Raw genomic sequence first — 125554 nt, 5'->3', positions numbered from 1 at the left:
AGCAGCCGAATTTCACCACCTATAGAAGGGTGTTCCATATGAACAGTGACAACAACTGCTGGAAACAATGTGCCACAAGACCTAAGATGCTGAGGAAACAGCCTGCTAAGGATGAAGAGCCACCTGTTGTGGCAGCAATTATCCCAAAAGTTGGGAACACAACAGAAGAAAATAGGAAGAATGCTCTGGAAACATAACATCAACTGTGTGTTCCACCCACGGACCAAGACAAAAGTCTTGTTGAGATGAGTCAAGGGCAATCTAGGACTCCAAAAACTGGGAGCGTAGCCCACCTCCCACCAGTGCATAACAATTTATGTAGGTGAGACTGTCCATGAGAGATGCGCTGAGTGCAAATGCAACACTGACAACAAAGAACTGACAAAGTCCGCTGTTGCAGAGGTCTGCATCTCCCATACGCATCACGAATTATGACAGCAGTTGTTGCAACATACCAACACCTTCTTAGACTGTATTCTGAAAGAGGCTGTAGAGGTCTGGCAATGTGACAAAACTAATAAAGACAGCAATTTTTAATTACATACAGCCTGTTTGCAAAGCCTAGGATGCAGCCTTGAGTAAGGTCAAAACACAGCAGCAGTCAGAGTGGAAATCCACTCTTGTTACAGCAACTGCAGAGGATGAGGAAGTGTTGTTACTGCTCCGGCAGACCCAGTCTAGTGCTGGAGGCAGCAGGTCTGAGGACACCAGACCGTGCCACAGCAATGTGCTTTCCCCACCACTATACCACGTTCACAGCTATAGACTACTAGCTAGGGGCCTCCAGCAGGGGAAGGGGATATAAAGGTGGCATCCAGCATAAGATAATCCATCATTAGGAAAGCATGAAAATATCAAGAAGTCAGCTTCCTGAAATACTGATACTTCTGGATGATGACACCAGACTGAATAACTGAGAAATATTCAAAATCTTTCCATTATGAGAAAATCTAAAATCAAAGAAAAAGTATCGTGTTAAGAAATACACTTTGGCAAAGCAGCAACTTAAAAGTGCCAATGTTCAGTACACCTGTTATAAGATCTGCAGGAAAAAGTTGTATCCACCATTTCAAATGTAAAGCATATTTTATGCCATAACATGATTACTTCATATTCCAGGGTTCATATTATTATCCTTAGTGTCTTGATGGTAATAAACAAGAATTCTCGTGGCTGCCACAGATGTTGATTAGATGGAACCATGTCTGTAACAATCAGTGCAAGAAAACATGATGGAACTTTGCATATGTGATTGCAAGATACACATCGATGACAATATGTTGATTCTTCCTCACCAGTGTATGAGTCATAATGTGTTATGAAATGGAAGCAAATAAAAGTTGTACATAGTGTTGCTTGATAATGCCCAATGGAATAAAAACAACTAATCACAATTAAGCACAAAATTAATTTGAGTGAAAAAACTGGCTCACAAAGGAAAATTATTCCTTAAAGAAAAACACCAAATTATTCAGCAATTTGACTAATTCCAGGGGTGTGAGAAAGAGGCATGCCAAACTCAGATTTATACTTCAATGGACTGGTCTGGTAACTGCACAGCCTGAGTGAGGTTTTCTCAGTGATTTCTTCATAATTTTTAGGCAAAAAGTAGGCGTCTGCCTCAAAAATAGAGTGCACAAACAGTTTAAATATGGGAGGCACCTGTCATTCTAAACACTGAAGATTACTACCTGAAGGTGTTACATTTTTTAGGAGATGACGCATACTGGGAGCCTAGTCGTGATCTGAAACAGGCCATCATCAGGAAGACGGGAAAGCAAAACATCTTGCAGGATTAGTAGCACCAAAACTGGCATATTGTGAACACCATGTTTTAAACTACCAGACATTTGCTGAAACACTCAAGAAAATGAAAACATGCCAAAAAGAGGTAATGGTTAGTCTGGACATTGTGTCACTTTTTACAAAGGTGCCAGTACAAAACACGTTAGATCTTTCGCAGCAACAGTTTCACCTGCAATCATCATGTTGTTTCGTCATGTTCTGATGACAACATACTTCTTGGACCATGGCGGGTATTATGAAATGACAGATGGCATAGCAATCCGCTCACCACTGTCTCAGGCAGTCACAAATTTCTTCATGGAGCACTTTCAGGAATAGGCTCTGAGCTCGAAAGCATTGCGTCCAATGAAACCTTCCTGATATGCCCTCACGGTGAAAGTACACTGCAACGGTTCATCGATCACATGAACGGTGTCCATTCCAACATTAAACTGTGTAGAGGAAAACGACATACTCTGATTGATACTTGAATGTTGATAGTTTTCACCACTCTGTTCACAAGAAAATTACGCGTCCAGCCATCCTGATTTAGGTTTTCCACGATTTCCCTAAATCGCTTTAGGCAAATGCCGGGATGGTTCCTTTGACAGGGCACGGCCGACTTCCTTCCCCATCCTTCCCTAATCCGATGAGACTGATGAGCTCGCTGTTTGGTCTCTTCCCCCAAATCAATCCAACCCAATTCACAAGAAAGCGATCCTGAATACATTAATACATAGAGCACAAGTTATTTCTGACGACCACCTACAGTCTGAATTGCAGCAACTGAGACGTGTTCAGAGAGTATGATCACAGCGAGAGAGACATTGCAAATGCTTTCAGGTGCCACCGAAGGAGGACACCTTGTGAATTGACAGAAGATGTCAAGTTGGATGCTTTCCTGTCATACTGTGGGGCAACAAGCAGCACGTTAGGGCAGGTGCTACAGAAACATGGCCTGAGACCAGTGTTCTGCCTGCCCCCAAGATTTCAGATATGCTGCACCCCCTTAAACACGACATAGCTCTTCATGTACCTGGTGTGTATGGTGTCAGTTGCAAATGTGGCAGCATCCATATAGATCAGACAATTTGCACAGTTGCAGAGCATTATACCGAGTGCAAGGTACACATGACATATTAAACAGAGGAAGCTTGACAAGCCGGCCAAAGCTGAGCATTGCCTGGAAAATCGATGAAAACACAGTTAGAAAAAACGAGAGATTTGGCTCATGCATCAACATACTGGGGATTCTGTTACAAAAGAGGCATCTGGGACTAGTAGGAACAGCAACAATTTTAACAGGAGGCCAGAGGTACACACTTTGTAGGGTGTGGGTGAGGGGTTTGGATGTTGAAAGGAAGCAATGCCAAAAGCTTGACACTTGTAGGGAGGCAGGAACAGCAGTTTCAAACATGATGCTAGCCTCTCATGCTGACTGACATCAATCAGTCCTGCAGTGGGCCGAAGATGCTATGAGCTATCCATCTCGCCTTCTGTGCATGCGTCATTTTGGCCCTCTCTGATTGGTGCCAGAGGCTGCAGTCACAGCTATATAATTGGAAAACCATGCCAGCCCCAGCCGTCAGTGTTTTTATTCTTGACAACAATGTGTAACACATATTTTAAAAGCAAGTACCTGCCACTCCTAGGTGGCAGCAGTAAGTAGCTTGTTCTTAATACTCTGTTTGTATTTTATTTTAACAGAATGTGATGACGGCAATACCTGAAACTAGTTAATAAAACTAAAACCATTAATCTTGACTGAACATTATAATAAAAAGTGCAAAATATTATCACCTTTTTTATGTACTTCGTGTACAGACATTGATTGATTACTAGGACTGACATGACTGGAGACAGAACACTACCAGCCTGAGGTCTTCAGCTTCTACCAATTAACAATTACGGAGACTGATACTTTGAAAAAAGGGCACACACATTATGTTTTGTTAATTATTTTGTGAGAACTTAAAACTACACTCTGTATTGCAACTGGTAACTTGACAGCTGTCTTTAATGGACAGTGTTTTTCAATACTAGAGTACACAAATTAAGCCATAACAAAAAACAGATCTCATACAACAAAAAATGGCTCTGAGCACTATGTGACTTAACTTCTGAGGTCATCAGTCGCCTAGAACTTAGAACTACTTAAACCTAACTAACCTAAGGACATCACACACATCCATGCACGAGGCAGGATTCGATCCTGCGACCGTAACAGTCGCTCGATTCCAGACTGTAGCGCCTAGAACTGCACGGCCACTCCGGCCGGCCTCATACAACACTAACAATTTACACACACACACACACACACACACACACACACACACACACACACACACACACACACACACCACATTTTAAAACATTATAAAATATGTACACTACACATTTATGTAAGCAAGTTATGTAACATAACCTGTGTGCTGATAAGACAGTTATTTGCAAGAAAGCATATAGATACAAATAGATTTCATAATTTTCACTGTATCCTCAGATCCCTCAGTTCCCTTTATTTGGAACAGTGATGGAAAAACTCTTTTGTACCAGAGCCAAAAAAACTATTTTAATTTTCACAGCTTTTGTGACTCTTTACTATTCAAATAAATCAGCTATGAGTGAGAAATTGTTAATAATTCATTAAAATGGCTTCAACCTCATTTTATGTCCAATCCTCACAGTGGCAATGTCAGAACAGAATCCTACACAATTATCCGTTCAGATTTTATGATATCCAAACTTCAAAATTATCAGTGTTGTGTCTTGTTGAATTCACCAGAAAGGATGAAGTGAAAGCATTCAGCTACAAAATATTCCTTTTTCCTAAAAGTGAATGACAATAGGATAAAACTTAACTTTCTCATTATTTCTTCCACCTGTACCCGGTAATCAACAATGGGATAATGAGTCAGACGCAAAATATGGCCCTACATTCTGCCTCTCAGTTTTGAGAGAGCCTGTACTACAAAATGTCCAAATTGGCAGGCAACTCTCAGTTGGACTTGGCAATAAACCAAACGATGATAAAAGCCTGGAATAGTGATTACTTACCTTATTTTTCCCCACAATAAGAGTAAGAACACCTTTGTCACTTGCCCAGTTTCAGTATCTATACAACCTAAGTAGGTATTGATCCAAAAAATTTATTTCAGTTTTATGATGGACAGATGTGTCCATAAGAGGCAAGCTAAATAATTTTTTAGACGGAGCTTGTACAGCTGCATGTAATGTGAGCAAAAATGGTGAGTTTCCTCCAGTACTTAGGAGAATGTTGTGTATGTCAAAAATACAGTGCCAAATATTTGGGAGATAATTGTAAGTATATTTTGTAAAAATGTCATTTCAAGCACAGTCAGTCTAGAAAAGATAATTAAACTTACAGGTGCATGTACTGTGTTCTGTTCATGTAAAACGTAATGAAGGTAGAAACTCTTATCCAGCCTGTTTGGGCAACTTTAAAAAAAAAAAAAAAAAAAAAAAACTTAGGGTGACCAGCAAACTTGCTCTGCACAACCTGAGGTCAAACTGAGATAGCGGTGACCTCCACATGCTGACAGTCTTGACACATTATGTCATAGCAACCTCAGTGGGTTAACATTTGGGAAGGGCGCCGCAAATAACATGGGGCAATATTTAATTGTTTGTCATTACATAGCAGCTGTGTCTCACAATGCGAATGTATCCAATACACATCAACTAGGACATGTAGTTTTATTGTCTTGAGTTATGTTATCATGTTGGCCACGTGATGATTCAAAAATAAAAGCTCATAGATTAGATTAGATTTACTTTCATTCCAATTGATCCGTAGTGAGGAGGTCCTCCAGGATGTGGAACATGTCAGAAAAACAACAATACATGACAAATATTTACAACTAAAACAAATAAGCTAATGTACCATTCCACAGGTCCCAAGTGGAATGATCGTCATTTTTTAATGAACACTAAGAGTCATTTTACAAATACTAATGCACTGAATTTAAAATAAAAAAGTTTTTTATTTATTTATAAGGTAATAAACATGTAATACAACTACTGTAATACTTATTTACAATGAACACATTACTGCACTGAAATGGTGCAGAAGTTAGATTATACTTACACACACACACAATTTTCAGTGAACACATTACTGCACTGAAATTGTGCAGAAGTTATGTTGTACTTATATACAAATCAGTTGGTTTTACTAAGAAATTCATCAATGGAGTAGGAGGAGTTGGCCACCAATAAATCCTTTAGGCTTCTCTTAAACTGAATTTCATTGGTTGTTAAGCTTTTTATGGCTGCTGGCAAGTTATTGAAAATGTGCGTTCCTGAATAATGCACACCTTTTTGTACAAGACTAAGTGACTTTAAATCCTTGTGAAGATTATTCTTATTTCTAGTATTGATTCCATGAATTGAGCTGTTGGTTTGAAAAAGTGATATATTTTTAATGACAAATTTCATTAAGGAATAAATATATTGGGAAGCTGTAGTTAGTATCCCTAGTTCCCTAAACAGGCTTCTGCAGGATGTTCTTGAGTTCACACCACATATAATTCTTACTGCACGTTTTTGTGCTCGGAAAACTTTAGCTTGGCTTGATGAATTACCCCAAAAAATAATCCCATATGACATTATGGAATGAAAGTAAGCATAGTATGCCAGCTTTTTCATTTTTGTATCCCCTATGTCTGACAAAATTCGCATTGCAAACAGAGATTTGTTAAGACACTTCAGCAGTTCTGTGGTGTGCTCCTCCCAGTTGAATTTATTATCAAGCTGTAATCCCAAGAATTTAACACTGTCCACTTCTTCTATCTTCTTGTCATCGTGTGTTAGACATATACTCTTGGGACACCCCTTACAAGTTCTGAACTGCATGTAGTGTGTTTTTTCAAAGTTTAGTGACAAAGAATTGGCTAGGAACCAGTGATTAATGTCCACAAATATTTTATTGCCTGATCTTTCTAAGACTACACTTGATTTGCTATTTATTGCAATGTTTGTATCATCGGCAAACAAAACAAACTTGGCATCTGGTAATGTTACTGACTAAAGGTCATTGATATACACAAGGAAAAGTAAGGGCCCCAAAATGGAACCTTGTGGGACCCCACATGTAATTAGTTCCCAGTTGGATAATGCCTGATAGCTTGATACATGTCTCTTTCCTAATAACACCCTTTGTTTCCTGCCAGAGATATAAGATTTGAACCATTTTGCAGCATTTCCTGTTACACTATAATATTCTAGTTTACTTAAAAGGATATTGTGATTTACACAGTCAAATGCCTTTGACAGATCACAAAATATACCAGTTGCCTGCAATTTTTTGTCTAATGAATTAAGCACATTTTCACCGTAAGTGAAGATAGCCTTCTCAATATCAGAACCTTTTAGAAATCCAAACTGTGACTTTGACAGTATGTTATTTGAGATAAGATGGTTATAAAGACGACTCTACATTACTTTTTCGAAAATTTTTGAGAATGCTGGCATTAGCATCTGCTAATGCTTAAACTAATGAAATAAAAATATACAAATGGAAATGAAATAATACAGTTACAAAGATGTGAGTATGAATTGATGAACATGGTTCCTGCAATTAGTTAGTGCTACAGTACCTGCATGATATTAAGCCGGCACTGTGATAAATGGATACACTTTTCTGTCTCAAATATTTTCAACATTCGTATTTGACTCACATTTTTACAGAAATACAGCAGGGAATGAGTTTACAAATAATACTCACCTGAAGCTGCAAACTCACAAAAGTATAATTCAAGGTAATATTAAAAATACGTCATTAACTATTAATATGCTGAAAGCATGTTTTTGTGAAATTTATTTTAACAGAAAAAATAGAATATCAAAGTTCACAGACTTTTTGTTCGATTAACATGTCTCAATAATTATGTTAAATTATAAACAATTCATAAGCAAGTCTTGCAATATATAGACAATAGTTCACAACAAAATACTTCTAAAAAATTGGCATCGTTCCTGTTACAGGTCTCCATACTTCTGTCTCTTCTTCTCTAAAACAACTGATACCTTTTGCACTATTCTTTTACAGCCAGATTTTGAAAACAACTTCATTTTCTTTGGGCCAAAAGTCACATCCTGCAGGACTTCTCTGCAAAAAGGAAAATATGTAAATTAACTTTAAAAACAATGCCTCCAAACACAATGGAATGGAATAGACCAGAATAAAACAAATCACCATAGTCAATATCAGGCAGAAATTATGCTAAAGTACAAAACGAAATACTGACAGAGAATAGGGTTTAAATTTTACCTTAGTCTACTACCAAGAATTTAAATTTGTTCTATGAGACACAATGAACTACAATTGCATGAAAAATGTCAGGTACATGTGCAATTAATTTATTTTGCATTTTACATTTGAGCTGGATGTTTTTACACCAATTCACAGTGTGTAACACACTGTTTGACTGAGCATTTGACACCAGCTGTCTGTTTCACACATCAAAAAGTTCCAAATTGCAACAGTTCTGAAAATATTAAATACAAGATACTTTCATGATGTTCTGCGATGTAGAAGGTATTCCACATCCACCAAAATAACCATTTTCAATTTAATAGTTTCAATAAAATTAATATTTCAAACATACAGCCACAATTTCTAATCTGCTACTATTCAGGCTGGAAGTAGCAGTGTAAATTAGAAATCCACTAACATAAAGGGTGTGTTTCCTCAACCATTAACCTCAGATATTCTTGAAACTATTTAAGAATGTAATTCTGATTTCACACAGATGAATTGTTGGGAAGTCCTCAGTAAATGATGTGTAGTCTCTTCTCGTATCAGCATGAGTTATAGAACGGTTCTCATATCTGCTGCTGGTACTGTAGATCTGAAAGGGACATGAATGCAACATCATCTTACTCTCCAAAAATTAAGTAAGTAGTGTATGATTCCTCTGTTTCAAAAATTGAAGCAACTTCTGTTTATTACTAGAAAAAAACCTAAACACCTCACACAATCAGCTGATTTCAGCCTCTATGGTAATTTTCAAGTCATCAATGTGTAGATATAATATTGAAAAATCCACTTAAAATTCCAAATTACGTCTGTATTGCATCCACAATTGCATCAGCTACCTTTACACATTTTGAAATTCAATTAGCAGTAAACAGTACATTTCTGTACTCTACTACTTACACACAGATGTTGGCAAAAAAGCGTTCAAATAATGACTGTACAGCTACAACTGTAATTTGAACTTCACATGCATTTTTCTGAATTTATCTGTATGTACTGATAACTTGAAACTGTTAATGGAGGCATAAAAAATCTGTTAACTGTGTGACACACACACACACACACACACACACACACACACACTTCTGCCCAATACTTGAAGCCAAATAAAGGAGATTGGTGCCACTTAAGAATTTTGTATAGGCTGTAGACACCAATACAAAGAAATCATTAACAATGTGAGAAATTAGTTCCACATTACATCATAAACTTCTTGATGAAACAGCAATCAGTCCTGACATTCAAAACAGAGAAAAATTAAATTTTAGGCACTGTAATTTCTTTAAAGCTGTCCATCAAATTCCAGAGAGCAATATGTTAATGTTGTTAAATGAATCGGTTTTAGATCACTAATACTAGCAGTGGAAATTACAAAACAGTCCTTTGAGAAAAGAAAGTTGATATCACTATAACCTTATTTAATACTGCCATAATTTACTTCATTTACTGAGAACATTTTTACCATGCAATCAGTCCTGACATTCAAAACAGAGAAAAATTAAATTTTAGGCACTGTAATTTCTTTAAAGCTGTCCATCAAATTCCAGAGAGCAATATGTTAATGTTGTTAAATGAATCGGTTTTAGATCACTAATACTAGCAGTGGAAATTACAAAACAGTCCTTTGAGAAAAGAAAGTTGATATCACTATAACCTTATTTAATACTGCCATAATTTACTTCATTTACTGAGAACATTTTTACCATGCACCTGGGTGTAAGCACAATTATGATATCTTAAACAGTTTTGGAAATACTTGAGATTAACAGTTAAAGTGACTCACATCTTGAAGCAGAATTTGTGATATAACAAGCCTATACAAGATTTTAGGATATTACACTTTGCACTCACACAGTTGGGAGTTATTCAACAGCTGTGTCACTGACGTGATGATTATGGCTAAAACCAGATGAAATGATGAGCAGCCAACATTTGACTAATGTCCTGTGGAGGTCTGCAACTGACACATAATTTAAAGGATGAAAATGGCCAAATAATAGTCTATTGGGGGCTTTACAAACAAACAAAAACTGGTTAACAAAATAAATTAATACTGCAAAGCATCACAATTTTGTGCTTATCATTTATAATTACAAAGTTACTGACCAAGCAGGGGAATAATCAATCAACACAAACAATGTTCAATTGCCACTGGCTCACTGGTCATGACAGTGTTTAAGTTAATATACAGTGGGGGTTGGACGCATGTGCTGCTGGCCACTGATTACTGACTCCGAGAGTGATTTCAGAGGTTAAAAAACTTTTGGTTGCAAACAAGGGATACTTCTCATGAAGATCTGCCACCAGAAGCACAATCCAAAACAGCAAGGGGCGGAGGAAATGTTGAGAGGGTATGTAATGTTATTTTGGTGTTACAGTATCAAGGCAACTTTACAAAGAACATGGCAGCATTTTGGTAATGAAACTACATTATTTTTTAAAAATCATTACTATTATCATTATTTTGTAAGACAGTAATATTGATTACATAAGTTACCAATAACTATTTTTTTTCAGATACTAGCATTAACGAGTAACATAATGTGATGGAAGGCAACAGCTTGTGAAAAGAATGTATGAACAACATCTTCCTCACATGATCCACACAGTACACACATTCTTTGTACCATGCATCTCTGACAGCGAAATTGTTACATACAGTGATGTGATAAAAGTTATTGGATAGTGATATGCACAGATACAGATGGCACTAATATCATGTATACCACATATAAAAGGGCAGAGGATTGGTGGAGTTGTCATTATGGCCACGTGAGGGGAATTAACAGATTTTGGATGCAGAATGGTACTTGGAGCTAGACGGAAGGCCCACTCCATTTCAAAAATCATTAGGGAATTCAATATTCTGATATCTGCAGTGTCAAGTGTGTGCTGAGAATACCAGGCATTACCTCCAACCATGAACAATGCAGCAGTGACTGAAGACCGTCACTTAATGACCAAGAGCAGAGGTGTTTGCATAGAGCTGTCAGTGCTACATACAATGAACATATCCATTAGCACAGTGCAGAAAAATTTGACATAATGGGCTGTGGTAGCAGATGACTGATGCGAGTGCCTTTTCTGACAGCACATCATCGCCTGCAGTGCCTCTCCTGGACTCATGATAGGAAAATCTTGCCCTGGTCAGCTGAGTCCCAGTGCTAGTTGGTGAGAGCTGATGGTATGGTTTGAGTGTGGTGCAGGCCCCACGAAGCCATGGACCCAAGTTTTCAATGAGGCACTGTACAAGCTGGTAGTGGTTCCACAATGATATGGGCTTGTTTAGATGGGACGGAATGGATCCTCTGGTCCAACTGAACTGATGATCTAACTGGAAATGGTTATGTTCGAGTACTTGGAAAACATTTGTAGCTATTCGTGGACTTCAGGTTCCAAAACATGAATGGATTTTTTATGATCACAATGCACCATTTCATTGGACCATCACAAATGTTTGCGATTGGTGTGAAGAACATTCTGGACAGTTTGAGTGAATGATCTGGCCATCCACATCGCCCGACATAAATCCCATCGAACATTCATGGGACACAATCGAGAAGTCAGTTCATGCACAAAATCCTGCATCGGCAACCCTTTCTCAGTTGTGGATGACTATGGAGGCAGCATGGCTCAGTATTTCTACAGGGCACGTGTTGAATCCATGCTTAAAGAAAAATTATTTTTCGTTCTGAAATTTAGTTAGCCTCGAGCACATATAAATGTTGGTGATGTGGGGAGGAGGAGGGGTGGGGGGGGGGGGGGAGAGGATGGTGCTAATATGTTACTGTATTCAGTGGTTGGGAACCACTGCCCTAGGGCCTGGATGTGTTCTGATCCAATTGGGTAGGGTGTCACAAAGCTCCTCTCCTGAGGAAAGCTAGCAGACAACTGTTAGTACCTCAACATCACACAGATAGTTCATAGAGACATATGCCAGGTGTGAACAAGCACTGTCCTGTTGAAAAATTGCAGCAAGATACTGTCAAATGAGAGGTATTAAATGAGGGTGCAGGATGTCCTTGAGGTACCACTGTGCTGTCAAGAGTTCCTACAATCAGTACCACTTGTGACCTGTAGTCATACTTGATGCTTCCCCACACAATGATGCAAGGAGTAACAACACTGTGTCTCTCGAAAACATTAGAATAAAGGGACCTCTCCACAAATCGCCACCATACTCGCACATGATGGTCACTCGGGGTAGAGCAGAACCACAATTCATCACAGAACACAATGCAATGCCATTCATCAGCACTGCATCCTTTCTGGTCACAGCACCACTCCAAATGCAGCTGTTTGTCTTGTGACGTTAATGGCAGCCTATGCATGGAACAGTAATTCCATAGGCCAGCTCTTTGTAGTCTCTGACCAGTGGAGTAGGATGACAGAATGATGCAAAATTTCTGTTACTAGGTTTCTTGTGGCAGGTGCAGATGTGAAGGGATCAGAATGTGCTAGGTGCACAATACGGTAACCCTCCCTTTTGGTAGATCAGAACCTTGAAGATGAATATGCCTTCTTTCATGATCCCATGAGGTCCAATACTGGGCTGCTGTCACATCTTAATGCTGCACAAATATCGATATTGCACAATTTGATCAGCCGGACAAATGGAGATTCACGATACGGGCTCTTTCAAACTCCATAAGGAGCTCATAAATTAATACTGCAAAATTACTATTTTGTGTTTCTCAGTTACAATTATGAAGGTACCTACCAAGCAGGCAAATACTCAATCAACACAATGTTTAATGTTCAATTTTCATTGGTCCACTGATCATGACAGTGTTCAAGTCAATATACAGTGGAGGTTGAACACATGTACCACTGGCCATTTGACACATTCATATGAGCAATAGAAGTACAAGGGTGCGACACCAGACCATCTATATGGTGGGGATCAGGACTGTATGGAGGAAAGGGCTTCCCAGCCTCCCCACATGTTGCCAAGATTGTTTTGAGTATGCTGCAGAAGTTTAGATGGGAAGTCATTTCACATCCTTGAAAGAGTCGTTATCTCTCCCCATGCATTTTACATATTTTTGGAGCCAGGAAGTAAGTAAATCATCAGTTTGCTTAGGATGTAAAGGTGTACGCCTTGTACAACTATAGTTCCGTAAGCAACTGCAAACATTTTTCCATGAAGACAATGACCATCCTGGCTAACAGTGGGATACATGTTTAACAGCTGTGGTGATTAATATGAAATAATAAACAGTGAGTAAACTGTTGACTCACTTTCTTCCATCTGTCTCATTTTCAATTGACTACCTGTCATATTGGAACCCTAAATGTTTGTATAATTCTCAATCGTGTGTTGCTGTGCAAAGTTAAGTGACATTTGACCAAGTCTGTTTTGTCAGGTAGTGAACTTATGTAAGCACAGAGGAACGGCACAGGGAAATCTTCATCAGAAGCTGAAAAGAGGGACACTCAGGGGAGCAGAGGACTTTGTCAGAGTCAACAGAATTTCTCTATATTATTTTCAACAGACAAACTGAATTTCCAGCATCATACCAAGTTCGCTAATGTGAAAGTTCCCAGCTTTTAGTTTGCAGTTCCAGCACCTAACTTCAAGCAACAAACTGGATGAGTAGACAGCACATTGCCAGCCCTCATCTGTTGTCAAACAAGAACATCTTGGCCAGCTTCCTCTTTAGGAAACATCAACATGTCAGTAAATACAAAACACACTTAGCACACAATAATACTATGTGGAATAATGTGTCAAATTGTGATGTTTATCTGAAAACAGTCATGTTGGAAGCTACATTCTTGAAAGCTACATTCAAAATACGCTATACCAATCATAAATTTGTCCAAACACGTTGTCTTACAGTAGAGTAAATCCTGTCACTTAGCACTTTTAAATTTAATTAATTAAAAAATTTTCTAAGTACGTTTAAAATACCTGTGAAGCACCCCCTTTATTATTTCAGACATTTTGTATCAAGATGGACAGCACATTTTAATGCTATCAGTTGATGACAAACAAACTGTCACTCTCCAACAACTCTACAAAGCAATTTGTCATGTCACCAAGACTGAGGTCATTATAAAGATTTGTGTTTATTTATTCCCAACCTACCAATGTGGTCTCACATCTTGTTAACTCCTCACCCTCTCTTGCAGTACTCTGAACTCTTTACAACTTCACTGTTATCAATGATAATCAATAATTAAATCAAGCATCAAAACCATTATATGATTGTGACAAACACCTTTTTTTTTATTGCTGATGTAGTGACAAACTCTAAGAATACCATTGTCATAAACGCATTTGCTGAAAGGCAAAGTTCAGTCTACAAATATAACAAAGATACAACAAGTATATGCTTGGCTCACTGACATACAAAAAACATTTTCCAAAGAACAACTTAAAAAATTTTGTACTTGCAGGAGCCAAAATGTTGTGATATACAGTTGTTAAAGAGCTCAGATAACAGTTCCAAGAGCGAGCACATAACAAGGGAACATCAAAATTAAAAACAGAATGTTTCCTGAGTGTGGTAATAATCATCCTCAAAACTAATGCCACGTTTTAAGTACTGCACATGCTCCCTTTCATTGTTAGACACTGACTGTCAGTTCTGTCTACAAGGGAAACCGATACAGCTACTTAAATCAGTGTCACTATAAATCAAGAGATATGTCAGAGAAATATACATACCTCATCTGTGTTATTATAGGCATATTAAAAGGACAAAAGTGTATCAAAAATATCCAGTAGAAACAGCATTCCAAAGCAGCAAATGCGCCTGCAGAGTGGGGTGAAATTTAGGAAAAGGAGAAAGGAATTTTTTATTGCATCTTTGGCATAAAATATTTAAAAATATAATTCTGCCAGATGGGACGTGAGCATAAGATAATGGAAGCGTTTTTAACATAAGAGGACCTCAGCTCCAATATAGATTAACCCTTCACTGTAGGCCATTTTTTAACCAACTCAGTAGACTTCCATTGTTAATTTTGATGTCAGCAACTTATGTCCTTGTTCTCGGAATTGTTACGTCCACTGCTTAATAATCTGGTAATACACTGGAGAGCCACAGAAACTGGTACATCTGCCTAATATCGTGTAGGGCCACCAGTAGGGCCCCTACGAGCACACACAAGTGCCACAACATGATATGGCATGGACTCGACTAATGTCTGAAGTAGTGCTGGAGGGAATTAACACCAAGAATCCTGCAGGGCTGTCCATAAATCTGTAAGAGTACGACAAGTTGGAGATCTCTTCTGAATAGCACGTTGCGAGGCATCCCAGATATGCCCAATAACGTTCATGTCTGGGGAGTTTGGTAGCCAGCGGAAGTGTTTAAACTGTTCCTGGAGCCACTCTGTAGCAATTCTGGATGTGTGGGGTGTCATGTTGTCCTGCTGGAATTGCCGAAGTCTGTCGGAATACACAATAGACATGAATGGGTGCAGGTGATCAGACACGATGCTTACGTATGTGTCACCTGTCAGAGTCGTATCCAGACACATCAGGGGTCCCATATCACTCCAACTGCACAGACCCCATACCATTACAGAGCCTCCACCAGCCTGAATAGTCCCCTGCCGACATGCAGGATCCATGGATTCATGAGGTTGTCTCCATACTTGTAAACGTCCATCCACTTGATACAATTTGAAACGAGACTCGTCTGAGCAGGCAACATGTCTCCAGCCATCAACAGTGCAATGTCGGTGTTGACGGGCCCAGGTGGATGTAAAGCTTTGTGTCATGCAGTCATCAAGGGTACACATGTGGGCCTTCACCTCCAAAAGCTCATATTGATGATGTATTGTTGAATGTTCACACATTGACGCTTGTTGATGGCCCAGCATTGAAGTCTACAGCAATCTGGGGAAGGGTTACACTTCTATCACATTGAATGATTCTCTTCAGTTGTTGTTGGTCCCATTCTTGCAGGATCTTTTTACGGCCACAGAGATATGATGTTTTACCGGATTCCTGATATTCACGGTATACTTGTTAAATGGTCGTACAGGAAAATCCCCACTTCTTCACTACTACTGACTGTAACATCACATTCAACCTCACTTAAATCTTGATAACCTTTCATCATAACAGCAATAACCACTCTAACAACTGCGTCAGTCACTTGTTGTCTTATATAGGCATTGCAGACTGCAGTGCCGTGTTCTGCATGTTTACTTATCTCTGTATTTGAATACACATGCCTATAACTTTTTTTTTTTGCTTCAGTGTATTACTACATGTTGGCATCTGTAAGTATTGAATTTTTTGGTCTGTCCTTCGTAAAATGTTTTTGTCTGTCAGTAAGCCAAACATAAAATTGGTCTATCTTTGTTCTGTTTTTTGTAGACTGCACTCAAAAAATGTCTTTAATGCCAAAACTATCCAATTGTTCAAGTGAATAAGCAGCAAGCAAGGTGGAAACATTACAGCCATATATTCAACAAATATATGGTTGTGGTACCCCATGAAGAAAACAATTCAGCTTTACATTTATTTCGTTTGATTTACCTATGCCATTTTACGTAAAATTCAAGGAGACAAATTAGCAAGGCCATCATTGACAAAGTTTAATAGGGCTGGCCAGTACTTACCTCAGCTCAGTACAGCCGATAGATACACAAAACAGAACAGAAAATTTACGTTCCTAGCTTTCAGAACTTTGTTCCTTCATCAGGGAGGAGAGAGGGGAAAGAAAGGGGAGAAGGGAAAGTGGATTCAGTTACTTTCAGTTACTTTCCTTTCCCTGTTGCTTCATAACCTGGGTTGTGAGTAACTGAATCCACTTTCCCTTCTCCCCTTTCTTTCCCCTCTCTCCTCCCTGATGAAGGAACAAAGTTCTGAAAGCTAGGAACGTAAATTTTCTGTTCTGTTTTGTGTATCTATCGGCTGTACTGAGCTGAGGTAAGTACTGGCCAGCCCCTCTATCTCTTTGTTAGTATTTGTTTCACATCTTTATATGAGATTTTCCATTAATCATTTAAAGTAATATTCTCACACACTGACATCTAAAAAGCTGCTGATATTATCATACAAGTTGTCAACCAAACAGTGATGAAGGTTCACAGATATCTTTCTTTAAATACCACATCGGACTTACTGAATGTCATTATCTGAAACTTGCTGAGCACCTTTTCTATGAAATGCATCTTTAATGCAGTTTTTCACATGTTGCACCTCCAGTGGTAGGAAAGGAATGTAGTGATCAATAACACAACGGCTTACCACATCGCTTTTCTGAAGGCCTCCTAAAAGAAAAACACATTTAACAATGAGAGATATATGCTCATTTAATTTAGGAAAGATTCAAACTATACAAAAGATACCAAAATCAAAACTCTTAACTATGCTTTAGGACATCAAACATTATACTTACCTTCCTAGGGTTACTAATAACATACAGTATCTCAGTATTAGCCAGTTGTTTGAACTGAACATTTCTTCATAAAAATCAACATGAAATACAGTAGAGAGAAAATGCTGGTAAGTTGTTCCTTGAGCAGCTGTGTCTCAACAATGTCAGAACTGTATGTTGCTTCATACAACTAGTTTTTCTCTCCAAAGTTTGGAAATGTTTGCATTAGTATGATCCACTTGTTGCTGAACATACTTGCAGTTTTGGTACATGTTGCACAAGATATCATGTGTTCTCAGTACCAAGCTCTGTCAACTGGACTCTTTTGATTCTCTTCCAAAGACTTCCATTTTCCCCTACTTTATTTAAAATCTTCATTTATTGATCTCTGACCTACCAAGGTAAAATAGAAATAGAACCTCTCATCAATCAGTATTTTCTCTTTTCGTGAAATAAATTTTCAAATTTTAACACTTATTGCACTGTGCAGTAGCGTTTTTATGGTGTTTCACACAAATAGTCAACATTCAAATTATGGGCAGTGGACAGGCAACATCGTACACAAATGCAAGTGAAGCTGTACTCTAATTAACCAGAATGGTTGGTTGGTTGATTGGGGGAGGGGACCAAACTGCGAGGTCATCAGTCCCCTGAGATAAGGTGGCAAAAACCAAGGAAGGAACAACATGAACAGCAGAGTCCAGTCAAGTGGAAGAGAAAATGGGAAAACAAAGAGGTGAAAGGAACGTTGGGGAAGCAGGAAGAGTAAACAACATGAGGGAGAGGGGAGCAGGGGCACCCCAGAAATGCTACACACGTTGGGGCACCACCATAGCCACTGATCCCTTCCAGATCTCCACACCATAGCATGATCATAACAAAACAGGGACAACACCAGGGGAATGAGGCACAAGAGAAGAGGAAACAAAATTGCTCAAAAGACCAGACAAAACATAAGGAAAAATGGCTGGAGAAACGGGCCAGTGTGTACGCAAGGCCAAGGTCTCCATATCCAGTGCCAATGCTAACCAAGGGACACCAATTCAGGAGGAAAATTCCGTATTTAAAACTGGAAGGACAAACAATTTTTGCGAAGAAAACTGAGGACAGACATAACCATGCATGGGTCACCCACTAACAATCAGGAAGGTGTATTTAGTGCAAAGACCCAAAAGACAGGAGTAGTCCAGCAAAATGTGGAACACTATGAGAGTGACACTGCAATTACAAAGGGGAGGAAGCTCACTGCGGAGTAAAAAACCATGGGTCAACTTAGTATTGCCGATACAAAGATGGCAGAAGATGGTAGATTACCACTGAGAGAGGCAGAGGGAAGAACGCCGCGTGGTGGAAGTCTCCTCGATTGCACAAAGTTTATTAGACAGAAAAGGTAATCCCCCCCCCCCAAGAGTTGGTCCACAATTGGGCAAAAAGGGATTAGATGAAAATCTGCAAATCTGCCCCTAGGTGGCCGGCTCCCAGCCAGATGATTGGCAAGTTCATTACCCAGGATACCCATGTGGCTGGGAACCCAAAGAAAATAAACTGACCAAGCAGCATTGCCAAGATTAGCGAGAAGGTCATGGATGGCAAAGACCAAGCATTTGTGGGATAAACACCGAGTGAGAGCCAAAACGCCATTATTGAGTCTGTACATAACAGAACTCGGGTGAGGGAGGACTGTTTAATAAAGCAGAGGACCCGACAGATGGTGATGGTGTTCTGTGCCAACAGAAGACAAGAGGGTATATCCCATATGTTCGGTGGATTTAGAGCCATCACCATAAAAACCAGTGGCATCCTGAAACTCCCATAAGAGTGGGTGTAATAAACAACGAAACACCATTGGAGTGATGGAGGCTTTCAGATCCCAGAAGAGATCCATCCAAATCCAGTGCCAAGGAACCAGCCAAGTTGAGGGGAAAGGGGGGGGAGGTAGGTTGCTAGGGAGAGAATGTGGGCAAGAGGACAAGGAGGGGAGATGGAAATTTCATGGCGGTGAGAAACATGGTGGGGTCCAAGAAAAAAAACCACCTGAGGGGTAGGGGTGGGGAGGGGGGGGGGTCAGGAGGTGGGTGATGTCCTGAAGCCGCAAAAAGAATAGAATAGGAGGGGTGAGCAGGGGAAGAGTGGATAGTCAAGGCATAGGAAACCAGGAGATTGTACCATCAAACTGAAAATGGAGGGATCCCAGCATAAACCAGAAGACTATTGACGGTGCTAGAGCAAAAGGAACTCGTGGCTATAAAGATACGACAATGGTGAAAGGGGTCCAAAAGGAGCAGTGTTGGAAACAGCAGCTGATCCATAAACTTAACAACCGTAATCCAGACGAGAAGAAGTAATGGCTGATAAAGGCAGAGAAGGGCCTAACAATTTGCACCCCAAGAGGTGTAGGCATGGAAGCAAAGGACATGGAGTTTATCAAAACAGCCAACCTTCAAAAGGTGGATATGAGGCAAACAAGTAAGCTTGCAGTCAAAAAGGAAATGTAACTGGAGAGACCACGGTCAGGTGTTGGGCATCAAGATAGAGCTCTAGATCAGGATGGACTGTAGTATGGAGGCAGAAATGCACTGCCCTCGACTTAATGAAAGAGCATTGTAAACCAGATAAGAGTGTCGATGCAGAAGTGTGTCAGATGGCACCCTGGAGCAGTTGTTCTGCTGAGGCCATCAAGTGGGAGCTAGCCCAAATACAGAAATCATCCACATATAGAGCAGTGGTGACCAACAGTTTGGCAGAGGCCACAAGTCATAAACACTGAGGAGAAAAAAAGGACACTTAATATGAAGCTCTGTGGAACACATTCTCCTGGGTCTGCAGAGAGCTGAGAGCAGTGCCAACCAGAACTCTGAACAACCGGTGGGATAGGAACTGGCAAAACTTGGGAGGGGGCCCCAAAAACGCCATTCATGGAGCATAAGTAGGATGTGATGGCACCAAGCTGTGTTGTAGGCCCTACGAAGATCAAAGAAAACCGCAACGAGATGGCAGACGCAAGAAAAGGTTTGCCGGACTGCAGTTTCCAACTGAAGCAGATGATCAATCAAAGACTGTCCCTCCTGAAAGTCACACTAATAAGGAGATAAAAGCTGCTGAGATTTGAGGACCCAACTGAGCTGAAGAACCACCATCTGTTCAAGTAACTTTGTAGGGAACATTGTTCAGACTGATGGGCTAATAACTATGAAGAGATGGTGGATCCTTACTGGGCTGAAGAAGAGGATCACAATACTGTCTCTCGAATGAGAGAGGAAAGTGCCTTGGTGCCAAACACAGTTAAACAGGTGGAGAAGATTGTGGAGTATTGGGGCACTGAAGCAACTGGTTGTGGATGGAATAGGGGTGAGGGGCTGAATCGGGGGCAAGGAGAAAGAGTGAGAGGGAGAGAGAGAAGTTTCCATTCAGTAAAAGGTTCACTGTAGGATTCTATATGACAAGGGGTAAAATGTAAGGGGGGGAACTTCACACCGCTGTTTCCAGACAAAGAACACGGCAGGCTAGGAGGCTGACGCCTATGCCATCACAAAGTGACTCACGAGGTGTTCTGCAAGAACTGATGAATCTGTACAAAGGCCACCTGCAAGGGCAAGGTCTGGAATAGAAGACAACTGCTGACAACATGGGAGTGTGTGGATGTATCCCACACATGTGACAAAGAAACAGAAGGCTCTAGGGAGGAAATCAAGAGTTCCCAACACTTCTGCTTGCTCTGTTTGATTCAGTAATGGGCTTTGATGCAGAGACATTTAAAATTAATAAGACCAGCAGAGGATGGAAGCTGATTAAGATCTTGCAAGCATGACAACAATGATCATGCATGGCGGTGCCAATGGCTGTGCTTATTTTGGTAACATGCTCTTCCTGAAGATAGATGGTTCATTTTACTGGTGATCAAAGCACTCAAGGTTCCTGTATTCAAACTAGATCGAAATTCAGAACTTTTTTCCTAACAATACTAAGAACTCTATTTACAGGCAGTGTTACTATGAGGAATAATCAGTAATGAAGGCATAAGCTTGCTTAGTGATGGATGCTTCTTTAATGCCTGATGTACCACATGTAGCAGATATTTTATACCAAGCAGCATCAGCACCATCTCTCTCTTTTTCAACCATCCAAAGTCACCAAACTGGTATCTTGAAAACTCAAATTTTACAGTTTTTTTTTCACAATCAGTCAGAACATCAGGAAATAACTCACTCAGCTTCACAACTGAGAATAATGATTTTCTTTTCCTAGATCCAGCATCTATAACTTCGAAGTTTTTTAAGAAGTCATCATGTAGTGCAATTTTTTTTTCTTAACTACATGAGCTGATGAAAAATCTACTGACATCTTCAGATAATTTTGTAACTACAGATTTTTCGAGCTTCGCGCCAGAATGCCATGCCAAGGAGCCCGGTTTCGATTCCCGGCTAGGCAGGAGATTTTCTCCACTCAGGGACTAGGTGTTGTGTTGTCCTCGTCGTCATTTCATCCCCATTTCCGACACGCAAGTCGCCCAAAGCGGCGTTGAATGCAATAAGTACTTGCCCTTGGCAGCTGAACTTCCCCAAATGGGGGACTCCCAGCTCACAATGCCATACACTCATTTCAATTTTTTTTTTTTTTTTTTTTTTTTTTTTTTTTTTTTTTTTTTTTTTTTTTAATTTCAATTCCAGCAGTCTACCAGAAGTAGGTAGTGCGCACGGGCTGATAAATTTCGCAATCAAATCTGTAAATAATTTGTTTAGGATGCTATGAATTCTTTGAGCTATTGACTCTTCTTTCTGGAAGAATACATTTGCTATGGTAAATAACAAAAGGGTATTACACAAGAAAAGAAGATATAACTTAGTTACTGAATCGTTTAGAATAAGTCACACTCTAGATGAGCGAGAGTTGCTTACATTTTTTGAAGTTTCCTCACTGAAAAATTTTGCAAGCATATACAGGATGAAGAATCAAGTCCAACCACATGTAGCAACAACAAGCAGTGGAAAGTGACAGTTGGATTATCAAAAATATTATTATAAGGATAGATTGCTACTCACCATACAGATGACACACTGAATTGCAGACAGGCACGACGAAAGGACTGTAACATGAGCTTTTGGCCAAACTGATCTTCAGAAAATAAAACACTCACACAGCCACAAACGCAAGCCAACCTCACACATGGCAACTATCTCTCACTGCTCAGGTTTGTGTGAATGAGTGTTTTTCTTTTGTGAAGAAGGCTTTTGCCAAAAGCTCTTGTGTACTGTCTTTTTGTTGAGCCTGTCTGCAACTCAATGTGTCAACTTTATAGTGAATAGGAATCTATCCAATTCATATGTAGCAACAGTTAGACAATGTTTCAGCAAGAAGCAGAAACATATAAAGACAACTTCTGCCGAGCTGAACGTTCTATATATTTAAGCTAAGAATCTCGTAACTCGCAGGCCATACGCCGAAGTTGCGATGGTTCAGTGGCAGAGAGAAGATGAGGAAGCTTACCCAGTCCTCCTAACACACAACACCGGATCACAATGTAAAAGCAGCCTCAGCAACAAATAAAACCTCCAGTGATTTCTACTGCATCAAGATCCTCAGCTGTACATTGTCACAGTGGACTATCATTAGGAACAGCTGCAGCAAATCTATATTCCCCACAGTGTCAAACTTCCTAATCAGAAGGAAGAAAACACAGTCAGTACTTCTTTTTCAGATGTGCCAAGTAGATACAAGTTATTGAAAAACTTGGGAATCTGTTCTTGGACTTATTAATTTCATGTCTATCTCAGTACAGTACAGTTATTTACATATTCAACATAATACATCTACAGCTACATACTTGCAGAATACAATACAATATGTACATCAGACTTTGTACAAGACAAATTGATTTTGAGGCCTAAAATTCGACAGTCTTGATTGTTGGGAGATTTGCTGAAACCAGGTCCTCTAGTGTGCAGGCTTCAGGCAGCTTCAGGTGGGCCAAGAAATGTTCACTATCTTGAAGTTTTCCATGTTCACAGGTTGCATCTCTAATAATGTGGCCCCACCACTTCAAGTTTTGTTTGCATCGCATAACTCTACTTCCCAATCTGTTCAAAGTCTTCCATGTCTCGTAGGGTAGTTGGAAACCAGCAGTGGGTTCTTCCTTTAGGTTTTGGTTATTACTTCCAGTTGCCTTGTTTCATTACAGTGTCATTCGGCAAGCGGAAGGTGATGATTTAATGACTTCAGTTGTTCGAAGAAATCTCTTTTGCATGACTTCAGTCTAGGACATGATGCTTCACTTCCAAACATGGGATGCCTGGAATAATTTTCCTATTTCTTTTTCTCAACCTCTGTCACTGTTCTTTGAGTGATATCCAGAGGTGTAATGCCTATAAAAATGCAGATTTGGTCAACCGGATATGGTTGTAGGCAAGCAACATGTGGCCTGTCTCATTAAGAGCGGTATCAACACGGCTGGTGTGTGCAGAGTTTTGCCAGATTGATGCAGTATATTCTGCCACAGAGAAACATACAAACAGAGTAGATGTATGTAGAAAATTTGTTTGAGCCCTGTGTGCTATTAGTGAGCCTGTGAATAATATTATTTCTGCTGCAGACTTTGAGCTTCTTGTTTTCCCAATGGTCTTTGAAAGTAAGTGTGCGCTCGAGCTTTACTTCGAGGTATGTAGGGGTGTCCCAGTGTTGCAGTTGCTTCCTGTTCCAAGTTACTTCCAGTTTTTTCCCCTGCTTGTCTATTCCTCAAGTGAAATACACAGACCTATGTTTTGGATGGGATAGGCTTTAGGTTGTTACTGTCATAGTATTCTGCCAGATCTCTGAAGGTTTCAATCAGTTTCATTTCTACCTCCTCAAATGTTATTCCTCAGGCTGCAACCACTGTGTCATCGGCATTATGAAAGATCTTGTGTCTGTTCCGACAGGTTGGTCACTACGGTAGATGATATACAGCAGTGGTGCCAACACACGGCCTTGAGGAAGACGAGCCCTACCACCAAACATGGCATCATAGGCTTATCAGCTATATAACAAGCAACTGCTAGCATTTTATCTAATAAAGTTAAGAAAATAATACAGTTAATGAAAATTTTACAGTGGAACTCCCACTCAGCAATCTCAAACAAGGATGCTTCAGAGCATGAGCTTTTTCTGAAAAATGTTGAGATCAAACCAAAAATAAATATTAAGTTTAAAGGATATGATGTACTCCGCCAAGACAGAAATTACAGTAGATCCTCTGTGGCTTTTGCTGCACAGTATATAGCTCTTACCAGTATACATAACTTCCAGGCAGCAGCAGCAAAAGTATGTTTATCATCACAAGTTTTAACTATAACCCCAGTGTACTGTCTGTCAGGATCTAGAATGACAATGACAGACTTTTTTTTAAGCACTTGGTCGTCAGGCCACGAGTGGCCTACCAGGATCATCCGACCGCCATATCATCCTCCAAGGAGGATGCGGATAGGAGGGGCGTGGGGTCGGCACACCGCTCTCCCGGTCGTTATGATGGTATTCTTGACCGAAGCTGCTACTATTCAGTCGAGTAGTTCCTCAATTGGCATCACGAGGCTGAGTGCACCCCAAAAAATGGCAACAGCTCATTACTTAATCAGTTCGAGCCACCACTTATAATGTGAGGAGAATTGAATGCTCATAATGCTTCAAGGGGCTGTGAAATCAATGACACCCACAGAAAAGCCATTTTGGATCCAATAGATGAATTTAATTTATTTATATTGAACTATGTTTTATATGTTTATGTTCTTTTACATTAAACTATGTTATGGGTATCCGACATTGCTTATTATGTACCATCGGACAAAACTGGCTGTTGACTTATCTGTTTGTTCAGCATCACTAGCAGATACATTTGAATGGAAAGTTAACACACATCCAAAAGGCTCTGATCACTTTCCAATTGAAGCATCAGAAAACAATTCCCTAATTGATGTTATCCACAAACTAAAATTGAGATGGAATGTAAGGAAAGCAAACTGGAAGAGTTACCAACGGTCTTTAGAGAATTTAGTACATCTGACCTGTCAGAAGGATGCGGTAATGACTGTATTAAATTCATACATATGCTCAATGCAGTCACATCAGCCTACATTCCTCAGAAGAAGGCAACAAGAAATTTGAAATTTCAATCCATATCATGGGGTAATTCTGAGTGTTAACGTGTAGTTGCTCAATGTAAATCAGCAAATACTAATTTACATTGAGCACCTACACAGCAAATTCTAATTTACATTGAGCAACTACACGTTAACACTCAGAATTCCCCCATGATATGGAAACTACACACTACATGTGCAACAGTACATGGGAAAATTTTTGCAACTATAAGAAAGAGGATGCCAATACTAAACAATTTCTCAAAGTCCAAAAGAAATTTTCTTGGAAAAATACTGTAAAAGGATTGCAATAAATACCCCTCTCTCAGAAGTATGGGCAATGATAAGCAGAATCAGCAATAAACTCTACCACCAAAATTTATAAACTACTGGATTGAAGACTTTGTGGATATTATTGCACTGCTACCACCAAAAAGATAAAAAGCTGCAGTCTAAAAACAGCATTCACAAAAAAATCACAGGCATATAGTGAATTATTTACAAAACCAATTACAATCCAAGAATTAGAAGTATTATTTAAATGTTCTACTTACACCTGGAATTGATTAAATAAAATGCCCTACGATACCAACCTTAGCGACAACAGCAAAAACTGAACTCTTGTAGGTCTTTAATGCAATTTGGACACAAAGTGAAATTCCTCAAGAATAGACCACACAAATTATTGTACCTGTATTAAAGCCCAGAAAAGATACTTCAATAGCAAATGCCTATAGCCCAGCTGCCTTATCATCATGCTTAGCAAAGACATCTGAATGCATTCTCAAATTATGTTCAAAAATGGTTCAAATGACTCTGAGCACTATGGGACTTAACATCTGAGGTCATCAGTCCCCTAGAACTTAGATCTACTAAAACCTAACTAACCTAAGGACATCACACACATCCATGCCCGAGGCAGGATTCGAACCTGCGACCGTAGTGGTCGCGCAGTTCCAGACTGAAGCACCCAGAACCGCTCGGCCACACCAGCCGGCTCAAATTATGTTTCACATGGTGGTTGGGACACAATAATATTTTGCATATGTCACGATATGACTTTCAGAAACGGAGAGAACCACTGACAATTTAAGTATCCTGATGGTGGACACCAAAAAAACTTTTGATGAGAAAGGTTATTTTAAAGCTTTATTCTTGGATATATCAAGAGCACATGACAGTTGATGTTTTCTTGCTTTTGCAAAAGTTAGACCACTTATATGTACCACATATTTGTCTTCATTTTCTTCAAAATTATTTACACCATAGAACTGTTTACATTTGGGAGCAAGATAACAGTTTACACTTACCCTTCTCAGTGTGGAAAGGAATACTTCAATATACTATTCCAAGTCCCCTCTTATAAGGCTTATTTGCAGCAAATGTGGAAAACATTTTTGGCCCCACTATACATGTGGTACAATACACAGATGATGTCTGCATGTATGCAGCATATATCAGCCTATAACTGTGCTGCTTATGGATAAATATGCAGCTGATCTACTACCTGAGTGGTCCCTTAGGAAAGGTCTAAGTTTGTTCATTCAAAATGTTCTGTGGTTTTCTTTATACAAAATCCTCAAAGATAACCAATGAATATGGTAAGCACGGGATCTTTTAAGTATGAACATCAGCAAAGGTGCTGGGGCTTCTTCTGGATAGCGCACTATCTTGAATTGAACATGATAATCATTTTGTTACAAAAACAGAAAAAGCTCTGAATGTCTTATGCACTGTAAGTCATGTGTAGAGGGAGTCCAACTGAACGATCCTCATCATCTTATCTTATGGTCTAACACACAATGGGCTATGGAATTTTTGTATGTTTAAATACCCCAAAATGTGTACTGGTACTATATAATAAAAGCTAAATGTACTTAAATTTTGGGCTATTAAGCAGTGCCTAAGAGCAATGAAGTAATCACTAACTATTGCCTTTCTAATAGAAGCCAAAGAGATCTATACATAACTACATACTAAAAATTTTCTGCTTCGAAGATCCATCATAATTAAGCATCCTGTCCTTCAACCTGAAGTTTTTTTATCTGCCAGTCAGAATGGGTCAAGAGTTTGGAGCTAACAGTGATGTACTAAATTACCTGGAAAGCCAATGGCCAGATTTTTTCATATACTGTTGGATCCAAAGCACATGAGGGAGTTTGTTGTACATATTATTGCCTTAGGTTGCAGACAGACAAGAAGTTCCCATTACTACAACTTAGTAATATTTACACTGCAGAAGTAATAGTGATTAAAAAAGCAATTAATTTTTGAACTGAAAAAAGGAACAAAACATTAACTCTAACTGACAATAGAAGTTCTTTGGAGTATTTATAGCATCAAAAGTGGAAAGCTAATAACAGCTGTATTTAAGATGTGGTGGAATTAATAATGAAAACAAAAAATTAAAATAAAAAAAGCAGTTTGCCTAATAGGGGTAAATGAGCACTCAAGTATCTAGCATAATGAAGCAGTAGTTGGTCTTACGAAAGACAGCATCAAAGAAGGGAACCCGCTATGTACACAGCTCCAGTGTTCTGATTTTCTCCACGTTTCATGAAGAGAGGCATTCGTACTATGTGAACTGCGATGGCAAATATTGCAGCAGAAAAAAGGCTTTTCGTTCCTTTCATTGCAAAGCATTATACCAACAAAACCATAGTACAGCCAGAAAAATCTCCCAAGGAGATATGTGACATCAATTATTAGAATAAGATATGAACACGCATGTTTCCCTGCATACCTCTATAGCATTGGAGTGATAGACTGTCTCACATGCAGCAAACATCCAGAAGAAGACAGATCTTAACCATATCATTTTGGAATGTTCTAAATATGCTTCACATCAAAATAAACTGCAGGACAACCTCACAAAAATTAAGCTTTTCTAGCCAACAAATATTAAGGCCTTAATGAGTGACAACCTCAAAATTAATGGTCCAATAGCTCAAATAATATACACTTAGAATTTTTAATTGTAATCTCTAACTTATGCAATTGTAATGGCTGTATTGCTTCCTGCAAAATTAAATAAATAAATAATAAATCTTCATTTATTTCTCTGTTTACCACTATACTTGTCTGTGCCTCATTTTCTTTTTTCCTACCTTTTCCTCACTTCAATTTATAGTATTTCACTTTTTCTGTTTTTAGTCCCCAATGCAAACACAGGGCTTATAAGTTTAATGTGTGTATCTGTCTCTGGCTTTGTAGCTCCCAAACGAAAGGGCTAATTTTAATTTAAAAGCTGGTTTAATCAGAGTGGTTCTTAGCTACATTCCAAGAAAGTCTGTGCAGCCATTTAAATTTCATCAGCTAAAGTAAATAAAAATTTTTCCACCAGTGTGCTCTCTTGATATCCACTATGTAATATGTAAAGAGCTACACCAAGATACGTAGTACCGGATTGTAGAGCTCAAAAAGATCCAAATAAAAGTCCATGAGAATATATGTTTATCTTTTACAATTGACCAACAATGATGATTTTTGTTTTTTGAAGTTGGACGTTTCAGCACCTACAAACCACAAAAAGGGTGACTGTGACTCAACTGTAAAAGATAAATATATGCTCTCAAAGACTTTTTTGTAATTGTATTTTGAGGTCTACTCTCAGTACTAAATCAAATGATTTTTGCCAAACAGTTTACGCAAACTACTGCAAAACAGTGCAATGACAGCCCACTTTCTTGTGATTGATTCAGAATCATCCCCACTGCTTATTGCTCATGTTATCTACATTAGCTAAACATGTTCTAATTACATACTAATCCATACACTAATCCATATACTAATCTCTGCAAAGTATCTGTGTGAACGTGGGGACAGAGTGGCGATTGTGCTGTGTCTGCTATTGAAACATAAAGTATAAAAATCATGAAATAAAACTTAAATTAAAAATTTAAGAAAAAAAGACAAAAACTTCTACAATGTAAAAAAAATATGTATTGCACCCTTTAAGTTTAATATAAGTAGTAATACCTTGATCTAAGTATCATTGCATTGGGGCACTAAAAAATAAATAAATAAATAAAATAAAATCTAGAAATGATAAAGTATGACATTTAAAGACAGCTAAGCTACCTAGGCAACGTAGATAAATATCAAAACAACAATATCTAATCACCGAGTCCAAGTCCAAATGAACTTACTCTGAAAAATTCGCAATATAGACACACCCATCAAACGATGCCTGCCCTCACGCGACTGCCCTTCAGGTCACTGTACTTGGTCATGCCTGCATGCACTCTTGGTTTAATGAAGTGTGAGTTAGCACACTATCATCAAACCATTGCAGAACAAGGCTTCATAAGATATATTAACGCATGAAACTAAGTACTTATGTAATTATGTAAAAATGTGATAAAATAAATAGCTAACTCTACTCATTAACAATGTTAGGCTAATTAAAGACATATTTGTTTTCATATTTTATATAACAAGTAATTGTAACTTCACTAGCTGTTGTGATGTGTAAATGCAGGATGCGCAGGACTGGAAGACACAACACCAAGCAGAATAGAAATGGGCAGTCTGTTCCTGAATTGATTCTTTCTAAAGAGTGGATGACGGATGATTTGGAAAAAGTGAATGGTAGCTCAACTGATTTCAAAATGCATCTCTGGTGGCTGTAATGAGCGGGATGAAAATTCTACTCTAGGCTGCTACAATGGCACCCCTCCTCACATCCTTAAGAAAATGTTTCCCAAGCTACAAAAAATGCATACATCATATGCACATGTGAATTTGCATTCCTTGCTGGTACATAGAGCATTTCTCTTCCATGAAAACACAAAGTAAAGAAAGCGCCATTTTTTTTTCGATTTATTGCCTGGTGGACAGTACCCATTCAGCCATCTCAACAGTAATACTAATTATGATGATATGAAAGTAAACACAACACTTTGCCCAGTCTCCGAGTGAAACAAAATTCCTTGACCCTAGTGGAAATCAAACCTGAGTACCTTTTGTTTCAGAATATGCCGTGTTGACCGTGCAGCTACCGGGGGGACACGAGACGAAAGTGCTTCAGTACAAAACATTAATCCGGAAAACACTTCCAGCATGATGTTTCTGCTCTTGAGTTCAAAAGAATATCTGAGATTTCAGAATCTCAATAAATGTTTACATACTTTTTAGTGAATTGTTCTTTCTTATCCTCTGACTTAGCGCCACACTCAGAATGTGTTGCCAGTGATTATAAAAGCTGCAATCGTCAGCCACCGTGGAGTCAGTGCGTATGGCAAAGCGGTCCAGACATCACTCCCCTCCCAACAGCTCAGGCTCCCCACCACTCTCATTGATCAGACCCTGGGTCATCTTACTGATCCCCAACACTCTCAGGAACGAGATTGAAAGGTAGTTCTCTAGCTTAGAACTCCCCACCATTCTTACAGATCGGACTGCAAACTAGCTCACTGCTCCCCACCAAGGCAACTAGTTCCTGCAGACAAGATTACATGGTGCAGACCACACGGCAACTTGAGTAGTCACTCCATTCTCTGAGCTCTTGGCAAAGTGATACAGCTTGCAACTTGCTTTCTTGACCAAACACCTCTCCATCCGAGTTCAGCTCTTTATTCTGTGTGTTCTTATTTGATTTGTTCCCGTTGTCGTCTTCTTGTTTTGTTGCTCTTCTGTTTTCTTGTTGCATAAGCTTGTTAGGTGTATTATTTTGTCTTCTTCTATGTCTGTTGCATTTATAGTTGTTGTTGTTGGTAAGTTGGTAGTCTTTATGAAGGTTTTAATTACTCTGGGTGTAGAGAATACTAAATATAACAGTATGTATAACACACAATTTTTTAAACATACATGACAGCCTATATATAAAGGTTGTCTCAGGAGAAATGGTCAATATTCAGAGATATGACAGGAATGATCATTTGAAGCAAAAAACTAAATATGGACATATGTTCTATTCCAAATGTTTTCTGATATGGAAAATAGTTAAAATTAGTTTTGTACATTTTTCTCGAACAACATGAAATCCACAGCCTCTAGAGAAAACTTCTTGCAGTATAAAATTAAACTACATTAAATTTCCTTCAAACAGGTCCCATTCATTTTTTCCACGAAGTTACAGGTTGTGTGAAGAGAACAAGAGAATGCTGAAAATCTTGTGCAACGTGCATGTGTCAAGGTGTAGATAAGCAAGTTTGCGACAATTTCCTGACTTGATAGACCACGTGTCCTGCATCAAATTATTCGTCTTGACTCAATCTAAACTACTACAGTACATTGTAAATGATGACAAAGTATTCAATAATAAAGAAAATAAGTAATAATGTCCATTAAATATCTGTCTTGGAAACTATTTACAATAGGGTGTATGTCCACATGAAGTATTTTGATTCAAATGGTCGTTCCTGTTATAACCTTGAAATTGACCATTCATTCTGGGACAACCTGTATATTATGTTTAATTTTTTATTTATTCATTTAACCTGAACAAGTTAATGCCTTCAGGACACCACTTACATCAGACCATAGTTTTATATGTAATTATAAAACTTATTAAAATCAGTTGCTTAAAAAATCATAATATTTTTAACATGATATCTCTTCTTTCCTCTGCATATATAAAGCATTTGCCTGTTACACCCTCACTCTTCCTCACTCTTCCTAAAGTTCTTCTGCCCACTGGGTAATAATTATCACCAGTTTTGGTAATATGTCGTCTTCCATTCTTGTGACATAATATATCCAGTTGTTTCTGTATTCTTTAATCTGCTCAATTATGTTTTTCATTCTCAGTTCTTTTCTGATGTCTTCATTCACTCTCCCCTCAGACAGAATGTCCCCAGCTACTCTTCTTAGAATTTAGATCTCTAGTGATTGTAGTCTGATGGGAATAAGTGTTTCTGCTGTATTGTCCAGGCAAGAGCTAGCGGTCTAGGGAGCAGTAGTTATTATGTGCAGTAATGGGTCAACAATAAGCTTGACCATTTGGACTGTGACTCCATCCTGTACAGTAAATGCTGAGCTGAAGGATTTTTTGACAACATTGTCAGCTCAAGAAAGAATTTTTTGCTACTACTATCATTTACCTCCACAAAGTAATCAGTAAGTCTGTGTTTTGTTTACAGTTCAAAAAAGGTTATCATCAAAGTCAAGTACTTGGTCAGTTCCTTGGTTGGAACAATGGGATCAGCTGCAGCTTCTACTTTGCCTACTCTTCCCTCGATCACAGAAGCTTTTCGATAAGGACAGGAGGTTATCTGTAAGCCCAATGTGCAGTGTCTCTGAGATTCATGAACTGTTTTCATTCTTTTGTTAGCCAAGGTGCAGGAATTCTCTTCAGGTTCTGATCTTTGAAGGAGCATATTTATTGTGTAATAGAGTTACTTTGGTAGTAAATCCATGGAGTTGGTCTTTCACATCCAGGTATTGTATGGAAGTCATCTCTCAAATTATCTCTTGTGCCTCAGCTGCAAGTTCAGGCATACTGATACATTTAAAGTCTCTGTATGTTGGCACAGTTAATTCCTTGCATATGAATATTATGTTGTAAGCTGGCATTACAGGAACGAATTTCTTTGCTTGTGGATTTTGTGGCAAATATATGTATGGGGACCGGACTACAGGCTGCATTATCAAGCTGGAATACTTTTAATTTGAAGGAGAAACTACACACTTGAACTTCACAGTGAAAGGGCAGAATATTTATGTTAGTTTTCCTTGTATTATTTGTATGCTCCAAAGTTGGATCGAATTTTGAAAGGTCACTTTTGAAACATTCTATCCCGCCTACTTCTGGAGATCTGTAGACGACGCACATTAGGCAAATTTTCTTAAGGGGTATGATATTTATGAACATATACTTGACTTGTTTGTCTTCATTAGTAATGTAAGTGAGTAGCATGGTTGGCAATAAGTTAAAGCACTTGTAAGCCACTGCTGCACCTGCTCATCTCGGGAGTCTATACTTAGGGAACTGGAGAGTATGCTTGGCTCGAGCCAGGTGTCCACATTCATTAGAAGAAAGACACGGACGTCAATATTCTGAAATATTTGGCAGAGTTCATAAAAACGAGTTGAAAGTGATGGCCAACTATGTTCTACAGTAACAATACTGGCACACTGGCAGAACTAGTGGCTGCATGAATAGAAAAGTTTGTAGCTCCTAAAGCACAGGCTTTAGAGTTCATCTGCAATACTTTTTTCCAGCCTTTGTCTGCACCATCATCCTGCCACCTCTTGTTCACATGCTGTGTAGCTCACATTCAGATATCATATTATTCAAAATTTTTATCTTTCAGCAGTGAAATCCTTGCATATTATCAGTCTTGCCTTCACTAGTTTCTTAATCACTATAACTGTTTCAGACCTTTTTGTATAAGATGTAAGCTTAACTATTGTTGGTCTACATTCTGCAGATCACATCGCTTTACAACCTACTCTATAACTTCTGATTATAGAATGTGCTGCATGTATATTTGTTCTCACTATAAGCTTTTACAATTTAAAATGGCTATGTTAATAGTAAATATTTTAATTTTAGCAGTGTACTTTTCAGTGCTGCACGACAATATGTCATCCACATTGCCTTCGCCTATAAGAATTACAAGTGATGTTTGGTATCATTTTACTGAAATGGAAGAAAAAGTAAAATGCTGCTGCTGTCAACAGATAATTGCCATGACTTCTGGCTCACCATCAAACCTGAGGAGATATCTAACATCAAAGCATCCTACAATGCCTCTGGAACGATGTGGATCAGGAAGCCGATCAAGATCGCCATCAGTCGATGCAGAAATTCGAGAAATCATTTCTCGTGAACAGTCCTCACTGACATCTTTTTATGCTTTGCCCAAATTACAATTTACAAACTCAAAATTGACAAACTCTCTAATGCCCAGTTTGCATAATGAGTTATTTGATAGAATTAAAAATGACTTGACCACTCCAAAGGCAGTCTGCCTTTCATCTGATACACGGACGAGGGCAAATATTATTAGTTTCTAAGCACTCACTGCACATTTCATAGATGAGAAGAGTGAACTAAAGTCATGTCTTTTAGAGTGCACACTTTTCGAAGACAGGCACACTGCAGAAAACCTCTCAAACTAAGTAAAGTCTGTTATCCCAAATACTATATCAATTTTAAAATCACTTCCGTAATAACAGAAGCTGTGTCAAATATGAAATTAACTGCCATACTTCTGAAACTTCCACATCCCACACTTTGCACATTCTTTAAACCTCAATGTGCAACACACAATTCAGAAGTCCATACGGAAAACCATTGACAAGGTCAAGTGAATTGTTATCTCTCTTAAGGAGAGACCTTTTGCTTTAAGCAAACTTTCTGAAATGCAAGAAAATTTTAAAAAGATCAACTGAAACTGCAACAAAATGTCTGAACCAGATGGAACTACACTTACGAAATGTTGCAAAGATTTACTCTAAGTAAAGGACCCATAATTTCTTACCATACAATTTTAGGTGGAAAATTGATCACCTTAAACTTAAAAGGTACAGACTAGGAGCCACAGGCTTTGAGGATTTTGAAAGTTTTAGATGAGGCAACCAAAGAAGTGCCCTCAGAGAAAACATTCTCACTTTTAAAAATGAAAATCTTGTTAACATTACTGGAATAGCATCTAAAATCTTTTAGAGATAGAAATAAAGAATATCCACAAAAAATAGAGTCATTGGTTGATGATTTGCTTAACGGGTTATCAGAGTGCTTTGGGGTTATCTCCAGCAATGAGTTGATTAGTCAGGCAACATTACTGGACCCCCAGTTCAGAAGACAAAACATTTCAGAACGGCTACATGAAGGATATTGCAGAAATGAAAGCACTGGTTGTTCAACAAGAAAAAACACAGTTCATTTCTCAACTAGTTACCACTGTGACACATGAGACTACTTCAAACTAGGAGGAGTTCAGTGAAACTTATTACTCAGCTTCAAGCAAGTCACAACCCAGAAAGTGCGGCAATTGTTGAACTGGACAAATATTAAGTGGAGGGAAATTTGCCTATAAACAGCAATCCCTTAAACTGGTGGCTAGTGCTGTATCAACTGATTCTAATAGTGTTATGTATCACAGCAACATCAGTGGCCTGTGAATAAGTATTTTCAAAAGCAGGACAAATGTGCACTAAGAAGACAAAGAGACTCGCATTGACTAAAATGGGCCAAATTTTATAGATCAAAGACAATACAGGTTAATTTTTCCTTTATGGAAACATATATGGTAATACTGACTGTGTGATGACTGCAGATACACTTCAATTACAGTTGTTATAATTTTTATATATTTTTTCCAATGAACATATCAAAATATAACAAGAATCAGTCGTCATTCTTAAAATTTTTCTACTTCATAAAAAAATTTGCAATTTTGTTGGAATATTTATAATTTTTACAGCAGATGAAATTTAAAACACTTATATCTGACAACTACTAGGGACGTAACACAAAATTATTACTCTTCTTTACATGTTCTTTCAAAATAGAACCAAATCTGATAAAAATACAGGTTAAGTGACCTGAATTAAAAAAGCACTTATTTTTGTGAATGAGTGGTGAGTGCTGAGTCATGAAAAAGAGCTAGTTCATTTTAGTGACTAACCAGTTGTGATCTGATCTTTGGAAAGCACAATTTTGATCATCTGTAAACGAGAAGAGGCTTATACCAAGCAATAATTTTTTTCCTTAACCATCCCTCCGATGTGACGATGCTTGGGTATCAAAATATTACCACTTATATTACACTTAAAGGAAGGGGCAATACTTTTAGAGGTTTTTTGTGTCAGGGTACTTTTCAATTTTTAATTTTTTTATTGCCCTGTTTTATTGATATCTCAATGAGAGTGACCTCCATAATTTCTGAACAGAACGTCACTGGTCAGGAGCCAACAAGAAAGTCAAATTGCTGCTAAATGTGTTACAAAAATTGATGCTACATCAATAATATGTCCACGCCATATGTAAAGCTAGAATAATCAATACCAAAACTATATTTGAGTAAATTTATGAGGCACAAAGCAGAAACACGTATTCTGCCATTTTTGCAAATGAAGCTTCCAATCGATCAGCAGCACTTAATAAGTGTGGTTTTAATGATATGTTAACTCTGTTATCTAAGACACAAAAAACTATCATATGTAAAAATGCATGTAGATAAAATTACACTATATTTAAAGTTACCTTTACATTTTTAAATGTGAAATCAGGAACAATGGAACATAAAAGACTTTTTCAAATTTGTTAAATTTTTATGATAAATGCAATACTTTACCTTTTTCATTGAAGGAACCAAGTCGTATTAATTCTTCAAAATCACTTAAGCTAAGTTCCTCACGTTTACTCCCATTATTATATAGATCTATCATCTTGTCTAGAATTGCTTGACTTCCAGTGTCGGAGATGAATATGAAAACTGAATTCCTGTAAAACAGCAAAATATTCTAGTCAAGAAATGAGCCTCAAAGAAAGCATTAGGTTATCAATACAATTTGATATTAAATTTATGCTGTACATAAAAAAGGCAATTATATTGAACAAAAGAAGCCTGCAAAAATGGGAAAACTGGGAGATTTTAAGTACAAATTAGGTGTACATCCATTCTATTCGCCCAGTCAGAATCTTCTGACTTTGAGCTATTCTCACATATAAAAAAGCTGATAGGTGAAAGACACTATGATTCCAATGAAGAGGTTATTATAGGCATATATGCATATTTCGTAGACATTATGGTATTGCACATTAGAGGTGGAATCTATTTACTGGAAAAACATTAGATAAAGCTGACTGACACTGAAAGAGATCACACAAAATAACAACACTAACAGAACAGGCCACATAGGTGTACTGCACAAATGGTTGAGGCAGTTAAGTCGGCAGTGGTGTTTGCAGTGACAGCTGCACAGAACTTATCGGTGACAGCAGCCCTGCTCCACCTGCCTCTGATGCCATCTTGTTGTGTTTCCTGAGTACCTCATTCTCCTCCTTAATTATACCGAGAGCATGTTTCAAGGATTTGTTGTGAATGTAGCTGTGGTCACAGTTTAACAGTTGGTTTTCGGTTCTTATTTGGAAGGCTTTAGCAAAGACAAAGAGATGACTTCTGAAATTGGTGTGTGTGTGTGTGTGTGTGTGTGTGTGTGTGTGTGTGTGTGTGTGTGTGTGTGTGTGTGTGTGTGTGCGCGTGCGTGCGCGCATGCGCGGGGGGAACAAAGATCACCCACATGTCCCCAGGAAGTCAGTTCTTCAATGCACTTGTTACTGGTGACAGGATTGCTTGCCAAAATATTGTGCCCACTGAACACTACAAAGTGACAGTACACATGATATGTCCCGTCAATAAATAAGGCAGGAGAAGCTGAATAATTACAATGTCTACATGTTTTATCTAAACTGCATGGTCTCTCTTAGCAGGTACATGAAATTCCTACAAAGTCCCTTAGTACTATTTGGCCACAATAAGCTGATCCTTTTTACTACTGCTGCAAGTAGTGGAGAAAATTGGCACTATTTGAAAGATATCCATTTGTCTCCAAGCGCTCCAATACATCTGCTCATGCCAGCCATGCTTCCATGTAAGCACTAAACCCAGATAGCAGGAGGCAAGCCACACCTCCCACTGTACTCAACAACCACTGCATGATGGATCACCTTATTGTGCCCAAATGGTAAGCAAGCATAAGAATGTCTCAGCTTCTGTTTTCTCTATCTCAGTTCCATCATATTTAGGCCACTACGGCAAAGTAAACCTAACAAAGGGTGGATGGATATGTAGGCACAGACAGACAGTCACGCAGGAAGACAGACAGACAGAGAGTGAGTGAGTGAGTGAGTGAGTGAGAGAGTGAGTGAGAGAGAGAGAGAGAGAGAGAGAGAGAGCTTTTAGTAGCAAATGTTTCTGTAGTGTGTGCCAGGTTAAATATTTGTCCATGACAGCATGCATATCACTTCAATGTATCAAATGTTTCTGGGAAAAATAAATTTTATTATTACTAGTAACACTACCTCCATCAGCAGTGCTACAAATGTACTAGAACATTTTTGCAATGGAATGTTTTCCTTATTATTTGCAATAACTTCCACTGCACTTAAATGTGCTCATCCTTCAACATTCATCATCTCTTTTTCTCATATGCCATCTAGCAGCTGGGTGCATTTATCACCCTACAACAAAAAGATCCCCATTTCTTGAAATGTGTCATATTCATTCTGTCTAAAATTTTGCCCACCACACCTAGAATAGCTTTCCGTCACCCTCCCAATCTCCGCAGTATTCTTGTCAGACCCTATGTTCCTTCTGCATCTGTCTCCCTACCCTATGGCTCCTACCCCTGTGACAGTCCCCACTGCAAGACTTGCCCTAAGCACCTTCCTACTACCACCTATAACAGCTCGGTAACTGGCAAAATATATACTATCAAAGGGAGAGCCACCTGTGAAACAACACAGTCATATACCAGCTGTTATATAAACATTGTTTGACCTTCTACACTGGCATGACTACCACCAAATTATCAGTTAGGATGAAAGGGCATAGACAGGGAGTGTATACTGGCAACTCACAATATCCTATTGCAGAGCATGCTCTACAACATGACATTCAGGACCTCTACACCTGTTTCATCACACGCACCATCTGGATTTTTCCCCCAGACACCAGTTCCTCAGAACTCCACAGATGGGAACTAGCACTACAACATGTCCTTCGTACTTGCCATCCAACTAGCCTTAATTTATGTTAATTTGTTCCTTCTCGGCATTTCGTCACTGTAACTACTCTTTGCTTCACTCTGTTTTAGTTTTCTACATCTTTCATTATTTTTCCCATATATTTTTCACTGACCCCTCCCACCTCTGTTACGTACAATGCACTTAGCTTTTCACTGTTATTAACTCATGCAAGATGTTTAAGCAGTAATCTCTGGCTGCATATTACCCTGTCTTCCTCCTTTAAGCTCTCAAATTTTCAAATCTCATCCAATGCAGTCCTCAAGAATCAGTCTTTCCTTCTCATGCCACACGGTAAGCCTCCCCTGACCCACGGTTCTGGGTGACTTTCCCGAAATCTACCCCTTTTCCTAGACCTCTCCGGTTCTTTTCCTTCACCCCTCTTCTTTCCCCTTCAAGTCTTCTGCATGAAGGAGGAGGCATCGGCTCCCAAAGCTTGCCAATTACAACAGTCTTTTATGTGTGTGTTCTGTCACTGCTTGGTGATTAGATTTTTTAATTATTGTGAATGTTGGAGAATAGGTATCACTGTACATAGAGCAACATTATCACTAGACCACGGATTTTTAGGCCGTAAAAAAGTGTGTTTTAGGCACCTAAAATAGGCTCCTTCAGTAGTTCATTTAGGCTATATAAAACCTAAAATAGGCTCTAATAAAAATGACGCGGCAAAAATAAAAATAAATTAAAATACACAGTGTTGGCAGTATGAACATCTTATTAGTCATTAAAACAAGGAGAATGAATATTTACACAGTTACAGAGCAAAGCAATCTACAACATTAATGTTGAAAATATTTTTGAGTTCCTGCAAGATAAAGATCTCCGTAAAAAAGATGTGGCAATGGTTTAATTAATACATTCGTAGTTTCACATATTCTGACCATAGTTGGCTTCACAATAAATAACCAAAATCTTTTCTAGGTTTTCTAGTGAAAAACTGTGCACTTGTCAGTCAGGATCAATTTATACGCTGAAAAAGAAAGTTCTGCATCAACAGATGTGACAGGGGCATACTTCATTTTCGGCACATGTTGGATAGGAATGCTGCAGTCAGGAGTGCTGGATTTTCCACTAAGTATGTCGGCAGCTGCACACAACTCCTTCAGGCCAGTGTTCTTCTGCAAAACCGTTTGCATTTTTGCCCATACTTTTTCCCCTACTTCACCTGGCACTTCATTAATTTTCATTTTGACTTCTTCAAGCAAAGAAATATTGTCGTAGTTAGGAATCCCTTAGCCTTCTAACTGTGAAATTATTCTTGCCATAAATGTGTAGTGGGCCCTAATGTAAGATAAGTCCCGTTTTAAAGAAGGATCTTTGAGTAACTCCATTGCTGCAGTTACGGATGCAGCATCCTCCGGTATATTTTCAATCACCTTCTGGACAGCTGAGAGATGCGTACTATAGTATTCTGCTGCTATCAGCCATGTGCCCCGATGGGTGACAACAGGCTCTGGCGGCAATGGGACATCTGGAAGCTGTTCTTTGAATGCCTGTATTCTTGATGGTGCCTTAACAAAAATTTTCTTCAACATAGATATTATTTTATCTACTTTAGGAAATTGTAGCCTTACTTGCTCTGCTATGCGGTTGATCCCATGCACTACACAAGTTACGTGCAGCATCAATGGGTAGAATACCTTTAATAGTTGAAATGCTGCTATCATATATGCAGCAGCATCAGTGACGGCCAGAAGCACCTTATTCTCATTCTCTCTGTTTGGGTATAGCACCTTAAGCCCACTGTTCACAAACTGTGCTATTGTTTGTTGTATAGTTTTTGTAAGCTGTTTTGAGTAAATCAAATGAGCCCTGGATGGAGCATCTGGATCTAGCTTGCCAATAATCAGGTTTGCAATGTAACGGCCAAGACTGTCAGTAGTTTCATCCACAGAAATCCATATACAAGATTCTACAACATCTTCTTGGATTCTGTGCAATGCAGCATTGTAATCTAAATCCACATAATTCTTACGTAAAGTTGACTCTGCAGGAATGGACTGATGGCAGTACTTCTCAAGAAAACCTCTGAAAATAGGGTTTTCTAGTTTCCGAAAGGGGATGTTTGCTGCCACAAGTGCATGACACAAATCACTGCAGAACTTGTTTTTTTCGCAGGATTCACCAGATTTATTGGTTAAAAGAGTTTGCTTCAATTTTGACTTTTGTTCAACATTAGCAATATGTGCGATTCCATCTGCATGCTGAGTTAAGTGAGATTTCTTAACACTGGAAACCTAATACGAGAGAAAAGGGAAATGCAGTTTAGAATCGCATACAACAAGTATTTCGTATTACTAAAGGATAGCAATAAAAAAATCCTAAGTGACAGGAAAATAAGAAGTCTAAGAAAAACATCAACTAACCTCCTTGTTGCATGCTTGGCAGAAAATAATTTTCTCATCTGTTGTATAATGCAGAAAATCTTGCAGCCACTGCCTTATATGAGCAGACTTTGAACTAGCAGTTTTCGGCATGGCATAGTATTCTCACACAGAAATTAGAATTTATTTTGCACTTAGAACGTCAGTAACACTTAACACGTCGGTGGCTACAAAAACTACTGATTTGTTTTCGCTGGGAAAAAGTAAACGATGACTCCCCCCCCCCCTTTACTGCGGCGCATGGGAGCGGTAGGGGAAGTACCGTACTCGTTGCTGGACATATGGCACCTGACAGATGGCCGCCCCTTCTGAACAAGTGAATGGAATCTACCGGTGCTTCAGATGAAAACATCTCACTACTGGCAAATTATTTTTAGAACCGGAAAATTCACGTATAATACCTTTCACGAAACAGAGTAGTTTGATAGGACTGCCTGTAGACAGCAGCGAGAAAATGCTCGAAGGGCAGTAATTTAGCTATAGAGGGCATCTACGATTAACATTGTGATTTTTTAATCCGTGCTCAGTTTAAGGCCTATGAAACTGTTTCTTTGAGAAAATACACAGCTGGCCAGTGTTCTACGAACAAATTATTTTCAAATATAGCATTTAGTACTCCCACGTTCGATTCCAATGTGTAACTCAAATCTTTTACTGGTTCCCATTCGCTCACCGAAGTTAAGCACTGTCGCGCTCAGCGCGTACTTGGATGGATGACTATTCAACCGTGCCGAGTGCTGTTGGTAGTAAGGCAAGCAAAGGAATTGTAAACAGTCTCTAACGACCTTCGCTTTCGTCTAGACGTACAGACCTAAGTTTACTTCCTTTTTCTAATATTTGAAAACACAAGAACTCTATGTCAGATTAACGAAATAGGTACTTTTTTGGATTTTGATGCCAAAATTGGCAAAATTAGGCGTCAACCTATTTCTTAGGAAAAAGAAATAGGTTTTAACCTAAAGATCCGTGGTCTATTTTTTACATATGAATAATAAAACACCTATAAAGAGTATTTTGTATTAACAGGGATAGGGATATAAAAAAATAAAAAAAGACCGACGTGTTTGGCAAATACGAAGCATGAGCGTGTATCAACTAGCCACCTTGCTGCACGCTGGGCAGAAAATATTTGTTTCCATTTGTCGTATAGTGTGGAAAAACTTGGAGTCACTGTCTTATATGATGAAATAGGCACTTTTTAGAATCTTAAAGCCGAAATAGGCACTAATGTCGAAATAGGCTTTTTTAGGTCCTATAGAATTAACGCTATTAAGTGTAAATAGTCATGAAACGCATAAGTACAAAATTTTATGCAAATAGTAACTCAGGAACAAAATAGGTTTTTAGCTAAAATCCGCGGTCTAATTATCACTCACAATGGTGATGTTTTCTACATACTGATTAACATGAAGATGCCCTGAGCATTTAATGCTGACAATTGAAATGGTTTTCTCAAATTTAGCCGTCAGTTTCTTCACAGGCAACTTATTCAGTGCATTACGTTGATCAAATGTTCCATGGAGTTTGCAAACAGTATCTGCACAGTAATCACTGCATTTGTAATAAGTTTTCACTATGACAACATGCTGTTATGAGTGAAGCACTCCATTACTAACCACAAAGAAAACAAATGATAACTCTGCAAAAATCAGTGCTACCAACTAACTAAAACCGAAACTGTGGGCATTTAAAAAGTAGCGTCCTGTATGAGGCATCCTTTATAATGGCACAAAGGGCAACTGTCCTTGTTTTGTTGTATAATACATTGCTGAGTATTATGAACGGTGATTCTATACCAATGGTTATGACTCCAGGCAACAATTAAGCTGACATCATAGATCCACTCATGTCTTTCCAACAACTTCTTACTTCTTTAGAGCTCTTATGTCCCACACCTTTAATAATTTGGTCTATGTGCCTTAGCTGTGATCTTTTTTCAAGTCTCTTTCCATCAACATATCCCTCTATTATTACATTCAGGAGTATCTCATGTTTCATTATATGGCCTATGAGTTGCATTGTTCTTTTGACAACTGATTTCCACAGCCTTTGTTTCTCACCCACTGTTAAGCACCATTTGATTTCTAATCATGTCAATCGATTTTATTTTGAGCTTGCACCTATAATACCACATATGAAAGGAAATTAGTTTCTTCTCTTCCTAAGTCTCCAGGCTCTACATTTCACAGCCATAACGTGCCTCAGTCCAAATATATGCTTTTAGTAACCATTTCCTGATTTCAAGACTGCTGCTTTTTGAAGTTATTTTCTAATTCTTCCTCTCCCTCCTGCTGAAGGAAGTTTCTGCATCATCAGTTCTGCTTCAGACTTATGCTTTGCTCTGTCCATTCCCATTGATCTTATTTCAGTCAACTTGCTCCGATAGTTTGCTATGTATACAAATTTGGACTTGGGCTTTCTCTTCTTTATTACCTGCTATCACTTATATTCCAGAATTATTTACTTTGAAATTATATTATTAGCCCTTAATCTTATCCATTTTAATTAACATGGATTCAAGATATGGGGAGAGAAAAGTGTAATCTTATCTATTTTAATTAATACAGTTTCAAGATACTGACACAGAAAATTGTGAAGTATTCAAGAAGCCATTTCAACAGCAGCAGCTAAAGAAAATACGTGCATAAATGCGGGTATTAGAAATTCCTCCCAGGCATAAATTTCTGGGTTCTTCACAAAAGCACTACAGTAATCCACAGTTGCTAGAATACTATTAAAGGCACACACCAAAAAAGAAGAGTACCACTTGCTACAAAAAAAATCATTCAATGACAATATAATATATAGTGTAGAAAATAAAAGCAAAATAGAGTGGGATGTCATAAAACCAGAAACTGGAAAAGGCAGACAAGTATAATAACATAGAGATCAAAGATGGGGGTAGAATAACAGCAAATCTGCAGGAACTGCTGAATCACATACATGAATATTTCTCTAGTTTTGTAGAGAAGTAGCAATTAAATTGTCCTAAAACACATGCAGCACCTGAAATTTCTTAGACAGCAAGTAAAATGATGCTTCCCAGAACAGAGCTTGAAACCTGAACAGCAAAATAGAAATTAAAAAATAAGAAATCATCATACATCTCTGTTCTGAAGGCATGCACAGAGAATATGCAAGCCCCATTGAGAAATACAGTAAATGAATCCTTCAGTTCATGTATTTTCTGAGAGTACCAAAAGTACACATAGGCTGTGCCCTTGCTAAATAAAGGTAACGTGACAAGTACTGAAAACTACAGACCAGTTTCACTACTGTCTGTATGGTCAAAAATAGTAGAATTAATCATCAAAGATAGACTAATGGGTTACATGAATAAATACAACCTACACTCCTGGAAATTGAAATAAGAACACCGTGAATTCATTGTCCCAGGAAGGGGAAACTTTATTGACACATTCCTGGGGTCAGATACATCACATGATCACACTGACAGAACCACAGGCACATAGACACAGGCAACAGAGCATGCACAATGTCGGCACTAGTACAGTGTATATCCACCTTTCGCAGCAATGCAGGCTGCTATTCTCCCATGGAGACGATCGTAGAGATGCTGGATGTAGTCCTGTGGAACGGCTTGCCATGTCATTTCCACCTGGCGCCTCAGTTGGACCAGTGTTCGTGCTGGACGTGCAGACCGCGTGAGACGACGCTTCATCCAGTCCCAAACATGCTCAATGGGGGACAGATCCGGAGATCTTGCTGGCCAGGGTAGTTGACTTACACCTTCTAGAGCACGTTGGGTGGCACGGGATACATGCGAACGTGCATTGTCCTGTTGGAACAGCAAGTTCCCTTGCCGGTCTAGGAATGGTAGAACGATGGGTTCGATGACGGTTTGGATGTACCGTGCACTATTCAGTGTCCCCTCGATGATCACCAGTGGTGTACGGCCAGTGTAGGAGATCGCTCCCCACACCATGATGCCGGGTGTTGGCCCTGTGTGCCTCGGTCGTATGCAGTCCTGATTGTGGCGCTCACCTGCACGGCGCCAAACACGCATACGACCATCATTGGCACCAAGGCAGAAGCGACTCTCATCGCTCAAGACAACACGTCTCCATTCGTCCCTCCATTCACGCCTGTCGCGACACCACTGGAGGCGGGCTGCACGATGTTGGGGCGTGAGCGGAAGACGGCCTAACGGTGTGCGGGACCGTAGCCCAGCTTCATGGAGACGGTTGCGAATGGTCCTCGCCGATACTCCAGGAGCAACAGTGTCGCTAATTTGCTGGGAAGTGGCGGTGCGGTCCCCTACGGCACTGCGTAGGATCCTACGGTCTTGGCGTGCATCCGTGCGTTGCTGCGGTCCGGTCCCAGGTCGACGGGCACGTGCACCTTCCGCCGACCACTGGCGACAACATCGATGTACTGTGGAGACCTCACGCCCCATGTGTTGAGCAATTCGGCGGTACGTCCACCCGGCCTCCCGCATGCCCACTATACGCCCTCGCTCAAAGTCTGTCAACTGCACATACGGTTCATGTCCACGATGTCGCGGCATGCTACCAGTGTTAAAGACTGCGATGGAGCTCCGTATGCCACGGCAAACTGGCTGACACTGACGGCGGCGGTGCACAAATGCTGCGCAGCTAGCGCCATTCGACGGCCAACACCGCAGTTCCTGGTGTGTCCGCTGTGCCGTGCATGTGATCATTGCTTGTACAGCCCTCTCGCAGTGTCCGGTGCAAGTATGGTGGGTCTGACACACCGGTGTCAATGTGTTCTTTTTTCCATCTCCAGGAGTGTATTTAACAAAACACAGTTAAGTTTCAGAAGCCCAATATTGGCCATTACAGAGTTCACAGAAGTGGTACATGTAGCTTTTAACAAGGATGAGTGTGTTGTTGTTGTTGTTGTTGTTGTTGTGGTCTTCAGTCCTGAGACTGGTTTGATGCACCTCTCCATGCTACTCTATCCTGTGCAAGCTTCTTCATCTCCCAGTACCTACTCCAACCTACATCCTTCTGAATCTGTTTAGTATATTCATCTCTTGGTCTCCCTCTAAGATTTTTACCCTCCACGCAGCTCTCCAATACTAAATTGATGATCCCTTGATGCCTCAGAACATGTCCTACCAACCGATCCCTTCTTCTAGTCAAGTTGTGCCACAAACTTCTCTTCTCCCCAATCCTATTCAATACCTCCTCATTAGTTATATGATCTACCCATCTAATCTTCAGGATGAGTGTATTATAGGAATATTCTTAGACTTGCCCAAGACTTTTTATACCTCCTTCCTGTCTCCATGACCAACCATATCCTCACCCACAATCACTTCTCCTTCAAAGGCATTGCCTACAAACAAATCTGCGGTACGGCTATGGGCACCCGCATGGTACCATCCTATGCTAATCTATTCATGAGCCATCTAGAGGAATCCTTCCTAAAAACCGAGAATCCTAAATGGCTCTGAGCACTATGCGACTTAAATTTTGAGGTCATCAGTCCCAGAATCCTAAACCCCTCACCTGGTTCAGATTCACTGATGACATCTTTGCTATTTGGATTGAAGGTGAGGACACCTTATTCACATTCCTCCAGAACCTCAACAACTTCTCCCCCATTTGCTTCACCTGGTCCTACTCAACCCAACAAGCCAACTTCCTAGATGTTGACCTCCACCTCAGAGATGGCTACATCAGAACCTCCATCTATATCAAACCTACTAACCACCAGCAATACCTCCACTTCGACAGCTGCCACCCATTCCATACCAAGAAGTCCCTTCTGTACAGCCTAGCCACCCGTGGTCGTCGCATCTGCAGTGACGAGCAGTCCCTCTCAAAATATACCGAGGATCTCACTGAAGCCTTTACTGACCGTAATTATCCTCCCATCCTTGTACACAAACAAATCTCCCGTGCCTTATCTTTCCAGTCTCCCACCACCTCCAAAAGTCCCACAGTCCGGCCACAGAGGAGCATGCCCCCTCATAACTCAGTACCATCCGGGACTGGAGTAACTGAATTACATTCTCCACCAGGGTTTCGATTACTTCTTGTCGTGCCCTGAAATGAGAAATGTCCTGCCCACTACCCTTCCCACCCCTACTACCGTGGTATTCCGCCATCCACCAAACCTACACAATATACTCATCCATCCTTACACAAGCCCTGCTCCCAGTCCCTTACCTCATGGCTCATACCCTTGTAATAGACCTAGATGCAAGACCTGTCCCACACATCTTCCTACCATCACCGACTCCAGCCCAGTCACTAACATCGCCTATCCCATCAAAGGCAGGGCTACCTGTGAAACCAGTCATGTGATTTACAAGCTAAGCTGCAACCACTGTGCTGCACTCTATGTAGGCATGACAACCAACAAGCTGTCTGTCCGCTTGAACGGCCACCAACAAACTGTGGCCAAAAAGCAAGTGGACCACCCTGTTGCTGAACACGCTGCCAAACACAATATCCCTCATCTCAATGACTGCTTCACAGCGTGTGCCATATGGACCCTTCCCACCAACACCAGAATTGCGCAGGTGGGAACTTTCCCTGCAATACATCCTATGTTACCGTAACCCTCCTGGCCTCAACCTTCGTTAGTCACTGTCCTCACCCATCCAGTCCCCTCCCCGGTCCCATTCCAGCACTACACAGCTGCCATTTCACCACCACATCCAGTCTTTTAATTTCTTTTTATTTCTCTCATTTCCACCACATACCCCCTACCCCCTCCACACAATCTCTCCTGCCCTCCATCTAAACTGCAACACTTCACTGCCTGCCACTCCCACCACGCTATCCCTCCCCCTCCCCGCCCCAGCCTCCTCCTTACCTCCACCCAGTCGCCACTCCCATCATGCAGTTCTCTGGGACTGCAGACGTGTGTGCAAGTTGCGTGCGCATGAGTGTTTGTGTGTGCGCATGTGTGTATGTGTGTCTACTACTGACAAAGGCCTTAATGGCTGAAAGCTATAATTATGTGAATCTTTTTGTTGTGCCTATCCTGCCTCAGCATCTCCGCTATATGGTGAGTAGCAATTTTCCTTCTCTGGTATTGTTTAGTAAATCAATTGTCAGATAAGAAACATATAAACATAGGTGTTCCTCAGGGTAGTGTATTGGGTCCATTTCTGCTCTTAGTATATATCATAGACTTCCCAGATAGTACAACACAGGGAGAAAAAGTTCCCTTTGTTGATGAAAGCATTATAGTCATTGAAAAAAAACACAGGAACTCCAATTAGAGGAAGCAAATGAAACCTTCCGGAATGTTTACAATTGGACCTTATGCACCAAACTAACATTGCATATAAACAAAAACGGGAAAATTAAAGAGACCTTGGGAGAAAAGAGAACCATTTGTATGAATATCAAGAGCTCAGATGGAAAACCTGTTCTAAGCAAAGAAGGGAAAACAGAAAGGAGGGCGATGTACTTGAGGGCAATATTATGGAAATGGATGAGGATGCAGATGAAGATGAAATGGGAGATATGATACTGCACGAAGAATTTGACAATATTATGGAAATGGAAGAGGACGCAGATGAAGATGAAATGGGATATACGATATTGCGTGAAGAATTTGACAGAGCACTGAAAGACAACAAAAAGAGTAGACAACATTCCATTAGAACTACTGACAGCCTTGGGAGAGCCAGCCATGGCAAAACTCTACCATCTGGTGAGCAAGATGTATGTGACGAGCAAAATACCCACAGACTTCAAGAAGAATATAATAATTCCAATCCCTAAGACAGCAGGTATTGACAGGTGTGAAAATTACTGAACTATCAGTTCAGTAAGCCATGGTTGCAAAATACTAACACAAATTCTTTACAGACAAATGGAAAAACTGGTAGAAGCTGACCTTGGGGAAGATCAGTTTGGATTTCGTAGAAATGTTGGAACATGTGAGGCAATACTGATCCTACGACTTATCTTAGAAGTTGGATTAAGGAAAGGCAAACCTACATTTCTAGCATTTGTAGATTCAGAGAAAGTTTTTGACAGCGTTGACTGGAATAATCTCTTTCAAATTCTGAAGGTGGCAGGGATCAAATACAGGGAATGAAAGGCTATTTACAATTTGTACAGAAGCCAAAGGATAGTTATGAGTCAAGGGGCATTCTCTTATTGTCTAAACTATTTATCATTCATGTTTCACTTCCATACATGGCTACCCTCCATACAAATACTTTCAGAAACGACTTCCTGACACTTAAATCTATACTCGATGCTAACAAATTTCTCTTCTTCAGAAACACTTTCCTTGCCATTGCCAGTCTACATTTTATATCCTCTCAACTTCGACCATCATCAGTTATTTTGCTCACTAAATAACAAAACTCCTTTACTACTTTAAGTGTCTCATTTCCTAATCTAATTCCCTCAGCATCACCCGACTTAATTCGATTATATTCCATTATCCTCATTTCGCTTTTGTTGATGTTCATCTTATATCCTCCTTTCAAGACACTGACCATTCCATTCAACTGCTCTTCCAAGTTCTTTGCTGTCTCCGACAGAATTGCAATTTTATTTCTTCTCCATGGATTCTAATACCTACTCCGAATTTCCCTTTCATGCCCCTCAACTCTTATAACTGTCATCTTTCCATTATTGTTATTGTTATTCCATTATTGTTATATATTTTACACTAAACTGCACAAACAGACCAAACTTGTAATGTTCAGCTACAGTATTACTATTGTACTGCTTGACACAATGAAGTTATTCAAATATCTGGGCATAAGGCTGCAAAGCAATATCAAATGGAATGCACATGTGAGAAATGCGATATGGATGGCGAATTATCAACTTCAGTTTGTTGGGAAAATTTTAGGAAAGAGCGGTTCACTTGTAAAGGAGACTACATATAGGATGCTGGTGTGACCTATTCTTGAGTACTGTGTGAGTGAGTGGGATCCATACCAGGTTGGATTGAAGGAAGACATTAAAGCAATTCAGAGGTGGGCTGCTAGATTTGTTACCGGTAGTTAGAACAACATGAAAAAGTTATGGAGATGCTTCGGGAACTCAAATGGGAATCCCTGGAGGGAAGGCGAAGTTCTTCTTGAGAAACACTATTGAGAAAACATAGAGAACTGGCATCTGAAGCTGACTGCCAAGTACTTCTACTGCTGCCAACACACATTGTGCCCACAGACAAAAAAAAAAGTGTAAGGGCTCATACAGAGGGATATAGACAGTCATTTATCCCTCACTCTATTTGCGAGTAGAACAAGAATGAAAATGACTAATAGGGGTACAGGGTATCCTCTGCCATGCACCGTACAGTGGCTTGCGGAGTATCGATGTAGATGTAGATATTATAAAAAAAATTTCTCTGTATCTTTAAACCATGCTGGATGTAAAATTTCAGAAAACATCAATTTTTGAAGAAACTATTGTCAATTCAGCGTGAAACACTTTGAATTTTTTGAAAGATTGTGGTAGTTGGACCTGTGTTTCTACAGCCAATTTTTTCCTCAGAAACACTTGAGACTGGTTTTACCCACGAGGTAAGTACAAAAGGTATTTTTCTAAAAAAAAAGAATTCGATCAAAACATGCATACCTCTAAAAGATCACATAATTGATGCTGTTGTGTCAACAACTAATGCTTCAATATAAGACTGAAGACCACATTCAATGAGAGTTACATACACAGCTGTAAACAGTTCCACTCTAGTCACAGACTGCAATGAAGGCACGCAAGGAATCTGCCACAATTTGAATGATGATGTGGTGTGGGGGCATGACAGAAAGGTCATTAGCACCCATATCCAACCTGAAAGAATCATATGAAGTATTTCTCATATTGTTACCTGCTATTGCTGGTAGTAGTTTACTATGCTAACAGTACGCAATTTCTTATCCTTAAATTGGTTCTTGATTTCAGTATCCCTTTCTCATGTGTTTCCTCCCAGGGCTTTTGAACAGAATGCCTGCTGACTGTGAAATGGTCAGTACCTTGATCTCGCACTTTGATTGTAGCTACCATGATATGAAATGCTTCTCTGTCACCATCCCACATTTATCAAAGTCAGCAGCAAGTGTTGGAGTCATTACTGGAATTTCTTATCTTTAAAAATTGACCTTTTCTCATATGTTTCCTCCCAAGGCTTGTGAACAGAATGCTTGCTGACAGCAAAATGGTCGGTATGTGAATTGCTTCTCTATCACCAATCCGACATTTATCAAAGTCAGCAGCAAGTGTGGGAGTCATTACTGCTTTACATCCTCTTTTCTTTTTTAATTGCGGCGATGGAATTTTTGAGACAGTGTTATCAGTCAATATTTGTGAATTTTCGTTGAAATACAGTAACTCCAATTCAAAGCTATTTGATCTTGATGTCACAATTCAACAAGTTGATCTGAGAAAAAAACTATGAACAAAATATGATTAAAATTATCAACACTAAATGAGTAGTCAATTTTTCTTTTATTTTCAATGCATTTTCAGTTGTTATATATCCATAAATAAATGACCTAATGACCTTAATTTGCTCTTGTCACTTCCCAGCTGCCTCTGCTCACTGAAATGTTCTCTCTTTCTCAAGAGGTGACAATCAATTTCATTCATGAAGCCTGGGGCTGCCATTTCAACCACTGGTTGATCAAAAACCATTTTTCTTCTTAATAGTAATGATCTTTAAAGGATAAGCTTGGCCTGTGTAAAAAAAGTCTTCAACTTTTTGAACAAAGTCTGTTTCTTTTTGGCTTATGAATTTCAACTGTCTTTCACCATGTTTTTGTACTTGCCTCCATTGTTGATACCACCTATCTAATTTTTGAATGCAGTTTTCAATTACCGTATCAAAATTCATGCTTTTTCCCAATAAACCAACACTCTCCATACAAGTAGAGTGGCACTGTGACACATGGTTAATTTACAAACCCACAACCTGTGGAAAAGAACATTTAATATTTATTTCACAGACAGTAGTTTGCTTCCAGTTATTTCATGAGAGTGCCACATGAGTAAATAATTTTCTCCAGTAAACAAACTGTAGGCCAAGACATTGTACATCAATCCTGCTACGTTCCCTCAAAGGTGACACACTAGTGTGGAGGTCCAAGTTGGGTTGTTTAGTGTCTGAACACGCATGACAAGGCCGCTTCATTACATTTCATGAGAGTGCTCCATTATACCCAGGAAACAGAACCATGCAAGAGAGAAATGAACTCACCATGCGAGTCAATCTATTGGAAGCAGAGTGTCAGGTCCCACTTGGAGATGAGCAAGGGAAGAACTCAGCACATGGTTGGTGCAGACAGCTAATGGCAAAGCACATGGCACAACACATGACATAATATGCCAGGTGAGGTTCATGGTGGATGAACCTTGTGTAAGCACTGGCCTGCACAGCCTACTGCCACTCACACCTAAACACCTCCGCCAACATGTCTGCCCATACTATGCGCCGCATGTGCCTTTCATGGCAGATTTCCGCACTATGCTAATGTGCTAACCATGTCAGCTCACCAGCTCATCTGCCTCTATCTTGATGTCTGATGGGATACTAAACCCTCTCCCTGAAAAAACCACACAGCACCAGAAATTAAAAGCCTCGAGTGCGACCTCCAGCACAGAACACAAGAGGCCCCTGGAGAACCCAACAGCAGACCAGCCATCAAAGGAGGCAATGCCAAAGCCTATGGTTCTGACAGAAGAGTAGAAAGGCAGGGAAGCTGTGGCAGCGAGGGGGCTGGGGGTGTCCACTGACTGCAATGGAGGCGATGCCACCTCTTCTGGCAAAGGAAGGTGGGGTGCAGTGGAGGAGGAGGAGGGTGGATTAAAATCCAGGATGGTGGAGTGCAGGAAGGGGCCACAATGGGAAATCACACTGCTTTAAATGGGAGCCCTCACCAAGAACAATTTTGTGACTGAAACTGCCACCTAGCACACCAGCACACCATGGCAGTGATGTCAAAATGGGGTATGGGCGTAGTTTATTTGCGTGGCGAGTCAGCTGCTCCCTACCAGCACCCACCACAAATAACTTCCGATTTTTGCAGGCCCATCACAACACCTGGTATCCATCACTGTTAAAAGCCAGATTACATGCCATGAAAGTCATCAAACTTCCATGAGACAAACTGCTGACCTTTGTTGGCAAAAATTACCAACAACGTGCAAACTGTGGCAGTTGATGACATGGAGGACAGCTTGGCTATGTACGGAAAATTGGATAACGAATCACTACCTACAGCAACATGCTGGTCAAAAAAGGAGCCAGCAAAATTGATGTGCACTCTGTCTCAATGGTGGATTGACACTGGCCAAGGAGAGAACTAGCATGACAGTGCAGTCTGGTTCTATGCACAAGCCCTCCAAGTATGCACCAGATGTTCATTGTCACAATCAATCATTGGCCAGTTGACCTGACGTCACACCAGTGCCTTCATATGAGTCATACCCCTGTGATACACATGTAGCAACTGGAGTAGGCGAGGATGCAATGCTGGTTAACTGAAGACAAGACAGAATTTCTTCTCTGTGGCAAGCATAACAACCCCCTGGACAACATTGAGCTGATCACGTAGGAAGAAAATCATATGCCGCACCCAATCCCTGCACAAAGAGACCTGCTCTGGCCAACCCAACCAGACCGCCAGTATGGTACACCACAGAAACGGATCAGCCACCTTGGTGGTTGTGGATTCATGTGCTGTCAATGGAAGGCCCGACAGGGTTTGCTGTGGGGTATAATCTAATGTGAACACAAGAGCCTCCTGCTGACAGAACTATGAATCAGGCCCCACTGGTAGCCAGGGTGGAGTGGTAACAAATGTCATAATAATATTTACTGAAAAAGACGGCCCAGTGCTGAAACCGGTGGGCAGTCCTTTCCAGCAGGTTGGAACGAGGGCAAAATAAAGAAATCAATGGCTTGTGGTTGGTGATGAGAAGGACTGTAGAGATGAGCAGAGGAAGAACTCAACACATGGCTGGCATTGATGGCTAACAGCTAAGCACTTGGCACAACATGTGGCACAATATGCTCGGTGAGGTTCGTCAGCACAGCCTACTGTCGCCAGCAGGTAAACACTCCCTCTAGCCGGTCTGCCCAAACTATGTGTAACATGCAGAAGAAACATTTTTCAAAGTAGATGGTTTTATTTTTATGGATTTTCTGATTTTGAAGTGTCGGAGCCTCCCCATACCCTTATCCTACTGAGTCCAAATTTCACACAGCTCATTTTACATGGAATGGAACTATCTGGGGAGTATCCCAGGAAACATTATAACAAATTTTAAAAAGTGCCGAATAAGAGCCACCCGACTGTACATCTGCTAATAACGCATGCTCCAGTGCCAAAGTGGAGGGGAACACATGATGATGCCTAAGCGGAGGGGAACACATGATGGGCTGCCTAAGTCACATCTTAGAACTTGAAGCTGACATATACACTCATTCTCATAGCTTCAACTCAGGTACTGATGTCGATGGTTTTTCATACACAGAGAGGCAAATGTAGGTGTGCTGACTGCAGGTGCAATGGTCACATGTGAAATCACTTCTCATTCACAAACAGAAGTGCAGCTGCATGTTGTTGTTGTTGTTGTTGTTGTTGTGGTCTTCAGTCCCGAGACTGGTTTGATGCAGCTCTCCATGCTACTCTATCCTGTGCAAGCTTCTTCATCTCCCAGTACCTACAGCAACCTACATCCTTCTGAATCTGTTTAGTGTATTCATCTCTTGGTCTCCCTCTACGATTTTTACCCTCCACGCTGCCCTCCAAAACTAAATTGGTGATCCCTTGATGCCTCAGAACATGTCCTACCAACCGATCCCTTCTTCTAGTCAAGTTGTGTCACAAACTTCTCTTCTCGCCAATCCTATTCAATATCTCCTCATTAGTTATATGATCTACCCATCTAATCTTCAGCATTCTTCTGTAGCACCACATTTCAAAAGCTTCTATTCTCTTTTTGTCCAAACTAGTTATCGTCCATGTTTCACTTCCATACATGGCTACACTCCATACAAATACTTTCAGAAACGACTTCCTGACACTTAAATCTATACTCGATGTTAACAAATTTCTCTTCTTCAGAAACGCTTTTCTTGCCATTCTCAGTCTACATTTTATATCCTCTCTACTTCGACCATCATCAGTTATTTTGCTCCACAAATAGCAAAACTCCTTTACTACTTTAAGTGTCTCATTTCCTAATCTAATTCCCTCAGCATCACCCGATGTAATTCGACTACATTCCATTATCCTCGTTTTGCTTTTGTTGATGTTCATCTTATACCGTCCTTTCATGTCACTGTCCATTCCATTAAACTGCTTTTCCACGTCCTTTGCTGTCTCTGACAGAATTACAATGTCATCGGCGAACCTCAAAGTTTTTATTTCTTCTCCATGGATTTTAATACCTACTCCAAATTTTTCTTTTGTTTCCTTCACTGTTTGCTCAATATACAGATTGAATAACATCGGGGATAGGCTCAAACCCTGTCTCACTTCCTTCCCAACCACTGCTTCTCTTTCATGCCCCTCGACTCTTATAACTGTCATCTGGTTTCTGCACAAATTGTAAATAGCCTTTCATTCCCTGTATTTTACCCCTGCCACCTTCAGAATTTGAAAGAGAGTATTCCAGTCAACATTGTCAAAAGCTTTCTCTAAGTCTACTAATGCTAGAAACATAGGTTTGCCTTTCCTTAATCTAGCTTCTAAGATAAGTCAAAGGGTCAGTATTGCCTCACGTGTTCCAATATTTCTACGGAATCCAAACTGATCTTCCCCGAGGTCAGCTTCTACCAGTTTTTCCATTAGTCTGTAGACAATACGGGTTAGTATTTTACATCCGTGACTTATTAAACTGATAGTTCGATAATTTTCACATCTGTCACCACCTGCTTTCTTCTTGAAGTCTGAGGGTATTTTGCCTGTCTCATACATCTCGCTCACCAGATCGTAGAGTTTTGTCAGGACTGGCTCTCCCAAGGCCGTCAGTAGTTCTAATGGAATGTTGTCTACTCCCGGGCCCTTATTTCGACTCAGGTCTTTCAGTGCTCTGTCAAACTCTTCACGCAGTATCGTACCTCCCATTTCATCTTCATCTACATCCTCTTCCATTTCCATAATATTGTCCTCAAGTACATTGCCCTTGTATAGACCCTCTATATACTCCCTCCACCTTTCTGCTTTCCCTTCTTTGCTTAGAACTGGGTTTCCATCTGAGCTCTTGATATTCATACAAGTGGTTCTCTTTTCTCCAAAGGTCTCTTTAATTTTCCTATAGGTAGTATCTATCTTACCCCTAGTGAGACAAGCCTCTACATCCTTACATTTGTCCTCTAACCATCCCTGCTTAGCCATTTTGCACTTCCTGTCGATCTCATTTTTGAGACGTTCGTATTCCTTTTTGCCTGCTTCATTTACTGCATTTTTATATTTTCTCCTTTCATCAATTAAATTCAATATTTATTCTGTTACCCAAGGATTTCTACTAGCCCTCGTCTTTTTACCTACTAGGTCCTCTGCTGCCTTCACTACTTCATCTCTCAAAGCTACCCGTTCTTCTTCTACCGTATTTCTTTCCTCCATTCCTGTCAATTGTTCTCTTATGCTCTCCCTGAAACGCTGTATAACCTCTGGTTTAGTCGGTTTATCCAGGTCCCATCTCCTTAAATTCACACCTTTTGCAGTTTCTTCAGTTTTAATCTACAGTTCATAACCAATAGATTGTGGTCAGAGTCCACATCTGCCCCTGGAAATGTCTTACAATTTAAAACCTGGTTCCTAAATCTCAGTCTTACCATTATGTAATCTATCTGAAACCTGTCAGTATCTCCAGGCCTCTTCCATGTATACAACCTTCTTTTACGATTCTTGAAGCAAGTGTTAGCTATGATTAAGTTGTGCTCTGTGCAAAATTCTATAAGGCGGCTTCCTCTTTCATTTCTTAGCCCCAATCCATGTTCACCTACAATGTTTCCCTCTCACCCTTTTCCTACTACTGAATTCCAGTCACCCATTTCGCCTCCCTTCACTACCTGAATAATTTCTTTTATTTCATCATACATTTCTTCAATTTCTTCGTCATCTGCAGAACTAGCTGGCATATAAACTTTTACTACTGTAGCAGGCGTGGGCTTCATGTCTATCTTGGCCACAATAATGCGTTCACTATGCTGTTTGTAGTAGCTTACCTGCACTCCTATTTTTTTATTCATTATTAAACCGATTCCTGCATTACCTCTATTTGCTTTTGTATTTATAATCCTGTATTCGCCTGACCAAAAGTCTAGTTCCTCCTGCCAGCGAACTTCACTAATTCCTACTATATCTAACTTTAACTTATCCACTTCCCTTTTTAAATTTTCTAACCTACCTGCTCGATTAAGGGATCTGACATTCCACACTCCGATCCGTAGAACACCAGTTTTCTTTCTCCTGATAACGACTTTCTAATGAGTAGTCCCTGCCCGGAGATCCGAATGGGGGACTATTTTACCTCCGGAATATTTTACCCAAGAGGATGCCATCATCATTTAACCATACAGTAAAGCTGCATGCCCTCAGGAAAAATTACGGCCGTAGTTTCCCCTTGCTTTCAGCCGTTCGCAGTACCAGCACAGCAAGGCCATTTTGGTTAGTGTTACAAGGCCAGATCAGTCAATCATCCAGACTGTTGCCCCTGAAACTACTGAAAAGGCTGCTGCCCGTCTTCAGGAACCACACGTTTGTCTGGCCTCTCAACAGATACCCCTCCGTTGTGGTTGCACCTACAGTACGGCTATCTGTATCGCTGAGGCACGCAAGCCTCCCCACCAACAGCAAGGTCCACGTTTCTTGGGGGGGTGCAGCTGCATATACACTATTTATTGAGTAATGTGACAGAGAAAAGTGGTGCAGGTCCTATGATGGAGAAACACAAGATGTGTATTTCCCACTGGTACATAGGGTTATGGGGAAGGTGAATTTAATACAATCACAAGTCAAACTGATGCACAGCTAAAAACTCTTAACGTATGTTCAAATACTATGTCATTTATCCAACTAAAGATTATTCCCTCAAGTATGTTACCATGCAAGACTGGAAAAAAAAATTAAGGAATTCAAGAGCAGAGAATAAGTAGTTACAACATAACGTCTCACATACCAACATCAATGCATATTGTGCTCACAAGTCGAAAGCACACACATGCAGTAAGAGCTGCAGCATTGAGTTGGTTCACATGTATCAGTTGTAGTGCGTGTGGGTGGGGGGAAGGAAAAGACACAGAAACAGTGACAAAGATACAACCGTCAAAAACATGACAAGCCATGAAACTCTTCATCATCTCTACAAATAGGGCGGACACTAAGCAAGTAGGCCTACTCCAGAGAGAGTCCCTTTACGGGCCATTTAAATGTTAGATTTGTCAGGACAGCTGTTACAGTATTCATCATGGAGATTGTATCCAAAGATGGCTAAAAATATTTTGAAAAAAAAAAATAAAAATAAATAAATAAGCCACTAAAAACATTAGATTTGATGGGATACGAGAAATGAAGCTAATTATAGTAAGTTATCAGATGCCAGACACATAACAAAGAATTCATCGGACAAATCTATGAATTAAAGCTAAATCAGATGAGCAGTAAGAAAGGTTCCAAATGAGATGTTGACTCAAAATGACGCCTATGCAAATGATCCTGCAATCCATAACGACACTGAAACAAGTTATGGAAATATGAAATGCAGGAAGGGGAAGAAAGGAAAAGGATGGGTGGATATCATGATGGCTAGCTGTACACGGTAGAGATGGGGGATCCGCTCTTGAACTAATTCATAGAGTTCAATCTTTCAAAGGAGTGAACAATCAGTGATTCAGAAAAAAAGAACGGTAGCTCCAAACGTTTCCCACGGCAGAGAGAGAGAGAGAGAGAGAGAGAGAGAGAGAGAGAGAGAGAGAGAGAGACGGAGCATATCAGCAGCGCCTCTGCTGGTCAGAGCACAGTGCACGCCACACAACACAGCCAGCGCCGGCCTCTGCCCTGCTTCTACCTTGGCTGCCTGCATTGTGCAGTGCCCCATTGGATTTTGTGTTTCACATATGCCGTGCCGTCTCTGTGCGTCATCTGCCGTGTGCACTGTGCAGTGTCTGGCGCCGCTTAACTTCGCATCGCACTCTGTCGGCGATCGTTTCAGTCGCACGTCCTGCCCTCTGGGCAGTTGATGTGAGCAACAGGACAGAGGGCCACCTAGCGGATAACATAGGAACTACTTGCAAAAACCTGCTCGCAAGGGAACGGACGATTTGTCTCAGAGCGGGTGAGTTCACCGCTCCCCCCCACCCTCGGAACTCGCCCGCTCAACGCTCACCCCACCGTCTCGACTCTAGCCAGAGCGTCGCGCAAAGCGACTCAGGTGTCACTCTGGTCTCTGCGGTCTCAGCTCACGCAGTAATACAGCTCGCGGCTCGACCTGCTCGACTCAGCGCCTCTGCATCGGAGTTCGTCCCCACTGGATAATGTTCTTCGTAGTAATACCGCTATGTATATTACATTATTATGTTATGTATACATCAATTGTTTTTATTTTATTTTTATTTGTTTAAACTGATTAGATTAGGTTCCTGATGACTCCTCTTACTATAGGATTTTTATTATGGACACTCGAATTTACGCTTTAATTACGAGCGAACCGATAAACGTATCACAAAATGTGATACACCAATATTTTCCTTGTTTTATTCTGCGTAAGGCTATATGCAGCACTTTCGTTTTACAGTCAAATTTATATTTTTTTTTTTCTTATTCTGGTACGGATTTTGCGATTTTAGGCATCTTCGAAAGGAAACGTTCACTTTAAAAATATATGGCTTGCGATGTATTTGTATGAGGTTAATGAAATTTTAATACATTATACCCAAATATATTGTTAATGTAAATCTCAAGTTACAACATTTTCCGATCACCCAAAAAACCACGATAGTGCAAAATAAATCAATAATCAAAAACTTTGTCATATCGTGGAAATTTCAATAAACAATACAAAATTCTTACTCATTATCTGTGTTACTTCAAAATAGGATCAAATAAGATCAAAATACAGGTATAGTACTGGAATAAACCAAGTTTAAAGGGCAATGTGCCTTCCATTTATTTTCTATTGTAAATGAGTGGTGAGTCATGAAAAAGAGCTAATTCATTTCAGGGAGTGAACAGTTCTGATCCAATCTCTGAAAAGAACAGTTTTGCCCATCTCTAGTACACGGCACTGTGGTAATGCAGTGGCAAAAGTTGAAAATTTGTCCTGGACCAGGAGTAGAATCCAAATTTAACACTTCTAGTGCACCTTAACCGCTTTGGCTATCAGGACATGGTCCCTGACCAACTCAAATTTCCAGCTTCCTGCACACTGCAATGCAATGTCCCTCATCCATTAAACTCGCTACTTGCAAATCCTGTTTCCCATAAGAGTTCAGGCGATATTTGTGCATTCACACTGAAACAAACATCAAGGAGCCATCCCCTTCTTTCTTCAGAAATGTGTATATATGAAACATATTAACTGTGGCATTCTACTTCTGTATGACTCAAATTCTGGTGACAAATATACAGAAACACTGTCCCAAGACCTCTAGCTGTATGAACTTTTGCCACACACAAAGTGGTCATGTGAAGTAATGGGTTTTCATGTTGTCTTGTCACAGTGTATTAACACAGTGTTGCCACGATGTAGGCAACCCCCCCCCCCCCCCCCCCGCACACACACACACACACACACACACACACACACACACACACAAATAAAAATTTTTAACTTAGGAAATAAATCTTTAACTAAATAATTCACATATAGTCTTTACTGTCAAAGCTGACAAGTGTAGCAGTTTTTATAAACCTACAAAAATTTTCCGTTACAGTCTGAATTATTTTTCTGACACTCTGAATTCCATTTCAGACGGTTATGCATTCTTGTTAAAAACAAATTAAATAAACATCACACTGCTTTTACTGGGCAAATTATGTACAAAATTAGTGCCCGCCTTAGGGGCAGCATATCTACAATCAAACATAATGACAATAAAATGTTTGGAAATAGATCAACTAAAGTTATATTATTGGTTTTTCTTTATTACAGAACACCAAAGGAGTAATAAGCTGAAAGTAAATAGAGCAGCATGGTCCATCACCAATGACATTCTATCTTATGAAACAACCATGGCAACATCAACATATAAGAGCAGATGATTGCAAAATAATATGATCACCTAAACAAATACAATTAATATTAATTGAATTACCCTCAATGCCTAACAGTACAAGGCAATAATATCAAAAAGACACTTTCCTAATGTTCTGCGACTAACTGTTCCTGTAGTTCTAGAACATCAGGAAAGTGTTTCCTTTTTTATATTAAAATGCATTTAATAGTATACAGCACCACTTTCAGCCTATCTACGGCTATACCTATACCCCGCAAACTACAGTGAGGTGATGGCAGAGGATATGTCCCATTGTACCATTTATTAGAGTTTCTTCCTGTTCCATTCACATTTGGAGCACAGGAAGAAGAGTGCCTCTGTGCATGCAGTAATTATTCTAATCTTATCCTCACAATCCCTAAGAGAGCAATATATAGGGGATTATAGTATATTCCTAGAGTAATCATTTAAAGCTGGTTCTAATTTCATTAACAGATATTCTCATGATAGTTCACATCTATCTTCAAGAGTCTCCTCCCCATTCAGTTCCTTCAATACCTCTGAGACACTCTCCCACAGATTAAACAAACCTGTGAACATTTGTGCTGCCCTTCTCTGTATATGTTTAATATCCCCTATCAGTCCTTTTTGGTATGAGACCCACACACTTGAGCAATATTCTAGAACCTGTTGCACAAGTGATTTGTAAGCAATTTCCTTTGTAGACTGATTCCATTTGTCCAGTATTCTACCAATAAACCAAAGCCTACCATTTGCTTTACCCATGACTGAACCTATGTGACAATTCCATTTCATATCCCTACAAAGTGTTACACCAAGGTATTTGTATAAGTCGGCACATTCTGCACAGTGACTCATCGATATTTATAGTCATCGGATTTTGTTTTGTGAAATGCAAACTTTTTCATTTCTGAACATTTAGAGCAAGTTGCCAATCTCTGCACCATGCTACTTCTATATCTGACAATGGCTCTCCATCCAAGATAACACACTGTGTCCTCCCTACCAAAAAGTCCTCATTCCAGTCACAAATTTCACTTGACACCCCATATGATAATACTTTTGACAATAAGCGTAGGTGAGGTACTGAGTCAAATGGTTTTTGGAAATCAAGAAATACTGCATCTACCAGGTTGCCTTGACCCAAAGCTTTCAGTATGTCACGTCAGAAAAGTGCGAGTTGGATTTCACATGACTGATGTCTTTGAAATCCATGCTGGTTGGCATTGAGGAGATCATTCTGTTCAAGAATCCTCATTATGTTTGAGCTCGCAATATGTTCTAAGATTCTACAACAAATTAATGTCAGGACACTGGATGGTAGTTCTGTGGATCACTTCTACTGTCCTTCTCGTAGACAGGTGTCACCTGCGCCTTTTTCCAAAAACTAGGCATGTTTTTTTTTGTTTGAGGGATCTACAAAAGATTATAGTTAGAAGAGGAGCTAACTCAGCTGCAAATTCAGTATAGAATCCGACAGGAATTCCATTGGGGCCTGGAGCTCAGTCCAGTTTTAACGATTTCAGCTGTTTCTCAATACCACTGTCACTAATATTTGTTTCATTCATTTTTCAGTGGTACGAGGATTCAATTGGGGCAATTCTCCTGGGTTTTCTTTGTAAAGGAACATTTGAAAATGGATTTAACCATTTCAGTTTCTGCTTTGCTACACTCAATTTCTGTTCCAGACTCATTCGCTAGGCTCTGGACACTAACTTTGGTGCCATTAACAGCCTTTACATATAACCAGAATTTCTTTGGTTGGTTCAAATGGCTCTAAGCACTATGGGACTCAACAGCTACGGTCATCAGTCCCCTAAACTTAGAACTACTTAAACCTAACTAACCTAAGGACATCACACACATCCATGCCCGAGGCAGGATTCGAACCTGCGACCGTAGCAGCAGCACGGCTCCGGACTGGAGCGCCTAGAACCGCACGACCACCGCGGCCATCAATTTCTTTGGGTTCTGTGAAAGATCAATTGATAGTATTCTGCTGTGGCAGTCACTGAAGGCATCATGCACTTCTCTCTTGACAGCCAAACGTGTTTCACTCAGCACTCTCTAACCATAGGCCTAAGCTTTGTTTTACACCAATTATGAAGAAATCTGTTTCTTTAGAAGTTTCTGTAAAGTGACTATACCATGGAGGTTACCTTCCATTACAAACTGTTCTACTGGGTACGTATCCATCCAGTGCAGGTTAACTATTCTTTTAAACTTAAGGCAGAATTCCTCTACATGGTAATGCCTGTGCTGAAAGTTTCAAGTTCCTCACTGAGATATGACACTACTGATTTTCTGTCTAGTTTACTGAACATTTTCACATTTCTGTTTGTTTTAGTTGTCCTTTGTACTTTCGTAATCATTGTTGCCACAACGTGTCATGGTTACTGATACCAGTTGCAATGTGCACACCCTCATAAAGGTCAGGTCTATTTCTTACCATTAGATCAAGTATACTTCCATCATGAGTGGGGTTCCTAACTACCTGTTCTAGGTAGTTTTCAGAGAACAAATTTAGTAAAGTTTCACTGGATGTTTTAACACACCCACCACTAATAAAACTGTAATTTTCCTAATTAATTGTTGGATGTTTAAAGTCTCCCCCAACAATCACAATATGGTTGGGGAAATTATGTACAAGTGAAGTGAGGTTTTCTCTGAAGTTTTCAGTTACATCAGCATATGAATCTGCTGGGCAATAGAAGAAGCCAATTATCATTTTATATCCACTCCTGATACTGAGTCTTGCCCAAACAATCTCACATGCAGCTTCAATCTCTACCTTGCTGGATTTGAGTTCCTTGTCTACTATGACAAATGCACCACATCCACTTCCTATTTGCCGATCCTTACAATATACACTTAAGTTTTTACCAAAAATCTCACTGCTATCAATTTCAGATTTCAACCAGCTTTCTGTACTTGTATTAATATGAGAGTTTCACTGCTTTTCATGAGCACTTCAAACTCTGGTACACTGTTGTGAATGCTTTGGCAATTTATCATTAGTATTTTAATACTCTCACCTGTTGGAGGCATTTGTTTTGATCTTACACTGATGCTGCTGGGCTTCCTACAGCTATCATTATCTGTATTGGATGAAGGGTTACCTAATCTAAAATATCCTGGTGTGCACCCCACATACAGGCAGCTACCTACCTAAGTAGCAGCCTCTGATGTGCAGTGCATATCTGACCTATTTAAAGGAAACCTATGGTTCACAACCATATGGCACAAGTCCAGGAAGTCGCAGCTTAGCTTGTCACAGAACCTTCGAAGTCTCTGGTTCAGTCTTTCCAATTGACTAAGAACCAAAGGGCCACAATCAGTTCTGGGGACAATACAGCAAATTGTAAGCTTTGATGAAACTCCGCATACAAGACTGGTCTTCTCAACTTTCTCTGGAAGTCACTGGAATGACCCAAGAATTACTTCAGAGCCCAGATGACAGGCATCATTTGTTCGAACCTGCACCACAATCTCCAATTGGTTGAACCCTGTACCCTCAATGGCTGCTGGAACAGCCTCTTCAACATGTTGAATGAGCCGCTGCCCCCCCCCCCCCCCCCCCAGCATACACAATGAGTGTCCTTTCCTGTCCCTTGCTGCCATTTCCCTAAGGGATACCATCATTCATTGTACATTTGAGCTGCTGCTGATTAATGGACCCCTACCCATTTGTGTTTGTCTCCCCCTGACACCAGACACAACAGGTTTCTCAAAAACACGTGACGTGAGTAAAACTGGGTCAGTTTCAGTTCCAGCAAAAGACAGCACCTCAAACTTGTTGGTTAGGGGAATCAGTACAACACTCTGAGCCCTCCCTAGCCCTGTCCATCCTGTACAGGATGCCGAGATCTACCACTGACATGCCACTCGCAGTCAAGTGGACAGGTAATGATAGATCCTGTGCTATCTGCAGAGGAGACAGGATTGACAGGAGGGGATAGTACTTGAGACACCTATGGTACAGGTACACAACTCTTGGGAGTTCTTCCAACAAACCAATTTGCAGCAGCTGCCAATCATTTGACAGCAGTCATGTCATGAGACCTTAACTTTTCCCGGCAAACTGAATGTTCAAATAACTTATGGGTTTGCTGCCAGGTGACTTCGTCGACCACCGCCGATATTTCGACTGGAGCACATCCTGCCATTCTCAAGGCACAACTGCAAGGAGGACGCAATATGCAAGGGAATTTAATACCTAGGCTCACAGAGGAGAAACAAGGAAGATACCACACACAGAACAAGTAACCGCAGAGTCAACACACAACCAAAGATAACCAACATCAGAAATATCGATAGTGACTACTAATCAACAGGCGAGGTAGCACTAATTCTGTCCCTCTGTTTTTTGATGAGAGGCAGAGCCGAATTCCAAGCAGCATTTAAACAAAATCCACCATCTCTGTTTATAAGGTTGCTTGATAGTTAGATTTCAACAGCTTCATTATCGTTTTTATTGAAACATCGAAATCATAGTGTGGTTCCACGGTTTGATAAGGTTGTGCATCAAGTTAATTCTCGTGCCGCCAATCACATCAAGCAAAATGCTGGTTTAGCTCTTGTTCGTGAAAAGACCCACTATACTCACCGTCAATTAGATTTTGTTTCTAAGGAAATATTTCAGCTTCATTTAATGATGGCGTCTAATGTTTCTGAATTTTCTTGGGCTTGGGTGGATGGTGCCTCTTGGTCACAGTCTGACTGGGAATTTCAATCTGTAACTGCTTGTCATTCACCGAACTTTGAATGTTTCCTTGATTAAGTGTCTAATTCTAATTTTAATTCTCGACGTACTGTGATCAATTTCATGGAGAAAACGTTTGACGACGCAGCTTTGTCTGTGATGGGGAAAGGTTTGAATTTCGCACTGATGCCTAAGAGTTTGCCAGTCGTTGATTTTATTAGTTCCATTGAACAGGCTGTTTATAAACTACCTTCCGAGGCTGTGGAAGAGGTTAGGCGGGAAGCTTGTCGCGTGTTGACTGGTTCCCGTTCACCCAAGTGTAACATTAAAGCAGCTGAGGTGGCTGCTTTACGTTCTGTAAGAATGGATCCTGATATTGTTATTTTACCTACGGACAAGGGAAATGCCACAGTTTTGTTGAACAAGCACGATTATATTCAAAAGATGCAGTGTCTACTTTCTGATTCGGTGTATCACAAAATCGGTGCTGACCCTACTAAGAGTGTTGAGAGAAAGACTAATAACCTCCTGAAGAAACGTTCTTTGTAACGGGAGACTATCAAGAGTCTTAATTCTTACTGTGCTGTACCACCTAGATTATATGGCCACCCTAAGGTCCATAAAGAGGCTGTCCCGTTGATGCCTATTGTTTCTAATATTGGTGCTCCGACATATCGTGTAGTTAAACATCTTGCTAGTTTGTTGAGCACACTAGTAGGTAGGTGTGAACACCACATTAAGAACTCTGGAGATTTCTTACGTCGATTGTACGGATTGTGTTTGAATAACTCTGCGATTTTAGTCAGTAGTGATGTGGTTTCTCTTTTCACTCATGTTCCCCTCTCTGATTCGTTGCAGCTAACTGAAGTTAAGTTTGGTGTTGAGTTAACAAATTTGTTTCGACATGTGCTGACTTCCACTTACTTTTTATTCAACAGTCAGTGCTACCAACAGACTGATGGAGTTGCAATGGGAAGCCCATTGTCACCTACTGTGGCCAATTTCTTTATGGAGGACGTTGAGGAACGTGCATTGGAGTCAGCGACCTTGAAACCTGCGTGTTTTTTCAGATATGTAGATGATACTTTTGTTGTTTGGCCTCATGGTAGTGAGAATTTAACCTGGTTATTGGAACACTTGAATTCAATCCACACAAATATTCAGTTCACTATAGAGGTGGAAAAGAATGGATGCCTTCTCTTCCTTGATGTGTTGGTCAGAAGGAAGACTGATGGTATGTTGGGACATTCTGTTTACAGGAAGCCTACTCACACTGACTTGTTTGTTTATTTATTTATTTTATTTATTTATTTATTGTTCCGTGGGACCTAATTAAGGAGAAGTTTCCATGGTCATGGAACGAGTCAATACATGAAATTATAACATGATAGTAGAAACAGATAAAATGAAATACAAGAAACATATTCAGGCGACAATTCGTAAGTTTAAATAAAGAAAATCAACAATGTAACACTGGAATTTGCTTAATTTTTCAGCTCTTCCAGGAGCTCCTCGACAGAATAGAAGGAGTGAGCCATGAGGAAACTCTTCAGTTTAGACTTAAAAGCGTTTATGCTACTGCTAAGATTTTTGAGTTCTTGTGGTAGCTTATTGAAAATGGATGCAGCAGAACAGTGCACTCCTTTCTGCACAAGAGTCAAGGAAGTGCATTCCACATGCAGATTTGATTTCTGCCTCGTATTAACTGAGTGAAAGCTGCTAACTCTTGGGAATAAGCTAATATTGCTAACAACAAACGACATTAAAGAAAATATATACTGTGAGGGCAATGTCAGAATTCCCAGACTATTGAATAGGGCTCGACAAGAGGTTCTCGAACTTACACCACATATAGCTTGAACAGCCCGTTTTTGAGCCAAAAATACCCTTTTTGAATCAGAAGAATTACCCCAAAAAATAATACCATATGACATAAGCGTATGAAAATATGCGAAGTAGACTACTTTTTGTGTTGAACTGTCATTTACTTCAGATACTGTTCAAATGGTAAATAAAGCAGCATTTAGTTTCTGAACATGGGCTTTCCGCAACAGCTTACTAATCTATCCGAATGCCTAGGAACTTGAACTGTTCCATCTTGCTTATAATATGCCCATTCTGTCTGATCAGAATATCAGTTCTTGTTGAACTGTGAGTTAGAAACTGTAAAAACTGAGTCTTACTGTGATTTAGCATCAAATTATTTTCCACAAGCCACGAACTTATTTCATGAACTACATTATTTGATAATGTTTCAATATTAGACACAAGATCCTTCACTACCAAGCTGGTGTCATCAGCAAACAGAAATATTTTTGAATCACCTGTAATACTAGAAGGCATATCATTTACATAAATAAGAAACAGCAGTGGCCCCAGCAACGACCCTTGGGGAGGCCCCACTTAACAGTGCCCCATTGGGACTGAACATCACTACCACTCTCAATATTGCGGAGAATTACCTTCTGCTTTCTGTTCTTAAAGTAAGAGGCGAACCAATTGTAAGCTACTCCCCTTACTCCATAATGGTCCAACTTCTGCAGTAATATCTTGTGGTCAACACAGTCAAAAGCCTTCGTTAAATCAAAGAAAACACCTAGTGTTCGCAACCTTTTATTTAATCTGTCCAAAACCTCACAGAGAAAAGAGAATATAGCATTTTCAGTTGTTAAACCATTTCTAAAACCAAACTGTACATTTGACAGCAAGTTATGTGAATTTAAATGCTCCAGTAACCTTGTATATACAACCTTCTCGATAACTTTAGCAAACACCAATGGCATAGAAATAGGTCTATAATTGTCAACATTATCCCTGTCTCCCTTTTTATAAAGTGGCTTCACTACCGAGTACTTTAATCGGTCAGGAAACCGACCATTCCTAAAGGAAAAGTTACAGATATGGCTAAGTACTGGGCTAACATACATAGAACAATACTTCAGTATTCTGCTAGATACCCCATCATATCCATGAGAGTTCTTGGTCTTTAGTGATTTAATTATTAACTCAATCTCCCTCTTGTCAGTATCATGGAGAAGCATTTCAGGTAACAGTCTCGGAACACTTTTTTCTACGAGCGCTATATGACTCCCTGTTGGGACTAGGTTTCTATTTAGTTCACCTGCTATATTCAGAAAGTGATTATTAAATACTGTACATATATGCGACTTATCAGTAACACGGACATTCCCACTACGCACTGATTCTATATCCTCAACCTGTTTCTGCAGACCAGCCACTTCCTTTACGGCTGACCATATGGTTTTAATTTTATCCTGAGACTTAGCTATTCTATCTGCATACCACATACTTTTTGCCTTCCTAATAACTTTTTTCAGCACCTTGGCTGCCTGTTTGTGCTAGTACCCTGTTTTGAACATTCTAACGGAAACCAACTTTCAAAGAGTACGAGAAAAGTCTTGAGGAAAGCATTATATTTATCATCTACTGTATCAGCACTATAAACATCTTGCCACTCTTGTTCCTTGATAAGGTTTACAAAGGTCTCCACAGCAACTGGATCAGCTTTCCTAAAAAGTTGATAACTACATTTAACATGTGTTGCAGCACAAAAATCTTTTAGAGTTAAAACTTGTGCATCATGATCTGAAAGGCCATTCACTTTTTTGCTAACAGAATCCCTTCTAGTAATGAGGAATGGACAAAAATGTTGTCTATGGTCGTTCTACTGTTCCCTTGCACTCTCGTTGGAAAGAATACGGTTTGCATAAGATTATATGAATTAAGGAGGTCTACCAGCATCCTTTTCCTTGCACAATCACTTATACAATTAATATTGAAGTCACCACATATAACTAACTTTCTGTATTTCCTATAAAGTGAACCAAGAACCTCCTCTAGCTTTAGCAAAAATGTTGTGAAATCGGAGTCTGGGGATCTGTAAATAACAACAATTAGAAGTTTAACTCCACTAAATTTAACCACACCTGCACAAGATTCAAACACCTTTTCAGTGCAGTATTTGAAACATCAATTGACTCAAATGGGATACCATTTTTCACATACATGGCTACTCCCCCACACCGCAAAGAGCTCCTAGAAAAGCTGCCAGCCAACCTGTATCCTGGTAAAGGAAGCCTCTGAATTATCTCCTTATTTAAGAAGTGTTCAGATATACCAATAATTTCAGAGTCAACATCTATAAGCAGTTCACTAACTTTATTTCTAATACCTTGTATATTTTGAAGGAATATACTAATTCCCTCATTACTCGGATACCTAAGCTTTGTCGAAAGTGGTTTCTTTGTTAGAGAGACTTCCCTTAAGCAGGAATACCTATCAGCTGACTTCAAGCTAAAAAAGGTGCAGCTGTAACACCCACTAGTACAGGAATTTTCCCATGAGTGATCGCACCACCCCCATCTATGCTGTCACCTACAAGCTTTGCCAACCTCCCATTTCCATACCTGTTGAGGTGCAGACCATGTCTAGTGAAACCCGTCCTGCTGATAGACTCCACTGACACCACTGAAATGTGACTCATGCCTTCTGTCATCAGCGCACCCTCAAGTCTCATGTTTTTACGCTTGACGACTGTATTAAGATGAGGCCGATCGTGACACTGAAACAGTTCCACGAAATGCACATTCGTGTTGCCAGTATGAGTGGCTATCTTTTCCAGGTCACCATCTATGTCATACTCCCCATCCCTATCAATGCTATACTTGCATCAATACAATACTTGTATCTACGAGCTGACAGTTGTCACCATCCAGCTCAGCGTGAAGGAGTACTTCGTACCTTGGTTCACAGAGCCCACGTTATCTCAGACCCTGAAAGTTTGGCACCTGAGCTATCACATCTCAAAGTCACCTTTTGTAAGAATGGTTATAGTGAGAGGCAGATCAAATGTGCATTGCGCTCTCAGCTTTCTGTGCAATGGGTGAGTGACGATAGCAACGAAATGGCACCTAAGTCTACGGCCTTCTTGCCTTACACAAGAAGCATTTCCAACAGGATTGGCCGCATTTTGCAGAAATATGATGTGAAATGTGTTTTTCGACCACCTTCTAAGATTAAGGGACTGTTGGCGTCCGTACAAGATGATCTTTGTTTGCATAAGGCTGGTGTCTATTGTATTCCTTGGAGTTGTGGCATGTCATATATTGGTCAGATGATCAGGACTGTGGAAGACCGGTATATGGAACATAAGCGTGACACATGCTTACAACAGCTGAGCAAATCTGATATTGCAGAACACTGCCTCGACACCGGTCATCGTGTGGAATACAACAACACATGAGGTTCTGGCTTTCACGGCCAGCTATTGGGATAGTGTTATTAAAGAAGCTGTTGAAATCTAACTCTCAAGCAACCTTATAAACAGAGATGGTGGATTTTGTTTAAATGCTGCTTGGAATCCGGCTCTGTCTCTCATCAAAAAACAGAGGGACAGAATTAGCGCTACCTCACCTGTTGATTAATAGTTACTATCGATATTTCTGATGTTGGTTATCTTTGGTTGTGTGTTGACTCTGCGGTTACTTGATCTGTGTGTGGTATCTTCCTTATTTCTCCTCTGTGAGCCTAGGTATTAAATTCCCTTGCACATTGCCTCCTCCTTGCAGTTGTGCCTTGAGAATGGCAGGGTGTGCTCCTGTCGAAATATCGTCGGTGGCCGACAACGTCACCCGGTAGCAAACCCGTAAGTTATTTGAGTAGTCATGTCAATTTCCAGCTGTTTACAAACATCAACTAACTCACCCGGTGTTTGAGAACAGCATTCACAGTCAGGCAGATGTTGTTCATGGTAAATGCATGAATTTCCTAAGGAATCTTGTGACTTTTGATACTGCAGCATAATGTATCTTTAGCACTACTGAGGGAAAAAGTCAGCACTGTATTCTCTGCTCTCTTGAGTCTCAAATGTTCAGGTTTATTGACAGGATAAATAATAGGAAGCATTTAAGTTAATTCATCAGACCACATTTAAAACTAGCTAACACTGTATGCTGCGAAGTGGCATCTTGTATAACAGCCAACACATTAAGACAATAAATTTATACTACACAAAATATTAAGCTATCTAAAATGTCCACACAATACAGAGTGTTTCACAACTGCCGCATTTCAAAGGCTCAAGAAAAAAAAAAGACTACAGCAGATATGATAATGAAATTGCACCATATGATAGAGCATCTAAAAGATTCAATATTCTTGCATCAGACGTGCCAACAATTGTTGCCAGAATGCAGTATGATCGTATGATGTGAAAAAGACAACTCCACAGCAGCACATGCAAGCAATAATGTGGTTTGCAACACCAAAATCACCCATTACTGTGTAAACAAATTATCTTTAGGTTGTAATGGATGTAATTCTCCTTATTTGAAAACAATTAAGGAATATTATTGTAAGTCTCTGGAAATTGGAAATGTTTTGAAACATTCTTGCAGTGCAGGTCATAGTGTTTAGGTGATAGAGTTACAGAAGAGACAGTGGAGAACATCAGAAAACTGTTTCTCAGAAGACCATGTAAGTCGATTCCCCAGGCAACTGGGCAATGTAATGTACCCTGAGCAACACTGCATTATGTAGCCATCTAGCATCTTCATTTGTGTGCTTACAATGTGCAACATCTAATGCTGGACAAAAAACCATACCGACAACAATTTGCTATGGATATGCTGCAGTATACTGACATGAATGCCAGCTACCACAAAAAATGTTTATACTCAGTTGAGGCAACCTTTCTTGTATCAGGAATGGTTAAATGCCATAATGCTCGGATTTGGGGCTTGTGACATCTATAAGCTATCATGGAAAAAGTTCATGGTAGCCATAAACTGAAATTCAATTATGTTTTATCATAAAGTATGGTGTGGGCATGACAGGATTGTTAGACCATTCATCTTTGCAGAAAACTCAGTGAATGGGTCTGCGTACATGGACATTGTGGAGCACTTTGTATATCCTTGGATAAACAGACTTAAACCCATCATTATCTTTCAACAAAATGGATCTCCACTGCATTGGTCAACAGCTGCTTGCCAAGTTCCTGGATACAAAATTTCCCAATCAACGGATTGGATCCACAGGACCCTTTGCCCGGCCACCATGTTTCCCTGCTGGATTTCTTCTAGTGGGGATTAGTGAAGTACTGAGCATATGCAACCAAAGTGGACAATATTCCTGTGTTAAGATGTACCATTGACATGATTGCAATAGTGACAGAGGACATGTTACAAAGAACATGGCAAGAAATTGAATACAGACTCTATATTCTTTGGGCTACAAGTGGTTCACATGTAGAGGTATACTGATAATTATTAAATAAATTTTTTTAGATTCTCTAGTATATGCTGCAATTTCATTTTATCTGCTGTAGTTTTTTCTCCTGGGCCTTTGAAACATCGGAGGTTTAGAAGGGCCATTCCATAAATTGCCTTCTTTCATTGTTCAACAGTAATAGCAACATAAACAACGGAACACCACACACTGAAGGCTGTAAATTAGAAATCAATCCCCACATCAATGGAGAGAGTTTAAGTATCAGATACACAACTTTCTACATAAATCTAACCTGATACTAGAATCAAGATGATAGAAGGCACTCAAACCAAATTATTCTTTTCCAGTCAAACTAACCGTATTCAGTGGCCTCCCCTTGTTGAAAGGCAGAGAGATCTCAACATTTTCTTCACATTTGTCTGCAATGGTGTGTGGAACATTATATGTGATACATATACTACTGAGCAATTTTCTTCACTCAAAAAATAATCAAGACACAAAAATGTTACTTGCTATCAGAGATGCTGTGCATCATAATACAGTATACTATATTACTTTGACAACCATGTTCATTTATTTATATATAACTTGAGCCACAGGAAATTTAGTGTGTTACTTACTATGCCACAGAAAATTTACCTGAAGTCAACTCCATCAATGTTGTTGTGATAATCTAAGTAAGGTTTGATACCATCTAATACTCCTGGTGGTATTTTGTCCACTTCATCAAAAATAAATAGTGATGCAGCACAGTTGCTCACATTGCCTCTGACCCAAGATGCTAACTGTTCCTGTAGAGTATAATGTTTATACTATAAAACCAAATAAAGTACACTTAGGAATCAAAATTTTCTATGCCTATATGTAGGGAGTTGTTTTAATCAAAAGGTCATCGTGAAGTCCAATGTTTACAAATTTGGATTTTCTTCTACATAATTCTCACAACACATGGAATTATTCAGACATTTCTTTTCACTTGTCTATAAGAGTAATTAGCTATTAATTTACAGTCATGGAAAATGTAATTTCTGATATTAAACCCAATTCCATGTTATGTACAGAAAACATCATAAATAACCGTACTTTTGAATACAAAACTACACGGAAAATATGCTACAGAAGTTAACTGTTACTGAAAATTCTCACCTACCACTAAAAAAAACACAAAATGTTTTTTTTATTTATGTATATATATGGAAAGGATGTATTGCTAATTACCATAGAGTCACAGGGAAGTGCAATTAAAGAGACTGCTAAAACATTAAAGCTTTTGAACAAGGTCCTTCTTCTGCAGTAGAAAACACATGCGTCCATACAAGCACAATCCCACACACATGGTCACTGTTTCAGGGTGCTAGAGCCTGACTGCAACTGTGTCTGATAGGACAGAAATCAGGGATGAGTGGTGGAGGTAACAGGGGTCATGAGGCAGGGAGAGGGAGGGACAGTAGTGTACAGGTGGGGGAAGACGCTAATGCTGCCCAGCAGGGTGTGCAGGGACAGGGTGGGGACAGGGTAAGCATCATGAAGCTGTGCTCAGGAGAAGGTGAGGGAGAAGGGGTGAGGAGGAGGAGAGAAATGGACTGCCAGTGTGCACTTGGTATGTTTGTTGGGAGGACTCATCTGCGATGCAGAGAAGGCCCTGTCATCGGCTATCGACTGCACTGGGTGCAACCGGCTGCACATAGTGGCACGAATGACACCTGCTGCTTGGGTTCTGAGGGCATCCTTCGCTCCTTTCAGTAGATGGCTGATTTGGTGGAGGCAACCAGCACTGCATGTGAGGTGCAGGCTAAGCTATTTATTTGTAGCACCGTACACCCAGGATTGATTGCAGTCCTCTGGTTTGGAGCAAAGTGGAAGATCTAAACCAGAGGTTCAGATGACTCTGCGATGGTAGTGGATGCAAATTTCTTGAATTTCGCTATCGGGTGCAGAATTGTAGTATGCACCTGTCAGGTGTGCACTACACACAGGAAGCAGCTACTAAGGTAGCAAAGTACATGTGGTGTGCACAAGGGGCTTTTTTAGATCAGAGAAACCCTTCCTTGGGATCAAAGAAGATTTTCCTGATAAATTAGTCACAATAGCCTCAGAGAATGTTCATCCCTGCAGATCAGAGTTAGAAAAGGTTAATACAATTTTAGAAAACTGTAGGAACATCCACAAAAAGATCCCAGAATTAGTATCACTTACTGAAGTTTATCAAACATTGGAAAATCCAGGTCGTAATGTAACAATATTATGAAAAGTAGTAGTAATAGTATGGTGTTCTGCCTTACGGCAGGTCTTGTCATGGGTTAAGCCTCTTCCACTTTTGTCTGTCGACAGTCAGTCTTTTCATTTCTGAATATTTGTCTCCTTCGATATTGTCCAGCATTTGATATCTTCTTTTTCCTCTTCCCTTTCTTCCCTCCACTATTCCTTCTATTACTTCCTTCAATAAACAGTCCCTCCTCAAACAATGTCCAATCCAGTTCCATTTTCTTTTTCAGACGACTTTCAGCATGTTTCTTTCTTCCCCAACTCTTCTTAATGGGTCTTCCCATTTCACTTATTCCATTCTTATCCATATCCATACCTCTAGTGCCTCAATCTTCTTTCATCTTCCTTCCTCAATGTCCAGGTCTCCACACCATACAGTGCAACCCTCCAGATGTAACATTTGCCAAGTCTTTTCCTCAGATCTTTGCCTAGTGGTCCACAAAGTAATTTCTGTTTCCTCTTGAATCCTTCTTTTGCCATTGCAATTGTTTTCCTTGTTTCTGTTGAGCAATCGTATCATCCATATCCATATATTATGAAAACGATAATTGGTACTCACCATATAAAGGAGAAGCTGACACCCAAACATCTAGATGTCAGACACTCAGATCGGTACCAAATGTTATGTGTCGATAGATTATCAACCAAAACACCAGTTTAGTTTGTGCTGTGTGCTGTCGTCCAGCAGAACATGTGTAAATGGTAATTAAAAGTAACACCAGCACTACAGAGTATAGGAAAAGCACATCTGTGAGCTGCAAATGGGAAGATCTCTGGTAGGTGAGTTGGTAGAGCATCAGATCTTTGTACTAAAGGTCCCGGGTTCAAAACACACTGATGGTGACTTTTTTTCAACAGTTTGCACATGAAATTGTTATACGGGAGAGCATTTTTCTGACATCTAAAAGGACATTTCGGAGTTTGTAGCACTTTTCTTCTGGAAGTCTGCTTTCGATTCATTAGTTGAAAGTAGCAAACCTGTACAGTACATTTGTACACACAGATGTGGTGTTATCTATACAAATGTATGCTATAGGTTTGCTACTTTCAACTAATAAAGTGAAAGCAGACTGCCAAAAGAACAGTGCTACAAACTCCGAAACGTCCTTTCTGATGTCAGAAAAATGTTCTCCCATATAACAATTTCACGCATAAACTCCCATACAACAATTTCATGCGTAAACTGTTAAAAAAAAACTTTCCATTAGTATGTTTCGAACTCGGGACCTTTAGTACAATGATGTGACGCTCTACCAACTCATTCGCAGCTCACAGATAAGGTTTTCCTATACTTTGTAGTTCTGGTGTTAGTTTTAATCACCATTTACACATCTGCTACTGGATGACAGCACACAGCATGAACTAAATCAGTGTTTGGTACAGATCTGAGTGTCTGAGATCTGGAGGTTTGGGGTGTGAGTCACAGATAGGCAAAAAAAAGGACTATCAGAAAATAAGCATCAAAACTGGTGCCAAAGACAGTGATTCACGTGACATTGTTCTTGATGTCTAGTCCCAAAATTACTTTGAGCAGATAGTTACAGAACCATCTTGTCAGGGTAATTTCTTACACCTCCTGGCAACAACCAGACCAGAACTTATCAAATCAGTTAACGCAGAGGAAAGTATCTGTGATCATAAGGCTACGACAGTATCTATGACAATGGGTCTTACAAAGAATGTTAAGAAAGGCAGAAAAATATTTTTGCTTAGCAAGAGTCACAGGATACAAATTTCGGAGTATCTGAGATGTCAGCATCAAATATTCGGTGATGAGGACGAAGATGTAAAAAACAAACGGAAAAAATTCAAAGGAATTGTACAACATGACCTCGACACATACGTTCCGAGTACGGTCTTAAGGGATGGGAAAGACCCACCATGGTTTAATAGTCACGTTAGAAAAGTGCTATGTAAACAAAGAGAAATTCATCTCTGATTCAAGAGAAGTAAAAGCCTAGCTGACAAACAAAAGCTAAACAAAGTATAAATGAGAGAAGTGTTCAATGACTTTGAAAATAAAACTTTGTCAACTGATCTGAGTACAAACCCTAAGAGGTTTTGGTCTTATGTAAAATCAGTAAGTGGGTCAAAATCATCTATTCATTCACTCAGTGGCCATACTGGCACTGAAATGGAAGATAAGAGAGAAGGCCGAAATATTGAATTCGGCCTTCTGAAATTGTTTCACCACTGAAGATTGCAAAACAGTCCCTTCTTTCAATCATTGTATGAACATTGAAATGGCAGATATTGAGATACTCAATTGCGGAACAGAAAAAAAAACTAAAATTGCTTATTATTGGAAAGATGTCAGGACCAGATGAGACACCTATAAGAGTCTACAAAAATTATGCAAACGGACTTTCTCCCCTTCTAGCAGTGATTTATCATACATCACTTGAGCAATGAAGGATACCTAGCAACTGGAAGAATGCCCAGGTAATTCCCATTTTTACAAGGGACAATAGGACAGATGCACACAATTATAGACCTACATCGTTGACATCAATCTATTGTAGAATTATGGAACAAGCTTTATATTCAAGAATTATGACGTTCTTGGAGAATGAAAATCTCCTCTATAAAAATCAATGTCAATTCCACAAACAGAGAGCCTGCGAAACTCAGCTCACTTTGCTCCTCCATGAGGTTCACAGTGCCGTAGACAATGGCACTCAAGTTGATGCCATGTTCCTTGACTTCAGAAAGGCATCTGACATTGTCCCACTCTGCCGTTTAGTGGAGGGGGGGAAACAAGCTTATCGAGTATTGGAGCTGATTTGTGACTGGATTCAAGACTTACTTGCAGATGCAGATAGAGCTCAACATGTCGCTCTTAAAGGAACAAAATCGACAGATGTAAAGGCAATTTCTGGAGTATTTGAAGGAAGTATGATAGGCTTTGAGGGTGTTCCCAGATGATGCAGTTGTCTATAACAAAGTAGCAACGCCGAAAGATAGTAATGATTTGCAGAGTGACTTCCCGAGAATTGATGAATTGTGCAGGCACTGGTAGCTGACCCTGAATGTGAATAAATGTAACATATTGGCATAAACAGGAAAAGAAATCCACTACTGTACAGTTACACTATTAATGACAAACCACTGAAAACAGTATCTACCGTAAAACATCTAGGAGTAAATATCCAAAGCGATCTTAAGTGGAATGACCACATAAAACAAATAACTGGTGCAGATTCATAGGAAGAACCTTAAGGAAATGTAACTCATCCACAAAGGAAGTAGCTTATAAGGCAATTGTTCAACCATTTCTTGAGTGTTATTCATCTACCTGGGATCCCTACTGGACAGGACTGATGGAAGAGATAGAGAAGATCCAACAAAGAGCAGTACATTTTGTCACGAGATTGTTCAGCTGGCACAAGAGCATTACGGAGGTGCTCAACAAACTCCATTGCCAGACATTACAGGAGAGGCATTGTGCTTCACAGAGAGATTTACTATTACAATTTTGAGGGATAACTTTTCAGGAAGAGTTGGACAACATATTACATAATGGTAATGAGAAGAAAATTCAAGAAATTAGAGCCAATACAAAGCCTTACCAACAATCATTCTTCTCAAGCACTATTCTCAAGTAGAACAAAGTTGGATGGCTCAGTTAGTGGCACAAAAGTACCATAAACCATTCTGTGGCTTGTGAAGTATGGTGTGGTTGTAGGTGAGAAGGGGAAAGGACTTGTAGGTGTGCTGGGGGTATAGATGTGCAAAGCACTGGAGTGGGAGCAGGGCAATTTAGGAAAGTTTGTATTAGTAGGAGGAATCCAGATGGCACAGGCTGTGAAGCAGTCATTAAAGAGAAGCACCTCATGTTGGATGGCATGTTCTGCAACTTAGTGGTCCAGCTGTCTCTTGGCTAAAGTTTGGTGGTGGCCACTCATGTGGACAGATAGACCATTAACTATTACGCCCACATAGAAAGCAGCACAGTGGTTGCAGTTTAAATGGTAGATCACATGGCTGCTTTCACATATGGGCCTGCCTTTGACAGAGTAGGAGATGCCTGTGACAGGTGTGGAGGTAGTAATGGGAGGATGCGTAGGACAGATCTCACATCTAGGTTATTACAGGGGTATGAGCATGAGGCAAGGGGTTGGGAACAGGGCTGGAGTAGGGACTGAGGATGATGGTGGGGAGGATATTCCTCATTTCAGAGCACAATGACATATAACTGAAATCCTGGCGGAAAGTGTGATTTATTTGTTATCCGATACAGTGGCCGTGTGTGTGTGTGTGTGTGTGTGTGTGTGTGTGTGTTTTGTGGTTGGGTGACTGTGGGTGTATTTTCTATTGCAGAAGGACTGTCTGAAAGCTTTAATAATTTAACAGTCTTTTTCACAATGCCTGCCTGTGACACAACCTGTCTATATGCTGAGTAGCAATCTATCCTTCTCATATTGTTATTATTCCATCCTGGGCATTATTTTACAGATTTATCTCATCACATGATGCCAGTTAAGTGATAGTAGTTTTGTGAATAACTTACTGCGTTTACAGAGTAACATAAAAACACAAAAATAAATTTCAGGTAAGTTTGTTAACCTTTAAGTTACAGTGAGCTCATCAGTATATCAACCCTTTGACTGGAATAAACTACCGCAGCAAACTAAGTTTCCTGTTTTGAAGGTGCAGTGGATCAATATAGCAGTCTCTGTAGATGAAGGGCAGTGCAACAAAAGTCAATCATGGAAGGCAGAGAAGCAAGAACATAATGCCAGACAATGTTTGTTCAGCTACAGCAAAAGGTAGTTGCTTGCGGTACATGGGGATCTGGGGATTCATCTTATAAAGCTACCATTACGATAAGACAATGTTACAGGCCTAAAGTAACCATACATCGAGAGTACTTGCTGCTACCCTACTCATTTGAAGTTTTTGTATGTCCATCCTAATGATTGAAGGTCTGGGGGACTTCGGCCATCCACTATGTAAGAAAATGAAACACCTGCAGCTGTCCTTATGACGCCATTTATAGTATGGCTCCAGTTTTGGCACTTCAATGCACTATCTTCAGGCCTTAGCTGATGCCAAGAAGGTTCACATCATCCACATACATTCTGTATCAGTGGCCAACATCTATAACTGGTTTTTGCAGATCACCTGTAACTCCAGTGTTGTCTCTCCAACCATCCAGGAAGACAACATTGCAGTTACAGGCAATCTGCAAAAACCAGTTAGAGATGTTGGCCACAAGTCCGTGAGTTTCATGCTGTTGTGGTGCACTACCAACTTTTGTACTGTAATAGTGTGTGGAATGGAGAGAGGTAGAATGCTGTAAATAATTTGTGTGTGCTGTCAGCACTGAGCATGTATACACGATGACACACTTTGTGAGAATGTTGTCACAATTCATCACAACAAAGTGAATGTTATCTCAAAGATCGTGTTTGTTCATCAGGGAGATTTTGTGAATAAGATCTTCAAATGCAATCTTATATCAAGAATATAATATGCAGCAGAACAATTTCAGGCATAATGAGTGGTGTATCAAACAAACATAAAATTTATCATTTTCATTCAGAACGGGAACATGAATTTTTTTGTATCAGAAAGAAAGGCACGGCTTTTGTTTATTGTGTCAAGCTGCTATTGTATTTGTGAAAAAGGTAAACATGGGAGACATTTCAAAACTGTGTGAATGCCAAGTTTCCTTCATACATATCAATTAAGTTTTCAGCAAAATCAGTTCACAAAACCACTGGATAAAAGTGTTGCTGCCATTCTTGCTTCTTATCGTGTTTCAAATGTACTGGCAAAAAGGATGAAACCCTTTGAAGACAGTGAATTCATAAAAGAAGCATTTCGAGAAGCTGCTGATGAGCTGTTTCAAAATTTTAAAAATGAGTCTTGAAATAGTGGTTGCCGTCGAATACCTTCAACTTTTGTCAAGAACAGTCACAAGATAAGTTTAAACAATATCTAATGATATTTCTTCTGAATTGAGGACAGACTTGGATGAGTGTTTTATTTTTCAATACAATTATATGAGTCCGATGATGCAACAAGCACTGCTCAGTTACCAGTCTTTGTACAATGAATATAAGCATTTTCCAAGAAGCAATTCATCCTGTCTGAGAGAGAATACCTATCCACAAGTTTGTAAACATTACCACAGATGGCACTCCAGCCTTAAGAGGTTCTAAAACTGGCTTTCTTGATCAGTGCTGAAGAGACGAAAGTTTTCCACAGTTTTTAATGTATCACTATATTTTATACTAGCAGCTCATTGTAGAAAGTTTTTAAATTTGAATGAAACTATGAAAACTGTTGTGAAGATAGTCAATGAAATTAGGTCTCACTCTCTTCAAAGAAGACTTTTCAAAGATATAGCAGATGAACTGGAACTGCACAATGGAGATATACTACTCCAGACTGAAGTGTGTTGGCGTAGTAAAGCAATAGTACTTCAACCTTTTCACAGTCTTTTACTGGTTATCAAACTGTTTTACAAGAACTAGAAGAGAATATTCTGTTAGCTCATATTGTAGATCCTCTCTGGGCTATACATTTTGTTTTCTTAATTGATCTAACAGAAAAACTTACCGAGATAAATTTAAAATTTCAAGGTAATGACAAACATACTGATGATGTAATATCTGAAGTAAATTATTTTACTGCTAAATTGCATTTATGGTAGTGTTGCCATAAAAGATGTAAGTTAAGATACTTTTCAACTCAGAACATCCAAGCAGAGGAAAGTGGATACCTTATGATAGTGAATCTCACGCAACAACGATCTCCAATTTGAGGGATGATTTCAATGGCCAGTTTACTGATTTTAAAAAGATTTCAGTGGTAACCCAGTTTGTATATTTCCCTTTGCCTAACCTTGAATTACTGGTATATCTGTTTCCTTTGAAAATGTTTCTTCATAGATAGGGCAGCTGTTGAACTTTAAATAACATCTTTTAAAAATAATTTGTATCTTGAAAGTGTTGCAGAACCCAGCCCTTAGGAAAAATACCCTACATCAGTTAATGCAGCACTTAGGATAAACATCTTGTTTGTTTCTACTTACATTTGTGAGACTGTATTTTGAAATACAAAGTTTATTGAAAATAAGCACAAAACAAGGTTGATTGAGGGACACCTGGACTCCTGTATTTGATAATGTGTAACAAGTTATACACCTAATCTCAAGGACATTGTTAACAGAACATCTACTAAAGTTCCACATTACATACAAGATAATTCTTGTGTTATGCAAATAAGAATATATTAGTAAAATATTATGAAATAAAATTCTTTTGTTTTGAAAGAAACTATTATTGTTAAATACTTGTTTTACAGTACCCTAAAGTTAAAAATGTAGCAATAATTGCATTTTTAAAAGAAGCACATCCCTTTGATATGTTGGTAGGCAATAGTAGATAGTGAGGATTTAATGGTTGCCTACCCCTGTATTGGACTGTTCATTCTCTTCAGCAGGTCCCATAATTTTTCTTCGCTGTCACTGAGGATAACTGTGTCATCAGTGAACATTACCACTGATATCCTTTCATCCTGAATTTCAGCCCCACTCTTGAACCTTTCTTTTCTTTCTGTCATTGCTTCTTCAATGAATAGTAATGGAAAAAGACTGCATCCCTGTCTTATACCCTTTTTCTGAATATTTTTGTGTTTCCATACAACATCAAGCAACTGAAGTGTTACTTCTGTTACCCAAAGTTTCTTCACAGTTGCTTTCTTTGTGCTTACATATGTATCTCAGCTTCTGTGATTGCCCTGTCCAGAGATGTTCATTCCTCTTCAACTACAAGATGAGTCAAAGAGGAATTCATAGCTTTGGAATGATGTAGAAATTTATTGAGATAACTTACACAATCGGTATATGTGTCATTTTGTAACGAACTGCTGTGTCGTCTGAACAAGGCACAGCTAGGGCAAAAGCACCACAGGCACAAAGATGCGAGCTGGTGCCACTGCCATAGGGACTTGCCACTTGCGCAAGTTCCACAGGCAGCGCTGAGGATGAAGCCTACTCTGAAGATAGGAGAGCAGCTCTTGCCCACTTTAATTATAGATCATTGTCCAGAGCTGACTTAGATAGGGAATGTCATATAGTGAACATACTGTTGTGAATTGCATAAATGCTACGTACTGTGAAGTTTACCTATGAATATTTGCACCTAGCCATTGAGGACCTTTTTTGTGTTATATTACAAGCAGTGTTGCAGAATTCATTACCTATCTAGTCACCAAGATAAGTAAACCTTGTTAACTCATTTGTATAACTTTGTTACTAATTTGTTGGAGTGTTGCAGAACCTCCATTCTCCTAATCAGTTACCTGGCCCTGGTGCATAGCTGTGTAACCGTGGCAGGGAGAAATTGTCTTAGCAATGTACTGTGCCAGAAGCCATTTCACAAACTAACAAACTTGGCCTACCTTAATAACAGTGGCAACTCGGCCTCCACAGCAGAAGTGACAAGGCCTTTACAAAACTGGCAACGAGGCTTTACAAAACAAACAAGCTCAAGTTTCACATAAAAAAGTCAAGTGTCATTTTGGTTCAACGTGACTACCATTTGTGATGTGGCAAATGTCCCACTAGTAATCAAATTCTTCTCAGACTTTTTGCAACTAATTGAGTGTAACTTGTGCAATGGCTGCGTAGATTCAATTTTTCAGGTCGGCTAAATTCTTTGGTAGGGGGAGGAACACACACATGGTCTTTCAACAAGCCCCACAGAAAGAAATCCAAAGGTGCCATGTCTGGGGAGCAATGTGGCCATGCAACTGGGCTTTCACGACCAATCCATCGACCTGGGAAGCTATCGAGGAAACCTCAAACTTCTGTGAAATGAGGTGGTGCACCGTCTTGCTCAGTCACCTTCATCAATCTGTGGAGTTAAAAAGTTTTCAAGCATATCCAGATATACAATACCAGTGACAGTTTTGTCCATGAAGAAGAAAGGGCCATACACTTTCAGTCTGCTAAGGGCACAATGCACATTAACTCTGGGGCTGTCACAAACATGTTCCAGGGTTGCATATGGATGTTTGATGTCCCATATTCTGCAGTTGTGGGTGGTCACCATGCAAATGATATGAAATTGACATTCCCCAAGAGCAACCTTATATGCATTACTAATGAGCTGTGCCACTGTGAACCTGTATGGTTGCAAGATCTATGCAGCACTCACCAAACAGCCTTTTGTGGAATGCTGGTCTCATGAGATGCATGTCACATTGATTTTTGTGGACTGCAGACAAAGATATCTCTAACATGTCCGACGTAATCATCAACACGCGTACGACATGGTAATCTGTGAACAACCTGTTTCAACAAAGTTCTTATGCCAAGAGTAAATTGTAGGCCTGCTTGGAGGTTCTTTAGCACATTTGGTGCAAAATTTACCATTAACAGTTGTTGTAGAGTTCATTTCATGAAACCAAAATATACAATAAGCACACTCTGCACCAGTGAAGGAAGCCATTTTAACTGTGCACTATGCTGGTGCTCCTAGTGGCGGAATGGGGTACTGACGCATTACGTGAATCAAAACTGAGGTTGTTTGCTACAAAATGAAACATCTACCGATTATGTAGGTTATCTCGAAAAATTTCTATATCATTCCAAAGATGTAAAGTCCTTTTAGACTCAACCTGTGAATCACCTACAGTGGTATTCATTATAGCAGTATCTACAGCTTTAATCAACTTCAAACATACCTAATAATGCCTTAGCACTACAGTTTTCTACTTCTTTCCACACTTATTCTTCCTAATGATTAACTTCAATTTCATCCCACTCTTGACCATTATTAAATTGTGATCTGCTTCTGGGTATGCATTACAATGCACTGTTGCAGCATCAACCACATACCAGACCTCACAACCCCTCAACAGGTGTGCAGATGACCTACCGTATTTACTCGAATCTAAGACGCACTCGAATCTAAGCCGCACCTGAAAAATGAGACTCGAAATAACGGAAAAAAAAATTTCCCGAATCTAAGCCGCGCCTGAAATTTGAAACTCAAAATTCAAGGAGAGAGAAAAGTTTTAGTCCGCACCTCCAAATCGAAACAAAGTTGGTCCATTGTAATATGAGACACAATTTAGGTCGAATGAATGACGATACACCTACAGCAGTTTGGTTCGAGTTGTAAGCTTAGCAGTTAAGCTTTACCAGGTAGCCCTTGCTATGCGTCAGGCACTCCGTCCTTATTTATACGGGTACCCTTCCTTTTTCACGTGCTTCGTCTGGTTTGAATCGATTGCTTATTTTGCTTTGATCTGATAAGTGCCGTTTTCTTTGTTATAGGTGTTTACGTCACTCTAAGCTGAAAATGCATTACTGTACTGTGGCATTGTTTGTCGCATTCTGATAGTGTGTGTTTACGGCCTGTCGCCGTTCGCGGCATGGCTTGCTTTTGTGCGCGCTACCGCTGCTTACAATTAAAAAAAAAAAAGGAGAGGAATCGTCTCATTAACGAAACACTGGAAAGAGACTACTATTTTTTGTTACTTACACTGCTGCTTTCTTTGATAATGATCAACAAGAACCAAATAATAGACTGCGTATGATAGAACATGTTCTGAACGAGAGTTAGGCGAAAATTTTTCTCCGTTTGAAAATCTTTGCGGCCGCTTCTTTAGTACATCAAATTCTGCACAGAAATTAGAGTCATCTTAGATTTTAAAATCTAGTCAGTTGCCGTGCTTCATTTCTGACTGTATCACTTTTAGGCATAAGAATAATACGAATATAAACATGACACGATAGGTATAATTTTCCGCGTTTGGTGTTGTCTCACTCTAGTTTCGTAGTTTATTAGGCAGACAGGATTTAAATGAGATAGCAGCAAACACGAAAGAATACATGGCAAAATGTTTATATTCGTATTATTCTTATGGTGAAGAGAATACTGTATGTGATTCACATTTCATCACGTTCCTATTAGCAACCATCTCTTCTCACAGGTAGGCAAAAATCCAGAATGTAGAGTTGGCCATATTGACAAATATCCCAAACAGTCTTGCCAGTCGGATTTTCGTAGTATATTGAAATTCTGCTACATTCGAAGAAGAACAATACGGAATTTGTTTTTACTTTGTTGGATAATGTATGAGAATGCAGTGGTTGAAACTCGGGGCGGAGAAAAAAGCTCGTCTTCCACCTTTTTTTATATTTATTTACTGACGCAGAGGTTTTGGCGCCAGTATTTATCTTTGTGCCTACAAATCATGCCTGTGTAGCGCTACATATATTCGACGGCAGAAGTTAGTTGTGGCGGCACCTAACAACATTTTTTCAGAACTTCCGCTTGCTTTGCACTCGATTCTAAGCCGCAGGCGGTTTTTTGGATTACAAAAACCGGAAAAAAAAGCGGCTTGGATTCGAGTAAATACGGTACCTTAAAAATCCTGGTGCTGGGCAACAGAACACTGCTGTTGCAGCATTCTTCAATACAGCAGCACTTTGTCAGAGCAGCGGACGGGGTTTCCACAAGCCACGGCACAACATTACACTTCCATAGTTACCTGCATGACAGGAGGCAGGCTCCCATCAAAACATTGCTGGCCAGACCAACTATAAATGCTCATTGATCAGCTGTCAGCATCATTTGTACTTGTATTTTGAGCATGTCCTGAACTTCTGACTTTAGCCAACACAGTAACTGTCTTTACATCAGCCGTCAGTCCGACGTGGGATCCAGCAGATCCACCTCACCAAGAAGTGGTATCAGCTAGCCAGCAGTCTGTAAGCCCCCAGCTACAACTGAATTACTTGAGAACTCAAGTCAGTGCCACCAGATGGAGGCCATGCCTAGGGTTTAAATGTCCAACACTGACTCTGGGCTCAGCACCAGGCATCAGTGTGGCTCATCAGCTGTTTGTAACTAGATGGAGACCAGCATGAGCTTGCTGTTTGCCAGGTGATGTCCTCAGTTACACCCAAACCAACTGTGCGAAACTAAGAAAAGAGGTTTGGTGCAGCGCAGCACAGACAGTGTAGACATCAAACTGCATGGATCTGCGGTGTTCCTTGTTTTCCAATTTCATTGACATGCGTATGCACACACCTGATCATTACTGTGCACATATGAACACTGCTCCATTCTGCACTGCTCTGCACCATGTGCTTGTACATAGCGTGGCATATCCGGTAGGACAGGGTTTTCCTCACCAGAGTGTGGCCACAGCAAACTGCTGTCTAATGTACACACCCGCTGCTGTGCAGCGAGATGTGCTGAGGTAGCACACTGCTACTGAAAGACCACATATGCTGCCGGTGTGGAAGAAATACTGAAAAAAGAATGTTTATCCTGAATGAGCTCTCCTGACTCCATGTTCACTGTGATATTAATAGGATGCAAGCCACAGTTTCACAAATGCCATTCTGGTGCACATGCAACCTTCTTGACTACTATGGATGTCTGAATTGCCAACGCCATTACATTTGGTGTCAGAAGAAGCGCTAGTAACAATGAGTGGCATCACAGAGCAATAACTGGTAGCCTCATTTCAACATAGTGAGTGGAAATAAACTATCCCATGATTTGTCATCATTAACCATCACCCTGACACTGCAGTAACCAGAGTAATATTTCACTGTGCCAGTTTCACCCTGCTGCAGGAGAGAATACACTTCACCAGGAAACTGCTGGACTCAAATGGTCATGAGCTTTCAGCCATTCACCTGTTATTGACATCATCAGAGCAGAAAGGCAAGTTCAGCTGGCTTTCACAACAATGACATGGGGCAGAATGAAAAACTGTGTAACATACTGTGATCAACATGACAGGAAGAAACTTCGATGCGTTTGTCATCTAAGCCTTCACCACAAAGCATCTCTTTTGCTGACATATTAAGTGGTGTTGAACAAGCAATTCACACATTTCCCAGTGAAACAGCACAAGAAATTCATAGAGAAACGAGCTGTATTTTTTTTTAATCCAAACTGCCAGCACAAAACATGACTGGAACTGAACAAGATGGCCTCTGTGCTCTCCACAACAATCCTCTCATCGTCATCCTGCCAGCTTACAAGGGCAATGCTGCCATTCCAATGAAACAAACTGACTACAAAACGAAAATCTGACGGATGCTGGAGGATGACACATACTAAAAACTGCCTTGGGACCGAACATCCAGACAAGTAAGGAAGACTTCAATGTTTCTCAAATGGTCATCACGGGAAGAGTGCATTGTCAAGAATCTCCTCCCTCAGGCACACAGACCACTCACAGTCTACAATCTGCCAAAGGTATATAAGGACACACATTTAAGACCTATAGTGAGGACTAGGGATCACCAACCTATAGACTTGCAAAGCATTTGGCCAGCCTCTTCTTGACCCATGTAGAGCACTGTGCGCACCATATAAAGAATACAGCAGACGTCACCTATCGCATTAAACATCTACTCCTTGGAGAAGGAGATATTATTGTTAATTTTGATGTTTTTTCCCTATTCACATGTGTGCCCATCACAGACTCTAAACTTGCTGTTCTGGATCTTTGAGGACACCATTGTAAATTTATTTAAACATAACCTGATGTCATCATATTTTTTACATGGTGGAAAATATTTCAACCAGATGAAAGGTGTTGTGACGGAGAGTTCATTAATGTCAGCTGTAGCCAACCTCTCGATGAAGCATTTCAAGGACATTGCCTTGGTCATGACTCTTGCAAAGCCATTTTTTTTTTTTTTTTTCCCCGCTACATCACTGATAGCTTCGTCATGTGGCCTCATAGACATTAGAAGTTGGAAGAGTTCCTGGAACACATCAACATCGACTACCACGTAACACTCATGATGGAAGTAGAAAAGGATGGTTCCTTGCCATTGCTGGAAGTCCTTGTCTGCCTTAAATCCAAGGGGCATCTTGGTCATAGCGTTTATCAGAACTCCACCCACACAGATCAGTATCTGCACCAGCTACCACCACCCAGCAGAAACAGACTGTTCTGAGAACCTTAATACATCAAGCTGAAACTGTATCAATGCCAAAAACCTGTTGAGGGAACTAAGCGACTTATGTCCAGTTTTCAAGGGAAATGGTTTCAACAACAGACAAATTGCACAAGCAGTTTCATCTAAGCCATGAAAACAGAAGGTCTCTGAATAGGACACAAAGAAGAGTGCATTTTTACCATTTTGTGGCTAAATAACATAAGATTAGAGGGCTCTTTAAGAGACATAAACTCTACAGTCTTCATGCCCCCCCCCCCATGTACAAAATGCTAAGTGGATGTGGGCAGTTTTATGTCAGACTATCTGCACTATTGAACAGTGCTGCATTGAACATGAAAGGTGTTTCTGCCTAAGCTATCTCTAAAAAGCAGTTGTAGCAGAATATGCATTGGAAAATAGGCACTGAATTGCATTCAACAAGACTTTTATTATTAAATGGACTAACGGTTTCTGGGATATTGCAATAAACAAAGATCAAAAGAGGATTGCAGCTGAGTAAGACATGGGACTCTGCGATTGAGGAGATGAAGCCGGAGTGGTCATCCTGCCACCAAAACATTACTATAGATGGTGCGGGACTGAGCACCAGAGACATCACTGGCAACAGCGCAGCTATATACACATGACAACAGCATCCACATGTCAACAGCATCCACATGGCAGTCAACCACTTGACAATGGCACAGGAGATCTTTGCTGAAAGCTCGTGGCTAGTTAACGACTTGACACAGCTTGAAACCTGAGAACATTTTATTGATGGATACCACTATGAGAGCATGCATTTGTACGAAACTATTTTTTGGTTTTTCCCATGTTATTGTGTTGGTTGTGCAATGTCTACTCACCTGGAAGAGAGGGCTGGATGGCTGGTTCAACTGTTGGAATGGTACTCAATCAGTGATCTCAGGTGGCATGGTATAGGAACAGATGGCAGTTTGCACCCAGTTAGGTGTATGCAGTGCAATGTGTGGGGCACTGTGCTCCATGTGCCCAATCATCTGCGATGACTTGTGGACAATATGCCAGTGAATGGAGAGAATGCTCATTGTTGGCAGCCAGATACAGGAATTATAGTGGCGTTCGGTGTCAAGAAATGTGATTGATAAAGGTGTTGGTTTCTTTCATATAATATTTTTCCTTTTATTGAGGATGGACTTTGCAATGGTTGAACCAGCAGTAGAGTGTGTTACCATTACAGAATCCTTTCCGACTTTGCCGAATAAGGTGGTACAAATGCAGGCACACAATGCAGAGATGCATAAGCAGTCAGATGCATGAAGAAAGGCTAGGTCCTCATCTGCTATGTCAGTACCCATGGTAGGCAGTAGTAGTGCTACCCTACTTTCTCCGTTTTCAGGTAAGACTGGAGAGGATATGTTAACATTTATAGACACCTTATTAACAGAAGTTGTGTCGGGATGTTGGTCAGAGGAGCAGTTGTTGCATGTGGGCAAGATATGTTTGATGGGAGATGCCAAAATATACATGATGTATCACAAGGAACTGAGGGACACTTAGACATTTCCAATTCTGAGGACAGACTTGGTACAGTGATATGAGGGAGGGGGGGGGGGTATTAAGAGGGGAGAATAACTGTGGGTATTACAGGGAGCAATTAAAGAATGTGTCACAAAAACATGATGAGTCCACTGAAAATTTCGTGAACAGGATTAGAAAGCTTAAAGTCAATATGTACGAGTTTAATGAAAGCAATGATAGGGTACAGCTGCAAGAGGCAGAACATAGAGCATTGGATAAAATTTTGGTGAATTGACGCCCACTGTATCAAGAAAAATACGGGCAGAGTTTCCTAAAACCCTAGTGGGAGCCACATGAACTACACGAGTTGGAAAAAATGTATGCAGTGACACGAGTCTGGGATAAATGGGGAGGTCGTGTTACCATTGTGGTTGGCCAGGCCACATATGACAAGAGTGCCACCAGTCGCAGTACAGCAAATGGCGGTGAGTAGGGCATCGGAAACGAGATTGCGTATAGAAGCCTAACAAGGGGCACAATAGAGGAACACCAGATGGGAATAATAAATTATCACTAAATGACAATAGCTGCTACAGGGCCACAGAGCGGCACTTTCAGTATGTAATAGTGTTGGAGGTGTGGACTCCACTAAATGCTACGATGGTTGTCTCATGATAGTGGGTGCAGGACAATGGGTTGTGTACAACTAGCTCCCAATAGTTGTGGTGGCAGACAAGCTCGGTTAACAATAACATTTTCTGTGTAGTAAGAACTTGTACAGTGATTGATGACAGCAGCTTAGTCTCCCAGACAGCAGTTTTTATCCCAGCATAGCATACAACAGTGCGCTTGGGTCCAGCAGTGTGAGTACAAGAGGCGGCTCAGTGCTGCCTCTGCAAAGTGGCAGCTGCCTTGCAAATAAAAGACTAACATGTAGTGTCCAGCAGACAGACAGCCATACCCAGTGGTTGGTTAGGTAAGTGGTGCACTGATGTGAACCGATGCTATGGCCCAGGGACTGGATGAAGCGACCCTAATGGTAGTCCCATTTCAGTGGGGCTGGGTCGAGCCCTATTACGATCAGCTGTAGCAGCAGCTTGTAAACCATCTACTACTGGATGATATAGCTAGACATAGTGAAGTTGATGGTTATATGGGACTGATGGTTGGAATGGATATGCCTCAGCATCAGTAGCAGTTAAAGACAAAAAGATACTTATAGGGTCATGAGAGGAGTGCTCACTTGTGGCTAGACAGTAGGTATGTGGGAGGTGGTAGGTGACTGGAGAGACAAGGCATGGGGGATCTGTTTCTGTATGAGATTAGGAGGGTAATTTCCTTGTGTGAAAGCTTCAGTGAGACCCTTGGTATATTTGGAGAGGGACTACTCATCACTACCCATGTGACGATCACACTCGCTAGGCTGTATGAAAGGGGCTTCTTGGTTTGGAATGGTTGGCAGCCATTGAAGTGGATGTATTGCTGGTGATTGGTAGATCTGATATGGATAGAGGTACTGACGTTACCATCCTTGAGGTGAAGGTCAATATTGAAGAAGGTGGTGTGTTGGTGTGTGGAGGACCAGGTGAAGCAAATGGAGGAGAAGGTATTGAGATTCTGGAGGATACATGCATAGTGTCCTCACCTTCAGTCCCAATCACAAAGATGTCATCAATGAATTTGAGTCAGGTGAGGAGTTTGCGATTCTGGGTTGTTAGCAAGGATTCGTCTAGAAGCCCCAGATTGGCTCATAATGTTGCCATATGGGTGCCAATGCTGTACCATCGATTTGTTTATAGGTGGTGCTTTCAAAGAAGAAGTAATTGTGGGTGAGGATATGGTTGGTCATTGTGATCAAGGAGGAGGTTGTAGTTTTGGAGTCAGTTGGGTGATGGTAAAAGTAGTGTTCAATAGTGGCAAGGCTACGGGCACTGGGCATGTTAGTGCAGAGGGCTGTGGCATCACCAGTGACAAGCAGGTCACCATGTGGTAAAGGAGAAGGAACTGTGGAGAGTCGGGGGAGGAGATGGTTGACTTTTTTTATAAAGTCATGAAGCCTATGTAGAAAGCGGCACAGTGGTTGCACCTTAGTTTGTAAATCACATGTCTGCTTTCAAAGATCCATACAGAGGAGGTTGGTGCATAACAGCAGCAATTCTCTCTGTGGAGGCACAGTAATTGGCCACTCTGGGGCATCCTGGATGGGTGGGTTTATGGACTTTAGGACGCATCTTCACCAATACAGAAAAGTTTTCTTGCCCCTAGCCAGAACCCAGCCCCATATACTGTTCCTGCATTGTTGCCTACCTCAAGGAATCCTCCCAAATGGCTTGACAGTCAAATTATCCATCTCCGACTGCAACCTCTCTTTCCACAAAGACCTCTATCTGTTCAATTTACTCAGTCCAAAGCCCCCACCAAACTAATCCTGCAAAACTATGTAAGTCAGACCCTAACCTTCTTGCAATAACTCCTCTCCAATAAAGTCTTGTCCTCCAGGAAATAGAGCAGCATGCGCAACCTTGCCCGCATCCTCTCATAGAACAACAAACCCTGCCTTAAAGATGTTCTACATGACCACATCTTCCAAAACTTCTTCCCTATCACCACAATACAGAACCCAGAACCTAAACAGACATGTAACATTTATTGGCCTTTCCTCCAACAGCCTTAGTCTCACAGAAGTATCAGTCCCTTTCAAAGGCCTTATCTTTTGCTCCACTCCCACATTCAATCATGCTGAATGTTGTTGTTTATGATGATTAGTTTGTGGGGCACTCAACTGTGCTGTCATCAACGCCCCTATGAAATCCCAATCTTCACACAGTCCAATCTAGTCACTTTCACGAATTGATGATGAAATGATGAGGACAGCACAAACACCCAGTTCCCGGGAACAGAAAATCCCCAACCCGGCCAGAAATTGAACCAAACTTTGTTAATATTTCAGAATCTTCAAACCATTTTGTACTAAAAAAGCAATCTGGAATTGAAGGGATTCACAGTGAATGAAGACTCTTCAAGCCACTTTAGTTGCTATGTAGTTCTTTATTGGGAACACTGCTGGTTTCACACAATTACAGGTGCATCCTCAGGTGATGCAATGATGAGACCTCAAACTATCAGAAAGCTGTGATGTCCCACAGTTCTGTTGCAAATGGAAAATGTTGATCCATAATAGGCTGTTGTCAATATTAAAATTGGAATTAAGCACCAGAAGGTGAATGTCAAACTGAACACACGGGGGTGACAAGACCATTAAGCAACTGTGAAAATGATGACTGTTTGTTATGCCAGTGCTACGGAATGGTAATTGGTGGTGTTGTACTGGGAGCTCATCTCGGAAAAAATTCATCCCATGTTTGATATTGTAAACCATATGATTCCCAAGGCTTTTTTTTCAGAGATGCCTTAATAAAAAGCATGAAATAAGTAAAAGCATCATATAATGTGTGTTTGCCCCAGAAGATGTGGAACCACTACAGGAAACATCTACAGCGCAGCTGTTATGGTTTGCTTGTGGTTTATGGAGTCTTGAACAATTTAGCTGCACGCGACGTACAACAGCTGTGTTATGGATGTTTCCCTTAATGGTTCTATTTCTGCCAGAGCAAACACATATTATGGGATGCTTTTACTTATTTCATGATTTTTATTAAGTCACCTCAGAAAAAATCCTTGGGAATCACCAGATTCATGGTATCAAACTTGGTATGAACATTTGCCAAGATGAGCTTCTAGTACAACACCACCAATTACCAGGCCGTAGCACCAGCATAACAAACAGTCACTGTTTTCACACTTGTTTAATGACCTAACCATCCCATCCATTCAGTCTAACATTCACCTTTTGGAGCTTAATACCAATTTTACTATTGACAACAGGCTATAATGGATCAATATTTTCGATGGGAACGTCATAGCTTCCTGGTGTTTGAGGGCTAATCATTGCATCACCCGAGAATGCACTTGTAATGGTATGAAACTAATAGTGTTTCCTATAATGAACTACATAACAGTTAATGTGGCTTGAGGAGTAATCATTCACTGTGAATCTCTTAAATTCATAAGAATTTCTTTAGTACAAAATGGTTTGAAGATTCTTGAATATTAACAATGTACTTTTTATACCTGCAGCAGTACTATGTACAAATAGTATGCTGGACTTGTTTAGGACCTTGTCTCCTTCTCCCGGTCCCTACAGTGGAAACACTTTCACCAACAACCCAACCAATCACACTCAACCCAAAATCAATATTGAACACTGCCTAACTCGGGTCACCTCTCCCTCCAACTGTTATCAACCCTCACTGCCCCAAACCACATCCCGTTCACATTCCAGAATTACTGAACCTCAAAACTTACCATCGTGCCCCAAATCCCTCAATATGGTTACCAACTTTACATCTGCAGAAAGAACTGCAATCCACCACCTAAAAACTGATTCTGACCTCATAATCGTATATGTCAACACATGTTCCATCACTATGGTTTTCAAATGCCAGCTGACAAATTTGTCCACCTACAAACCCTGCCACAATAACCCAATTTCACAAAACCAACAGAATCTTCAGTCTCTTCAGAAATCCTTAGGTCCTTCCCAGAACCTCTCTCCTGAGTCTGCCCATCTCCTCATCCCTACCACTCCCCACACTCCTACCACCTACATGCTTCCTAAAGTACATACGTAAAACCAACCACTCATGACGACCCACTGTGGACAGTTACTGTGCCCCTACTGAGAGAACCCCTGCTCTCATGGACCAACACTTCCAGTCTATTACTGTAACCTATCCTCCTATATACCATATTTACTCTAATCTAAGCCGCACTTTTTTTCCGGTTTTTGTAATCCAAAAAACCGCCTGCGGCTTAGAATCGAGTGCAAAGTAAGCGGAAGGTGCCGCCACAACTAACTTCTGCCGTCGAAAATATGTAGTGCCACACAGGCTTGCTTTGCAGGCACAAAGATGAATACTGGCGCCAAAACCTCTGCGTCAGTAAAAAAAAAGTGGAAGACGAGATTTTTTCTCCGCCCCGAGTTTCGACCACTGCATTTTCATACATTATCCAACGAAACAACGAAGTAAATACAAAATCCGTATTGTTCATCTTCGAATGTAGCAGCATTTCAATGTACTACGAAAATCCGACTGGCAAGACTGTTCGGGGTTTTTGTCAATATGGCTAACTCTATGTTCTGAATTTTTTTCTACCTGTGAGAAGAGATGGTTACTAATAGGAACTTTTATGAATTGTGAATCACATGCAGTATTCTCTTCGCCATAAGAGTAATACGAATATAAACATTTTGCGATGTATTCTTTCGTGTTTGCTGCTATCTTATTTAAATCCTATCTGCCTAATAAACTACGAAACTAGAGTGAGACAACAGCAAACGCGGAAGAATATACATATCATGTTTAGTTTATATTCGTATTATTCTTATGGCTAATAGTGATACATTCAGAAATGAAGCACGGCAATTGACTAGATTTTTAAATCTAAGATGACTAATTTCTGTGCAGAATGTAATGTAATGTACTAAAGTGGCGTCTGCAAAGATTTTCAAACGGGGAAACATTTTCGCTAAACTCTCGTTCAGAACATCTTCTATCATACGCAGTCTATTATTTAGTTCTTGTTGATCATTATCAAAGAAAGCAGCAGTGTAAGTAACAATAACTAGCAGTCTCTTGCCATTGTTTCGCTAATGAGACAATTCCTCTCTCTCTTTTAAGACGCGGTAGTGCACAGAAAAGCAAGCCATGCTGCGAGCGGCGACAGGCCGTGAACACGCACTATCAGAATACGACAAACAATGCATGACACAGTACAGTAATCCATTTTCAGCTTAGAGTGACGTTAACACCTATAACAAAGAAAATGGCACTTATCAGATCAAAGAAAAATAAGCAATCAATTCAAACCAGACGAAGCACGTGAAAAAGGAAGGGTACCCGTATCAATACGGACGGAGCGCCTACCACATAGCAATGGCTACCTTGTAAAGCTTAACTGCTAAGCTTACGACTCGAACCAAACTACTGTAGTTGTATCGTCATTCATTCAACCTAAATTGTGTCTCATATTAAAATGGACCAACTTTGTTTCGATTTGGAGGTGCGGCCTAAAACTTTTCTCTCCTCTTGAATTTCGAGTCTCAAATTTCAGGTGTGGCTTAGATTCGGGAAATTTTTTTTTCCTTGATTTCGAGTCTCATTTTTCAGGTGCGGCTTAGATTCGAGTGCGGCTTAGATTCGAGTAAATACGGTAACAGAAATTAATCATTTCCTTCATCAACTTTTCACAGTTCCTGCTCCTTTATAGCATGATACCCTGCTCATAACTGTTTATGCACATTCCTCTACACCAATATCCCCAATGCCCATAGCATTGCTGCCACTAAACACTACCTTTATCAACAACCAACTGACTCTAAACCAAACCTCCTCTTTGGTCACAATTACCAACCATATCTTCGCCCACAATTACTTCTCCTTTGGCAGAGTGAGTGAGTGAGTGAGTAGAAGGGTTTTGTGGGCGCACGACAGCAAGGTCTTCAGCGCCCGTTCAGTATCATAGTGAGACAGGTGTCAAGAAAAAAACTCAGAACAGTTACATCAAATGGAACATAAAACACAGGGAACAATCATGGAAAAATATGTGCTCACCCACACCGAAGCGTGGGATGAAGCAGGGCGTCAGCAGTAAAACATGGACAACACACGAAGAAAAAGGTAGAGGGAGCTAAAACAATGGAGCAGATGGAAGTGGCTGGATGACCGCAAGGAAAAAAGGGAGGAGTCAGCCACTCTGCAAGACACTAAAACCGCCAGCCTAAAAGTTTAGGCCAGAGTCCAGACACATCACAAAACTTAAAAACCCTAGACACACACGTCTCATCGTTAGCTAAAACACAGGGCAGATCCCCATCAACTTGAGCTTCTGCCCTTGCATCACGGTATAAAACGCAGTCTGTTAAAATGTGCCGGACAGAGATGTGCACACCACAAGCATCACAAAACGGAGGATCCTCCCGCTGTAATAAATAGCTATGTGTCAGAGGACAGCTCCACTGAGCACCCATCGTGGTGGTCTCCTTTCAGGGCCCACGCCATCTGGCAGGTGAATCCAGATTGGGAAATGATCACTGCCGTGCAAGTCAGCGACCACTTCCCAGTGAGCACTGGTGGCAAGAGCTGGAGAGCAAAGCGAGAGATCAATGGCAGAGAACGACCCAGTCACTCTGGATAAATGAGTACTCTGTCCTCCATTGAGCAAGTAGGCACAGGATGACAGGAGAAGCCTCTCAATTGCTCTACCCCTAGGGCATGTAATTACAGAGCCCCAAAGCACATTGTGGGCATTAAAATCACCACAAATAACGAATGGCTGGGGGAGCTGGGTAAGAAGGTCGGTGAGGGCCGCGTCATCAAGAGCATCATGTGGGGGCAAGTAAAGAGAACATACAGTCAATGGATGACGCACTTGCACGGACACAGCGACGGCCTGTAAAGTCGTCGTAAGTGAGAGAGGCGAGGAGTGGTAGTCCGTCCTGACGAAAATACCTACGCCTCCTCTAGCTCTCTCTCCACGCAGGTCGTCCTTTTTGTGGAGTGTGTAGCCTCGTATCTCAGGGGAGTATGATGGATGGAAATACGTCTCCTGGAGACAGAGACACAGTGGTCTACCCTGAGAGAGTAGACGAAGTTCCTCCACATGCGTCCTGAACCCTTGCAAGTTCCACTGGAGTATGGGAGCCATCTATGTTGGGGGTAGCACCTTCATCCTGTCTCTCCGACGGGGCGGGGAGACCGCAACAGGTGGAGGGGCAGGCATGGGACGAGATGATTGCCCCACACATACATCGTACTCCATCAACTCTGGGGAAGAGTCAGAGGAAGCCTCACGTAAAACAACATCCGCATGGTCAGATGGTTTACCACGGGATTTGACGCGATGTTGCTGCTGTACAGTAGCTTTCTGTGGTTTGGTGGACTTTGGGGGAGCTGATGTGAGAGTGGTGATTGGCGCACTGGGCTTGGGAACAGCCTCAGCGTTGGAGGCGCCAGGGGCTGGTCCAAGTTCGCCACTGTACCTTTGTCTGCCATTCGAGTAGGGGCTACTGGCTCTGAAACACTGGCTGCGTTGCAAGTGCACTGACAGCTGCAGGTGTTAGTGCCAACACTCACCACCTCAGTCTGCGTTGAGGCATCGACCTTTGGAGTAGGCTTCTGAACCAGGGATGCAAAAGATGTAGCAAATGTGGGAGGTTGCAACGACTTATAGATCTTCTTGGCCTCACCATAGGGGATACGCTTGGTTGTTTTTATTTCCTGGACCTTGCGTTCCTCTAAAAATATTCGTCAGTCCCTACTCCAAACAGGGTGGTTCCCAGAGCAATTAATACACTTAGCCGGAGACAAGCAACCAACTCCTTCATGAGCAGCCTGACCACAGTTTCCACAAGTCGCTTCGCCTTTACAGCCTAAGGTGGTATGCCCATAACGCTGGCATTTAAAACAGCGCATTGGGGTCGGGAAATAAGGCCTCACACTAAGGCGAAGGAAGCCAGCTTTAACATGTTCAGGAAGTTTTGTGCTACTGAAGGTCAGAATAAAGGAGTCGGATTTGACAAGAGTGCCATCAACCCTCTTCATGATGTGTTGGACATCAACGATACCTTCTGGAGCCCACTCACGTTGCAGTTCTTCCTTGGGAATGTCAACTAGATCCCGGCATGTCACAACACCTTTGCTGTAGTTCAAGGTGCTGTGCAGTTCAGTGTCTATGGCATACTCTCCAAGGCATTTAGCAGATTGGAGGTTAGTTGCTTGCTGGGAAGTGGAAGTTTCCACTAGCAAGGTCCCATTACGTAAGCGCTTCACCGATTTTAAGGAGCCACAGATTCCCTCCAATCCCTTTTGTATATAGAAGGGCGAAACCTTCTCGAAACTACCCTCCTTCCATTTCACAATGAGAAACACATTCGGATTACCAGAATGCATTCTGTTACCTAAGACTGGACTTTTCAAAGAAGCGCCGGAGTCAGGGGGACTGACTGCACGGGCCCTCTTAAGAGACTGGGTGTTAGAACCTTCCAGCGGCCCACCCTTTCCGCTGGGAGGAAGAAAAGAGGATTTCGAAGGATCCATCTCGGTCCCACGAGCAGCTAGGGAACTAGAAGTCCACCTAGACAGAGCCCCGCGTGCCTAGGTAAGCCTTATACAACTGAGGTGCGGCAGGTTCCCCAGAGGTTGCCCGCTATCGACTGTTCCACCTCAACAGCCATGCATCTCATCAGCGCGCAGCACACCTTGAGATTGAGGGTTTTTTTTTATAGAGGTTTATTCCATCCTCGCGATCCGGGCGGTCAAGCCAAGATCCCCATTCCCTGAGACACACAACGTTCCACCGCCGCGCCGCACGGTGGTCGCTGAAGCATGCCCAGAGTTTACGGTGACAGGGGACTGGTGGCGCTTACCAGTCCCCAGCTCAGGAACCCCGGGGTCGCCAAGCCCCTACTCAGCAAATGAATGCTGAGCCCCTGGGGGCTCTCCTTTGACAGCATCGCCTACAAACAAATCTGGGGCACGGCAATGGGCATCTGTATAGCACCATCCTATGCCAACCAATTCAGGGGGCATCTAGAAAAACACTTGCTAACCACCCAGAATCCCAGACCCCTCACCTGTTTCAGATTCATTCATGGCATCTTTGTGATCTGGACCAAGGGATTGGACACCCTATCAACATTCCTCCAGATACTCAACACCTTCTCCACCATTTACTTCACCTGGTCCCCCTCAACCCAACAAACCACCCTCCTTGAATTTGACCAACACCTCAAGGACGGTGACACCAATACCTCTGCCCATATCAAATCTACCAACCACAACCAATATTTCCACTTCAACAGTTGCCACTCATTCCATACCTAGAAGTCCTTTACTTACAGCCGAGCCACCTGTGGTCAGCATATCTGTGGTGAAAAGCAGTCCTCCTCCAAATATAGATAGGGTCTCACAAAAAGGAAATAATGTTCCCAACCTCGTCAGAAACTACTCTCCTGTGCCTTGTCTCTGCAATCATCTACCACCTCCCACATACCCACCATCCAACCACAAAGGACCACTCCTGTTGTTACTCATCCTACTCCATCAAATGCAGGGCTACCAATGAAAGCTGTCATGTGACCTATAAACTGAGCTGCAATCAATGTGTTGCTTTCTATGTGAGCATGATGACTAACAAGTTGTCTGTCTGCATGAATGGCAACCACCAAACTGTGGCCAATAAACAACTGCATTACCTAGTTGCCAAGCATGACACACAATAATATGAGCCCAACTTCAACAACTGCATCATAGCCTGTGCTATCTGTATTCTTATCACCAGCACCAGCTTTTTCTGAAATGAACAGGTGCAAACTCTCCCTGAAACATATCCTTCATTCCCATAATGTCCCTCGTCTCAACTTTAGCTACCCCTATTCACCGCCTGCCTGTCCTTTCTCTGCTCCCATTCCACTACCTCACACACCTTCCATCCCACCAACACATCTACATTGTCTCCTTCTCACTTCTCTACTTCTCTCCTCTCGTTTAACCTCTCGCCCCCCCCCCCCCTCCCCACTCCAGCACAGCCTCTTGAAGCCGCTCCTAATGTACCCACCATGTCCCTAGATGGTTGCATTGCAATACCATCTTTCCCCATCCTACCCTGCTACTCCCTCCCCCACAATACACCCCAGCTACACTGCTGCTCACTCCTCTGATGCAGTCAGGCCTTAGTTCCCAGAGACGACAGTGGCAGTGTGTGTGTGTCTGTGTGTGTGTGTGTGTGTGTGTGTGTGTGTGTGTGTGTGTGTGTCCTACTTCTGTTGAAGGACTTCCCGATATGCCCTCTTGGTGAAAGTACACTGCAGCAGTTCATGGATCACATGAACAGTGTCCATCCCAACATTAAATTTATATTCGAGATGGAGAAGGATTTCAAGTGACCATTCTTAGATGTTTTAGTTGAGCAGAAGGCAGGAGGCCACCCTGGTCATTCAGTGTACAGGAAACCAACACACACTGATCGATATTTGAACACTGGTAGTTTTCACCACTCTATGCACAAGAAAGTGGTCCTGAACACATTAGTACACAGAGCCAAAGTTATTTCTGACGACAACCACCTATAGTCTCAATTGCAGCACTTGAGGTACATGTTCAGGAAGAATGGCTAAAGTGAAAGAGAAATTGAAAATGCCTTCAGGTGTCACCAAAGAAGGATGCCTTGTGGATCAGCAGAAGAAGCCAAGCCAGTGGCTTTCCTGCCATACTGTGGGACAATGAGCAGCAAGGTAGGATTTATACTGCAGAGACATGGATTGAGACCAGTGTTCCAGGCCGCCCCCAAGATACAAGATACGTTGCGCCTTGTTAAAAACAACATAGCTCTTCATGTGCCCGGTGAGTACAGTGTCCCATGCGAGTGCAGCAGCATCTATATAGGCCAGACAATTCACACAGTTGCAGAGTATTGTACCGAGCAAGAGACATATTAAGCAAAGAGAGCTTGACAAGTTGGTCATAGCTGAGCACTGCTTCGAAAACTCACACAAAATGCAGTTTGAGAGCACAATAGTCTTGACTCATGCATCAACATAATCTGACTCTGTTACAAAAGAGGCAGCTGAGATTAGAATGAACAGCAACAACTTCAACAGAGACCAGAGCTACACAATGAGTCAGGTGTGGGGGCGGGCTTTGGATGTTGAAAGCAAGCAACAGCTGATGCTTAACGCTTGTAAGGAGGCAGGAGCAGCAGTTTCAAACGTATTGCCGGCCCCTCGTGCCACTTGACATCACTCAGACCTGCAGTGGGCCAGAGCTGCTATGAGCTGCCCAACTCGCCTTCCACACACGTGACATTTTGGCCCTCTCTGATTGGCGCCAGCAACCGTAATTATTGGTATGGCATAGTCCATATCAATTCAGCTGGGCTAGGAAAAAATCTTACCTTCATAGTCTCGGATGTTATTGAATTTAGCATATGTTCAAATAAAGGACTAAGTAAGGAACACATATTTGTTTGTTTTCTCAAAAAAAATTTCTGCTCCAAGATACAGCCCTCCAAAGATGACACTGCGCATACCATTTTGAAGATGCAAATTTTGGAAAAAAATTTAAAATGCTGTATCTCTGGGACAATTCTAGACTTTTTTTTGAAATGTAATTGCTTTATCATTACAAAGAAATCCTCCATTTGGATTTATCTGTCAAAGTTATTTTACTATAGTATTATGAATTTTTTAAAATAATTTATGGAATTTTTTGTTTTCAAAAATGCCAATACATAAAATTTTAATTTTTTTCAGCTGATTAGTACCATATAGTTCTACATTCTCTGAAAAGGAGAGCTTCCACTTTTAGGTTGAACAGGTTTTATAAACAACTACTACATTATTGCATAACAGGCTCATAAAAATCAAAACCTAGCCTTATGTAACATAATTTTGGTTTTGAAAGATGAGTAAGAGACTCATTTTTTAAGCATTTCCAAAATGTATGTGAAATGTACAAAGACTGAAAGGTTTCAATTTATACAACTTCTATGCACTCTGTTTAGTACCGAAATTAGCCAGTCAATGAACTAAAAATTTGTTCCATTGCTTCAATACGAGGTGCATTCAAGTTCTAAGGCCTCCGATTTTTTTTCTCCGGACTGGAAAGAAATAGAAACATGCGCATTGTTTTAAAATGAGGCCGCGTTCATTGTCAATACGTCCCAGAGATGGCAGCACCATACAGCAGGTGGAATTTTACTGCCAGCGGCGAGAATGAGAACTGTTTTAAATACTTATAATGGCGACGTTTTCCTTACTTGAACAGCGCGCAATCATTCGTTTTCTGAATTTGCGTGGTGTGAAACCAATTGAAATTCATCGACAGTTGAAGGAGACATGTGGTGATGGAGTTATGGATGTGTCGAAAGTGCGTTCGTGGGTGCGACAGTTTAATGAAGGCAGAGCATCGTGTGACAACAAACCGAAACAACCTCGGGCTCGCACAAGCCAGTCTGATGACATGATCAAGAAAGTGGAGAGAATTGTTCTGGGGGATCGCCGAATGACTGTTGAACAGATCGCCTCCAGAGTTGGCATTTCTGTGGGTTCTGTGCACACAATCCTGCATGACAACCTGAAAATGCGAAAAGTGTCATCCAGGGGGGTGCCACGAATGCTGACGGATGACCACATGGCTGCCCGTGTGGCATGTTGCCAAGCAATGTTGACGCGCAATGACAGCATGAATGGGACTTTCTTTTTGTCGGTTGTGACAATGGACGAGACGTGGATGCCATTTTTCAATCCAGAAACAAACCGCCAGTCAGCTCAATGGAAGCACACAGATTCACCGCTACCAAAAAAATTTCGGGTAACCGCCAGTGCTGAAAAAATGATGGTGTCCATGTTCTGGGACAGCGAGGGCGTAATCCTTACCGATTGCATTCCAAAGGGCACTACGGTAACAGGTGCATCCTACGAAAATGTTTTGAAGAACAAATTCCTTCCTGCACTGCAACAAAAACGTCCGGGAAGGGCTGCGCGTGTGCTGTTTCACCAAGACAACGCACCCGCACGTCGAGCTAACGTTCCGCAACAGTTTCTTCGTGATAACAACTTTGAAGTGATTCCTCATGCTCCCTACTCACCTGACCTGGCTCCTAGCGACTTTTGGCTTTTTCCAACATTGAAAGACACTCTCCGTGGCCGCACATTCACCAGCCGTGCTGCTATTGCCTCAGCGATTTTCCAGTGGTCAAAACAGACTCCTAAAGAAGCCTTCACCGCTGCCATGGAATCATGGCGTCAGTGTTGTGAAAAATGTGTACGTCTGCAGGGCGATTACGTCGAGAAGTAACGCTAGTTTCATCGATTTCGGGTGAGTGGTTAATTAGAAAAAAATCGGAGGCCTTAGAACTTGAATGCATCTCGTATCTTCCTTTCATATAGAGTGATACCTTCCTATTGAACCAATAGGAACTGGAGCACTTACGATCTTCAATACATTATGAACAGAAGGTGAGCACTGATGGCGTTGCTGCTGTCCTTCAGCTGGAAACCTATATCCAGCAGCTAGTCCATGTGGTGGCATAAAGTTCACTACAATTTCGTTTAACTCATAACTGGTGTCTATAATCTCTGCAATCCACCAGTCACTATCACACACACACACACACACACACACACACACACACACACACACACACACCATAAACATTCCCCCTTCTCCGGTTGTGAATCTGAATATTATCCTGCTGTTTCTAAGGTGTTGACCGAATGAGTAAAATTTCTTGTTTCTTGCTCTTTAAAGTGTGTGCAATATGAGTTCATCCATCACTTTGAGTTCAAAAATGTCTTCTGAATTCCTTTCACAGGAGTAGTTTGTTTGGACCATTCTTCTTTTTTTTGGCTCACGGGATTCTTTGATTTCCTCTTTGGACAAAAGAATGAGGGCTGTGGATGTATAAGATTTTATGACTCTCGTAAAATCCTCAGCATTCTGAACCACAGCTGTATTTGGTCTGGAAAGCTTATGTTTTGTAGCAAGGTGCCTCAGGAGGCCTCCTGCACCATCCCGAGGCCCCTTCCCATGACCAGTGGTACTGTATACCCTGTCAGTCGGCACAAGCAACTTACTCAATTCAAACGGCTGGTAATGATTCTTAAAATGACTAGGAGCACCATCAGAAATAATGATGATCTTCTCTGCTCCTGTTTGCAGTTGAAGGATTTTGTGCATTGCTAGCAAAGCACGTGCTGAGACATGTTCTGTGTCATCACTTATAACTGCAACACTTGTGGTCTTGTTTTGAAAATCTGCCATTCCTGTAAAAATTGAAACCTGGTCATTACTACAATGATGCCCTTCTACTTCTTGTGGGAGAATTACAGACCAGTTCTCAGCAAAATCATAGTGAAGTACTAAACATTGTTCTCCAGCCTGTACACAACCTTTTACTCCTGCAATGTGTTGTTGTTGCAATTTCTTCAGATGCTGGTGTATTACTGCTTTCACTGACTATTTACCAAGTTCATAATGAAACTGTCAAGGGCAACAGGTTTCTTAATTAGTTTATTTTCCTCCAATGTCACATATGCAATTTCTGCGGAATTATCTGATACATATTCCAGGCAAAGTGTCTGTGAAGACAGTCCTCCCTTTCCAGGGCAGTCACCACATTCTTGAGACAAACAAGTCTCTCGCTTTACATCACAGTCTACTAATGACTTCACATGTCCAACCAAGGTGTCATATGTCACGTGCTCCAGTAAGTTCTTCACAGTTACCAAACAAAGTTCAAAATTCGTACTGAACACACATAAATAGACATCTCTAGGTGGGTGTGGAACAACCCACTTAGGTCGCAGTGCATAAAATTTTGACCTTCCAATAGGTGAAGTTATACAGTTGCTCTTATAAATTGCAAAAGTTTCTTTAATACTGCAAGTCATGTACCTCTTCACTTTCGCAACTTTTTGACCTTCTACTGTTACAGTTACAGTGTCTTTTTTGTTGGCGCTCTGGCGAGAACAGTCCCATTTATCTTCCAGATAAAATGACTGCACTATTTGAACTTGAGCTGCTTCTACAGGGTGACCATAATAGGGATCTCGTCTTCCAAAGATTCCTTTTACAGACCTCACATTTCTTGATTTGTCTACCGTATACTTTGATATTGATGGAATGTGGTTCAAAATTGTTTTCTTTGAAAATGTCTCTGGAATAATAGTTAAAACTTGCGCCTTTTCTCTGTAGGATGCACAATATTCAACAGCTGAATTGAAATTTGTGAAAAATTCCTGGTAAGAGGTTCAAGAGGGATTTCACTGATTTTCTTCTGAAGATGGAATTTCTACTTTGAAGAGTGTGGTCAGTTTTGCTGTAGTGTATTCATCCATAGCTTTAGTAATTTCTCTGCATTTTCTTGATGCATAGAGATTATGACTCAACTTCACTGACCACAGTTTCTTAACAGGAGTAACACCTACCTCGGTAGTTGACTGATTCAGGATATTTAATTCTTCCTCCTCTGATGCAAAATCTGCATTGTCTGCAACACTGCAACATCAAAGGCTTCACCTTGTTCAGATACTATCATAGTTGTTATTCTGACAAAACATTTAGAACACAAAAAGTTGTCACTGGAAACATCTTCACTTCGAAACAGAATCTTCAAATGAGAACTCTTATTCCTAACCTGAACAAAGTCTGTTTTTCTGTTTGGCTTATATATAGCTCTTTTATGGCAAGCATTCAGCACACTTCACTCTCCTGTGGCCCCAGTCAGAAGACATTTCGAATAGTCCTTTTCACAAAACACATCACAACTGTCAACTGGCAAATTCCTCACGAAAACACAGAACTCAGTGGATGGTCTCAGATTTCTTAGAAGCCTCTTCAGTAAACAAATTAGCACTGAACAACTACAATACAGAAACCTGCAATGAACAACCACGGCAAAGAAACTGACAAGAAACTACAATAAAGTCTAAGAAATACCTGCAACAATGAAAGTGATACGAAATAACTGCAACAAAGACAATAGAAATAAACATTGTAACAAAGAAATTAGTAAGAAACAACTTCAGTGAAGATATACATTACACTTGAAAGTTAAAAAAAATCGAGTTTTTAAAATAAAAACTGTCCAACTTAAAAGTGGAAGCTCTCCTTTACAGAGGATATAGTACTACGTGGTACTAATCAGCAGAAAATAATCAACTTTTCTGGACTGGCATTTTAGAAAAAAAAAATTCTTTAAATTATAAAAAAATTCAAAAGGCGACAGTAAAAGAATTTCGACAGATATGTCCAAATGGAGGATATCATTGTTATCATAAAGCAATTATCTTCCAAATAAAATAAAAAAATAAATAAAAAAACTAACAAAATAGCTAGAACTGTTACAGAGATACAGCATTTTACAAATTTTTCCAACATTCGCATCTTGAGAATGGTGTTCACAGTGTCATCTTCGGAGGGCTGTATCTCAGGGCAGGACTTCTTACTTACTCCTGAATTTTAACATATGTTAAATTCAATAACATCCGAGACTAAGAAGATAAGTCCCCCTGCCTGAAGTGATATGGATTATGCCGTATTTAAGTGGGAAATAGCACCAGCCCCGGCAGTCAGTAGTTTTAATCCTGACGACGATGACAGAGCTACCCATAGAAAGCTTGAGAATTTTGTTGGAACTGACGTGGCTTGAAAACTAAGAAGATTTTATCCATCTGCATTTGTTTACTCTTTTTCTGTGTGCCTCTAGTACATTGCTAACCTGTTGTCACAAAGTCCGTCAATATTCATGAAACTTCCCACAGCAAGAGCACAATTCAAGATCATGAAGCTCGACACGCAATAACAATTAGTTTGTTACTAATACCAACAGTATTGTTTCTTTTTTGTCAAACCTATTATAGCAATATAATTAGTACATCATCACATTTACACTATAATGTCAAAGAACACCTTTGTGTCAGTCAAATAATACAGCTGTTCAGCATTCTCTGCACAAGTGACAATGAAAAATAAATAACTCTTACAGAAAAACATTGAATTATTTATTTTACTGATCATTACCTGGTATAATTCTACATGTTTTTCAATTCTGAAGTGGAGTCTTCCAGAGAACATATAGATGTGGGAATCCTCCTCACCATATTTAAATAAGTTTTTCTTGATGAAGTTGGCAATGAAATTCTTTCCTACTCCTGGCAAACCATGAAAACTCATAACCAAAGGTTTCTCATTGTTCCCCTTAATATGGCCTCTCAATGCACTTGTAATATAATCAACGGCAATATGCTGACCATACACTCTGCTTTTCAATGTAGTTGTCAACTCTGAAAATTCAAATACAGAAAAGTATCTACTGTAAGGTAGGACGATTACAAACATTACTAAATGACAGATGACAGCATATGTAAAACAATCATATAATGATAATGGAACACACACACACACACACACACACACAACTCTGAGGTGGGTGGTGTCGGCAGGGTTGGGGGAGAGGGGACTTAGGCTGAGAGGGAAAGAAGAAAGGGTGGGGGAGGAGACAAAGGACCAGTTCCTATGGCCAATGATTAATGAACACTTCTGTAATCATTTCATAAACATACCCAAGAAAAGTTATTACAATCAGTTGCCAAGCCCACACAATTTTCTTATGTTTTTGAAAAACAATGGCATTTGTTTTAAGATTAAATAACAACAGCAGCTGATTAGTGTAAAAAGGAAGATTTGTGGTTTAGTTCAAAATAGCTGTTATGTTAATAAATATTTATGTATACATGCACCACATCAAGTAATCTAGTAGCAATTCCTATAATTATCAGTGTAAGTAGATTAGCATTTGTCACAAATATTTGTTAGTATACTTCACAACAAAAGTATTCTGCAATGACCGTTTCTGCTTGTTATGGTATAATCTGACTTCTTCCACATCCCTGAAGAACACACCAAGAGAATGAATTAATGAATGAACAGTTCAGTTTATCAGCAAAAGTAAGATTCTCTGTAGAGTGGCGTCAACCGAAATGTGTGGTACCATTTGCCGGATTTGACTCATGATGTAACTGTGTTGTGTTATGTGACAGCACTGTTGTGTGGCATATCCAAAATGGATTGTGTTTGAAGAGAGTGTTTTGTATTACAGAAATAGGTGTTTGGAGCTTTGTTACTGAGTTACCGTAGCGTCAAAAGTTATTCGCTACAGATTTGTTTTGTATTTGTTATTAGTTATGGTGCGATGAAGAAATTTGCTAGTAGGTTGTTGCTTACATAATGGGTGACAGTATTGTGACAACAATAAAGTTCCTCCAGTTGTATGGTCTGCTGGCCAATAATGTCAAGTGCCATGTTTGCAGGGAATTCAGAAAGTTAAAGAATGTTGCTGTGTCTCAGCCAAGGGATGAATATGTATCACTGTCATCGTGACAGTGTTTGGCAATCCTTTCAGTGGGGGTGGGGGACGGAGGTTTGGCTCAAGAATTCTATACACACCACCAAAAAATAGTTACTTACCAAAGCTAGTGATCTCTCTCTCTCTCTCTCTCCCTCACACACACACACACACACACACACACACACACACACACACACACACACAGAGTAAGTAACTATTTTTTTATGGTTCTGTGGAAGTGTAGCAGTGCAACATTGCAGAAGCCATGGGAAATCAGCGAGTGCAGGATGTCAGCATGCTGGTTACAGCAACAAGGCTGTTTACGCATTGTGAGACAGACCACGCCCACCAACCGAAACCTGCCAGCACAGCAGTAAGACAGGGGTCTTACAGGATGGGCCAAGTGATTTCTTCACCAATCGGCTGTAGAAATGCTGTCAGGAAAATGAGTGGAAGCAGTGCATCAGCCAACAAATGAGCCACTATCCTGTATATACAAATGTCAATTTTCAGTAGAGATATTCAAAGCCTAGCAGACCCAAAATGAGGAGGGGGCTACAACAGGCACTGCCTCACTGTGGGGCAGCAATCAGCATCTATGATCCTGGACAGCAGCCACTGCCACACCAACTTCTGGCACCACGCGTCCTTCCAGGACTTGGTGCCCTTTCAGCAATAGACCCCTTCCAGGCTCACTTCAGCAGCAGCTCGCCACCTGCCCAGAGAGCAGCAAGTCATGGGCAGGGCGATACAGCCTCTCTCCCTTCTACACTGGTACAGGCACCATGGCATCTGCACTGCCACTTGTATAGACAGGACTTCCCACCATAAGTCTGGCATCTTCTGCAAGTGTTCCAATTGTCTCCTGCACTACAGGCACCACCTGCATGCAGTCCAACACGCTTAACAATTGCATGCTGCTAGCTGGTCACGGGCTTCAGCATTCCAGGAGTCAGACATCAGGACCTGCCAGCTGGTCTCCAGCTTTCACACTATCGCATTGCAGTATAGCTGCATGGATTCTAGTAGAGTGATTCACTTGTTAACTTAGTTTCCCTAAGTTCCCATTGACCAGCATTCTTGCCATCACCAACTGTCATCACTCAGTCCTGCACAGAAGTGGCCTGTAACCCCTTTTGTAGACTTCATTTGTAAGAGGAATGGCATGTATGTTTAATCTATGAACATGACTGCTTTTTGACTGTATATGGAAACTGATGTTAACGGAATTTTTTATGGATCTGTGATTTTGCTTTTCATTACAGTTAGTGATTAATTTAGATTGTAAGGTATCACAGAGTTTATTCTGGCTCTTTCAGTCAAGTTAGGTTTTCAATAAGAGTAAGTCAGCAAGTTATTATTATTATTTGTATAACGGGTTTTATTCTAGCAGTATAGGTCAAATAAACTTTCTTATATCAGTATTTGCAGCAAATTGTAGTTTTGTGGTATTGAGGACTTTTTTGTCTGAGCTCGTTGTGCCAAGTTTTTGGAAGAAGTTGTAGTTTTATGGTGCAGTGGACTTCATTTGAGCTATAGAGGGTGTCGCAGGAGGCGTGGTCAATATTCAGGGATATGACAGGTGTAATCATTTGAATAAAAGAACCCTAAAATAATTTTTTTTCAGACTTTGTACACATGGTTATGTTCTAATTCACTGAACTGATGCTTTCAATATAACTGCTCTACTTTGACAACCATCACCATTAGTACTAAACAGATGCTGTGCTGGCAGGCTGATCTGATGCGTATCCCAAGGTCTATGTTACGTCGGAAGTTGGCTGCTGTTAGTTGGCGAAGGCAATGAATGTGTGACTACAGTATTCCTTTACGTTTACAAGTCGCGTAATGCGTTATGACGCTGATGAGCAGTACTGTTATCGTAATGTGGTCTGATATTCTCAATTTGAAGGCAGCATTACGAAGAACATACCCGTTCGAAACCCCCATATTCTCTATGAGGTCCAGGTAGCTTAATAGTTACTACAAACGTAACTACATAACAGCACAGTCGCCATATGACTGATAGCGTCACTGGTCGTACAAGTCGGATCGTGTCGTATTCTACAACATAACTGCGTCGAATCTGCTGGGGCGGTTTGCTACAACACAAAGTTGTTTCAATAAAGAGGTGCAGTAAGTGTTTTGTGTAAGTGGTTCGGTTTACCTACGATCTCTGGTGTAAAAATGTGTGTGAATGCGATACCGGCACATCTCATTATCTTAATAAAAAAAAAAACTCCATGTTAACGTGGGAAACGTAAATTGCTACATCATGCAAGTTTAACACAAAGCGTGGCGTGAGTCAACAAAATAAATGGGGCAGGAAGTGAGGGGGGGGGGGGGGGAGGGGGGGCGTTGTCGCCAGCACACTGGCTCAATGTGAACAAAAATCACCTATCTGGTCCCTACATGCGAAGATAAATGAAACAGTATCAGTTGCATGACGGATACATACATCGCACAGAACTGTTGACAAAGAAAGTACACTGAGGGGTATACTCACGATCAATATTTGCATATTCCCAAGAAGCATGGCAACAGTCAACTAAATTGCACACTTCAGCTCTTGACGCCGCATATATCTTCGTGATGTACTCTGTCATTGTAGCAGCTGTGAATTCCGTGGACAGCAAAATGCTGAACACTACGGAGAAAACTGAACGACCGTACATCATAATTACGAATACCTAACGTAAGAGCTTGTGTGTACGTCCTCATCTTCAAAAATTATTTGTCTCTTTAACACAACACATGCTGCAAACGTATGAAATGAATCTCTCACACACAACACTGCCACGCCCAGTAATCAGCAACATCTCTCAACATCAGCGCCGATAACATTTGTTTAGTGTTTACGTAAACATATGATCTTCACATTTAAGTCGAACCGCCAGCACCTCCGATAAGATCTATCGTTCTTCCACAGATTACATATGACGTGACCCGTGGTAGGACCCACGGAGCGACTAGATTGAGTAAAGTCCTACGAAGCTGACTGGCTGGAAAACTTCGCGTCATCAGTTGGAGCTGCGGCAGTTGAGGCGACTATGATCCCACATGTACCACCTAGTCAACGAGTAAGACGTCCTCCCGCGTCTGCATCTACACTCTGCAAACCACCGCGAGGTGCATGGCAGAAAATACGTCCCATTGTACCAGTTATTAGAGTTCTTCCTGTTCTGTACTGCAATAAAGTATGTCGAGTGTAGTTCTAGAAAGATCTGCTAATGATATTTTCATGGATATTAATAAATGGTTTAAAACCGACTCATTGACATTAAACTTTGCAAAGACTCACTACATGCAATTCAGAACCTGTAAGAGGTTTCCACTCAGCGTATGCATAAAGTATGAAGAAGAGCAGATAGAAGAGGTTGACAGTCTTAAATTCCTGGGATTACAACTTGATAATAAATTCAATTGGGAGGAGCACACCACAGAACTGCAGAAACGCCTTAACAAATCTGTATTTGCAATTCGAGTGTTAGCAGACATAGGCGACATAAAAATGAAAAAGCTTGCATACTTTCATTCCATAATGTCATATGGTATAATGTTTTGGGGTAACTCTTCAAATCAAACAAAAGTTTTCAGAGTCCAAAAGCGTGTAATACGTATTATTTGTGGAGTAAATTCACGGACGTCATGTAGAAACCTCTTCAAAGAACTGGGTATACTAACCACTGCCGCTCAGTATATTTACTCCTTAATGAAATTTGTCCTAAATCATATATCTTTTTTTCCAACAAACAACTCAGTTCATACATACAATACCAGGAACAAAAAATGATCTGCACGAAGACTCAGGGGGGGCCCAAATGGCCTGCGCAGATCAGCGAATATTTCGTCGTTCTGCGCATGACGTCAGCGTAGGAGCACGTTGTGTCGAGGCGCCAAAAGAGCTGTTTTACTGGTGTTGTTGTTTTGCTTTAGTTTGTGGTGTTGTTGCGGTGCTTTGTAAAAGTGTTGAGTCAAGATTCTTTTCAAGATTCTTTATTAGCCATTGATCATGCAAGATGAAATAGGCTTCGTCAGTACATAAAATAATATTAATATTCCAGACACTATATATAAGGCATAGATATAATTAGCATATGAGTAACTTACAAATAACATAAACCTTAAGCAGGTGACTACAATGCTTAATACATATTCTTGTTTCAGATACATACAAAGGTACCAAAAATGAGTTACATTGTAGTAGCAAACACAGTAGTTACGTAACACATCATAACACTGGCAAATAAAGTAGTTACCAAACACAGTTGAAATACAAAGGTATTAAATATGAAATATTTTGTAACAGTATATATAGTAGTTAATTAAGTTAACAGGGTGTCTGTCGTACAGCCGAAAGACAAAAGGCACGGATATAATTTATCATTCGTTCCCAAAAGACGTTAAAGTGCAGAAGGCCTGGATTATGAAGTGCCACCGAAAAGATGGGACTACTGCAGCAGGGGATACAACCCGTCGGCTTTGAACAATGACGTCATAAGTCGCCAGAGAGCATGTATTACAGAGATGAAAGAGCTGAGGAGAATGTTGAGAAACAAAGGAATGCGAGAGAGATAAACATTGATCTTGTCAAAAGCATAAGTGTTTTTTGACTTTTTTTAAAAAAAATCTCACGAGATAGAATAAACTGATCCTACTTTATTAAGCAATATATTGTCAAAAGCCGAGAAGCGATTCTTCTTAATGTTCTAGCTCCCTTCAGTACGTAATAAGTGTTTTTTGACTTAAAAAAAAATCTCACGAGATAGAATAAACTGATCCTACTTTATGAAGCAGCTCCCTTCAGTACCTAATAAGTGTTTTTTGGCTTTTTTAAAAAAAAATCTCACGAGATAGAATAAACTGATCCTACTTTATTAAGCAATATCTTGTCAAAAGCCGAGAAGCGATTCTTCTTAGTGTTCTAGCTCCCTTCAGTACGTAATAAGAGTTTTTTGGCTTTAAAAAAAAATCTCACGAGATAGAATAAACTGATCCTACTTCATTAAGCAATCAGTAAAGAAACGAAACTGAAACATAACAGCTTTCTATAACAAAAAATTAATAATCCACATTACCTCAATATCATTACGAAAAATATTAAGTACCGGCCGAATAAAAAACAAATAATTAAGTTAATTAAGTCACACGTTTAATGATGCACCCAATATCAAGCGATCGCTTTTAGATTTACATTCAATTATTTTAATGATAGTGCTTATTAGAACACAGAACTGCTTTATTATCTATGCCTCGAAGTGAAGACATTACGATCTGTGACTAAGGAATGACGTCATTGTTCAAAGCCGACGGGTTGTATCCCCTGCTGCACTAGACCCGAAAAGATCGCTTCAATGTTGCGACGTCAACTGTTTGTTCGTTGCATTTCACATCCGATGATTATCTACGTGACTTGCGAGCAGAACCTCTCAATCTACCGCCGAAGAAAACACTTAAATCAGACGCAGTGCCGAGTGTGAACATACCAGGAAGTGTTCCCAGTGTTAGTGGAAATTCAGGCCCTGATGACACAGTTTCTCGGGACTAGTGCAGCAGGGGATACAACCCGTCGGCTTTGAACAATGACGTCACAAGTCGCCAGAGAGCATGTATTACAGAGATGAAAGAGCTGAGGAGAATGTTGAGAAACAAAGGAATGCGAGAGAGATAAACATTGATCTTGTCAAAAGCATAAGTGTTTTTTGACTTTTTTAAAAAAAATCTCACGAGATAGAATAAACTGATCCTACTTTATTAAGCAGCTCCCTTCAGTACCTAATAAGTGTTTTTTGGCTTAAAAAAAAAATCTCACGAGATAGAATAAATTGATCCTACTTTATAAAGCAATATCTTGTCAAAAGCCGAGAAGCGATTGTTCTTAGTGTTCTAGCTCCCTTCAGTACGTAATAAGAGTTTTTTGGCTTTTAAAAAAAAAAAATCTCACGAGATAGAATAAACTGATCCTACTTCATTAAGCAATCAGTAAAGAATTGATTTTTTGACTTAAAAAAAAAACTCACAAGATAGAATAAACTGATCCTACTTTATTAAGCAGCTCCCTTCAGTACCTAATAAGTGTTTTTTGGATTTAAAAAAAAAAAATCTTACGAGATAGAATAAACTGATCCTACTTTATTAAGCAATATCTTGTCAAAAGCCGAGAAGCGATTCTTCTTAGTGTTATAGCTCCCTTCAGTACGTAATAAGAGTTTTTTGGCTTTAAAAAAAAAAATCTCACGAGATAGAATAAACTGATCCTACTTCATTAAGCAATCAGTAAAATGATGCACCCAATATCAAGCGATCGCTTTTAGATTTACATTCAATTATTTTAATGATAGTGCTTATTAGAACACAGAACTGCTTTATTATCTATGCCTCGAAGTGAAGACATTACGATCTATGATTAAGGAATGACGTCATTGTTCAAAGCCGACGGGTTGTATCCCCTGCTGCACTAGACCCAGTTTCTCCGAATAGGTCAAACAGGTTGCAGGCAAGAAAGACAATGAAAAATGCAATTGAGCACCTGGTTAGTGTGTCTCCGAAAAAAAGGAAAATAGACCAGTCAACAGCGACAGATAACTGTGACACTGATGGTAAACAGATCAGCGAACTCTGTAAACGTATAGAAGAATTAGAATACAGGAACCGCAGATGGACAGCTATGTGTGCAAATCTCAGGTGTAGTGAGTAGCGTTTGAAACTCAAAGTGAAAGCTTGTGGTGAGAAAATAAAATATCAACAAAAGTGTCAAAAGAAGCAAGTGCAGGAGAAAGTGACTCAAATATTAGGCAAATTGTTTTCAAAAACACAGATAAACTGCTCGTTGAGTGGAAAGAAACGAGCAAAATGGCAAAGGGAAGACAATTGTAAAGCGGTTACACTTCGTGCTGTGTCTAGGAAGTGTTATTTGTTTTTAAGAAATCAGGTCGGTTTCTCACTTCCAGGACTGTCAACACTTAAGAGATGGACGTCACGCTATTTCAGATGCTTTCCTGGTGTGCTGTCAGACGTTTTGCAACTAATGAAAGCACACTCATATGTATTGACAAAAACTGAACGTGTGTGTGTGCTATCATTCGACGAAATGAATGTAGACAGCAATATTATTTATGGTCCTGTTGAAGATCGTGTTGTAGGGCCACACAGTAACGTGCTATTTGTTATGGTATGTGGTTTGTTTTCTGGATGGAAGCAACCCATTTACTATGATTTTGACACACAAATAACAGATGATCGATTAAACAGTATTATCTGCTCTGTACAAGATGTTGGTTACGATGTTGTTGCGGTAGTGTGCGACCTTGGAAAAAAAATCGATCTGTGTGGAAAGACTTTAATGTGACAGAAACAAATTCCTGCTTTTCCAATCCGCAGTATGAAATAAACGAATCTGGGTGTTTTCAGATGTTCCGCATTTGTTTAAATTAATGAGGAACCACTTTCTGGATGGCGGACTAAAACTTCCAAGTGGGAAAATTGTTAATAAATCTGTTGTAGAAAGACTGCTCGCATTAGATAGGAGTGAAATGAAGTTGTGTCCTAAACTGTCACAGCTTCATCTCAGTGTCAAGGGGAGAGAGCGTCAAAGGGTTTATTTGGCAATGCAACTTTTTTCGAGTACCACAGCTAAAGCCATAAGGTACCTAATGCCTGAAGAGGAGGAAGCAACAATTTTTTTTTCAGTTAGCAAACGACGCATTTGACATTCTGAATGCTCAGAGGAACAATAAGAATGTGTTATCATGTGGTTATGGGATACATAAGGATGTTCAAGAAAGAATATTGAGAGAACTGTATAGGTATGCCGAAAAAATGCGCGTAGGCAATGCAAATCACTTGCTCACATTCCAGAAAGGCATTATGATAACTGTTCGGTCATTATTTGGACTGTTTTCAGATCTTCAGCCACTACAAATAACATATGTTTTAACTGCAATATTGAACCAGGATGCACTGGAAAATTTTTTCTCACAGATCAGAGGAATTGGTCATTTCCATTTGAACTCTTCTCCAACAGAAGTAAAATATCGATTACGGCTGTTACTGCTGGGACACAATGCTCATGACATTCCTCTGTCAAGTGACACATCAGTAGAGGCAGATGAGTGTGACGGATTTTTGACGTCACATCTGTTCACAGGAATGTTGCCTGACATGAGCGAAGCACTGCAAATGATAGATGGTGAAAAAGAGCTAAGAGATATTAACTTTCCAGTTCACCCTGCACCAGAAGAATCTATTGTCAAAGAGGGATGTGACTACTCTGCAGAAGGATTCGGTTACCTGGCTGGCTACATTGCATATCGTGCAAAAAACTGTGACAAGACACTGGGAACGCCGTCTGCTGATATTTTAAGTCCTCCAACAAATGAAAATTATGGTTGGATTGGATTTCTATCTCGCGGTGGGCTTACAGTTCCAACAGATGAGTGGCTACATAAGGTGTCTCAATTTGAACTAATTTTTAATGAATTTAATGGATTGGATAGTATTTCCAAGGAAAAAAATATAGTGAAAACAATATGCACTGCTGTCCAAACTAAATATCCGGAATTTTCGTAACACGTTATAAAACTGTATGTCAGAACACGACTTTTCATTCGTATGCAGTTCCTCAATACGAAGCATAAAATGCAGAAAGCAGCAGCAGCACGGAAGTGGAAATCAAGACAGTGGCACTCTTCTTCTACTGAAAACATCTAAACAGGTAAATCAACTATTTTAAATAATTTCCTGAGAACTTATTGGTGTTATAAGTAGTTGCTTGTCCTTAGTAAGAGTCGCTTGCTGCGCTAGCCGCTGCCTCGCTTTGCTCCTACAGTGACGTCACTGCGCCAGCCAATCACAGCCAATTTAGCTTCGGGCCCAACCTCCCTTTTAAATAACCTTGCAAAGACTTAAAAGCACTTACTTTAGTTCAAAAAGGGGTCCACTACTCAGGAACACTCATCTTCAATAATTTTCCAGCAAACATAAAAAATTTAGTTACAAATAAAGATCAATTTAAAAGGAGCCTGAAAGACTTACTAGTGACCAACTCCTACTCCATTGACGAACTTTTTAATAGAAACAAATGATGTATTGTATATATTCATACTATTAGTATTGTTATTTCAGCTTAAAAAAAAAAAAGTTGACATGTTCCATATCCACGAGGATCTCCTCAGCATGGATCTATGGAACGAAAAACTAATCTAATCTGTTCATGAATCTAGCGCAGGAAGAATGATTGTTTGAATGCCTCTGTGTGTGAAATATTATTCTAATCTTATCCTCATGATCCATATGTGAGCGATACGTAAGGGATTGTAGTATATTCCTAGAGTAATCACTTAAGGGGCTCCAGGAAGGTTCAAACAATGAAATGTTCAACTTATACTTTTTTGGATTTTAAAAATCTACAGACTTCCCCCTTTCAATTGATATATAATTTACTCAGTTCAGAAGACAACCACTATTATAAAATATTTTTGAAATACGTTCTGCGTGGGTGTACTCACTGTGGCCAAAATGAAGACGTTATTAGTGTTCCGGCGTAATTACAAACGACAGCATGATGCTGAAGAATGCAAGAGCAGAGAAGGCTGTGAGATGACGTTAGCCAATGGCTCGCTGACTAGGCCCGCACCATGACAGGAGCAGCCTCTATACGAAAAGAATATAAGTGCCATTCCTGCCAGCCTTGGCGGGCAGTAGAAGACAGACACTAGTAGACCCGGACTTGTGATCCATATCCATTACTTGCATGGAGATTGTAAACAGCGAAAGACATTGATTGTTTGCATTTCGCCAATCGCTTGCAACATGTTCTTGTAAACCAAGGTCAAGTATTTTCAGTCTACTTTAATGTAATAAACACCATTAATAAGATTTGCTTGATTTGCTGTATAGCTGTCCGAGAAAGCAGCATCCTTTAGGCACCCTATAGAGATGAGTGGGCAGGACCCCACAATTAGGATCAGGCAAGGATGACTAAGGATGCCAGAAACTGGGCGTTTACTGCATCCCTTGCCAGTGCAGAAAAATATATGTAGGCCGGACCATCAGGATGGTACAGGAGAGATGCAGTGATCATAAACGCCACACAGACAATGCACAGCCGACCAAGTCCGTCATGGCAGAGCACTGCATCTCACAAGGACATTTGTGAACTACGATGGCACAAAGATGTTACAGCTGTCAAACACCTTCTGGAACTGTATCCTCAAAGAGGCAGTGGAGATCAGGCTGCATGACGAACTAATAAATAATGACAGCAGTTTTCAGTTAAGCAAGGCCTGGGATCCAGCCTTGAACATGATTAAAACACAACAACAGTCTACACGAAAATCGGCTCCTGTCAGGACACCTGAAGAAGAATATGCATTGTCGCCACAACGGCAGTGTTCTGCACGCAGCCATGGCCACTAAAGGACTGTGGTCGACGATCTGTCATGGGGCGCTGTGCTTCCCCCCACCACCTGGCGCCAAGCTACCCCCACCAGACCGTGGACCATGCGGAAGTGCCAAGACAGAGGCTGTGGGAGGGGAGTAAACTTCATATAAAGCCATAATCCATCAGAGATCAATCAGATCGATCAAACAGATCATTGTTGTGTTCGCATGAAGGTGAAGGCTATGCGCTCTGCTCACTGTCATCCCCATTGCAGTTGTGTAGGTAGCTCCAGAACTACCGCTAGAGTGTGTGTGCTGCCCCTGCAGTTCCTGCCCATCTACCAGAGGATGCGTGCAGCGGCTGCCATCACTGCCTTTGCGAGCTGTGGCTGCCTCTGCCACTACCACTGCCAGTCTCAGTGTCGTTGCATGAGGGTGCAAATTGGCACATCGCGACAGCCATGCAGCCATTGCTGTAAACTCTAAAAAACAGCCCTGCCTACATGTTCCAACAAACATAATTGCTGACATTAGGGCGAACATAGAAGTAGGCGACATCTCTGGACAGCCATATTCAGGGACTGATAGGTAAGGAATCTAGCGAGTCAGGGCCATGACTGTGGTCAGACAAGCCCGGATTCATCGAGGCAAAGGCACAGAGTAGGGTACCAGCCTATTCTCCGCAGTCAGGTGGAGATAGGTAGACAACTTCATCCACCACTCAAACACATGTCCCTAAGACCAAAAGGCCTTCCAAACCCAAGGGCGCCAAAACTCGGGCACTGACAACCCAAGCTGAAAACATCAGCAATCCCAACATCCCCACTAATGAAAGGGATGAAGTCGAGGACATAGCTCCACCCATTCTCTCCGCCACACATGGCGTAAGAAAAGCGTCGTATGCCGAAGTCGCCAGCAGCAACTCCATCCATGCATCAGAAGAAGGAACCCTACCGATCTCCCAAAACTGGAAATACCAAAACAGACAACCAACTCCAACCAACACAAAGACAATCCCAACCCGAAACTCTAACCAGGAATGCACGAGTGTAGTGCTATACAACCTCCCAAAAGTTATCTCCAGAACCAAGGTAGCATCTGAGCTAAAAAGGACGGCCCTGGGTGGAGAAATAACCGATGTCATCACGACGCGAAAGGGTGATGCTATTATAAAAAAAGCTCAGAGTGACCTCAAGGAATAAATACCGCAGAAATTACTCAAAAATAGTTTTCCAGGGGCGCACATAAGGCTGCTACCACCACAAAGTCCTAACCAGGCTAGGCTACCCAGGGAAACAAGCTCTCCAATCCTAACTGACGTCATCAAAAACGTCGATGACGAAGTTTCGGGCGCCGAAGTTACGGAAGAATGGAAACTCCAAGGCTACTCCGTTATCAAAGCGACCAGAGTCATTGGCTTAAGCGATAACAAGCCAAAAAGTATGATACTAGTATTTATACACGATTAATACACGCATGACGATCTGATCCTCCACCACTTCAGGTTTATCTACTGTAGTGTCGCGGAATAGTAAAGAGTTGGAAACGTGGAATATTGTCAAAGTTTCGTTGCCTATGCCGGGAGCCAGAGGCAGTAGGTTAGCCAAGAGGTAAGAGGATTGCACATGTATGGAATGTGTCGTCAGGAAGGGGCAATGGCCTGGTTACACACAACAGGCGAGAGAGAATTGCTTAGCACGTGGGTTTGTGTTAGACGAAGACTGTTGTAGAGTGCAAGACAGAGGTATAGCATCAGCTGTACTGCATTTCACAACTTCGCGCAAGTCTGCCATAACAACACGTAACTCTGTCGCAAGAACACCTAAGGGGCGAGTACGACAGATGAATCAGCAGTATAAGTGGAACGAATGCGTTCATTACAAATGAGCATGACATCAGGACGTCGCTCGTGCTTCCTTTAAATACGCCACCTTTGACAGCAACAAGGCACTCGCACTCGCAGGTATACTTGCAGTTAGATGTGTAATGGCTCGCTGCGTAGCGCTCAGCTCGGTGATCGACATGTTAACCTTTACTAAGGAGATGTTGCAGTAAGGGCGTCCCATCCAGCAGCAGACGTGAGGTGACAGTACCAGCTCTGGTCCTCTCTGCTGCCGCTGTCAATCATCGACCCAGGATTAGCAGACATCGCGGCAGACTCGCTCGTCGCCAATGCTGACCACATCAGTGAGCCGTCGTCGACATCGTGCGGGGCCTAGGCCCTGTGTATCTACCGTCACAACCGGGTGAGCCGACGACGCTGGGGGACTACGGCCCGTTCCGCCCATCCAATGCGGACAAGCCACCAGGAGGAGCAGGGAAGATGACGGGGTGGGATAGAGTACACTCCGCACTACGAGAACGCCTATCGTGCCCAACCCGGAGCCACCTGCTGTCCGCTGTCGAGCCAGCCGGCCAGCTGGATGCCACCAGCCACGCGCGGCTGAAGTACGAAGTAAGGACATTCCTCCGATACGTCACAGCACGTGGCGCTGTGCTAGCAAGACGTGCGGCCCGGAGCTGGTGACATCGCTACGAAACAGCGAGGGCTCGATGAAGGTGGTTGATATCACCAAGCCATATTGTACTCGGCAGGACTAAATATGTTATGAATTAATAATGTTTCTTTGGCGTCTCTGACGCGCCCACAGTCATTTCCTAGCATCCTGACAACTGGAGAGGTCACCACTCGGCCATCCAGTCCACCGTAGGCTACCGGGACCACCTACAGATTTGGTGTCAGAAGTGGTCGCGCCCACCACCTACAGATTTGGTGTTGGAAGTCCTCGCGCCCACCGCCTACTGATTTGGTGTAGTGGTAAGTGCACGAGGCGATTTTTGTTAATAACTAGGATGCACGTTCTTTGTTGGGAGTGCACTTTGTGAGACCTGTGGAAACAGCAAATTTATCTAGATTTAAGGGAAACAGTTGGGAAACGTACTTGGTACCAGTCAGATATACTGTGTGTAATTTAACGGGGTATGGGGAGCCATGCACGAAGTTTGCACCAGTAGAATGTTCAATTTGTAGACGGTTTGGTCACGCAGCGCACAATTGTAGAGAGTGTCCCTGGGCAATAACAAGGCGGAAGAATTAATTTTGTTTAGTTGTGCATTGTGAGTCTTGTTTGTCTTCTTGTGTGTAGTGCTCAACTGTGACAAATGAGTTGAATAGCTAGTGTGGTTATTGTTCTGAGGAGTAAATTCAGTATACAGTAAGTTGTTGGTAATTTGCCCAAATCATGCCGGAAACAAGATCCGTTAGTACTGAAGTGAGTACAGCTGCTCTGACAGAGCATGTCTCAAAATTGTTAGAAGAGAATGCGCAGCATAAGTTACATCATGTAGAATTAATGACGCAAATGGAGACCTTGCGTTCGGCGCAAGAGTCGCAAACGGGTTCAAGTGAGTGCAAGTCAGTGGCAATGTCCAACCTTGCAATATATCCTTCAGTAGCTAACCTGATCACGCCTTTCTCGGGTAAAACAACGGAGGATGTCACAGCGTTCATTAACGATGTTTTGGCAACAGCTGCAATGAGCAATTGGTCGGACATAACTACGTTACGTATGGCAAATTTGCGACTTGCAGGGGAAGCCAAGACGTTCGTGATGTACCATGAGACGCTTAGTAAGGCGAGCACGTTTGAAGAATTGGCAGATGGGTTATGACAAAGATATTGTAAGCAGAATAGTGCAAGATTTTTTAGGAAGAAGGTAGCTAATTTGACACAGAAGGTCAATGAGACAGTGGAGTCTTTTTCAGATAGGATATGGAAAATTAATTCGCAGACTTATGAATTATCGGGTAATCCTGATGCGGATCATGTGTTACTACGAGAGGCAGAAAACGGAGCCCTCGATGTATTCCTCAGGGGAATTCCTGCAGAATTTTGTCTTAGGGTTAGGACGGAGAATCCTGGGGATTTAGCTGCAGCACTGTGTATTGCAACGCATCTGCAGGAGATGGACATTGCAACAAGGGTTCGCAATGATAAACGCATCTTTGTGTCAGAGAGGAATTGTTACCGTTGTGGGAGGAAAGGTCACGTGGAGTCTCAATGCAGACAGCCGCAGTGCTATGCTTGTAAACGCTAGGGTCACAAGGCGAATGAGTGTCGTAGTAAGCAGAATGGTAACGGGAATAAACAGGAAAAAGCGTCAAACGGGAACGGGAGTGTTTCGTCCGTCGGAAGACATTCCCGGTAAGCAGAAGTACGATGAAAACTAGTACAGAGACGGACTGTTGCTTGATGGGTGTTGTAAGGAATAACAGATGTAAGTTTTTGATTGATACAGGGGCACATGTATCTGTTGCTAGTCTAGACCTCGTGGGTAGGAGAAGACTAGGTACTCCTAGGTATAGATTACGTGGAGTAGGGAATAATGAGTTGCAATCATTGGGTACAACACAGCTCGTTTTTAAAATTGGAACTGTAGAGTTCGGAAAGCAAATGGAAGTGTTGCCAAGTGTGGGACAAGGGTATTCTGTGATTCTCGGACTAGACTTCCTCGATAAACACCATGCCAAAATTAATCTTTCACAGCGTATAGTTGAACTTAGTGGAAACTTGTTTTCAATGGGTACAACAGCTGTAAATTATTCTACGTCGCGAGGTGCATCCATCGCTAAGATGTCACCAATTGAACCGCGTACAAGGGCATTAAAGATGATTACACATGTCAAAGTGCCCGGAGCTGGTGTCATCACTACTCTGGTGTCATCACTACAAGTCAGCGAGGACTCGGGGAAGGTCGTTGATCTACATCTACATCTACATTTATATTCCGCAAGCCA

The 125554-nt window shown here is 40.7% G+C and overlaps 1 protein-coding gene across 2 annotated transcripts; it reads right to left on the bottom strand.

Annotated features, from left to right (window-relative positions):
• Positions 1-7585: 7585 nt before the first annotated feature.
• LOC126162748 (torsin-1B-like) lies at positions 7586-113431 on the bottom strand. Of its 2 annotated transcripts, none has more exons than XM_049919429.1 (6): positions 112884-113431; positions 109051-109313; positions 74350-74501; positions 36761-36909; positions 17155-17302; positions 7586-7915 (listed from the first exon to the last, which is right to left on the bottom strand). In XM_049919429.1, the coding sequence occupies exons 1-6, from the start codon at positions 113053-113055 to the stop codon at positions 7786-7788; spliced, it is 1014 nt and encodes a 337-aa protein (XP_049775386.1). In that variant the 5' UTR covers positions 113056-113431; the 3' UTR covers positions 7586-7785. The 2 variants fall into 2 exon arrangements, with proteins under 2 accessions (XP_049775386.1, XP_049775387.1); XM_049919430.1 differs by lacking the exon at positions 112884-113431 and adding an exon at positions 112311-112491.
• Positions 113432-125554: the final 12123 nt, after the last annotated feature.

Source organism: Schistocerca cancellata, chromosome 2 (assembly GCF_023864275.1).
Source record: "Schistocerca cancellata isolate TAMUIC-IGC-003103 chromosome 2, iqSchCanc2.1, whole genome shotgun sequence".
NCBI lineage: Eukaryota > Metazoa > Arthropoda > Insecta > Orthoptera > Acrididae > Schistocerca > Schistocerca cancellata.
Note: the sequence above shows the minus strand (reverse complement) of the source record. Positions and strands in the feature narration are given on the sequence as shown.

Excerpts from the sequence above, each read along its gene's own strand:
- LOC126162748 (XM_049919429.1), bottom strand. The coding sequence starts at position 113,055 with ATGATGTACGGTCGTTCAGTTTTCTCCGTAGTGTTCAGCATTTTGCTG. Across the intron at positions 74,502-109,050 it reads AACATGTAGAATTATACCAG|GAACAGTTAGCATCTTGGGT; the intron begins GTAATGATCAGT and ends TATACTCTACAG. Across the intron at positions 17,303-36,760 it reads TGGTTCCTTCAATGAAAAAG|GAGGCCTTCAGAAAAGCGAT; the intron begins GTAAAGTATTGC and ends TTTTTCTTTTAG.